This window comes from Peromyscus eremicus, chromosome 19 (genome assembly GCF_949786415.1).
Source record: "Peromyscus eremicus chromosome 19, PerEre_H2_v1, whole genome shotgun sequence".
In the NCBI taxonomy this organism is placed as follows: domain Eukaryota; kingdom Metazoa; phylum Chordata; class Mammalia; order Rodentia; family Cricetidae; genus Peromyscus; species Peromyscus eremicus.
The window spans coordinates 26,392,307-26,507,680 of NC_081435.1; the positions used below are offsets into that span (position 1 = coordinate 26,392,307).

At 39.0% G+C, this 115,374-nt stretch overlaps 8 protein-coding genes across 9 annotated transcripts; all 8 read left to right on the top strand.

Annotated features, from left to right (window-relative positions):
• The first annotated feature begins 1,398 nt into the window (after positions 1-1,398).
• Positions 1,399-6,346, top strand: Pcdhb1 (protocadherin beta 1). The gene has a single exon (XM_059246201.1). The coding sequence runs from the start codon at positions 1,399-1,401 to the stop codon at positions 3,853-3,855; it is 2,457 nt and encodes an 818-aa protein (XP_059102184.1). The 3' UTR covers positions 3,856-6,346.
• Positions 6,347-43,317: 36,971 nt separating this feature from the next.
• On the top strand, positions 43,318-46,047 carry Pcdhb2 (protocadherin beta 2). 2 transcript variants are annotated; one of them, XM_059246178.1, is made up of 2 exons: positions 43,318-45,836; positions 46,025-46,047. In XM_059246178.1, exons 1-2 carry the CDS (start codon positions 43,448-43,450, stop codon positions 46,045-46,047), a joined length of 2,412 nt encoding a protein of 803 aa, XP_059102161.1. In that variant the 5' UTR covers positions 43,318-43,447. The 2 variants fall into 2 exon arrangements, with proteins under 2 accessions (XP_059102161.1, XP_059102162.1); XM_059246179.1 differs by lacking the exon at positions 46,025-46,047 and having other exon boundaries at positions 43,318-45,996.
• A 1,835-nt stretch (positions 46,048-47,882) lies between these two features.
• LOC131895607 (protocadherin beta-3-like) lies at positions 47,883-51,485 on the top strand. Its single transcript, XM_059246102.1, has one exon. It carries the CDS (start codon positions 48,571-48,573, stop codon positions 50,962-50,964), a length of 2,394 nt encoding a protein of 797 aa, XP_059102085.1. The 5' UTR covers positions 47,883-48,570; the 3' UTR covers positions 50,965-51,485.
• Positions 51,486-57,768: 6,283 nt separating this feature from the next.
• On the top strand, positions 57,769-58,433 carry LOC131895767 (small ribosomal subunit protein eS8-like). Its single transcript, XM_059246270.1, has one exon. It carries the CDS (start codon positions 57,780-57,782, stop codon positions 58,404-58,406), a length of 627 nt encoding a protein of 208 aa, XP_059102253.1. The 5' UTR covers positions 57,769-57,779; the 3' UTR covers positions 58,407-58,433.
• Positions 58,434-74,059: 15,626 nt separating this feature from the next.
• On the top strand, positions 74,060-76,710 carry LOC131895844 (protocadherin beta-6-like). Its single transcript, XM_059246390.1, has one exon. It carries the CDS (start codon positions 74,320-74,322, stop codon positions 76,672-76,674), a length of 2,355 nt encoding a protein of 784 aa, XP_059102373.1. The 5' UTR covers positions 74,060-74,319; the 3' UTR covers positions 76,675-76,710.
• Positions 76,711-85,071: 8,361 nt separating this feature from the next.
• On the top strand, positions 85,072-88,222 carry LOC131895654 (protocadherin beta-4-like). Its single transcript, XM_059246132.1, has one exon. It carries the CDS (start codon positions 85,239-85,241, stop codon positions 87,627-87,629), a length of 2,391 nt encoding a protein of 796 aa, XP_059102115.1. The 5' UTR covers positions 85,072-85,238; the 3' UTR covers positions 87,630-88,222.
• Positions 88,223-96,635: 8,413 nt separating this feature from the next.
• On the top strand, positions 96,636-99,189 carry LOC131895771 (protocadherin beta-6). The gene has a single exon (XM_059246276.1). It carries the CDS (start codon positions 96,799-96,801, stop codon positions 99,136-99,138), a length of 2,340 nt encoding a protein of 779 aa, XP_059102259.1. The 5' UTR covers positions 96,636-96,798; the 3' UTR covers positions 99,139-99,189.
• Positions 99,190-105,384: 6,195 nt separating this feature from the next.
• On the top strand, positions 105,385-108,691 carry LOC131895770 (protocadherin beta-4-like). Its single transcript, XM_059246275.1, has one exon. It carries the CDS (start codon positions 105,470-105,472, stop codon positions 107,864-107,866), a length of 2,397 nt encoding a protein of 798 aa, XP_059102258.1. The 5' UTR covers positions 105,385-105,469; the 3' UTR covers positions 107,867-108,691.
• The last annotated feature ends 6,683 nt before the right edge of the window (positions 108,692-115,374 follow it).

A 115,374-nucleotide genomic window follows, 5' to 3' on the forward strand; every position in this document is an offset into this window, starting at 1 on the left:
TCTTGTTTCTGCCTCCTAAATGCTAGAATTACAGTCACGCTCCACCATGCTCAGCTTAAAATTTTGTGTGCTTTCTTCTTTCATTCACTTTGCCTCCACTGAGAAATAGGTTTAGACTTCTCTTAAATGACAGCAGTCGGTTGTACAGCATCTAGGTTTTCAAATGCTAAGTACAAATGGGAAATGGAATACTTCTGATAATCAGTAAGAGACCGTTTTAATTTAATGTTCCATCATTTGGGACCTTTGGTCTTTCTGATTGTTTGTTTGTTTATAGCACTGGGGATGAGCCCCAGGCCTTGTGCATGTTAGGCAGGGCTGTACCATTGAACTACAACCCCAGGGCCCAGGACCTTAGTTTATTCTTCTGTTTAAAAAAAATTCAGGGAGAGGAGGATCAGATCTCATTTTCCTATTTTGGAATCTAAAGTCCTATATTTCTGTTTGCTTGATTTATCCACTATGTTACCCAGGAAACAGAGCAATATATTCACTAAATATGTAGTTTTATAAATATAGTTTTGACTGACCCAAAAACTACACATTTAGTGTATAAATATTTCTATTTACAAAATCTCTCCTGTCAGTTTCCTCATCTTTAAAGACAAAAATATTGCCTTTCTTATAGGGTTGCTGCAAGATTACATTGACTATTGCATGTAAATCACAATGCTAGTTCATGGAAACCATGCCTGATCAATATTACTGCCTGACCAATAATCCTAAGAGACAAGCAGTCAGGCGCTTCCTCTGGGCTAAACAATGGATTTCTGCAAACCAAGAGGTGTGTTCCTACTGGACCCCAGGTTTCTGAAGAATACCTGCCTGCTCGCTTTTCTTTTCTGTTTCCTCTCCTTCTATCCTTCCATATCCACAGCCCTGTCCTTTCCACCTCATCACCCCACGTGTCTCGTTTGGGCTTCAGAGGACTGCGCAGGATCCGTTCTCCTTTTTTGTGGTCTCTGTGGACTGTGGACATGTAGCTTTAACTCGTGCTGTTTGTTCATTGCTGCACTGGCCCCAGCCGATAGATAGTGATCTCAGCGTGAGCGCGTATCCTCCTTGGCTCCTCAATTCCCAAGGACTTTTTTTTCCTGAAAGGGAATTAACAGGGAGTCTACGGTTGCTGTAGCAACAAACTTCCAACCTCTGCTTGACTCTCCAGAATGAGCACATACCTATTAATACATTTAATGGCCTGGGGAATTAAGTTACTCAATGCAGATTGTCTTTCAAGTGCAAAACAGCTTACCTGGCTGCAGGAGCCAGCCTTTGGTGGCGCTGCGGTTAGAGGCAAGTAATAGCAAAGCTGGTGTTTTGTGCAACCTGTTGGCAAAAGTGAAAGCCAGAGTACCCCAGAGCTGGCGGCAGCTTCCGGGAGTGCACTTGTGAGGAATGATGGCAGCTGTGCGCAGAAAACCTTGGCAGAACAGGCAGGTGGGATCTCTTCTCCTTCTCTGGTGTGTGTCTGTGGGAGGCGCGGCCACCATCCGCTATTCGGTGGCGGAGGAGATGGAGAGCGGCTCATTTGTGGCTAACGTGGCTAAGGACCTGGGGCTGGAGGTGGGGAAGCTGGCAGAGCGCGGGGCGCGGCTGGTTGCCGAGGGCAACAAGTTGCATTTCCGGCTCCACCGCAAGACCGGAGATTTGTTCGTCAAGGAGAAACTAGATCGCGAGGCACTCTGTGGCAAAGCTGACCCATGCGTGCTGCACTTTGAAATTGTTCTGGCAGAGCCTCTGCAGTCCTTCCGTGTGGAAGTCAGAGTATTTGATATCAATGACAATGCCCCAGTTTTTCTAAACAAGGAGCCTCTTTTAAAGATTCCCGAGAGCACCCCTTTGGGCTCACGTTTTCCACTGCAGAGCGCCCAGGATCTGGACGTGGGACTCAATGGTCTCCAAAACTACACCCTGAGTACAAACGCCTATTTCCACCTGCACACACGCTTCCGAAGCCATGGGCCCAAATATGCGGAACTTGTGCTGGATAATCCCCTGGATAGAGAGGAGCAGCCTGAAGTCAACTTGACCATTACAGCGGTGGATGGCGGGTCCCCTCCCAAGTCTGGCACTGCCAACATTCGAGTGGTTGTCCTGGACGTCAATGACCACGTGCCCCAGTTCTCTCGTCTGGTGTACCGCGCTCAGGTGCCAGAGAACAGCGACAACGGCTCTTTAGTGGTGATGGTGACTGCCACGGACCTGGATGAGGGCACCAACAAGCAGATAACTTACTCTTTAGCTGAAAATCCGGAAGCAGTTCTCCAGACGTTTCTTGTCGACTCGCAAACTGGAGAGGTACGACTCCGAGGGCCCCTAGATTTTGAAACCATAGAAACATATGACATTGACATTCAAGCTACGGATGGAGGGGGCCTTTCTGCCCACAGCAAAGTCTTGGTGGAAGTGGTGGATGTAAATGACAATCCTCCGGAAGTGACAGTCTCCTCAGTGTCTAGCCCTCTTCCTGAGGACTCTCCGCTCCAGACTGTAGTGGCCCTCTTCACTATCCGAGATCGGGATGTGAGAGTTGGAGGAAAAATCACCTGCTTCCTCAGAGAAGACTTGCCCTTTGTAGTCAAACACACATTCCGGAATTCTTACTCGCTGGTCACTGACAGAAGCTTGGATAGGGAGGATGTCTCCAGCTACAACATCACCCTCGTTGCTATGGATACTGGACCACCCAACCTGTCCACAGAGACTGTGATTGAAGTGCTAATATCGGACATAAATGACAATCCTCCGGTCTTTCAGGAGGACTCCTACATCTTGACTGTTCGCGAAAACAACAGCCCTGCCATTTTTATTGGCAAAGTCCACGCTGAGGACCTAGACGTGGGTGAAAACGCCCAGGTAACATACTCGCTGCTGCCTCCAAAGAGTGGAGATCTGTCAGTCTTTGCTTACATCTCTATAAATTCAGACAACGGAAAGCTCTATGCACTGAGAACGATGGATTATGAGGCCATCCAAGATTTTCAATTTGTGGTCAAGGCAACGGATGGGGGTTTTCTGTCCCTGAGTAGCCAAGCTACTGTCAGAGTGGTTGTCCTCGATGACAATGACAATCGTCCGATGATCTTGTACCCACTGCAGAATGGCAGTTTGCCCTGCAATGACCTGGTGCCCAGGTCTGCAGAGGCAGGTTACCTGGTGACCAAAGTCGTGGCTGTTGATGGTGACTCGGGGCAGAATTCTTGGCTTTCATACCATCTCCTTAAAGCCACTGACCTTGGGTTATTTTCTGTTCAGAGACAAAACGGGGAAATACGTACACTGAGGCAGATAACTGAGAGAGACCCTATGATGCAGAAACTGATCATTCTTGTTCAGGATCATGGCCAACCAGCCCTCTCCACTACTGCCTCACTCAACATCCTGCTGGTAGATGGCTTTTCAGAGCCTTACTTGCAGTTCCAGGATCCATCCAAGCATTCTAGAAAGGTAAATCCAACCACAAAGTATTTGGTCATTTCTCTGGCTGTGCTTTCTTTTCTTTTTCTCTTCTCTGTCACTGTGATCTTTGTTATACACCTCTACCAGAAGATTAAACACAGAGACAAATTCACGATTCAGGAGCACTTCTACGATGACTGTAATTTCCCTAACAATTTGGTGCAAGGAAGAGGCAATGGTTCCTTATCCCAGCCTTGCCCGTATGATATGTGCTCAGCCACTGGAACGGGCAACAGCGAGTTCCGTTTTCTTAAGCGATTTATGCCCAATTTCCCTTTTCCCCATTCCCCTGGAGAGGCGAAAACAGAGGGTGATTCCAGTTTGCCTCCAGATTCTAAAAGAAATCGGCCTCGGGGTTCAGAGGGCCGTGCCCGGATAGGTGATGACTATATGTAATTCTGACTGACAGCCCGCACGAGAGAATAGAAACATGGTGTTATAGTCCATCGTCAAAGAGCTACCATCCTCACTGAAACAAGGACGGGAGTAGACTGCATCTCTGGCGGAAACAGGAGTGCCTAGTTTGGTGAAAACAGGAAACTCAGATTTAGGCTTAGCTTAGTAAAAAGCAAGTTTCCTGATTCCTAGATTATTTATGCATTTGGAATTCTGTTAAAGAAATGTTACTTTGTGTATAAATTCTGCCTTTCCCTCTCTTGTGTGCTAGGCAAGAAACGAATGAACCACTTTTCATGTTACCCATGAAAGTTCACTGACCCTGGCCTGAGGAATACTTAGTTCCATAGGAAGAGTTGGTTATTTTACTTTTAAATCATCTTCCAGTAGAAAGCTATTTATGCATAGGGAAGAGAACTAGTTCTCAGCTCTGATTAAGAATTGAGTTTGCCTGAGAGTGGTGGTGCACTCCTCTAATTCCAGCACTCAGGAGGTAGAGTCAAGTGGATCTCTGTGAGTTCAAGGCCAGCCAGAACTATACAGTAAGACCCTGTCTCCAAAAATTTTTGGCAGAGACATAGTTTATTATTCAGAAATTTCTATTTTTTGTACCTGACAAATAGAGATAATCTCTGAATCAACTTGCACCCATCATTTATAATCATAAAAATGTCCAGTAAATGATGATCCTTACAGTGACAGAAAAGATGAAGATTTTATAAAAGGATTTTATTTATTTGTAAATGCAGGAGCAGTTATAAAGCTAGACTCCAGTCAAGAAATATTCTCCAGAATTATTAGTTATATCTTCTTAAGGGTTATTTGGGGTCTTAGGCAGGTTTCAACTCTCTTTCATGTATAGATATCCTTGCCTTATCAGAGAGTAGTTATTTGAATATAGGGAACTAAGGGTGGGTTAGGATATAAACATGATACTTTTTGCTATAGTTAATTGGCTATAGAATTTTTTTTAAGATTTATTTATTTATTATGTATACAGCATGTTTGTCTGCAGGCCAGAAGAGGGCACCAGATCTCATTACAGATGGTTGTGAGCCACCATGTGGTTGCTGGGAATTGAACTCAGGACCTCTGGAAGGGCAGCCAGTGCTCTTAACCTCTGAGCCATCTCTCCAGCCCCAGAATATTTTACTTTAAATCATTTTATTTTAAATGGTGTAGAAGTTTTATATTTTAAACTATTTTGTAATTTACAGAGAAATTATTTTAAAAAAAAAAGCACCAGAGCCTGGGCCTCGGTGGTGCATGCCTTTAATCCCAGCACTCTGGAGGTAGAGGCAGGTGGATCTCTGAGTTCAGGGATAGCCAGAGTGAGTTCCAGGATAGCCAGATGTACCCAGAGAAACCATGTCTTGAAAAACAAAAAAAAGGCACAAAAAAGAAGTTCATTAATACCAGTTAAATGGACTTAAGAGAAGCACTTTCAGGCAGTACCTGATAGATGGCAGGCCTCTTTTCTCTCTGAGCACTCTGAGCTATCACTATAACATAGTAAGTGTTGAAAAGGGTCTATTTCTAATAAATTATGCATAAAATGAGGTGGAGTAGGGAAATATGTTAGGCTACTTTTAAAATATATGCTTTAAACCCTCATAAGCTTTTCTAGGTGCTCTCATTCTAAGGTCAAAGAAAAACTGACTCTGAAACGTTATTGTAGTTTGTGGACGCTAATGGTACTACTAACTATGTCTTGAAAGTCAGTTTGCTTTAATGAAGTTGTAGCTTCATTTTTAACCTTTCCTTTTAAGAAATGTGTGTATCAATTTAGACTCAGTGAATCATGTCCTAGTTCCTTTTATACAAGAAGCACAATATTTGTTTTTGTTTGTTTTCTGAGACAGGGTTTCTCTGCGTAGTCCAGGCTGTCCTGGAATTCACTCTGTAGACCAGGCTGACCTTGAACTCAGACTTGCCTCAGCCTCCCTGGGATTAAAAGTGTGTGCCACCATGCCTGGCTGAGGCACGATATTTGTATCTGGAATTCTGAGTGTAGAGAAATATTTCTTAAATATACCATATCCTCTTCACTGATATAGTCTTCATTCTTAGATTTATGACTGATACCTGGTGATACCATCTGGCTATTTGGTGGCCAGGAGTATATTAAACCTTAATGGTACTTTTTAAATTCTTAGGGTAGAGATGTTAAAACCTATGAATACCTTCAATATATTATTTGATATTTTGAGAAGAGATGAAGTAAATACAAATAATGAATTCTTTTATTAATTCTAAATATTGTCCATGAGTTGAGTTATAATACTGTTCATGTGAAGTAAGTATCTTGGACAAATCAGAAGATCATTCAGTATATTTCACAATGTTCACACTTATATACACACATGAGCAGACACAATAGAGAGGAGACCTAGATTTGTCAACTTTTATCCTCATTAAATGAAATAAAATCTATCACTTTATATCATGATTATTTCATAAAGTAAATCATATTTTAATATAAAACAGTTAAACAAGCCAGGCGGTGGTGGCGCACGCCTTTAATCCCAGCACTTGGGAGGCAGAGCCAGGCGGATCTCTGTGAGTTCGAGGCCAGCCTGGGCTACCAAGTGAGTTCCAGGAAAGGCGCAAAGCTACACAGAGAAACCCTGTCTCAAAAAACCAAAAAAAAAAAACAGTGAAACAATTTTGTGAAAGAAACTACTTTTCAAGTTAAAATATGCTTTAATGGAAAATTTGCAAATAATTTTCTTTTGATATTGCTTTACATGCCATCACAAAGTAAAAGAACTGTTAATTTGGACCATAAGAAGACTGGGATTGCCTGTGGAATCCAGTGACTGGTCCACCTCAGACAATTCCCCCTTTAAAAATTAGTGTCTATTAATTGTACAGAGTAATAGGGCTTTGCTATTTCTCTACATGCACACAATGTACTTGGGTCATCTTCATCACTCTCTGTTACAACTGTCTTCCTCCTTCGCTTCTTTTCCCTTCTACATTCATCTTTATTTTCACAACTTTCCCCCCAAATTCCACATATAAGAGAGAACATGTGATAAGTCACCTTTGTGAGACTTAACTTTCTTATTTATTATGGTGATCACCAGTTCCATCCACTTTCCTACTAATGAAGATAATTTTGTTCTTCTTGATGGCTGAATAAAGCCTCATTGTAGATTTATGCCAATTTTTCTTTTCTTTTTTTTAATTATTAAGAAATTTTCTATTCATTTTACATATAAACCACAGATCCTCCTCTCCTCCCTCCTCCCATCCCCACCCTTCCCCCCAACTCACTCCCTTTTCCCACCTCCTCCAAGGCAAGGTCTCCATGGTGGTGAATTTTTCTTTATCTATTTATAGATAGGCACTTAGTGTAATGTTATAGCTTGGTTATTATAAATAGTGCAGCTTTAAACAGGGGTTTGTAGATACTGATTTCCTTATTTTTGCTTTAAGCCAGTGAAAATGTTGTCACTGACAGATGGTTTAAGACCTGCTGGATTAAATAGAGATTTACTCTATTTTTTAAAAATTTGCTTTCAAGTTCCCACAAGAATAACAATTGTACCTGGTAAACTAAAAACTAAGAACATTTCTTTATCAACTCAGATGGGCTGTGAGCTATCTATATTTGGACAGAACTTTATACATCAATTGAGATTAAGTCCAAGTCTCCATCAGAAAGTAAGATAAAGAATGTAAATCATTAGGACAATTGCTCTTACCAAAACATCAAATAATATCAGAAACACACACATGCATATGCAGAAATAATATGCAGAAATACAACTCAAAAACTTTGAAGAGTATCATGTACAAAAAGGCCATGATACGTACTTTAGAAATTAGTACTATCTAGCTGGCTTAGGCAAACTGCCTCTGTTGCCTCTTTAATTTGGCATCTGTAAATCTACATTTATAATGGAAGTTTTAAGTCACAGAGAAACATCAGGATCCCACACTGCATTTAGTTGTTATGTGTTCTCCATCTATAAAATATGTATGGTTTCCAAGCCCTGCCCAGTCTTCCATGGCTTTAACATTTTTGAAGGGTTCCAGTTATTGGGAAGATGCCTCTGAATTTGAGATTATTTCTATTTTTCATGATTAGATTGAGGTTATGAACCAACTGGGAAGAATACCACAGAAATGTTCTTCTCACTCTCCAGTGCATCAGAGTATCAGCAAGCACACAATGTAGATATCATAACATTGGCTATAGTTTTTTTGTTTTGTTTTTTTTTGAGACAGGGTTTCTCTGTGTAGTTTTGGAGCCTGTCCTGGAACTCACAGAGATCCGCCTGGCTCTGCCTCCTGAGTGTTGGGATTAAAGATGTGCACCACCACTGCCTAGCTAGCTATAGTATTTTTATTGTAAAACACATAAAACACAAAACTTCCTACATTTGTCTCTACAAAATGTGCAAAGTTCAGTTGTGTGAAGGTGATGCTAATCTTTATTGTGTTAGCCAAGCTTCTCCATTGAAAGCTAATATTTATCCATTTGTAACTATTACTTAGAGGAAGATACTTTGAAATTATACACATACCATGCTTCAGCTTCCACTAACTTTAGTATCCCATGCTGGATACTTAAAGAGACAATATTGTGGTAGTCCAGTAGCCATTACTTTCTATTTTTCCAATTCTTTTACTTCTTGTTAAGAAATACTTGTTACTTCTACATACTTAATTTGCTTTGGATACTTACTTAAATAAGTTATAACTCAATGACATCATTATCTATTTTGTTGTTTAGCAAATGGGTTTAGGTTAGTATTTAACAATGGAATTATCCACATAGAACACATTTTGACTAAAATTAGTATTTTAACCCTATATATTAGGTTGTTTTAATCAAGCACAAATTTCTTTTATCTTGTAAAGGCTTATTTGTGAGGAACATTTTAAGTATAAAGGAAAATACATTGAAATTACTTAAAGTTTTAATTATAGGTATAAAAATAGATATTAAGTATAAAACATTAAAATTTATTATGCATACATATTTATATATTTATAAGCTATATAATAGAGATGCAATTTAAAATAGATTTATATGTTGAAATGAAATATATACACACATATATAAGAAATGGAATTGGTCTATCTGGTTTTATGTAATGCTTCTATAAATAAATAAATAAATAACTTCCTCATGTGTGTACTTTTTATTCTCTTCTGCATAGATGAAATTTGTTTTATTGCTAGACACAGAACCTACCCACATATAACTTTCCATATAAATATTTTCTGTAGAGTTGAGTATCTGCAAAGCATGTGACTAATTTGCATACTCTTCAATCAAAGTTTTATATAATCTCCCAAGGTGTATTGATTTCTAAAAACACTATGTGGATATTTGTTATGTTGATATAACACTGAATTAATGTTAAGAAGTGACATAAGAAACACTCCCTTGTCAAGACAATAGGATAAACATATGCTTCTGTGTACCAGGCTTCTGTGACATGCTTAGAAAACATAAATGTTAAAAATGTAGCAGAGACTTAAGATGGTGGACAGTGATGAAACCCTTGAATTTCTGAGCTTTAGGGTGAGAATCTGGCATTGGCTTCTATTAACAAGGTTGTTGTCTAAAACCAAATGTTCTCTGTGAAAGACAGAATAAAAATTACAGTCACTGCTTAGGGTCAGAATCTAGAGTGCATCTACCATTATGAAGTTGAAAAACTACTGCTAAAAGATTCTTGAAGCTATTCATCAGCATTTTGCATTTAGACACTAGAAAACACAGACATGGCCTCCAGACTGTACTGCAGTATGAGGCTTACAAGCTCAACAAAACCATCTGTACTATTACCTGTTAGGTAAAAGCCCAAAATTATTACTATAAGACCTAATTCTTGGCCATACTCAGGTAACCTAGGATGAAAACAGAAGTGAGAAGAGGAAGGAAAAAGAAGACAGTAGTTTTTGAAAGTATCAATCAAAATAAGATAGTTTAAGATGCTTGTGGAAATGAATAATATTTTGAAACAAAAATTCAGAATAAAATAAAAGTAGATGGGTAAAAATACAACCAATACAACTTTTAGAAATGAAACATATTCATTCTAATACAACTTTAGCAGATGGCATACAATTAGGTTGGGACCTATTGAAAAACAAATCATTCAGGCTCGGCAGGGTGGCACACTTGGGAGGCAGAGGCAGGTGGGTCTCTGTGAGTTAGAGGCCAGGCTGGTCTACAGAGGGAGTCCCAAGACAGCCAGTGCTAAACAGAGAAGTCCTGTCTCAAAAAAAATCCAAACAACTCAACCAAAACAAGCAAATAAAAAACTAAAACAAAAACAAACCAGTCAACTGGTACTAACCGAAGAACACAACAACAACACAGAACAAGGTAAAATTTGTGGGGGAATAGTCAAAACACATTACAGTTATCTATTATTACATACTCTTCAAAGTTTTATATAATCTCCCAATCTGTATTTAGTAAAAATCCACTAAAATTTAAGACAACAAAACAGCCATTTTATTATATAGGCCAAACCGAAGTTCCAGAAGTCAGAATGCAGGAAACAACAGAGGAAAGTTAATATCAAATCTGGTTCTTGTCAATATGGCAAGTTTGTGTGCATTACAGAATCTTTACTTCAATATTAGTTCAAAAGAACCATATGTCAAATATTATAGAGTTTATGAAATAATGACAAACCCCTAAGAAAATTTCAGTGAAGCTGAAGGCTATCTGAGACTGGTATCCTAAGGCTTGGTGGTGGCTGCTGCCTGGGAAGGAGAAGAATTCATCACATATGTTGCCTGGCAAATTAAAAATAAACTACTTACCTTTGCTTTTGGACAACCAATACCTATGTCCTGGAAACAAGTGACAGTTTAAGTTGCAGGTCAAGATCTACATTAAATAATTATAGATTGACTAGATGGGCATTTGTTCTCCCTCTTTCTTCTCTCAAACTCTATAGTTGGTGAGTTACAATTTACAGTAACCATAAGGTTTGTTTTCTTTGAAAAAGATATATGGTAGTTGAGGTCCAAACCAGAAGAGGTTTTGTGTGTGTGTGTGTGTGTGTGTGTGTGTGTGTGTGTGTGTGTTGTGCACATGTACATATCTACAGAAGCCAGAGTGTATTCTATGACTTTTGGTATTGGGTGTACTCCATGACTTTCTGCTTTATTCCTTAAGACAGTGTCTTTCCCTGAACCCAGACATGTCTTCATCCCCACAGCATGGGGTTACCTGTACACATAGCCATAACCAGCTTTTTATATGGGTGTTTGGATCCCAACTCAGTTCCTCGTGCTTGTGTATCAAGTGCTCTTACCTACTGCATCATGTCTCCAGTCTCGAAGAACTTCTTGATGAAGGAGTTATGAGACAGCAATAATTAACTGGGGTTCTCTGGTACCTGGTTATATCTTTCCATCTTAAAGCACATCTTCTCTCCTTTTATTAATCATATCTAAGCTACAAAGACATGTACCTCCTCCATATATGTATTTGTCAGAAGGAAGAACTAATACCACTGACACTCAGTAACACTAGAAATCATACCTACATAAAAACAAACTATTACAGTTGTTATCTGAACTATTGTAACTGTTGACTGAATAAAAAAAGAATAATGAACTTAATGAAAGAAATAAGTTACATAAAAAGAACACATGATTTTAAGTAAAATATTAGGCCTAAAACTAATATTATTGAATATAAATGATAATGAGATAGATAATAGGAAAGGCTAAAGAGACAATCAAAAGATTGTTTTGGTAAATCTTTTAGAAGTTAGAAAAAATGAAGATATATAATAAAAGGTAATATGTACAGAGGATAAAAGAATGAGACTGCATTTAAAAAATATGTACTAGGAGAAGAAAAATACAAAAAGTGAGGAGAAATTTTTCAGTTATATTGTAGCTTTTTTTTCTTCAAGAATTTATATAATGCATTTTAATCATATTCACCCCTCCCAAGCCCCCCAGATCTAATTTCATTCCGTACCCATCCAACTATATTTTTTATTTCCTCCCTCTTGTATCTCATTAAAAAAAGAACAGGATTCTAAGATATATCAACTAAACATGACAAAACAAAATATAATAAGATAAAACAAAAACCATCACATCAAGACTAGAGAAGGTAAACAGAAGAAAAAGAGCCCCAAGAGCAGGCACAAAAATCTGAGACCCACCTGTTCACATACTCAGGAGTCCCATAAAAATACTTGGCTGAAAGTTATATTATATACATAGGGGACCTTGTACAGATCTTGTAGGCTTTGTGCTTGCTGCTTCAGTCTCTGAGTTCCTATGAGCCTGGCTCAGTTGATTCAGAGAGCCTTGTTCTCTTGGTGTCCTCCATCCCCTCTGGCTCTTACACTCTTTCTGTTTCCTCTTCCAGGGGTTTCCTGAGCTCTGAGGGTAGGAATTTGATGGAGATGTCTCATTTACAGCTGTGTGTTCCAAGGAATCTCTCTTGAGAATTGCTTTTGAAGAAATAGTGGAAATAGATGTTTAAGTTCTAAGGAATTTGAAAGAAGGCCTTTGATGAGAAAGTCTGTTGACTACAAAATAAGATGTAAAACAAGCATCAGCAAATTGATTATGAAGAAATTTAAGAATACCACTGACCCAGTGAAATAACATGTTGTATACAGAGAGGTAAGAATCAAACTGAAAATAGATTTATCATTAGTGACATTGAGTACAAGAAAAATATAGAACTAGTTCCTAGAAAAGACTAACAAAAATAGCTATGCACCATTAAATCAGAACCCAGGCAGTTTCAGTGCTTGCTCCCAAATAGTCAAACTTATAATGGGAATATTTCCAAATGCACAAAAAGAAAAATGGAGGAAACTTCTCTTGAAGATTCACTATCTGTCTTCTACCAGAGCAGTTCTGAAAGCAGCTTCACCTCTTCAGGGAATCTCCTGATTCCCGGCATTCATGAATCGGGAGAAACATACATAATTTAGGATGTGGAGAAAGATAGTGAATGTGAGGTTGAGTGTTAGCCATTTTGCAGAAGTGACCAGAAAAATAAAAATACAATGCATGACTTTGCAGTCAGAAAAAGAAAACCTTTCCTACTTAGTAGAAGCCAAGAATGGAGCTTTAAAAATAACAAACATGGAAGCTGTAAATGTGATGAAAAATAAGAGTGACTAACAAGAGCAGTTATATATAAAGCTCATGTCAAGTGCTTTATGAATTAAAAACCAAGGCCAAGAAATGTGAAGCCTAAGAGAGTCATATTCTTAACTATTATAAAGAAAAGTCAAATGCAAATGGATGGGGAAAAATTACATCCCTTAATTAACCCAATAAATATAACATTATAACTTAAATAACAAGACTATTTTAAAGACAACTATATAAGAGAATATAGAATAATGAAACATAATGACCTTGAAAGTATACCATCATAAAGAAGGACCTGGGGATGTAGCATAGGGACAGAGTGCTCACCTAGCACACAAAGGCTCTATATCTAATCCCCAGCACTGCCAACAGACCACGCCAACACATTATCTGAAATGAAGAAGAAACTCGAAGCAATCCCATTCAAACCAGGAATGAGACAGAGCTGTCCACTATCTCCACTCCTTTTAAATATAGTGCTTGAAGCACTAGCTAAAATAATAAGACAAAAAGAAATTGAATGAATACAAATAGAAAAAGAAGAAGTCAAAGTATCCCTATTTGCAGATGATAAGATATTACATACATGGTCCCAGAAAACTTCTGGAAATGATCAACAGTTTCAGCAAAATGGCAGTATACAAAATCGACTTACAAAAATACATAGCTATTCTATACACCACCAACAAGCATGCTGAAAAAGATTAACATACTTCTGTTCACTATAGCCTCAAAGAAAATAAAATACTTAAGGGCAGACCTAGCCAAGGAGGTGAAAGACAATGAAAACTTCAAAACTCTGAATAAAGGGGTTGAGAAATAATTCATGAGGAATAACACATACCAGGTGTGGTGATGCATGTCTTTAAACTCAGGAGGCAGAGGCAGGCAGATCTCTAAGTTCAAGGCTAACTTGATCTACAAAATGAGTTCCAGGACAGCCAGGGCCATACAGAGAAACCTTGTCTCAAAACAAACAAGCAAATACCTTAAAAATAGAACCCACTGAGTACAGATAGTGTTGCTCACACATGCATGGATGTTGAGTCATCTACTAAAGCATTGGCTACTAATAGCAGGCCATATCCTTGAATTAAACAAATGTTTCATCCCCACCCACCATCAACTGGGAATAGCTCCTCAGCTATGAGGTGGGAATTCAATAGGCCCTCCTCACTCTCGCTAGAATTTTTGACTAGTCTAATCTTGTGCAGGAAACTGTATTTGCTATGAGTTTGTGAGTACAGTGAGCTTTTCATATTCAGAAGACACTGCTTTGAAGGGGAGTCTCCAACATCTGGCTGTTAGGGTTCATGAGAGATACCCTAAAAGACCACCAGTCACATATGCAATCAGTAAGAGTGTTTATTAAAATTTCCAACACCTTGGGGTCTAACCATCTGACAAAGTAGCAAATGGTGACCCTGAGAGAAGCCCACAGGCTCCTTTTAAGCAGGATTAGGGGAATTCCAGGGAGGAGAGATTAGTCTGGGGGCTGATTGGTGGGTTTAAATAAAATGTTCATAGGATTAGTAGGTGGCTCTAGTGATTAGGGACTTTCCAGTGGCAGGGTAGGGAAAGCTATCTTTAGCTAGCAGAAGGCTGTTGGGGTGCATGCTGAGCTAGCAGAAGCCTGTAGGGAGCCTGCTTGATTGGCTGTCCCTGAGTTGTGGTCTTCCTGAGAACTGCTTGCTCAGCTCCAGCAAGCTCGAGAAAACCAAAACTAATGCCTGGTCCCTGGCAGGGGCTATGAGAAACCCGTCACAGCTCTGGTCTGGCTCCCCAGCCCCCTCATGGCTTTTAGAATCTTTCTGTTCCTTTTTCTGACATTTTCCCTGAGCCTTGGGGGTAGAAGCTATCATATAATGTTACATTTAGGGCTAAGCACTCACCATTACTTATTCTCTGCACTTTGAGCAGTTGTAAATCTCTATATTAACTTTTATTAACTTCAAAAAGAAGCTCTACTGATGAAGGCTGAAAGATGCACTATGGCATGCATATAAAGATAAATATTTGGAAGGCAGTATGTCTATTTAGAAAAATAAGGGTGGCCTATGAAATCCCCAGCCACATTTCTTGGTTAGGTTTGCAGTTTATGACATGAGTTCTATCCTGACAAGTGGGCCTTAAACCCAATCAGAAAGTGGATGCTTATCCACATAATATTCACGGCATTCTTGCACCAATAGGTGCATATTTACAGGCCAGTTTTTACTGAATCTTGCCGAGTTCATAGTGGAGTAAGACTATTGATTACTTTTTGCCCTCAGTAGCCTATATAAAACTTTTCAGCACTATGAAAGTTAGCCAGTAGGGAGGAAGCTTCCAAGTCAGTACCAGCTTTGATTTCTCCATATCCTATAGTCCAAGTGGTAATCACTATTGTTAGAAGTTACCTGTTCCCTCTAGTAACTGCTATAAGTCTTGAAAAAGCCTTAAGTAGTATAAGGTGTGTAAAAGATAAGAGCAATTGTATTTGGGGATGAAATGATCATTTTGAAGAAAAATCATTAGAATCAACAGTAAGATTCAGCTAAATAATACTATATAAAGTGATATATCCCACAGTAACAAAAACCTATAGAGTAGAGTAGAATAAACAAAAGAGTCACCGAATCATTTTGGAGAAAAACTGTAAATCTTGTAGGTGACATAAAACTACTTCAACAAATGGGAAAGTGCTTGTATGGGATGACTTAGCAAAAGAAACCTATTTCCATTGAATTCTCTAAACTCACAAATTCATGAATAAATTTCATGAGAAGAATAACTGAAAAAGATAACTAGTAAGGAACTCATTGTGCCCTATACAGTAAATCAACAAACCTTTACTACTAATAGAGGAGAAAGTAAAGAATAATCAATAATCCAATCAAGTAAAAAAATCCCCACAGAGTTACAGGAAAAGGTAAAGACTTCTCGGTAGTAAGTTTAAATGTAAATGGCCTCAACTGACCAATAAAAAGACCATAAACTAGATCGGTGTATTAAAAACTAGATTCAACTTTCTGTTGTCTCTAAGAAGTATACCTTATTGGTAAAGACATTCACAAACTGAGAGACAAAGAATTAAAACAATCTATCAAGTAAATAGAAACTAAAAGAAGCCAGTGTGGCTATTGTGACATCCCATATAGTAGACTTTCAACAAAACTAGTCAAAGGAGATAAATAAGGCTACTATGTATTAATAAAAAACTGAATTCATCATAAAGATATAACAATTGTAAATATATACACATAATATTTGGGGGCTCCTAATTTCATAAAATAAACACTAGTATGTATAAAAGGTCACAGAGATCCTGATATAGTGGTAATTTCAGTACTTACAACTCTAGAGAGTTCATCCAAACTAAAAATTAACAAAGAAACCTTAGAATTAAACTACACCATAGATCAAGAGGCAGAGACAGTTGGATCTCTATGAGGTCATTCTAGTAGACATAAGGAGTTCCAGGACAGCCAAGACTACCTAAGTGAGACACTATCTCAAAACAAAACAAAACAAACAAAAATCACAACAAGAATGATAAAAAATAATCTATTGATACACCTCAATGTCTTAGAAAAACAAGAACAATTCAAACCCCAAAGCAGCAGCTAGGACAAATTGAGAAGATAATGTACTATGAGAAATTGATTTAATTCCAGCGATGTAAAATTGGTTCAACATATGTGAATTAGTAAGTGTAGAGAAGCACATAAATTGACTTCTGGCAAAAAAACCCATATGATTATAAATACAGAAAAGGCCTTTGACAAAAGTCAAACACCACTCACAATAAAATCATAGGGTTTGAATAAAGTAGGAATAGAAGAAACCTTAACATAATAAAAATCTGTATGCCACACACCTACAGCCAATAAGACACTAGTTGTAAAAAACTGAGAATATTTCCTCTAAAATCTGGAATGAATCAAAAATGCCCACTGTCTTAGGGTTTCTATTGATGTGAATGGACACCATGACCACAGCAACTCTTATAAAGGAAATCATTTAACTGAGGTGGTGAACAGTTCAGAGGTTCAGTCCATTATCATTATGGCAGGGAGCATGGTGGCTTGCAGGCAGACATAGTGCTGGCTACATCTTGATCAGAAGGCAACAGGAAGTGGACTGTGGTACTAGGCATGGCTTGGGCATATGTGAAACCTCAAAGCCCACCCCAACAGTGACATACTTCCTCCAACAAGGCCACACCTACTCCAACAAATACACTCCACTCTGTGTATGGGAGTCAATTACATTCAAACTACCACATTTCACTCCCTGGCCTCTATAATCTTGTAACAATATCATAATGCAAAATGCATTTAGTCCAACTTCAAAAGTCCCCATACTCTGTAACAGTTCCAAACTTGCTTCAAAGTCCCAAGTCCAAAGTCTTTTCTGAGACTCATGCAATCTCTTAACTGTAATCCCCTGTAAAATTAAAATAAAAAAGCAGATCACATACTTCCAACATATAATGGCACAGGATATACATTACAGTTCCAAAACATAGGGAAGGGAGGATAGTGAGAAAATACTAGACCAAAGCAAGACCAAAACCAGTTAGGCAACCTTCAAACTCTGCATCTCCATGTCTGATGTTGAACTGTTCTTCATATTTCCAACTCTGTTTAGCTTGTTGACCACAACACACTTCTCTCTCTTGGCCTGGTTTCATTTCATGTTAGCAGCTCTCCTCAGCAGATATCCTACAACTCTGGCATCTCTAACGTCTTGGAATCTCCAAGACAATCCAGGCTTTAACTTCACAGCTTCACAAAATGCCCTTTCTAGGTCTCCATTCAGAGACACCCCTGACATATGTCTGGCCTCAGTGGATTTCCTTAGGTGCAGAAGTAAATGCCATAACCCATTTCTTCTGTCCTTAACTCTAAAGCCAGAACCATGTGACTGAAGCTGCCAAGTACTGCTGCTTGCTGGGGTTGGAAACATGTCCCCTCACCTCATTCAATTATATCTTCACCAACTTTCTGTTTTTGATTGTTACCTTTACTGCCTAAGCTTGGCTGTCCTTGAACTTGCTCTGTAGACCATGCTGGTCTCAAACTCAGAGATCCACCAGCCTCTATCTCTTGGAGTGCTGGGATTAAAGGCATGCACCACCACTCCCATCTCTAAGCTTTTTTAAAATTCCTTTTCACAAGTTGGAAATTTAGCTGAGTGGGATCTTGCCCTAAGATCACCAATTCCTTTATTCAATTTCTTAATCTGTTTATCTCCTTGAACACAGTACTTAACTCCCTTCCACTTAACTCCATTCCTTTTCTTGTTCCTTTTCATTATAAATCTTCATTACTGTTACCACTAATAAACACATGAGAGAGTCTATTCTAGGCTGTTTTGAGACTTTCTCTGCCAATGGAATTAATCCAAAACACTTGACTTTAGCCTCAGGCAAACTTTTCAGACAAGGGCAAAAAACAGCCATTTTCTTCACCAAAACATCACAAGAACAATCTCTAGGCAACATACTAAAATTCTTCTGCTCTGAAACCTCTTGAGTTAGCACCCAAGAGTTCAAATCATTATCAACACCATTATCTTCCATGCTCCTACTAGTATGGCCCATTAAGCAGTGCATAAATCATTCCATTTCTTTCCAAACCCAAAGTACCAAGGTCCAGACAAAAACATGGACAGGCCTATCAAAACAATACCCCACTTCTGGTACAAACTTCTGTCTTAGTTAGGGTTACTATTGCTATGAAGAGACACCATGACTATAGCAACTCTTATAGAAGAAAACATTTAATGAGGTGGTGGCTTATAATTTGGAGGTTCAGTCCTTACTGTCATGGGGAGGGGCATGGGGGTGTGCAGGCAGACATGGTGCTGGCTACATCTTGATCAGAAGGCAACGGGAAGCAGACTATGGCACTGAGTATGGCTTGGGCATATAAGAGACATCAAAGCCCATACCCATAATGGCATACTTCCTCCAACAAGGCCACACCTACTCCAACAAGTGCCCACCTCCTAATAGTTCCACTCCCTGTGAGATTATGGGAGCCAATTACATTCAAACTACCACACCCACTTTCTGCATTTATTCAATTCAGTGCTTGAATGTTATCTATAGTAACATAAGAAAGAAATAAAGGGGAAGTAAAAAGGAGAGAAGTCAAATTGTCCCAACTTGCAGATAACATGGTCCCATACTTTAAAGATCCTAAAGATAGGCTGAGTGTGGTGGTACACACCTTTAATCTCAGTATTTGGGAAGCAAAAGCAGGCAGATTCTGTGAGTTCAAGGCCATTCTAGACTACATAATGAGTTCTAGGACAGTCAGAGCTATGTAGAGAAACCCAGTCTCAGAAAAAATCAAAATAAATAAATATCCTAAAGACTTCACACAAAAAGTCTTAGACCTGACAATTGCTTTAAGCAAAGTAACAGAAAAACCAACACACGGGCCCCGGACTTCCCTCCTGAAGCACAGCACAGCCCCACTGGGAAGGATCCCCTTCTCCAAGACCCCTGGCAGACCCTGCAGTCTCCACGCCCTGCCCCCACCCCCATCCGCCTGAGCCCCAAGCCTCTTCCTGAGACTTAGAGGCTGGCCCCCAGCTCCCAGCTCCCATCTTGCCCCGGACTTCCCTTCTGAAGCACAGCTCCCAGCTCCCATCTTGCCCCGGACTTCCCTTCTGAAGCACAGCACAGCACAGCACAGCACAGAGAGCTCCCATCTGGACAAGAGAGAAAGACTTCCTGAATCTGTCAGCTCTGTCTGAACCAAGTGTGCGGATAAGGCCAAGAACGAACCACAAGGAGATGGGCAGACGTCAAGGCAGAAACACATACAACAAAATGAATAGCAATACACCATCACCAGGCCCTAGCCCTCCTCCAACACCTAGACCTGAACATCAGAAATTGGAAGAAGCAGAAGAAAATAGCCTTATGAATGTCATCATGAAGAAGCTAGAGGCTCGTGTAGAGGAAAAGACAAAAAAATGTGAAGAACGCTGTAAACAACTAGAGGAAAGGGCAAACAAATTAGAAGAAATCAAAAAAGTCCTGGAAGAGAACAATAAAATACTGAAAGAAAATCAAGAAAAATCAATGAATCAAATGAAGGAAACAGTCCAAGACCTGAAAAGGGAAATAGAAAAAATGAAGAAGACACAAACAGAGGGAATGCTGGAAATAGAAAATCTGAGAAAACGATTGGGAACTTCAGATGCAAGTATAATCAACAGAATGCAAGAGATGGAAGAGAGAATCTCTAGCGTTGAAGACACAATAGAAGAAATAGATTCATCAGTCAAAGAAAACACTAAAGTCAACAAAGTCATGAACCAAAATGTCCAAGAAATTTGGGACACCATGAAAAGACCAAATCTACGAATAATAGGGGTAGAAGAAGGAGAAGAATACCAACTCAAGGGTACAGAAAATATATTCAACAAGATCATAGAAGAAAACTTTCCCAACTTAAAGAAGGAAATGCCTATGAAGATACAGGAAGCCTATAGAACACCAAACAGACTAGACCCCCAAAAAAAGTCCCCTCGCCACATAATAATTAGACAATTAAACGTACAGAATAAAGAAAGAATATTAAGAGCAGCAAAGGAAAAAGGCCAAGTGACATATAAAGGCAAACCTATCAGAATAACACCCGATTTCTCAATGGAGACTTTGAAAGCCAGAAAGTCCTGGACAGATGTAATGCAGACACTAAGAGACCATGGATGTCAGCCTAGACTAATATACCCAGCAAAACTTTCAATCAACATAGATGGAGTGAACAAGACATTCCATGACAAAGCTAGATTTAAACAATATTTATCCACAAACCCAGCCCTACAGAAAGCACTAGAAGGAAAATTCCAACCTAAGGAAGTCAGATACACCCTCGAAAACGCAGGCAATAGATAAAGCCACAGTAGTAAACCCCAACGAAGAAAAGTACACACACATCACCACCAAAAAATAACAGGAATGAACAATCACTGGACATTAATATCCCTCAATATCAATGGACTTAACTCACCTATAAAAAGACATAGGCTTACAGAATGGATACGAAAGCAGGACCCATCTTTCTGCTGCATACAAGAAACACATCTCAAATTCAAAGATAGACACTACCTAAAAATAAAAGGCTGGGAAAAGACTTTCCAATCAAATGGTCTTAAGAAACAAGCGGGTGTAGCCATCCTGATATCCAGCAAAATAGACTTCAAACTAAAATCAATCAAAAGAGATCAAGAAGGGCATTACATACTCATCACAGGAAAGATCCACCAAGATGAAGTCTCAATTCTGAACATTTATGCCCCAAACACAAGGGCACCCACATATGTAAAAGAAACATTATTAAAGCTTAAATCACATATAAAACCCCACACATTAATAGTGGGAGACCTCAACACCCCACTTTCACCACTGGACAGATCCCCCAAATCGAAACTTAACAGAGAAATAAAGGACTTAACTGATGTCATGACTCAAATGGACTTAATCGACATCTACAGAACATTCCATCCTAACAAAAAAGAATATACCTTCTTCTCAGCACCCCATGGAACCTTCTCTAAAATCGACCACATACTTGGTCACAAAGCAAATCTAAACAGATACAAAACAATTAGAATAACCTCCTGTGTTCTATCAGACCACCATGGTCTAAAGTTGGATTTCAACAACAACAAAAACTACAGAAAACCTACAATCTCATGGAAACTGAACAATACCCACCTGAATCACCAATGGGTTAAGGAAGAAATAAAGAAAGAAATTAAAGACTTCCTAGAGATCAACGAAAATGAAGACACCACATATCCAAACCTATGGGACACTATGAAAGCAGTACTAAGAGGGAAATTCATAGCACTAAACGCCCACATAAATAAGCTGGAGAAATCTCACACTAGTGACTTAAAAGCACACCTGAAAGTTCTAGAACAGGAAGAAGCAAAGTCTCCCAGGAAAAATAGATGCCAGGAAATTATCAAAGTGAGAGCTGAAATCAATAAAATAGAAACAAAGAGAACAATACAAAAAATTAATGAAACAAAGAGTTGGTTCTTTGAGAAAATCAACAAGATAGACAAGCCCTTATCCAAACTAACCAAAAGACAGAGAGAGAGCATCCAAATCAACAAAATCAGAAATGAAAAGGGGGACATAACAACAGACATTGAGGAAATCCAGAGAATCATCAGGTCATACTTCAAAAACCTCTATTCCACAAAACTGGAAAACCTAAAAGAAATGGATAATTTTCTGGATAGGTACCACATACCTAAATTAAATCAAGACCAGATAAACTATTTAAATAGTCCAATAACCCCTAACGAAATAGAAACAGTCATTAAAAGTCTCCCAACCAAAAAAAGCCCAGGACCAGATGGTTTCAGTGCAGAATTCTACCAGATCTTCAAAGAAGAGTTAATACCAATACTCTCTAAATTGTTCCATACAATAGAAACAGAAGGAACATTACCAAACTCCTTCTATGAGGCTACAATTACCCTGATTCCCAAACCAAACAAGGATACAACAAAGAAAGAGAACTACAGACCGATCTCCCTCATGAACATTGATGCAAAAATACTCAATAAAATACTGGCAAACAGACTCCAAGACCACATCAAAACAATTATCCACCATGATCAAGTAGGATTCATTCCAGGGATGCAAGGATGGTTCAACATACGAAAGTCTGTCAATGTGATACACCATATAAACAAACTCAAAGAAAAAAACCACATGATCATCTCACTAGATGCTGAAAAGGCATTTGACAAAATCCAACACCCCTTCATGATAAAGGTCTTGGAGCGATCAGGAATACAGGGAACATACCTAAACATAATAAAGGCAATTTACAGCAAGCCAACAGCCAACATCAAATTAAAGGGAGAGAAACTCAAAGCAATTCCACTAAAATCAGGAACGAGGCAAGGCTGTCCGCTCTCTCCATACTTATTCAATATAGTACTTGAAGTTCTAGCCAGAGCAATAAGACAACATAAGGAGATTAAGGGGATACAAATTGGAAAGGAAGAAGTCAAGCTTTCCCTATTTGCAGATGACATGATAGTATACTTGAGCAACCCCAAAGATTCCACCAAGGAACTGATACAGCTTATAAACACCTTCAGCAACATAGCAGGATACAAGATCAACTCCAAAAAACAGTAGCCCTCCTATATACAATGGACAAAAAAGCGGAGAAGGAAATCAGAGATACATCACCCTTTACTATAGCCACAAATGACATAAAATACCTTGGGGTAATACTAACCAAGCAAGTGAAGGACCTATATGACAAGAACTTTAAGTCCCTGAAAAAAGAAATTGAAGAAGATGTCAGAAAATGGAAAGATCTCCCATGCTCATGGATAGGCAGAACTAACATAGTAAAAATGGCAATCTTACCAAAAGCAATCTACAGATTCAATGCAATCCCCATCAAAATACCAACACAATTCTTCACAGACCTGGAAAGAATAATACTCAACTTCATATGGAAAAACAAAAAACCCAGGATAGCCAAAAGAATCCTGTACAATAAAACAACCTCTGGAGGCATCACGATCCCTGACTTCAAGCTGTACTATAGAGCTACAGTAATAAAAACAGCTTGGTACTGGCATAAAAACCGACATGTGGACCAATGGAATCGAATTGAAGACCCTGATATTAATCCGCACACCTATGAACAAATAATTTTTGACAAAGAAGCCAAAAGTGCACAATGGAAAAAAGAAAGCATCTTCAACAAATGGTGCTGGCAAAACTGGATATCAACATGTAGAAGGCTGCAAATAGATCCATATCTATCACCGTGCACAAAACTTAAGTCGAAGTGGATCAAGGACCTCAATATAAATCCAGCTACTCTGAACCTGCTAGAAGAGAAAGTAGGAAGTAGTCTTGAACACATTGGCATAGGAGACCACTTTCTAAATAGAACACCAGTAGCACAGACACTGAGAGAAACAATCAATCAATGGGACCTCTTGAAACTGAGAAGCTTTTGTAGGGCAAAGGATACGGTCAACAAAGCAAAGCGACAGCCTACAGAATGGGAAAAGATCTTCACCAATCCCACATCTGACAGAGGACTGATATCCAGAATATATAAGGAACTCAAGAAATTAGACATCAAAATGCCCAACAGTCCAATTAAGAAATGGGCTATAGAACTAAACAGAGAATTCTCAACAGAGGAAACTCAAATGGCTGAAAGACATTTAAGGAATTGCTCAACATCCCTAATCATCAGGGAAATGCAAATCAAAACAACTCTGAGATACCACCTTACGCCTGTCAGAATGGCTAAGATCAAAAACACTGAAGACACCTTATGCTGGAGAGGATGTGGAGCTAGGGGAACTCTCCTCCACTGCTGGTGGGAATGCAAGCTTGTACAACCACTTTGGAAATCAATATGGCGATTTCTTAGAAAATTGGGAATCCATCTCCCCCAAGATCCAGCTATACCACTCTTGGGCATATACCCAAGGAATGCTTAACCACACCACAAGAGCACTTGTTCAGCTATGTTCATATCAGCATTGTTTGTAATAGCCAGAACATGGAAACAACCTAGATGCCCTTCAACTGAAGAATGGATAAACAAAATGTGGTACATATACACAATGGAATACTACTCAGCAGAGAAAAACAATGACATCATGAGGTTTGCAGACAAATGGATGGATCTAGAAAAAATCATCCTGAGTGAGGTATCCCAGACTCAGAAAGACAAACATGGTATGTACTCACTCATAACAGGATACTAGATGTGCAACAAGGATGACTGGACTGCTACTCACATCACCAGGCAGGCTACCTGGAAAACAGGACCCCAAGAAAGACACAGGGATCGCCCAACGACAGAGAGATGGAATGAGATCTACATGAACAGCCTGGACATGAGTGGGGGTGGTGAGGGGCGAGGGTGGAGGGAAAGAGAGCTTGGGTGAGTGGGAGATCCCAGCTGGATCAACAACAGAGAGGGAGAACAAGGAATAGGAGACCATGGTAGATGAAGACCACATGAGAATAGGAAGAGGCAGAGTGCTGGAGAGGCCCACGGAAATCCACAAGGATACCCCCACGGCAGACTGCTGGCAATGGTCGAGAGACAGTCCGAGCTGACCTACTCTGGTGATGGGATGGCCAGGCACCCTAATTGTCGTGCTGGAAGCCTCATCCAACTACTGAGGGATCTGGATGCAGAGATCCATGACTAGGCCCCAGGTGGATCTCTGGGAGTCCAATTAGCGAGAGTGAGGTGCTGTGGGATGGTCTGTATGTCAAGTGTGTTGCTGATTGGTCAGTAAATAAATCACTGATTGGCCATTGGCTAGGCAGGAAGTATAGGCGGGACAAGGAAAAGAATTCTGGGAAGTGGAAGGCTGAGAGAGGGAGACACTGCGAGCCGCCATCAGGACAAGGAAGATGTAAGGTACCAGTAAGCCATGAGCCATGTGGCAAAGTAAAGATTAATAGAAATGGGCTAAATATAAGAGTAAGAGCTAGACAATAACAGGCCTGAGCTAATGGCCAAGCAGTTTAAATAATGTAAAAAAAAAATATTATAGTCCTTTTAAGAATGCTAGAGAGGAGTTTAGACTATGATAGCCTTGCTCTAGAAAACACAAAGTGTGTGTGCGTGTGTGCGTGTGTGCGTGTGCGTGTGTGTGCGTGTGTGTGTGTGTGTGTGTGTGTGTGTGTTTGCATCAACGGGGAAAAAGCATTTCAGAAATATTGTAATGTTTCTAACAATGCACATGCTGGCAAACACTAATGCTTTCCGGCCTCCTGTACTTCTAAAGTACTGATTAATACATCTTTTTACAAATAAAAACATCATGAACAAGAAAAAAAAAAAAAAAGAAAAACCAACACACAAAAATTGTAGCTTTTACATATGCCAAAATCAAACTCACTGAAAAAGAAATTGGGTGGTATTGGAATCCCATTGGTAACAGTTTTAAAAAACTAAAAGGCTGGAACTAGAGAGATGGCTCAGCAAATAAGGGCACTTGTAGTTCTTGCAGAGGACCTGGATTTGATTCCCAGCACCCACGATGGTGCATAATTGCCCATAACTCCACCTCCAGGAGACCCAACATCTGATTCTGACCTCCTTGGGCACCAGGCATACACATGGTGCATAGACATACATGTGAGCAAAACATTCATACACATAAAATAAATAAATCACATAAAAAACAAACTAAACTAAAAGGCTCGGCTGCAGATGTAACCCAGTTGGTAGAGTGTTTGCCTAGAATGCACTAAGCCCTGGGTTCAATATGCAGCATCACATAAAAATCCAGATATTGTGGTGCATACCTGTAATCCTAGGGCTCTATCCTGGGCTACATAAGATCTTGTTTCAAAAATTAAAAGTAAATTTTAAAAATACCTAGGAGTAAGTGTAACCAAGGAAGTGAAAGACCTCTACAGTAAAAATTTTATGACATCAATGAAAGATATTGAAGACCCCAGTGAATGGAAAGACCTCCCATACTCATGAGCTGGAGAATTAATAGCATGAAAATAGCTTTATTACCAAAAAATAGCCTAGAGATTCAATCTAATAGTCATTGAAATTATAATGATATTCTTCACAGAACTAGCAAATAAGTCTAAAATTTATTTTGAAGAATACAAGACGCCAAATAACTAAAGCAGAAAGAGCAATGGTCTTAAATATAGAGACATAGTAACAAAAATAGGGTAGTGCTGGCAGAAAAAGACATGTACACAAATGCAATAAAATGGATGACTCTGACATAAGCCCACAGTCACAAGAGACACTATTTTGGACAAAGCTATCAAAAATACACACTGGAGAATAGATAGCCTTTTCAATAAATAGGACAAGTGGATTTCCATATGTAGAATGAAACCTGACCCAATGTCTCTCACACTGAATAAAAATCAATTAAAAATAGCTCAAAGATCTCAAGTGTAAGACCCAAGACTTTGAAACTGCTAGAGCAAAACATCTCAAGGTATAGGTGTAGGGACTCTGGTCAGTTTGAGCGTGGTGAGCAAGGTTCTGGCAGCCTTGCCCTTCTCTCCCGTTATCTCTGCCTTGCTAAAAAAAATGTTAGATTACTGAGCCTGACGACCAATGTTCAGCTATCAGAGTATCAAAGTCCAGCAGTCAAAAACCCTCTTTGGCTCACCTAATTAACATGCCAGCTAAAATTGAACACCTCATTCTAACATAGGGTTTCCCCTTGTACCTTCATAAACTGCCATTTTCCTCTGTGCCACATCTGTCTCCTCTCTATCCAGAGGCAGTCCTTTGTCCCTCTGAGAAAATATCCCTTCCCCCTTCCCCTTGTTTCCTTACCCTTCTCTCTTGTCCTCTATCTTCTGTCTTTGTCCCTTATCTCTGCCTTCTGTCCCTCTGGGGCAAATAAATCTCTTGTGCTGAGAACTTGGTCTAGGGGGTCCTGAGCCGATACTTTTCCTTTCAATAGGTATAAGTAATAATTTTCTGAACAAGAGATCAATAACACAGGGAATAATTCAAGAATTGATAAATTGCATAACATGAAATTTAGAAGCTTCTGCACAGTAAAGGAAATAATTACTAAAGTAAAGAAATAGCCCCAGAATAGAAAAAAATCTTCACCAAACACATGTCAAATAGGGTTTTAATGTCAAGGGTATTTCAAAGAACTGCAAAAATTAAACACCTCAAACTCAAATCATAGAGCTAATAAGTAGACCAATAACTGAAATAAACTATTCCCACAGGAAACATACATGGCTAGTAAATACTTGAGAAGTATTAAATATCCTTAGCTGTAAGAGAAAATGCAAATTAAAGCTTCTTTGATTAAACAACCCAATCAATAATGGACTAATTAAATGAGTGGATGGTTTTCCAGAATGAAGTACATTGGGGGCCAGAAAGATGGCTCAGTGGGGCAAAGTTACTTGCCACCCAAGCTTGACAGTCAGAGTTTCATCCCTAGAAACCACATAAAAGTGGGAGGAGAGAACCAGGTCCACAAAGTTCCCTTCTGACGTTCACACATACACTGTGGAATACGTCACTCCCTACAACAATGGTAAATATAAAGACAATGTACAAATGGCAAATAAATGTATAAAAAAATTCACCATCACTATATGTTGTAGTTAGGGTTACTATTACTGTGATGAAACATCATGACCAAAGCAACATGGAGAGGAAAGGGTTTATTTGGCTTACACTTCCATATCACTGTTCTTCATCCAAGGAATCAGGACAAGAAGTCAAACAGTGCAGGAACCTGTTGGCAAGAGCTGATACACAGGCTACTTACTGGCTTGTTCATCATGGCTTGCTCAACCTGATTTCTTATATTATCCAGGACTACCAGCTCAAGGATGGCCCTACCCACAATGCGCTGGGCCCTTCCCCCACAATCATTATGCCCTACAGCTGGATCTTATAAAAGAATTTTCTCAGTTGAGATCCCCGCCTTTTCAGATAACTCTAGCTTGTGTCAAGTTGATAAGAAACTAGCTAGCACACCAGATATCTGAGAAATGGAAATAGAAATGACACTGATATTCCATCTAACAGCAGCCATAAGGCCAAGTTATTAAGAAAATAAATGACAGTGGATGTTGGTAAGGATGCAAACAGAAAGGAATTATATGCGCTGGTTGGAATGTAAATAGTCCAGTCACTATAAAGGGAAATCACTATAAAGAGTATTAAAAAAACTAAAAATAGATCTTTCATATGATCCAGGTATATCATTCCTGGGTATTTACCTCCAAAGACAACATCACAGAAATATGTGAACATCAATGTTTATTAAATCACTACTCACAATAGCCAAATCATCTCATCAACTCAGGTGTCTACCAATATAGGAATGAATAAAAAATACTTCATTTTACTTTTAAAATGTGTTAAAAGACAGTAGTATTTTGCACTTAGTACTTACTAAGTAAGCTGGATGTTCACTTGTGTTTATTTGTACAGTTCAACTGTAGCTACTGGGTGGGTATCTTTTATCTGAAAGGCTTGGGACCAGACACACTTCTGATTTAGAGTTAGCCAGGCATGGTGCTGCAGGTCTACAACTCTGTTTCAACAAACAAAAACAAGTGAAAAAAAGAGAAGCCTTTTAAATGTAGATTTTCAGATTTGGGAGTACCTGTATAGACTCCACAAATTGAACACCCCTAATACAAAACTCCATGTGGCACTAAATTTTTTTCAGAGCATTTCAGGCTTCAGAGTTTTAGGTGAGGCATGCTCAGTGTATATTTGTGCTCTATATTAAAAATCACCTGTAGCAGCAAATACATGAACATTTTCCTATATAAAAACTGCACTGCTTTCTGATTTGTGAAATTGTATACTCATAGTATGGGAGGAAAGTGTTGTGTTGTTATTTTAATACTTTAGTTGTGCATGGTTATACTCATGAGTTTGCCAGTCAAGCACTTTTTCTGATCCTATTTTATGCTGGAAATAAAAAAAAACCATTACCAAGAAGATAAGGCAGAAGAAGACAGAATCCAGAAGAGAAAGAAAAGCTGAGATAAGGGGAAAGAAGTGTAAACTGTACAAAATACTTTAATGGATGGCTAAAGTCAATAAAATCATTTTCTGTACCAGTGGTCCAGCAAGTATACTTGTTTTCAGAAGGTTTTCTGTTAAAAACCTGAACCAATCTCTAGTTAAATGCTTCCTGGATGCTTTGCCTGGCCATCCCATACACATGTGTTCTTACTGTTTCCTGTAAGTTTTGTGTGTAAAAAGGTGAGAGCAGTGGATCCTAATATCTAGTGTTCTTACTTTGGGGCTCAGTATTATAGGGAACATACTTAGTACTTCCACTTCATGGCTTGGGATCATAGCTCAGTGGTAGGCCACTTGTTTAGCATGTGGGAGGCATGTTTAAACCCAGTAAGGCCTGAGAGGTCAGGGGCACAGCGTTATACTTTTATATATAACCAGCAAAATCAAACCACGGATATGCTAACAAGCCTATCTTTGCAAAGTGAGGGAGACATAAAAATAGTGACTGGACTGCTCAACTTCCTAACATTTTATTCCCATTTACATACCGCTTCAATTTACACTTTAATATGCAAGGAGGGATCAATTTTAAAATGCAAGTTTGTAGGGCTAGGGATGTAGCTCCGTTGGTAGCATTCTCCTGGTACCTGGTATGGATTTAGCCCAGACTTCATTCCAAATACCAAATAATACAGTGTGGTAGCACGCATTTATAATCACAACAATTTGGAAGTGGAGGCGGGAGTATCAGAAGTTCCAGGTCATTTTTGTCTATAAAATGAATTCAAAAATAGCCTGAGATCCTAGCTCAAAACAAAGAAAGACCATTATAATACAATTCAAAAAAAATATCTATGTTAAGGTTTGGGGGATTGAATCACAGACTTTATGCATGCTAGTCTATAACCCAACTGCCTTTAAAAAACAAGTTTCTTGAGTTATGAAAGTGGAAGCAAAACTGTTCTAGCTCTCTGGTGAATTTTTTTGGTTTAGTGGTAAGTGAATAAAAATATATTCCACAGGGAAAGTATGTGATCCAACGTGAAGCTCCCCAGCTTTCGATTTGAGTGGCTACTTTAGTTCATTGAGTTCTACAGTCTGAATCTGGTTAATTTCTGTACATGTTTATCTATTTATTTTTAGTTTGTTTTTGTTCAATGCTTTTTAAAATTAAAAGTCAAAGTGAAAGCGCACTGAAAATAAAGCTATGTAGCGATCCCATCCCGTGAAGTTGCCAGAAATCGCAAAGCAAAATTCCACTCTAAAATCAGTAACCTCAGTCTTCACAAACTCCTTTTCCCGGTTCTACTCCCTTATAGTTCCGGTTTGCTGACTGAAAAACAATTCCGTCCCCTTGCGAAAGTCGGAAAGAAAAAAGCCCATTTCAAAATAGCTTCTGTAGCCGCAATTGGTCAAAACAATTTCAGTTCAATGAAAAGAGTTGTTTAAATTAGGTGTAAACTGGTTGCTTAGTTCCTGTGCTCTGTAAAAAGAAGAGCAATTCGCCAAACGGGTATAGCGCCGTGAGAACAGGAAGTAGCTGTGGCGAACACTTCCGGGGCCGTCAGTAAAATCCATCCTACCCGGAGAAAGCGGAAGGGAAGCTAGAAGACCGCGGAGGATTCGGGCATTCTTATTTACATACAGGAGTGACGTCTCACTTCAAGTAATATGATTTTGGAGGAAGGAATTTAGCCTCAGAGGCACAATCTAACTGTGCAAGGCTGGTGTTGCTGTTAGTTACAAAGCGAGACACCTTTTCCAAAATAAATAAATAATATTGCGTGGAGCTAATTCCATCTTACGGCTCTAGGGTCCTAGACTCTGTTCTCAAAATAAATAAATAAATGATCGCAATAATTAATAATTATTTATATATAATAAAATATCTCAAATTTATATTATGGCTCTAGAGTCCTAAATATTATTCTCTTGTCTAGGAGAGTTATAAACAAAAGTGAAAGGGAAAGGAGGGAGGGTGGGAGGGAGGGAGGGAGGGGAGGGAGGGAGGGAGGGGAGGGGAGGAGAGGGGAAGGGAGAGGAGGAAGGTGAGAGGAGAGAGAGAGAGAGAGAGAGAGAGAAAGAGAGAGAGAGAGAGAGAGAGAGAGAGAGATTATATAAAAAGAGTTTGTATAAAAAAATCATACAGTGCATGCAAGTAACTGCTGGAATTGCTGTTTGTCCTTTCTTGGTTGTTGTATGCTTATACTTTATTTAGAGAAGTCTTTCCTAATTACTGTGCCTAGATAAAAACCCATTTTTAAGATTATTTTATTTATGTGTGTGTTTGCCTGTGTGAGTTTATGTGCAGTGCATGGTGCAGGTGCCCTTGCAGAGGCCAGAGAGGGCACTGGATCTCATAGAACCACACTTACTGACAGTTGGGAAACAGGGTCTTCTGTATTCTTAGTCACTAAGCCTCAGTCCCCAAAATTCATTTTACAATCAAAGAACCATTGGATTATTTACTTGTAGTATTTAGATAACTTGCTATGATACTTGACCAATTTGAGGAAACATTTGATTAATATTTTTCTTCTGCATCCAAGCGACCCCAGGATAGGATACTATTTGGCTTCTATGTGGAGTAAACTCTCAATAAGTTTGTTAAATAAATGAATGTTGTCAAATGCTGACACTTCTATAGGGAGATCAATGGGCAAGGGATACATATTACTGCAAAATTTACTGCAGATTAAAAAGTTGGAAATAATTCAGTGTATGGAGAGAGATATCAATATAGTCTCTGTGACCCAGGTTTCTGTAAATAAAATGCTATCTTTTTTTCCTGAAACTTTCTGAGACTGAACTATGGGATAAGAATTAGGAGAATATCATAGTACTTATTTACATTGTCCTGGAAAAGGCAATATATCAATTTTATGTACATTTGTGTCTGTGGTGGTTTGAAAAAAATGGCTCCTAAAGGAGTGTTATTAGGACTGTTAGGAGGTGTGGTCTTGTAGAGAAGGTGTGGTCTTGTTGGAGGAAGTGTGCCACTGTGGAGGCAGACTTTGAGGTCTCATATATGCTCAAGATACTGCAAGTGAGACAGACTGCTTCCTATTGACTGCAAGATGTAGGATGTAGACGAAATACTAAACAGTCTTAGTAAATAAGAAACACAGATCCAAATACAGAGGAAATAGCCAGAGATAAGAGCAAGAGCCACGACTACCTAATCTTACCACCTTGCCGCCGTTGCTTCCTCAGAGAGAGAGAAAGAGAGAGACCTTCTTCCTTGTGTGACTTGTGTTTTATTGCCTTTCTATTCTGCCTTCTCATTGGCTCTAAACCCAACCACATGACTTCCTCGTCATTGACTGTCTATACAGACCTCCAGGTCTCTATGATTGGTACTGGCATTAAAGGCTTGTCTCACCACACTTGGCTGTGTCCTTGACCACACAGAGACTCTGCCTGCCATAAGATTGAGTTAAGGGCATGGGCTACCACCGCTGGACTTCTGCTTAATGGCTCACTTTTACCTCTGATCTCCAGGCAACTTTATTTATTAACATACAAATAAAATCACATTCAGTACAAATAAAATATCACCATAGTAGGACTCTCAGCTACTTCTCCACCATGATGTCTGTATACTGCCTGTCTCACCATGATGATAACAGACTGAACCTCGGAACTGTAAGTGAGCTACCCCAATTAAGTGTTTTCCTTTATAAGAGTTGCAATGGTTATGGTGTATCTTCACAGCAATAGAATCCCTAACTAAGACAGTGTCTATATAATATACCATTTTAGTGAGAGGCCCTCCTACTGTTGTAGGGATCTAGTAGAGTCACTGTATATAAGGCAAACAGTAGAATGAGTAGTTGTTTTCTACAAGTACTTTGGCCTTGAAGAAATCATTGTGGAAAACAGTGATTGTTGTCTGTGATTTATAGAATTATTTTTTCTGAGGAAGCTTTACAGTCTTTGCAATACTTTGGTCACAAGATGCTTCTGGCACACCTGAAGCTCTTGGATTATTGGGTACTGCAAATGGTACACAATAAGGACTAAAGTAGCAGGGGCGTGATGCTTTCCCTCAGCAGACATGTAGATTAGATCAGAGACTTTGGTATGAGGAAGTTGTTTACTCAAAACCCAACTTTGTGTAACAATATGCCTTTGAATGGCAATTCGAGGTCCAGTCTATCAGAGTCTGGACCTTCCTGCTGCCACCAGGCCTAAAAATTCATCTTGGAGTAGCCTCTTTCTTCAACCAACTCATGCAACACAGAACACTCAACACCTTAAAAGTCATTAGTCAAGCTGGAATTCAAGGGAAAGACAGAGCTGATAATATGAAAAAACAGTCATGTAAATACAAAACAGACATAAAACACCTGAACCAGAAGGAAATCAGAAAGCCCAGGAGACTAAAGAAAAGAATCTAGAGGCCATTTATTAAGAAGATAAATTCCTAAACACTGAATCTGGACAAATAGATGGGGCAATGGCATGTGAAGTGTGATACTGCCTGTAATCCCCGAATTCCATAGACAAAGCAAGAAGATCTTGAGTTTTCCATCTCAAACAAAAACAGAAAAAAAGCAAAGTAACGAGGAGTCACTGCAGTGATTTTAGCAGCTTGAGTGACAGTATATTGCTTTGATTTTTTAAGAAGGTGATTCCTACGATGTGTTAGCAAATGAAAATTTCTGGGTGGGAGTGGGAGAGATAGCTTAATGTTTAAAAGCACTTCGTGCTTTTACATAGTTAGGTTTCCAGCATCTATATTGGACAGTTTACAACTGATTGTAACTCTGTCTCCAGGGGATATGATTCTTCTGGCCTCTGAGGGCACCTTCACACAAACACACACATACACACACACACACACACACACACACACACACACACACACACGCACGAATGCACATGTGTACATATGCACAAACAATTTTTAACAAAAAATATCCTGGGTGAGGATGTTGTAACTAGACATAGAAATATAAGTCGAATCATTTATCTTAACAATTTAAAGAATAGCCGGGTGGTGGTGGCACACGCCTTTAATCCTAGCACTTGGGAGGCAGAAGCAGGGGGATCTCTGTGAGTTCAAGGCCAGCCTGGTCTAACAAGCGAGTTCCAGGAAAGGCGCAAAGCTACACAGAGAAACCCTGTTTCGAAAAACCAAAAAAAAAAAAAAAAACAATTTAAAGAATAAATACACTAAACTTGATGCCAAATTGGATGCACATGCAGGGGTGGGGTGTGGAAATATCCAAAGTATTTTTACTTCTGGTCTTCAGAAGCCTAAATGATTTCCTTTTAGATTTTGGAGATGAAAATCTCCCTTCTCTTCTCCCTAACTGATGGGAGAGATGACTTTTTTTTATGATAATACAGTATGGATAGTGCATATTGGTTTTTCAAAGATTCCACCACTAATGAGCTCTTTAAGAAATTTGAATCACAACATTCCCCACAAACATTCTAGTAGCAGCAAAAAAGTAGGACATCTTTTAGATTTGACAGCATATACACAGCATGAATGTAATAGTCAAGGTAAGTTTCATACTGTAAGAGATTCATAGGCATTTACAAAGCAGATAGACAGGATTGCAATCAAAAAAAAAAACTTCGAGACTGCCTTCCTTTATATGCTTTTCATCCTATTGGCTTATAAGACCTTATTTTCTATTTTTAATAAAAATTGCATCTTGGAGATATTAAATACTTCATTAAGTCAAAAAGCAAATTATGCATTTTATAAGCAATAATCTTGGGTCTCAAATAAGTTTTCCTTTAACATACACATCTCCACAATTCAAGTGTGTATTACTTGATCAATACTGTATAATTTTGACTTTTATTAAAAATAAAGTCATTTGATGATTTTGACAGCCCAAACTCAAATGTCTATAAACAACTGTAAGAAAAATGTACATTCCTATAGCCTCAGCACTCCCGAAGCCAAGAAAAACAGAAATAGTGTTCATGGCCATCCTGGAGAAAATACTGAGACCTACCCTACCTCTGAAAAAAACATAGAAACTCATGTCTCTTTCACTATTTAAGTGATAAAGCCAAGGGATTATTACTACATAGATAAATTATTTGAATGCTAAATTTGCATTTTCTTTTTTTGAGACATGGTCTCACTATGTAGCTCTGGCTGTCCTGGAACTCAATCTGTAGGCCAGGCCTCAGATCTACCTGCCTCCTCTGCCTCCCAAGTGCTGGGATTAAAAGCATGTGCCAATTTGCATTTTCTAATTTGTTTCATTAGTCATTGAACAGAAAAAAAAGTTCTTTACCAACTATCACCACACTATCTCCAATACACTGGAAGAAAAATCTCATGTAAGGACTGGTTAAAGAATACTGCAAAACTGTTATGTATTATATCACTCTGTAGGTGAGAGTTTCATTGAAAGCCTGAGATCCTGGTGGCTTACATAACAGAAGGATAGTGTGACCAGAATTTGTGCTGAGATGTGTTTGCTAGAAGGTGTCAGAATAATGGGATGCTTAAAGCTCAGTATAAGGCAGAGTGTGGTTTTCTGTTCTGTGAAGCATATACCACTCAAGATACGGAGGTGTTGGATTTTGTTTCAGAAGAACTAAGAGTTTGGTATCTTCCTTGATATTTTAGCAGAGGTTTAGGACCCAAGGATTTCAGGCTGAATGGCAATCAATATTTATAAAGATCCCTAGACTCAAGGTTTCATGCTATATAGAAACTGGGTCCAGAGATAGATCTGGTGAGACATTGGCATAACGTTTTCAGTTGCTAAGGGAAAAATATATTGCACTTTTCCAAGTTGAGTTGAAATGCATAAACATAAATAATTACCCACTTGTGTATTTCTGGATCCAAGAACACTGTAAAAAATCCAATGGAACATTCTTGTAGGGACTAAAATTCATACAGACTTAGATATAAACAGAGCACTGTTCATAAGTATACATTGAGTCCTAATTTTATGTCTACTCTTCCACATGTTGGAACAGTGATAAAATGAAATAGCCTGAACTGGAACTGGCAAATTCCAGTTGGGGTTAGTTCAACCACCACAATACTACATGACTGGTCGCCATACACATCCATACATGTGCTATTGTAGTAGATTTTTCACTATTGTGAGAAATACCCAGGGGAAAGTTTAAGGGAAGGAAGATTCATTTTGGATAAGAGTGTCACAGGTTTCCATTCATGGTTGGTTGGTTTCATTGCCTGGGTCCTGGGGTGAAGGAGACCATTAGGTTACAGGGTGTAACATATCAGAACTGTTCATCTCATTGTGGCTATGAAGTAAAGAGAGAAACAGGAAAGAGCCAGGCCAAGATACAGCTCCCAAAAACATCCCCTCTGGTGACGTACTAAATCCAGTTAGGACCCACCAAATAAAGTTTGAAGCACCTCCAAAACAATGATACCAACTGAGGACCAAGCCATCCATATAAAAGCCTATGGGGACATTTCTTCTTCTTTGTTTAGTCAGATTTTTTTCATTACTGTGAACAAATGCCCACCTTAACTTACAGAAGGAAGGGATTCTTTTAATCTCATGGTTTTAGATATTTTGTTCCATGGTCAGCTGTTTCCCTTGTTGTGATCTTAAGGTGAGGCTGAGTATCATTATGGGAGCATGTGGTAAGCAAAACTCATCACTTCTTCGTTATTCATTTGCTTTTTATTGTGTGAAACATCACAACAAAAAGCAACTTGTGGAGGAAGGAGTTTATTTCACCTTACAGTTTATATTCCATTAAGAAGGGAAGTCAGGACAGGGACCTGGAGGCAACAACTGAACCCATAGGACAGGCCCTTTACTGACTTGCTTTCCCTGGCTTGCTCATTTTGCTTTTTTTAAATACAATTCAAGACCACTTGCCTAGAGGTGTCACCACCTACAGTGGGCTGGGTCCCCTAGGGCCTTCCAACATCAATCAATACCAAAAAATGCTTCCATAGAGTTGTCTACAGGCCAATATAATGGAGATATTTTCTGAGTTGAGGTTCCCTCTTCCCAAATGAGCCTAGCTTGTGTCAAGTTGACAAAAAATTAGCCAGCATAATGATAGTTTTCATAGTATCAACTTCTTATAGAAATAGACAATTCTGGGATAAACATACTATCACCACAGTAAAAAATCTAGAGACTCTCCAAGATGTAAGTGAAACATGACATGTCTTCATTCTCACCAAATTACCTTCTGTTTATCAATCATGAGAAAATAACTTCAGAAATACATGTACTTCAGTAGCATACTGCTGTGGATAGAGACTTAGAAAACTGTCCCAGTAACCTACTCACTACTTGTGCCCCAGTAGGTGCATGACTCCAATCAAAACTAATAAAGAAATTGCTTTCTCTGAAATCCTTGAGTTGTAAGGCTACCAAACGTCCAGTTCCACATGAAGACAGGGAGCAGCTGCCCTGAGAAAAGTGGCACTGTATTGGTGTGAATGATAGATTTTTATGGCAATAGTAATCCATCCTTCCTACTATATCTGATGCAGGAAGGAGTATGTGCTGTGGGAAGCAACCAGGTTTTTAAGGCCTTCATGTTCTACCAGCTACTCAAGGATTTGACTTAGTCTGTCTATGGCATATTATCTACAGATAGGGGAATGTTAGAACAACCTAGTTTTTTAGAGATAGTGATTTAGCTAAGGTTACGATTATGAATAAGAACATTGAGGTGCCACCTACTTTCTCCATGCTTAGACTTTACCTGATTCTGGTTGGTTGGTTTGTTCAGCTCTACCAGTTACCTCTTGACAGGTCCAGGGAAAGTTTCAGACTATCCATCATCTACATTTTCATTGCTACGGTCTAAGTTTTTGCTTCTTTTCTTTCTGTGCCTTTTCATGTGCCTGACTAAGTATCCTGTCTTAGTTTGGGTTTTATGGCCGTGAAGAGACACCATGACCACAGCAACTCTTATAAAGGAAAACATTTCACTGAGGCTGGCTTACAGTTCAGTCCATGGTGGGAAGTCCATGGTGTCATCATGGTGGGAAGCATGTTGTCATGCAGGCAGACATGGTGTTGGAGAAGGAGCTGAGTGTTCTACATCTGGATCTGCAAGCAGCAAGAAAAGACAGAGCTACTAAGCTTGGTTTGAGCTTCTGAGACCTTGAAGCCCGCCCCCAGTGGCACACCTCCTCCAACAAAGCCACACCTATTCCGAGAAGGCCACACCCCCTAATAGTGCCACTCCCTATGGACTTATGGGGGCCAATTTTTCAAACCACCACACATATCTCAAGTTGATGATATACATTATTTCATTTTTTCTCTTTCAAGCATTATTTCCTTATATTTCTTTGATAGATTCAAATTGATTATGCTTTTTATTTATATTTCTTTCATATTCCTTGTTCTCCCACATCCTTTTTAATTTTCCACAAAGTATTTTATAGTTAACAGACATATAACCATACCATCTTTTTAAAAATGAAATTACATTTGCTGTTATCATTAAAAATGCAATTATCTATCTATCTATCATCTATCTATCTATCTATCTATCTATCTATCTATCTATCTATCTATCTATCCATCTATTTACCTACCTACCTACTTACTTATCTATGTGTGTGTACATATTGAAAGAAAGTGAAAGAACACCAGACATAAGTGTGGACCTCCCTCCTGCACAAATCAAGCAACAGTCCATGGCAATGATTGTTAAAGAGTTTTCAAAATGACAGTTTGTATTATAAATATATAGTGGTTCACCTTAAGCAGAGTCATGAACATTTCGATTTTTAAAAAATATTTTTTATTTTACGTATGAGTGTTTTACCTGAGTGTGTATCTGTGCACCACACACATGCAGTGACCACGGAGACCAGAAGAGGACATCCTATCTCCTGGAACTGCAGTTACAGAGGTTGTGAGCCACCACATGGGCGCTGGGAATCTAACCTGGGTCCCGTGGAAGAAAAGTTAGTACTCCTAACTCTTGAGCCATCTCTTCACCCCAGACATGAGCATTTTAATATACTTTTTTTTCAAAACCATGAATTGCATTTGTACTGTGGGAAAAGAATAGCAAAGCACCTATTTTCTCTACGTAAACCCTCTTTATTTTGAAATCTTGCTTGCTTGAGTAAACTGTTTGTATTAATAGATTATGAAAAAAATTACTTAGTTTTCAAAAAGGCTAACACAATTTGTGGAATGTTACTAGAAGATCACAAGAGCTTTCTTTATTATGCTCCCTGAGGGCTGAATAAGCAAAGCCAGTTGAAGCCCATGAAGAAAGGCCACGAAGAAGTCTCTATTGAAAGAGGTCTAGAATGTGGGTAATTAGAATATCATGGTGGAAATAATGCATTGAAAGCTGGAAACCATGTATCAACACAAAATACTGGTACTGTTTCTATATCTGAAAAAAAGAGAAACTCCCTTTATACTTCTAGACTTATGAACATCACCAAAATAAAAACAAAACCTAACTGATAATGTGAGACATGAGAAGTTCAAAGAACTTTACACAACAAAACATAATATGTTCTTGAGTATTTTTTCCTCTGAATCTTAGGCATTCTTTTTATATCATCTACTTGTGAGAAATACTGGATTGTGTAATTTTCTACATCATGTATTTCCTCCCCTTTCTGTTATCCCCATAACTGTTTCAGCTCAGAGAATCTATTAAAACTAAATAATCATATGCTTCATTAAGTATATAAGTTCAAATGATCTAAACATGTAAAAGTTTTTTAAAAAGATTTTGATCACTTGGATGAATTGTGTTTGGTGCTCAGATCAAATGGATTAAAACATTTTGAATTATTGTAACACAAAGTGAATAAAAAAAGCAAAAACCATGCAGCAGGGTTGCAGTAGGCATCTGTTTTCTAAAGATTAAGAAAAGGAAATTGTGATTTGCCCCCCCACCTTTTTTTTTTTTTACACAATGTGAGTTTTGAAAACATGACATTGTTATATTAATAAATCTTCCATTCCAGTTTTCTGGAATAGGCAAACAAGTTAAACATCACCATGATAACACAAATCTAGAACATACGACAGTGTATAAGACAAATGGTTTGAACATTTCATTAAAAACTGATTTTCAGAGACAGGCAACTATTCGATAATTAGTAGATGATACAACACTCAAACAACCACAGAACTTGGTGAAAACAGTTTCTGAGACATGGCTATAGCACAGGCTGAGAAAAAGGTGCATCTGTAAAGGAAACTCTACAGTGACTTATCACAGCTAAGGAAAACTGGGAGAGGTTAATGGAAAGACAATAGCATATACCAAGAGTTGGATTTTCATATAGGATTATTATTCTTTTTCTCAGGTGAGATAGTAGCATCATGGTTACACTTGACAATATCTTCATATTTAGGAGGTGCCTATTGAATGTTTGGAGGTGAAATATTATGTTGTATATCTTTGTAAGGCTTTTCTGTTGCTGTGATAAAATACCAACTAAAAGCAACTTGGGGAAGAAAGGTTTTATTTCACTTACATTTCCACATCACAATCCATCATTGAAGGAAGTTGGAGCAGGAACTCAAGCAGAGGAGATGCCTGAAAGCAGGGACTGATGCAGACGTCATGGAGGAGAGCTGCTTACTGGCTCCCTTCCCATGTTTTCCTCTGTGTGCTTTCTTATAGAACCCAGGGCCACCACTCCAGTGATCTGGGCTCTCCCACATCAATCATCCATCAAGACAATGCACCACAGGCTTGTCTTCAGGCTAATCTGGTGAGGACCTTTTCTCAATTGATGTTCGCTCTTTCCACATGACTCTGGCCTGTGATCACTTTGACAGAAAACCAACCACGGCAATGTCTATGCAACTTTCACATAAAAACAGCTATTTTGTTTGGGTGGAAGGTAGAGTTGTAGTTATTGTATATATATTTTTAAACTTTTCTACACACTTGAATATTTTCTCTATATAAGTGGTTTTCTTTTTTCTATGTTTTAGTTGCTTTGTAGCCACTGTACACTTTGTAGTGGATTTCAAAAGGACAATTTTAATACACACATATAATGCATTTTGAGCATTTTCTCCCATATCCCCATTCACATACTTCCCTATTATTATTATTATTATTATTATTATTATTATTATTATTAACCTTCTGCTCCTTTATTCCCCTAGCCTTCTACTTTCATGTTATATATACATATATGCTAAAGCAAAGGTTTTTAAAGATTATAGTAATAAACTTTGTTTTTTAGAGTAATTTTAGGTCTCACAGAAAATCAAATACTACCCAGAGTTCCCATCTGCCATCTTTCTTCCACCACAACCCCCATTATTAATATCTTGCCTTAGCATAACACATTTGATAACACTGTTGTACAAATTACTGTCCACGAAAGTGCAAAGTTCACACTAGGATTGACCTGTTGTATGAGTCTATTTTTTTTTACGAACACACAATGTTATATATATATACATACATATATATATATATGTATATATATATATATATTTATAGTATAATAAAGGAAAATTTCATTGTCCTAAAAATCATCTGTTTTAGCTCTTTGTCCTCATTCTCCTCTTCCCCTGATAATCAGCATCTTTTTAATGTCTTTATAATTTTCCTTTTGCCAGAATGTTATATAATTGAAGCAATATTGTCTTCCTTTAAAAAAATGTTTCCATTAATTCTTTGAGAATTTCATGCAGTGTATTTTTGTCCTATTCACCCTTACTTTTCTTCTTAACTCCCCCCAGATCCATTCCCATCTCCTCACCCCCAGCTTTGTGTCCTGTTTATTCTCATTCGGTAACCCAGCTACTCCAATTTGAGCTGTACATACACACCTGGGTGTGGGTTGTCCGCTGGAGCGTGGTCTGGAGCCACACCTTAAAGAAAACTGACTTTCCCTTCCCCAGAAGCTGTCAACTGTCCATAGCTCCCCAGGGGTGGGAGCTCATGAACCCCTTTCCAATCCATGCTGGAAGGTAGCCAGAGTAAGCAATATGCCGTTTTGTGGCTTGATAATTCATTTCTTTTTCCTGAGCATTCGAAAAGGATAACTTTTTAAACTTAGCAATAAGTTTCAGCTTATATACTTTGGATTCTGATTTAATAAAACAGCTCTTAAAGACTTTAAAAAAGATAAATAAGCAGTTTTAAATGTTTATATGCACTTGATATTATGAACCTACTAACTCTGCAGACGAAATAACTAAATTGCAGTTATATCAAAATGTTCTTATCTGTTAGAAAGGAAAAATAAAAACACAGATGCTGACAAGAAATGAACTGACCACGGAGATTTTTTTATGAGACTTGGTCATATCACACGTCAGGGAAACGTGGGTCTGAAACAATGCAAAGAGGAAGTGTTCGTGAGGACAGTTCTGCGCCCACTAGGACATTCTCATTAACTCCTGTGTGTTTCTTGGTCTTCTATTGAGTCTTTCAGTTGACGTTGATGTGAGAGCAGTAACCAAACTCTCAAATGTGGACATGCCCAAATTGTGAATAAAAACTGAGAACTCCTAGTTAAAAAGCTTTCTGTATGGCACCCAGTCAGCCTTTCAGTCCTGAAGTTGATTTTCACCCCAATCCTCTTGAAACTGTGGAAAAAAAAACCTGAATTTTTCGCATGCTTTACATACCGTTATAGAAGCAATGAAAGCCTTCGAAACACAGAGAAGATATTGGTGAGACATAAAAGAATCATGCTCTTTAGAGAGCCATCAATATGACAGTGAATTGTCTTAACGCTTTGGAGAAAACAAATGCTTAAAAAGAACGCAGGGTGGCGCTGCAGCCTCATAAGTAGAAGAAACCGGGACCAGCCAACCATCCCGTAACCAGACGCTGAAGGGAGGAGGAAGGAGGGGAGGCCTTCTAAGGCAGCCGTTCCGGAAAGTCTTGGGCCTGGGGATTGTGGATTTATCCCATTGTCTGCAAGATATTTGCAGAGCAAGTCAGTGACGACGTGAACCACGGCTGGAGCGAGTTTGTTGGGAGACCAGAAGGCGATGGAGGCTGCAGAGGAAATGGAGCGAGTCCTGAAAAAAAGGCAAGTCCTGCTGTTCTTTGTTTTGCTGGGCATAGCTCAGGCTGGGTCCACTCTTAGGCGCTACTCAGTGGAGGAGGAAGCGGAGAATGGCTTTTTTGTGGCCAATTTGTTAAAGGACCTGGGGCTGGGGGTAGATGAACTTGCTGCGCGGGGACCACGAGTCATTTCCAAAGGGAAAAAATTGAACTTAGAGTTCAACAGGCAGACCGGGGATTTGTTATTAAGGGAGAAACTGGACCGGGAGGAGCTGTGCGGCCCCGCCGAACCCTGTGTGGTGCCTTTCCAGGTGTTACTGGGAAATCCTTTGCAGATTTTTCAGGCTGAGCTACAGATTAGGGACATAAATGATCATTCTCCTGTTTTTCTGGACAAAGAAATAATTTTGAAAATTTCAGAAATGACTGCTTCCGGAACCACTTTCCTAATAGAACCGGCTCAAGACTTAGATGTAGGAAGCAACAGTCTCCAAACTTACACAATCAGCCCCAATTTCAATTTTCATCTTAAATTACAAGACAGTCCCGATGGCACGGTATTACCACAGCTGGTTCTGGACAGAGTGCTGGATCGGGAGGAACAATCTGAAATCAGATTAATACTCACAGCGATAGATGGTGGGAGTCCACCCAGGTCTGGCACCGCCCTGGTCCTTATTGAAGTCTTGGACATCAATGACAATGCCCCCACATTTTCAAAGTTTCGCTATGAGGTTCAGATCCCAGAGAACAGTCCTGTTGGATTCCAGGTTGCTACGGTCTCTGCTACAGATTTAGACATTGGGGACCACGGAAAAATAGCTTACGCTTTTTCCCAAGCTACTGAAGACATTCGGAAAACATTTCGAATGAATGCAACATCCGGAGAAATCCTTTTAGCAAAGATACTGGATTTTGAATCCACCCAGACATATACAGTATATGTTCAGGCTACAGATGGTGGGGGACTTTCTGGAAGCAGTGTGGTGTTTGTTCAAGTGATGGATTTGAATGACAACCCACCAGAACTGACTATGTCCACACTTACCAATCACATCCCAGAAAACTCCCCGGAAACCATAATTGCTGTGTTCAGTGTTGCAGATCCTGACTCTGGAGACAACGGAAAAATGGTGTGCTCCATCCCAGAGGATCTTCCTTTTATTCTAAAACCCTCAGTTGAGAACTTCTACACTCTTATGACAAACACAGCCTTAGACCGGGAGACCAGATCACAGTACAACATCACCATTACCATCACTGATCTGGGCACACCCAGGCTCACAACCCAGCACACCATAACAGTGCAGGTGTCCGATATCAATGACAACGCCCCCGCCTTCACACAAACCTCCTACACCCTGTTTGTCCAGGAGAACAACAGCCCCGCTCTGCACATAGGCACCATCAGTGCCACAGACTCAGACTCAGGCTCCAATGCCCACATCACCTACTCGCTCCTGCCCACCCCCGCCCCGCAGCTGGCTCTCTCCTCGCTCATCTCCATCAATGCAGATAACGGGCAACTGTTCGCGCTCAGGGCGCTGGACTACGAGGACCTGCAGACCTTCGAGTTCCACGTGGGCGCCACAGACCAAGGCTCTCCTGCGCTCAGCAGCCAGGCGCTGGTGCGTGTGCTGGTGCTGGACGCCAACGACAATGCGCCCTTTGTGCTCTACCCGCTGCAGAACGCCTCTGCACCCTGCACAGAGCTGCTGCCCAGGGCGGCAGAGCCAGGCTACCTGGTCACCAAGGTGGTGGCAGTGGACCGCGACTCTGGACAGAATGCCTGGCTGTCCTTCCAGCTGCTCAAGGCCACAGAGCCCGGGCTGTTCAGCGTGTGGGCTCACAATGGCGAGGTGCGCACCTCCAGGCTGCTGAGTGAGCGCGATGCTCCCAAGCACAGGCTGCTGCTGCTGGTCAAGGACAATGGAGATCCTCCAAGGTCTGCCAGTGTCACTCTGCATGTGCTGCTGGTGGATGGCTTCTCTCAGCCCTACCTGCCTCTGCCAGAGGTGGCGCGCGACCTCGTGCAGGATGAGGATGCGCTCACACTGTACCTGGTCATTGCCTTGGCTTCTGTGTCTTCCATCTTCCTGTTGTCTGTGCTGCTGTTCGTGGGGGTGAGGCTGTGCAGGAGGGCCAGGGCGGCCTCTCTGGGTGGCTGCTCTGTGCCTGAGGGACACTTTCCTGGTCACCTGGTGGATGTCAGCGGCACTGGGACCCTGTCCCAGAGCTACCAATATGAGGTGTGTCTGACTGGAGACTCTGGAACCACAGATTTCAAGTTTCTGAAGCCTGTTATTCCCAACTTCCTTCTTCAGAGTTCAGAGAGAGAGAATGATACAAACGCCAGTTACAGGAATAGTTTTGAATTCAATTAAATATTGATGAGGAAATACGGAGTCGAGTCTCGGCTAAAACGTTAAAGGCCTGATTTTACTGCTTTGCCAACTGAAGGAGTCTCTTTTCCTTTGAAAGTAACTATCTTACTCCAATCCTTTGCACGTTACTGGTATTTCTAAGTAAGTAAGGTCTGTGGAATAAGGAATCTAAATTTTGCTTGTATTCCAATTGTAATTAGTCTTGTAGTTTTGTTTGACTTATAATGTGAGAGTAAAATTTGTGTTTTCAGAAATCATTTTATTTTTAGACAGGACCTCACTATGTAGCTCCGGCTGTCCTGGAACTCACTATGTAGACCAGGCTGGTCTCCAACTCACAGAGATCCACCTGTCTCTGCCTCCTGGATTAAAGGTGCATGGATGGCACTGTGCCCTGCAGAAATCTTTGAAGTTTGAGTTAGAGCATCATTACCCAAATTTAACTTCTCCAGTTCTGGCTTATTCTAAAGTGCTGTCTAAAATTGTTTTCTCTCATTATTCGAATGGTAACATTTTGCAGCCCAGACTATTTGCTTTCATTTATTCTCTTGTTTATATAACATTTATCTTGTGATCTGACTTGAAACTCTTTACACGGGTGTGAATAAATATAATATTCTTTCCATGTTTATCTACACACATATTTTAAAGTATCAGCATGCAAAACTTATGATTTTTTAAAGATTGTGGGAACCCTAATTGTTGGATTTCACAAAGTATTCAAATTGTAAATGCAAAACAAACTCAATCGAAATTGTATTTCTATGATTTTAAAATTTAAAAATTCTGAAATATCTATGATTTTTAAATTTCCATCTATTCTAAAGGATATAGCTAAAGGATGCCTGCCTAGTGATTTTCAAGAACATGATAATTTTTTATGTTTTATTTCAAATAGTCTTTCAAAACTCTTGTGCTGAACTCAATATTTTTTAATTTTTTTTTTTTGAGAAAAGGTCTCATTGTGGTCTTGAGCTTGTGACAGGTCCTCCCCCATCCAGAGTGTTGGGATTACAAGCATTGCATTAACATTCCAAGTTAATTAAACTACTCAGGACTTTATTATAATTGAACTGTATACAACAGAGTATGCTTTTATCTTTTACCAACTTAGAAAATTTGTATGTGGCTTGGTATTCCATTCTAAAAAAAATTTCCCAGGCATTAAAGATTCAAATGGACATAAGTTCGTGAGCATTGTATGTGGATCCATTATAATTTTTATTAATTTTCTGGATGGACTTGTTCTATTTTCCCTCTGTAATACCATAGACTTTTCAATGCCTTTGTAAAATCAAGTTTGTGATGGGCCAATGAGATGGTCAACAGGCCTGACAATCTGAGTTCATCCCCTGACCCACATGATGGGAGTAGAAAACCAAACTCCTCTGACTTAAACACACACACGCACACACACACACACACACACACACACACACAATAATTGTTTAAAAATTTAAGTTTTTGAGTTATATTTATGGGTAGCTCCCTTTTATTTCATAATTAGCAGTCATTTGGATGTTTTAGGTTCTTATTTTTTTTGACTGATTGAAAGAAGAATTGTTTTAGTTGTGACATACTGATAATTAAATATGGTAAGATACTTAAAACAAAACTTTTCCTGGAACTAAATATTATGACATACAGTATAATAAGCTGATTTTGCTATAGTTATTTGAATGTTTTGCAGTTATCACTCTATTTTTTTCAATATATCTTTCCTTTTTCCTCTCTTAATGCTTAGTTCAAGTCTCCTATCCACTGCCTTAATGAATACAGAATTCCGATATTTAGTTTTATAATTTAAATATGCTTCGATGCTTCCCAAGTCACTCACTCAACTTTCTTCACTTCTTGCAGTTGGATTTGTGACACAAATTGCTATCAATATTTTAATCCCTAATGTTTCTCAACCTAATATTAATTTTTACATAATTTTATGTGTATTTGAATGAGGTGTGCTATTAAATGTATGGAATTTGAATATCTTATTTGAGATGAGCAGTTCCAGAAAGGACAGTCTTGATATCAAAGTCTCTAGTTAACCACCTTGTCTATCACATGTGCGACCTTGGTTAAGTGACCTCCCGTGACATCAACTGTTTCAATTATCGTCAACTGTCTTGCAGTCAGTATCAAGTACAGTAACATGTCATTATAGAAATATAATTGCTATTAGTTTCAGTGCCACTAATATTAGGAATAAACTCAGTAATGAGCAAGTGTGTATCTATCACTCCTGACACTCATATAGAGAGCAGACTGCTTCATGTGTGCACTTGTAATGTAAATCATGTAAATGAGGACTTTTATTAGAGATAGCTAACTCCATTTAGTGTATTATACTTGCTTAGTTTTTGTTTAACTTATGTGGTACAAGAAACTCCCTCAATAGGGTCAAGTAGGTTTGATAAGGGGGAAAAACGACATAGACCAAAACCAGTAACAAAACCTTTTCTAAGAATTTAAAACTGAAAACGAACGCATGGTGGCGCTGTTGACTAAAAATGCGAATTAAGACACATACTCCCGTACTCAGATTGACAGAGGGATCTGGTGCGGTAAGACAAGCGCTTGTGAACCTGGGCAGATTTTTAAGCAGGAAAGTCTGAATCTCTGGAAAACATTACTTGTTAGGCTATCTCCAAAAGACTGCACTTTTCACAGAGAAATACAAGGCTCCTTTTGGTGACAATTCCCTGGAAAAACACCGCAGAAATACAATGGAGGCCAGAGAAGAGTGCTTCTTTAAACAAAGGCAAGTCTTGCTTCTCTTCGTTTTTCTAGGTGGGTCTCTGGCTGGGTCTGGATCTAGGCGCTATTCTGTGGCCGAGGAAAAAGAGAAGGGCTTCTTAATAGCCAATCTAGCGAAGGATCTGGGGCTCAGGGTAGAAGAACTGGCTGAAAGGAGAGCTCAGGCTGTCTCCAAAGGGAACATGCAGTATTTTCAGCTCAGCCACCAGACCGGAGATTTGCTCCTGGTTGAGAAATTGGACCGGGAGGAGCTGTGCGGTTCCACAGAACCTTGTGTGCTGCACTTTCAGATATTGCTGCATAATCCTTTGCAGTTTATTACAAATGAGCTCGAGGTCATAGATATAAATGATAACGCTCCGGAGTTCTTTGAAAATGCGATGCAGCTTAAAGTCCTGGAAAGCTCCCCACCTGGGACAGTAATTCCTTTGGGAAATGCTGTGGACCTGGACGTGGGAAGAAACGGACTCCAGAACTACACGGTCTCTCCCAAGTCCCATTTCCACGTTCGCACCCGCCGTCGTAGGGATGGAAGGAAGTATCCAGAACTAGTGCTAGACAGAGCTCTGGATCGGGAGGAACAGCCAGAGCTCAGTTTAACTCTCACAGCCCTGGATGGAGGATCCCCACCTCGGTCTGGCACTGCCCAGGTCCACATCCTGGTCTTAGACGTAAATGATAACGCCCCAGAATTTACACAGTCACTCTATGAGGTTCAGGTTCTAGAGAAGAGCCCTGTTGGCTCTGTCATTATCACGGTCTCAGCTTCTGACTTAGATGTGGGGAATTTTGGTGCAATATCCTATGTGTTTTTCCATGCTTCTGAAGAAATTCTCAAAACTTTTCAACTAAATCCCACTACTGGTGATATACAGTTAGTTAAGGCTTTGGATTATGAAACAATTAATACTTACGAAGTTGACATAGAGGCCAAAGATGGTGGAGGCCTTTCGGGAAAATGCACAGTCATAGTCCAGGTAGATGATGTGAATGATAACCCACCAGAACTGACTTTGTCATCAGTTAACAGTCCTATCCCGGAGAATTCGGAAGAGGTTGTGGTGGCTGTTTTCAGTGTTGCTGATTTAGACTCTGGAGATAATGGTAAAGCAACCTGTTCCATCCAGAATGATCTCCCATTCATCCTGAAACCATCTGTAGAGAACTTCTACACTATATTGTCTGAAGGAGCTCTAGACAGAGAGAGCAGAGCTGAGTACAACATCACCATCACAGTCACCGATATGGGCACACCCAGGCTCACAACCCAGCACACCATAACAGTGCAAGTATCTGACGTCAACGACAATGCCCCCGCCTTCACACAAACCTCCTACACCCTGTTGGTCCAGGAGAACAACAGCCCCGCCCTGCACATAGGCACCATCAGCGCCACAGACTCAGACTCAGGCTCCAATGCCCACATCATCTACTCTCTGCTGCCCACCCACGACCCGCAGCTGGCTCTCTCCTCGCTCATCTCCATCAATGCAGAAAATGGGCAGCTGTTCGCGCTCAGGGCGCTGGACTACGAGGACCTGCAGACCTTCGAGTTCCAGGTGGGCGCCACAGACCAAGGCTCTCCTGCGCTCAGCAGCCAGGCGCTGGTGCGTGTGCTGGTGCTGGACGCCAACGACAATGCGCCCTTTGTGCTCTACCCGCTGCAGAACGCCTCTGCACCCTGCACAGAGCTGCTGCCCAGGGCGGCAGAGCCTGGATACCTGGTCACCAAGGTGGTGGCAGTGGACCGCGACTCTGGACAGAATGCCTGGCTGTCCTTCCAGCTGCTCAAGGCCACAGAGCCCGGGCTGTTCAGCGTGTGGGCTCACAATGGTGAGGTGCGCACCTCCAGGCTGCTGAGTGAGCGCGATGCTCCCAAGCACAGGCTGCTGCTGCTGGTCAAGGACAATGGAGATCCTCCAAGGTCTGCCAGTGTCACTCTGCATGTGCTGCTGGTGGATGGCTTCTCTCAGCCCTACCTGCCTCTGCCAGAGGTGGCGCGCGACCTCGTGCAGGATGAGGATGCGCTCACACTGTACCTGGTCATTGCCTTGGCTTCTGTGTCTTCGCTCTTCCTGTTGTCTGTGCTGCTGTTTGTGGGGGTGAGGCTGTGCAGAAGGGCCAGGGCGGCTTCTCTGGGTGGCTGCTCTGTGCCTGAGGGACACTTTCCTGGCCGCCTGGTGGATGTCAGCGGCACTGGGACCCTGTCCCAGAGCTACCAGTATGAAGTGTGTCTGACAGGAGACTCTGGGACAGGTGAGTTCAAATTCCTGAATCCGGTGATACCAAACCTGTTTATGGAAGGATCTGAGAGAGAAGTTAAGGGAAGTCCCCACTGCAGGAGTAGTGTTTTAGTCAGCTAAATATTGCAAATGGTTCACCATCTCTCAGTTTTGGTCAACTTCTTACTGTAATTAGTCTTTTAAGAAGTACTACCTAATATTTTTTAACCAGTAATCCAACATATGGCATCCCAAATAGCTCTAAACTTGTTATTCTTTTAGTAAATTAATTTAGTAAATTAATACTAATTTTACTTAGGATTTTGTAGTTGTGCCAATTATATATGCATTTTCTCCATATTTGGGCATTTCCTGGTGATTATTGTCCTAACAGTTAATGAAACTAATGTCTTCATGACATTCTGTAACTTTTCAATGCACTGAAGAAAAATTAAAGTTGTGTGTATTTGTGGCACATATCTTTACTGTATAACTTTATGGACTTTTAGGCTACATTGCTTGGAATTCTTTCTGAGTCCTTGGCCTTTTTGGGTTAAGCAATCTGCATAGCTATAAAATTTAGCACACATCTTTCTCCAAAATTATATGTAAGCACACATTTCATTAAAACATCAGTGCATGGAAGTTGTGCCGTATCCTGTTGTGAGCACCGTGTATCCTAGATATTGTTATGTGCATTTTTTATTATTGCAGTGTGTAGATAATTCTAGTGTGCCATAAACACTACAATTAAACTTCTCAAATAATTATTATACAATAAAAATTCAGGAGAAAATATTATATGCTTACTCCTTTTTTGTGTGTGTGAAGCCAGTCTGTTAATCACTGGTTTGATGTAATCCTTTAAAAAAGTAATCTCAGAATCTGAATTATGAACCAACTTCCCCTCAGTTAATTGAGGGCTCTTCAGGGCATTGACTTTCTGTGTCTCCTTCCTTCCTTTACCACATTGACAGAGGTCCCAGTATAATGAACAGATTGTAATTTCTTGGGGGTCTCTAGTTTTCCCTACCTTTAAAAAGAGGAAATTTCTTCTGAATTTTGGCCCTTATGTTTAATGCTGATCTCAGACATTTGATTTTATAATACTTGATAGCAATGGGAAGTTTTTTAAATACTTAAAAAATTCTTTTTTGGGTGTTTCATTTTATTTTTGTTGCCTAATGTAGTCTTCAGCTATTATAAATTAGCTTAGTTTTTAGATTAAGGAAAGGTTTATTTGTATGAAATACATATTATTTTGAGCATAATATGCTGGAATAATATTGCATTTGTCTGAATCGTGATTGTTTGCTCTAATGTTCAGTAAGACTAGTGAAGTTACGATGTGATTTATGAGTAGATTTATATTGTTCTAACTATGAAATGTCATTGAACTTTGTCAGAAAAAATGAGCCATTTTAAAACTTTCCTTATAGGGGGCTGGAGAGATGGCTCAGAAGTTAAGAGCACTGCTTGCTCTTCTTAAAGGTCCTGAGTTCAATTCCCAGCAACCACATGGGGGTTCACAACCATCTGTAATGAGATATGGTGCCCTCTTCTGGCCTGCAGGGATATGTGCAGGCAGAACACTGTATACATAATAAATAAATCTTAAAAAAAAACTTTCCTTATAATCTAATATTTATTTTAAGATCCAGTATATTATACTCCCAGATTTACTTTAAAATCCCATATGTTTTATTCCTGGAGTTTTAGGACCTGTGTACTCCCAGAATTACTTTTACCCTTTAACAAAAAGGAAAGTTAATAAGAGCTTGACATATTCTTGAAACATAGTTTTAGTCTTTATCCAACCTTAAAAGTGAATCAAGAAAGAGATAAAACTCAGAATAGAGTCAAGCACAAATATATGATATAATGACTTTTCCATTGTTATCAGATACATAAATGAAATATATTTGGGATGACCATTAATAAACCTAAATGAAGGTTTACATTATACTTTAACATCATGACAATTCAAGTCCACTTTAACTTAGCCACCCAAGTCCATTTTGTATAATCATATAGATGAAGGTGGGCAAATTAAACACCAAGAGACACCCCACTCTGATCCTGTTGTGTATTCAAAAAGTATGGAACATTCTAGATCAGCTAGGGGCCACCACCAACTTATAAAATGGACCAGCAATTTGAGTTTCAGTTACTACGTTGTAATAGTAAACATGAGCCAAACAACTTATGCAAAATGCATACCTTAGGAATAAGGTCATTTTGTTGTTACTGAAAAAAGTGGAGGATAGAATTCAGGTATCTTTTTTTTAATTAAGAAAAAAATTTTCATTCATTTTACACACCAATCAAAGATCCCCCCCTTCACTCCTCCCACCCCCTCAGGCTACCCTCCCAACCCATTCCCCACTCCCTCCCACAAGAAGGCAAGGCCTTCCATGTGGAGGCACATTCAGTAGAGGCAAGTCCAAGCCCTTCCTCCTGCCTCAAGGCTGCACAAGGTGTCCCATCATAGGTAGTGGGCTCCACAAAGCCCACTCATGCACCACCAGAGATGGATTCTGATTCTACCACCAGGGGGCCTCCTAAGCAGATCAAGCTACGCAATTGTCTTGCCATGCAAAGGGCCTAGTCCAGTCCCATGTAGGCTCCACAGCCATTGATTCAACTTTCATGAGTTCCCTCTAGTTTGGTTTGGTCATCCCTGAATGTTTCCTCATCATGATCCTGATGTACTTGCTCATAGAATCCCTCTTCTCTCTCTTTGACTGGACTCCTGAAGGTCTGTCTAGTGATTGGCTGTGGATCTCTGCATCTGCTTCCATCAGTCATTGGAGAAAAGTTCTGTGGTAGCAGTTAGGGTATTCACCAATCTGATGTCTGGGGCAAGCCAGTTCAGTTCAGGCACCTTCTCCACTATTGCTAGCAGCACAGACTGGGGTCATCCTTGGGGATTCCTGACAACTTTCCTAGCACTGGGTTTTTCCTCTATCCCCATGATGTCTCTCTCTATCATGGTATCTCTTTCATTGCATCCCCCTCCCTCCCTGTTCCAGTTCAACCATCCCATTCCCTTATGTTCTCATCCCCTATCCCCTACACTCCAATTGTCCACCCCTCATCCCCAGTTACTCATGGAGATCTCCTCTATTTCCCCTTCCCAGGACAGTCCATGTGTCCCTCTTTGAATCTTCCCTGTTAGTTAGCTTCTCTGGAGTTGTGGGTTGTTGCCTGCTTACACTTTGTTTTACATCTAGTATCCACTTATGAGTGGGTACATACCATGTTTGTCCTTCTGAGTCTGGGTTACCTCACTCGGGATGATATTTTCTAGTTCCATCCATTTGCCTGCAAATTTCATGATGTCATTGTTTTTCTTTGCTGAGTTGTACTCCATTGTGTATATGTACCACATTTTCTTAATCTGTTCTTCAGTTGAGGGGTATCTAGGTTGTTTCCAGGTTCTGGAAGCCAAGTATCTTGATAATGGCACATACGTTTATATGTCTTTCTTCCTCAGATGCTTCTATTACATGTGCATCTCTTGCAATTCAGTGCTGCTGTTTTTAAGGCATGGAATAAGTTTAACATGTGCTGTTTCAGGGCAGAAATTCTACCGAAGGTGGTGAAGCTCATATCACCTTAAGATTTGCTCTTTGCACAATCAAAAGTACATATTATAATTAATTAATATAATAATTAATATAATTGACATTATTAATATAGTATATTGCATTATTAGTGTCAGGCTAAAATGTGTGCTTATATCTGTAGAATTAACCTTCTATGTTAGACTGATTATCTGACATCACAGAGCAATCATACTTACAGACTAAAAGTCAGAAATTATACTTTTAAAATAAAAAGACAGTGTTATTATAAGAATTGGGTGGGCTAAGATTTCTGAGAAGAAAGGTCCTTGGACAGCTGAACTGACAGTCTGTTTTGCCTCAGAGAAATTTGCTAAGTCTGAAAACATGCAACAAGTTCTTGGTGGGGACAAAGTAAATTGGTAATCTTTGACAGGCTGGAGGAGTCAAGCTTTGATTTAGTTTCACCATTCATAGCACTTAAACTCAGGGCAGACACCCAGGGTAACAGAACCCAAGCAGAAAATTCGTCAAAAGCAGAGTAAAGTTTCAATTGCTAAACAAATAGTCTGGAGCCTTCAATGAGAAGGGGATATAGGAATATAACAAATTCTCAACTGTAAATTGTGTAGAGTTGGGTGCTTATTGGGCTTGCAAAAAACCTCAACCAAGTAGAGTGCCTGTTTGCATCAGGGTAGTTTGATTAGGTAGAGCTCTAACAAGCGAACAGCAAAAGGTGAATTCCTCCTAGAGGAAGATAATAGAATCATGATCCTAGATAGCTTTTACATAGTTTCCCAACATTCTGTAGAAATTTCTAGGCACACATCAACAAAACTAAATTCTGTAAAAAAATAAAATATATGGTCTAAAAGATGCAGATATTAGAAGTGAACGTCCCAAATAGTTTTTTTTAACATAGAGCTAATGTGTTAAAATAAGGAACAGTGTATAAAAGATTTTAAAAGGAAGTTTTACCATCAAATGGAAACCTTAACCTGTAAATTCTGTAACTGAGAAAAAAATACCATAGAACTAAGTTGTTTAATATCATAGATATAAAGAAATGCAGAAAAAGTAGTTGCAAGATGACTCTAGATGAAATATCCAAATAGAAACACAAAGAAAATATAATTAAAATATAGATAAGAACATTGGTAACATTTGGGATATAATGAATTTCTCTCATATGCTTACAACTGTAATCCTAGAAGGGATGAGAGAATAAGAAAGAAATAATGAACAACAATTACTAAATTGGTAAAGGTCTTCCACTTAGTGAAACTCAGAATAAGTAAAAGACAAAGAACAGTCAGCTGTGTCCCAGGAAAGTTTATCAATACCTAGTCGAATAGGAAAAAATTAATTCTTAAAGCAACCACATGAATATGATAAAATTATTTTTAAAAGATATTCTGCAAGATGGACAACTGATTTTAAAACATAAATCATGAAACTAAAGACACTGTCTCTAAAGTCTTTCAAGTTATTTAAAAAGTAGAAATATATTATCTTCATACCCTTCAAAAATGAAGGTTTTTGTGAACAGAGAATTAATCACATTCTAATCAGCATCAAAAGAAATCCTTTTTGTGTAACTCATTAGACAGAAAGAAGCAATTCTACGACTATGAATTCTGTTGAGAAGCAAACAGTAACAGGAAAGGTAATAATAAACACACATTGTTTGGCTATTGGTTATACAAGGTAAGAAGAATAGTTTTTTTGAAATTCATAAAAGCAATAACTAAAAGCAGAGGCATAGTAGTAAAGAGGTCTAAAGTTCTCATCTCTATCATGAGAGTAGTAAAATTAATAATTTGTTTTACAGCATTATTATACATCAAGATGCATGTTGTGAATTTGTGGATAGCTCTAAAAAGTAACTAAAAAAGGAAATGAGGGGGAACTAATGTATGAATAAGTGAAAAGAAGGAAACTTCTTTAGAGACAAAAAAAATTACTGAAGTTTTGCGTATAGCTGGAAAGATGTGAGATATTATATTACTTACAAGTATATTAAGTAATCCAATTGAACAACAAAAATTTTCAGACTGGTTTTAAGAAATACTCAACTATATACCATCAAATATGTAAAAGGTAGAGAGAAGAGATAACACAGAAAGACTGAAAGTTTTACAATTAAATAAAGTGTATGATACAAATACTAGCCACAATATGACTAAGGCAGCTATTTTCTTTCATTTATATTATAACAGTGAATTAAGGAAAAATATTACTAACAACTCAGGCAGCTACCTCATAATAATAAAGAGAAAAATACACAAGGCATATGTGGGTTCCATAATTGCATACTTGTGATAAAATAATTACAAACTACAAAAGATAAGATAGGCTAGGTACAAATGTAAGAGATACAAACCACAATTATATTGGGAGACTTGATAGCACTCTCTCAATTCCTGATGGAGTAAGAAGACAAACACAGACACACCAGAAGAATACTGAAAATATAAACAACATAAATATCATATTGGAAAACATTGACACACATAACATATTAAACTATATTGGTTGTATTTATAGGCAAATGGAGCATTATAAAAGTTTCTACATTCTTGATCAGAAAATGTACTTCAGTTAAAAACAACAGCAATAAAATAAAATGACTCAGTATGTACTTTGACTGTGGTGAAAATGATGTAGAAATGTAAAACAAAAAACAAAAAACAAAAACAAAAAAACCCAAAAAAACCCAAGAAATTCCACAATATGTAAAAATTAAATAATAAAATACTGATTTGTCATCTCTATTAGATAAATTTAGAATTTTTTCCTTGTGTTTTTGAGGCAGGGTTTCTCTGTGTGGTCCTGGCTGTCTTGGAACTCACTCTATAGAACAGGCTGGCTTTGGACGTGGAGATCCACCTGCCTTTGCCTCCCAAGTGCGAGGATTAAAGGTGTGTGCCACCTGGCACATACCTGGCAGATAAATTTAGAATATTATGAAAATCCACTTCACAATGTTTATGTAAACACTAATACCAGTTTTTATAAGCACAAAACATAAATGTAAACATTTCCCAAATCATTTGGATGCCAACATAATCTTAATAGACTATGACATCCAAATTTGAACATTAAGAACCTGAACAGAACATTAAGAAAATGTCAAAACAAATATTTTTATACACATACACAGAAATTTTCTTTTTAAAAATTATATAAATAAAATTCAGAGATGTAGAAGAAAATACAAGAAATTATAACATAATTGGTTATTTTAAAAATACAATGCAGTTTAATATTAGAAATTAGGTCAATATAATCCACTGTATTAACAGATAAAGTTGAAAAGGAATATGACTATCCAGGTGGGTGTAGAAAAGTCATTCAACAAAAGTCAGCACAGCCAGCCAGCGCCGAGCGATGGGCATCTCTCGAGACAACTGGCACAAGCGCCGCAAGACCGGGGGTAAGAGAAAGCCCTACCACAAGAAGCGGAAGTATGAGCTGGGACGGCCTGCTGCCAACACGAAGATTGGCCCTCGTCGTATACACACAGTCCGAGTCCGAGGAGGCAATAAGAAGTACCGTGCCCTAAGATTGGATGTGGGGAACTTTTCCTGGGGCTCTGAGTGTTGTAGCCGGAAAACAAGGATCATTGATGTTGTCTACAATGCATCCAATAACGAGCTGGTCCGCACCAAGACCCTGGTGAAGAACTGCATCGTGCTTATCGACAGCACACCATACCGACAGTGGTATGAGTCTCACTATGCGCTGCCCCTGGGCCGCAAGAAGGGGGCCAAGCTGACTCCTGAAGAGGAAGAAATATTAAACAAAAAACGATCAAAGAAAATCCAAAAGAAATATGATGAAAGGAAAAAGAACACCAAAATCAGCAGTCTTCTGGAGGAGCAGTTCCAGCAGGGCAAGCTTCTTGCCTGTATTGCCTCAAGACCAGGCCAGTGTGGCAGAGCAGATGGCTACGTGCTAGAAGGCAAGGAGCTGGAGTTCTATCTGAGGAAGATCAAGGCCCGGAAAGGCAAATAAACCATCATTCATAGCTCATGTAATAAAGGTGTTTGTTGTTCTGTAAAAAAAAAAAGTCAGCACATACTAATGATAATAGTGTTAGCAAATTCACATAGAAAACAATTTTCAGTGTCCTTAAAAACTAATAGCTAACATTACTGTATTAGCTATTTTTCTGTTGCTGTGATGAGACACCATGACCAGAGTTTATTTGGGGCTTATAGTTTCAGAGGGTGAGTCCATGATGGCAGAGCAAATGCATAGTGACAGGAGGCTGAGAGAGATAACTGGGAATGGTGTGAGTTCAAGGCCAACCCTCAATGATACACCTCCTACAGCAAGGTCACACCTCCCAATTCTTCCCAGTTTCCACCTACCAGAGACTAAGTACTCAAACATATAAGCCTATGGGGGCTGTTCTCACTAAAACCATCACAGTTACTAATTATAACTAATTGAAAAGTCATCCTGGACATCAACAATGAGACAAGACTACTTAAATTCAAGATTTTACCATCAGTCCCAAACCGAGGAATAAGGTAAACAAGAAATAAAAGTCATAATGATCGAAAAGGGAGGAATAAAATTCTTTTTTTTAAATGACACAATTAAGATACATAAAAATATGAAGAGTCTATAATCTATTAGAACTAATAAAGCTAGGAATAAAATTGGATACATGGTCAACATCACAATGCATTGTATTTATATGACGAAAGAAGTGAAAAAATTGAACAGCTCTTAAAAACATTTTCAAAATATTGAATGCTTAGAAACAAATCAATAACATAGTAATACAACTTATATAGGAAGCTATAAAACATTATTGAGAATAATAAAGATATAAATAAACTGAGAAATTAATGGCTACAAACTAGAGAGTAAAGAGTTGGAATGTTAGTTCTCCAAGTCAATTCATAGAAAGCATATAATTGTGGGCTTGGAATATAGCTCAGTGGTAGAGTGCTTGCATAGTATGTGTTAAGGCCAGAAGTTCACCTTCCAGTACACATACACACAAAAGAAGAAGAAAGAGAAAGAAGCATAAAATCCAAAACAAATTTTCAACAAGTTTCCTTCTTAAAACAGATAAGTTGGATATATACTTTGTATGTATATAAGGGGGAAAATAATAAAGAAATATTGGATAAGAAAAATAAAAATTGGATATACTACAACAATGGGAGAAAGAATGGACAATTTAGACTTGATTAAAATTAAATTAATTAATTTTTCTGCTCTGAAAAAGATTCTATAAGGAAAAGGAAAATATAAGTCATAGACAAGGAGAAAATGCTGTCAAAAGACATAATTGATGAAAGATGGCTGTCCAAAATAACACAAGGCTTCTAAAAACTCATCAATAACAAGAAGATAGTCTTGTGTAAAAATATGAGAAAGACTTTAAGAACCACATTGCCAAGCAAGATGCTCGTGTTAATCTAATTAATCTTTATCAATAAAAAAATTGGGAGTCAAATATCAGGGTAAGAACCTAAAAGATCAGAGAAGCAGGTAGCAGCTGCCAGTAGCTTCCTACCTCTACAGTTCCTCTGTCCAAAAGGGATGAGATCCTCTCTCAGCCCTGCCTTACCATTTTCTGTCTTCTGTCTACAGCCCTCCAAACCTCTATGGTTAATTTTGGTCAGCTTATGGCTGACTCTGCCCTCTGGCATCAAGCAAACTTTATTTGTCAGAACACAATGAAAGTATCGCACAACATTTCACCCTTTTTGTCTAAATAATAAGCGAAGGTTTCAACTAACATAGTAAAAGTATATACTGTAAGTACAATAACTATATACAAATATATACAGGCAAGGATTACATTAACAATGTCCAGTTCATTTGAATTTAACAAATTCAGAGAAAACAATCTATTATCTATCCTATCTTGGTGAGTCCAAAGTCTTATATCTAATTCACTTTCTATCCTAACTTGTATTACCAACCCAAAACTATCTTTTTATATCTCTCAACCTTATATACTTTACACTTCTTTTGTGAGTTTCTTTTCTGAATTCGGTAACAAGGAAAACTATAACTATCTACTCTTCAATACCATTGGAGACTTGAGGATATAATATTACTTGAGTAAACAGGAAGTGTAGAACAAACAACTTTCAAAATTAAGAAATGACAGAAACAGCTGGCTACATGGACAGTCACCAAGGTTTCTCTGCAATGTTGGGGTACCCATCTTTGTCCTGAAGGCTTAGAATATCTGACAGACTTATCTGTGAAGCAGGATTTTTGAAAGACTGTCCCACCTTATCTTGGCAAAGTTCCACAGTCACTTTCTTTTGTATCCTGCTTGTCCAATTTGGACAGTATTTTGTCAGAAGTCAAGGGCAGTTTCTTGTCCAGTGGTTAACTTTTGCCACAAAGACAGTAAACTGCATATGGAGTTTCTTTGATGCCCATCATCTTCTCTGAAGTAGATTGGTGCTGCCAGGAGCAGACATGTTTCACTTTCATAAAAAAGGACCTTTATATTATTAAAACATCTTAAATGCTATATTCTGTAGGTCTTTGAAGTGTTTGAAGACCACCTGTCTATCTAAAATACGTCTCTGGTTGACCTTGAAAACATACCTAACATGACTACAAGTTTGATTGTAACAGATAACTACCTACTAATCTGTATTTCTTTATTATCTTAAATAGTTTTTAATAATAACTTTCAAGGTCTAGAAATTTACACTACATTGTTAAATGAGCTGTATATGTAATACCTTGAACAAGAGCACAAACATATGTGCAGTATTTTTAACAAAGATAACCTTAAATTTGTATGAATACACAAAATATCTTAAACAAGAGTAGAGACATATATACAGTATAACAAAAAATAACCTCAAATTTGTATCAAAATACAAAAACTATATCAATGTAAAATATTTAAGACTAGTAGTTGCTTTCTTGGTTTAAATGTAGATTCAATAATCTACCCCTATATCCCATTTCTATATTCCCCCTTTTTCTTTATTGAATGAGATCCCTGAATCTAATCTTTGTTCAGCTTTTTTTGATCATTAACAATAACAACTTGTAACCAACCCCCCTAAATAATAACAAATATCCATAACCCACTGAACAACCAAAAACTGCCCATCCTACCTCTTGGGAATATGGGTGTTATGTTCTTAAAATTACTTCCTGTTGTCTAGGGGGCAATGTTAGGGAACCCTGAAAAAAATTGGGATGATTGTCAAGTCTTGGGACAGCTAGTTGTATCATTTGTTATTCAGTATACGTGTAATAGAAAAGTGCAGGGCTTGTCTCAAGTCCTGGCTAGAGTAGTCATAAGGCTTGACCATCTCTCAGCTAGCCACCTTAAAATTGTCCTGAGCAGTTTATAGTACAAAGCCAATCTTTAGGTGGTGTTTGTCAGCTTAGTGGTGTTACCACAGTCCAGGTAGAATGATTGTTGTGGGGCCCCATCCTCCTTTTGGAGACTTCAAAGGTCACTGTCAGGCATGGTCATGATTCACTGAAGAAAATTTAACATTTTAAAAGTCATATGCAGCAGAGATCAAAGAGGTTAAAGGACCATAATTTGTTATGTACACGTAGAGTACAAAAACTTAATTCCTAGTTACTTGATAGAGACTCAAACCCAAAAGCATGTACAGGAAGCTAGATGAAGCCTTTTTGTAGAATTAGTTACTGCTCTATATGACCTTTAATATCATGAGAAAAAGTTTAGTATGTGTATATAAATATATATATATATATTGTCTGAATTTTGAGATTATATTTATACCTTAAGAAAAGTGTTAAGGAGTAAAAATAAAACCAAAGATTATAAGATTAGTGGCAATAGACTAGTGCCTTAATTTTGGTTTTTCTTCTGTTCCACATCAGGTGGCTTTTCTGATACGAGAAAGAGACATTGGATTTTCCATAAACGAGCGTGTTTGGGTTTGGAGGAGTATAGAGCCATGTTCCAACTCCAAAGCCAGCTTTAGTTTTTAATTGGACAGTTTGAATTATATGTCTTTAGAGAACAACACAAACAAACATTTGGAAAGATTTATGAAATTTTATCCTGTTGGAAATGTGATATAACAATAGGCCAATTTACTCTGTTTCATGGGACATTTTCTCTCAATGATTTGTCCTTTTTCTTAAGATGTCTCACTTGTCCAGTGATCTTCAGCTTCCCTGGTTAGATGCCTTCATTCTCATGGAAAGACAAAAATAAAACCCTGTCCCAGCCCTAACTTTGGGGAGTTTCACTTTTGGCAAGTTATATCTGATCAAATGAAAAGCATTCGTTAGTATTATAAGTTAGTTTAGATTGAATGGTCACACTGTTTGATGAACTATCACCTCTTCTAATCAAGAGGTATCTCTTATTTAAATCTAATTTTCATCAATTTTGATAGTATCCATAACTTTTCTTCTCCTATTGGAACAAAAGCAAAACCTCTTCCCCAACATAACATATATCCTGGTTTCCATTCTGAGGTCAACACGACTTTAAAGTATACAAGCTGATTTAATTCAGCAGCTTTTTCTATTATCCAATATCTCTCCACAGCTGTCATTACTTTCACATTAGCATTTAGAAAATGTAAAGTTAGTAAAGAATTATTCAATCTATCTCTGAGGGTCTTTATTACCCATTTCTGTTTATTAAGCATATCTTTCAGAATTTGATTAGGTTTTTCTTTAACTGCTTGACCTGTAGGATTGTGTGGTATACCTGTAATATATTTTATGTTGTAGTATGTAAAAAAATTTTATTTCACTAGAGACATATACTGGAGCATTGTCAGTCTTAATTTGTACAGGTATCCCCATGATGGCCATAACTTCTAATAGATGTTTAATTACAGAATCAGCCTTTTCAGAACTAAAAGCAGTTGCCCATTAAAGTCCTGAATATGTATTTATGGTATGATGACATATTTTAATTTTCCAAACTCTGCAAAATGAAACACATCCATTTGCCAAATTTCATTTTGGGTTACTTTTGGGTTCATCTTTGGGTTACTTCCTGCAGGTAGTGGAGTTGGTTATACAAGAACAAGTAGAACATTTTCTTATAATTTCCTTGGTTTGTTGCCAAGTGATGAAAAAAATCTTTCTTTCAAACTCTTGCTATTGACATGGTGTTTCTTATGAAATTCTGAGGCTTCTAGCACATTTCCCACCAATAGTTGATCAATTTCATCATTACCTGGTGCTAGACAGCCTGATAGACACATATGGAATTTCATATGTGTTGTAGATAAGGGATGATTTCTATTTCTGATTATTTCTTGTAACTGAATAAGAGTGTCAATTCTGTATCATTTGGAATGAATTCAGCAGTTTTAATATGTAAAACAACTCTTTCAGAATATTAAGAGTCAGTAACTATATTAAGAGGTTCTGGAAAATCTAATAATACCATGAGAATAGCATACAATTCTAACTTTTGAACAGAATCATAATAGCTTTGAATCACTTTGCTTATATTTCCTCATTTATAACCTGCCTTTCCTGATTTGTTTTCATCAATATAGAATGTAAGGGCTCCAGAAATTGGTGTTCCCTATACAATGTGTGAAAGGATCCAGTTAGTTCTCTTTATAAATTGAAGTCTCTTGCTTTTTGGATATTTGTTGCTAATCTCTCCCACAAAAATCATTGCAATCTCTTTGCCAATGTTAATTTTCTGTCCATGAAAAGAAAATTTCAGCATTAGTAAAAGGTACCACAATTTCTGCTGGGTCTATTTTTGCTAATTGATGAATTCTTAATTTTCCTTTCAGAATCAACTCAGAAACCCTTTCTACATAGGTCTTTAGTTTTTTACTCTGTTTTGTGGTAAAAATATCCATTCTAATATATATTTTTTTGCACTAAAATTCCTGTAGGAGAATCCGTCAAAGGAAAAATAGCTAGGATATAATCGAGCTCTGGATCCAAACGATCCACATGGGCATCCTTTAATTTCTTTTCTACCAGAGCCAAATCTCTCTCAGCGTCAGCTGATAATTTTCTTGTACTATTTAAGTCCTTGTCACCTTGTAAGGTTTGAAATAAATTACTAAATTCTTGAGTTGTTAATCTAATTGTGGGCCATAGCCAGTTAATGTCTCCCAGCAATTTTTGAAAGTTATTAAGAGTCAGCAATTGATCTCTCCTGATTTGTACCTTTTGGAGTTGAATTTTTTTTTAAATCCTACTTTATATCCTAGGCAATGAGTAGAATCTCCTCTTTGTATTTTTTCAGGAGCAATTTGTAATCGCAAGCAAGGCAATATTTTTACTTTTTCAAACATTTTTTTCCTTAGGCATCTAACATTTGAATCAGCTAGTAAGTTATCATCCATATAATGGTAAATTATAGATTAAGGAAACTGTTTATAAATAATTTCCAATGGCTGTTATCCAAAACATCAGCACAGGGTGGAGCTGTTTAACATCTCTTATAGGAGAACTTTCCACTGATATCTTTTAATGGATTAGGAATTGTTATAAGTAGGCACCATGATGATAAATTCTTCTCTATCCTGTTCTTGCAAAGGTATAGTAAAAAAGCAATCTTTTGAATCAATCAGTATAATAGACCATCCTTTAGGCAATAAAAGGTAAGGGAATTCCAGGCTATAAGAAGCCCATTGGCTGAATGACCTTATTTAATAGCTCTTAGATCTGTTACCGTTCTCCATTTTCCAGACTATTTTTAATAACAAATACAGGAGAATTCCAAGGACTGGTTGATTCTTCAATATGTTGAGCATTTAGCTGCTCCTGTACCAGCTATTTTTGTAATTTTTGTGAAATCAAAGTCTTTGCTCCACCCAGACAGGTTTGTCAGTTAACCGTTTTAAAGGTAGGGCTGCTGGTAACTTTGAAAGATCAGCAGCTGTTGTGCCCTATTTATGTACAACCTGAATGGTCAGTGACTGTTCTTTATAATACCTTTTAATATTTTCCCCAGAAACATATATTAGTTTATGGTTTGTTTCTGAGACTGGAGGAATGTTGATCTGGGTATTCCATTGCTGTAACAAATCACATCCCCATAAATTCATTGCTATGTTAGCCACACATAACTTTAATTTTCCTTCTGTCCTTTTGGCCCTATGCATTCGACCCATCTTGTGTTTTGTTTTACTTGAAATAAAGTTCCAAAACCTAAAGGCTGAACATTTACCTCATAAAAAGGCCAATTCAGATATCAAGAATCTGGGGCAATTATTGTTACATCTGCCCCTGTGTCTACCTTCAACTACAAAGTCATTTGTTCATATTTTAAACTTTGGTCTTTGATCATTTATAGAGGTTTCTCAAAATATTTGATTTATGATTTCTCCTGAAAATTTTGTTTTATCTTCTAAAGTTGTTCTATCATCCAGAGCACTGGGGTTTTTTGTTTGTTTGTTTGTTTGTTTTAACAATAGACATTAGGTTTTCTAATTACTCTGTGGAGGAGTTTCACCCATGGTGACAGGGAATTATTAAACAAAATTTGACATGGGGGCCTGTTAGAGGCCCCCCAAGGTGTTTCCCAATGGCAAATGATTATCTTAGCTGTCTCTTGTTGCTCTGCATTCATTGGTATGATGGTGGTGTTTGCCACACCTTCTCCATATTTCACAAGTCAGAGGCCTTCTGATTGTATTATTCCTAGAAAAAAATTGTTTCTAGGAATGCCTGCCTACAATCCCTTTTAAGGGATTTCCCACTGAACTATTGGCTCCCCAGCCCCCATTTTGTTTCATTGTCTAGGTTCTGCTAATAGGACTGTTAACTTTGAACTTTTACACAGCTGTACACTTAAGATCTGTGTCCTCCCTAGACATATATTACACTTCAAAACAAAAGTAATTTGTGTAAAATTCAAATACATACCCATTGTCATTCATTTCTTGGTTTTCATAAAATTGTAAGGCGCAAAAGGCACTTTTTCACATATTCCAGAATTACTTTAATAAAATTGATATGTCTTGTTTTAAAAGTTTCTTTTCACTGAGAATTACCTCAGCAAACATTTATTTAGAACTCACAGCTGCTAAGAGCTATGTAACTTAAAATGACTGCAATATGTAGAATTAGGAACAGGAAAAGAGTGGTGGAAGCAGCTTTATGAAGCTTCAACTTTATGAAGATGATAGATGCCTTCAAAGAGGAAATGAAAAATTCCCTTGAAGAAGTTGAGGAAAAAACAAACCAAAAATTGGAATAAATCAATAAATCCCTTAAAGGAAGCCAAGAAAACCATGAAAAAGCAATTGAATGGGTGAAGGAAGCAGTTCAAGACCTAAAAATTGAAATAGAAACAATGAAGAAGACATAAACCAAGAGAATGCTGGAAATAGAAAATCAGAGTAAATGTACAGGAGCCACAGATGCATCCATAACCAACAGAATACAAGAGATTGAAGAGAGGATCTCTGGTGTAGAGGATACAATAGAGGAAATAGATTCATCAACCAAAGCCAAAAAAGTGATAACGCAAATCTTCCGGGAAATCTGGGACACCATGAAAAGGCCAAACCTAAGAATAATAGGGATAGAAGAAGGAGAAGAATACCAACTCAAAGGCACAGAAGATGTATTCAGCAAAAGCATGGAAGAAAACTTTCCCAACTTAAAGAAGGATATACTTATGAAGATACAAGAAGCTTATAGAACACCAAATAGACTAGACCACCCCCAAAAGTCCCCTCACCACATAACAATTAAATGACTAAAGATACAGGATAAAAAATAATATTAAGAGCAGCAAAGGAAAAAGGCCAAGACTTATAAAGGCAGACTCATCAGAATAATACCCAACTTCTCAGTGTAGACTCAGAAAGCCAGAAAGTCCTGGGCAGAGGTAATGCAGACACAAAGAGACCATGGATGCCAGCCCAGACTACTATAAGCAGCATAACTTTCAATCACCATAGATGGAGTGAACTAGACATTGCAAGACAAAACCATATTTGAACAATATCTATCCACAAATCCAGCCCTACAGAAAGCACTAGAAGGAAAACTCCAACCTAAGGAAGTCAGATGCACCCACAAAAACAGGCAATAGATAACCCCACAGCAGCAAATCCCAAAGAAGGGAAATATACACACACTACCACCAAAAGACAGCAGGAATTAACAATCACTTGTCATTAATATCCCTTAGTATCAATGGACTCAATTCACCTAAAAAAGACACAGGGTAACAGAATGGATATGAAAACAAGACCCATCCTTCTGTTGCATACAAGAAACACACCTCAACTTCAAAGACAGACACTACCTCAGAGTAAAAGGCTGGGAAAAGACTGTCCAATCAAATGGACTTAAGAAGCAAGCTGGTGTAACTATCCTAAAATCTAACAAAATAGACTTCAAACTAAAATCAGTCAAAAGAGATCGAGAAGGACATTACATATTCATCAAAGGAAAAATCCACCAAGATGAAGTCTCAATTATGAATATTTATGCCCCAAATATAAGGGTAGGCATATATGTAAAAGAAACATTACTAAAGCTTAAATCACACAACAAACCCCACACATTAGTAGTGGGAGACTTCAACATCTAGCTCTCACCAATGGACCGATCTGCCAGACAGAAACGTAACAGAGAAATAATGGATCTAACAGATGTTATGACTCAAATGGACTTAATAGATATCTACAGAATATTCAACCTTAACACAAAAGAATATACCTTCTTCTCAGCACCCCCTGGAACCTTCTCTAAAATCAATCACATACTTAGTCACAAAGCAAATCTCAACAGAAACAAAAAAAGCTGGAATAATCTCTTGTATTTTATCAGACTACCATGGCCTAAATTTAAAAATAAAACTACAAAAATCCCATAATCACATGGAAACTGAATAATGCTCAACTGAATCACCAATAGGTCAAGGAAGAAATAAAGAAAAAAATTAAAGACTTCCTAGAATTCAATGAAAATGAATGTACAACATAACCAAACTTATGGGACACTGTGAAAGCAGTGCTAAGAGGAAAATTCATAGTTAAATGCCCAAATAAAGAAGTTGGAGAAATCTCACACTAGTGACTTAACAGCATACATAAAAGCTCTGGAACAAAAAGAAACAAACTCAACCAGAAGAAATAGATGACAGTAAATAAATTGAGAGCTGAAATCAATAAAATAGAAACAAAGAGAGCAGTACAAAGAATCAATGAAATAAAGAGTTGTTTCTTTGATAAAATCAACAAGATAGACAAGTCCTTATCCAAACTAACCAAAAGGCAGAGAGAGAACATCCAAATTAACAAAATCAGAAATGAAAAGGGAGACATAACAACAGAAACAAGGAAATACAGAGAATCATCATGTACTACTTCAAAAACCTGTATTCCATAAAATTGGACAATCTAAAAGAAATGGACAATTTTCTGCATAGGTACCACATACTAAAATTAAATCAAGGCCAGATAAACAATTTAAATAGACCTATAACTCCTAAGGAAATAGAAACAGTCATTAAAAGTTTCCCAGCCCCAAGACGCCCAGGACCAGATGGTTTCAGTGCAGAATTCTACCAGAATTTCTTTGATTCTTTGTTTCTTTGTTCCTTCCTTCCTTCCTTCCTTCCTTCCTTCCTTCCTTCCTTTCTTTCTTTCTTCCTTTCTTTCTTTCTTTCTTTTCTTCTTCTTCTTCTTCTTCTTCTTCTTCTTCTTCTTCTTCTTCTTCTTCTTTTGTTTTTTCCAGACAGGGTTTCTCTGTGTAGCTTTACACCTTTCCTGGAACTCACTCTGTAGCCCAGACTGGCCTCAAACTCATAGAGATCTGCCTGGCTCTGCCTCCCGAGTGCTAGGATTAAAGGCGTGCGCCACCACCACCCAGCCCCAGAATTTCAAAGAAGAGCTAATACCAATACTCTTTAAATTGTTCCACACAATAGAAACAGAAGGAATATTATCAAACTCTTTATGAGGCTACAGTTATCCTGATACCCAAACCACACAAAGATGCAACAAAAAAAGAGAATTACTGACCAATCTCCCTCATGAACATTGATGCAAAAATACTCAATAAAAATATTGGAAGCCGGGCGGTGGTGGCGCACGCCTTTAATCCCAGCACTTGGGAGGCAGAGCCAGGCGGATCTCTGTGAGTTCGAGGCCAGCCTGGGCTACCAAGTGAGTTCCAGGAAAAGGCGCAAAGCTACACAGAGAAACCCTGTCTCGAAAAACCAAAAAATAAAATAAAAAAAAAATATATATTGGCAGACTGAATCCAAGAACACATCAAAGAAATTATCCACCATGATACCATGATCAAGTAGGCTTTATCCCAGAGATGCAAGGATGATTCAACATATGAAAATCTGTCAATGTAATACACCATATAAACAAACTGAAAGAAAAAAATACCATGATCATCTCATTAGATGCTGAAAAAGCCTTTGACAAAATCCAATACCCCTTCATGATAAAGGTCTTGGAGATATCAGGAATACAGGGAACATACCAAAACATAATAAAGGCAATTTACAGCAAGCTGACAGTGAACATCAAGTTAAATGGAGAGAAACTCAAAGTGATTCCACTAAAATCAGGAACAACACTCTCCCCATATCTATTCAATATAGTACTCAAAGTCTTAGCTAGAACAATAAGACAACAAAAGAAGATCAAGGGGATACAAATTGAAAAGGAAGAAATCAAACTTTTACTATTTGCAGATGATATGATGGTATACCTGAGTGACCCCCAAAATTCTACCAGGTAAATCCTACAGCTGATAAACACCTTCAGTAATATGGCAGGATATAAGTTTAACTCAAACAAATCAGTAGCTCACCTGTATACAAATGATAAATGAGCTGAGAGAGAAATCAGAGAAACATCACTATTTACAATAGCAACAAATAATATAGAATATCTTGGGGTAACTCTAGCTAAGCAAATGAAAGACTTGTGTGACAAGAACTTTAAGTCTCTGAAGAAAGAAATTGAAGAAGATATTAGAAAATGGAAAGATCTCCCATGCTCATGGATAGGTAGGATTAACATAGTAAAAATGGCAATCTTACCAAAAGCAATCTACAGATTCAATGCAATCCCCATCAAAATCCAACACAATTCTTCACAGACCTGGAAAGAACAATACTCAACTTCATATGTAAAAACAAAAAGACCCAAAAAGGATTGTAGCTAAAACAATCCTGTACAATAAAGCCACCTCTGGAGGCATCACCATCCTTGACCTCAAGCTCTCCTACAGAGCTATAGTAATAAAATCAGCTTGGTATTGGCATAAAAACCGATATGTGGATCAATGGAATCGAATTGAAGACCCTGACATTAATCCACACACCTATGAACACCTGAATTTTGACAAAGAAGCCAAAACTATACAATGAAAAAAAAGAAAGCATCTTTAACAAATGGTGCTGGTATAGCTGGATGTCAACATGTAGAAGTTTGCAAATAGATCCATATCTATCACCATATGCAAAACTCAAGTCCAAGTGGATCAAAGACCTCAACATAAAACCGGTTACACTGAATGCAATAGAAGAGAAATTAGGAAGTAATCTTGAACATATTGGCACAGGAGACTACTTCCTAAATACAACATCAGTAGCACAGATGCTGAGAGCAACAATTAATAAGTGTGACCTCCTGAAACTGAGAGTAAGGCAAAGAACATGGTAAATAAGACAAAATGACAGCCTACAGAATAGGAAAAGATCTTCAACAACCCTACATCTAACAGAGGACTGATTTCCAAAATATATAAAGAATTCAAGAAACTAGACATCAAAATACCAAACAATTAAAAAATGGGCTACACAGCTAAACAGAGAATTCTCAACAGAAGAATCTCAAATGGCCGAAAGACATTTAAGGAATTGCTCAGTATCCTTAGTCATCAGGGAAATGCAAAACAAAGCAACTCTGAGATACCATCTTACACCTATCAGAATAGCTAGGATCAAAAGCACTGCAGACAGCTTATGTCGGAGAGGATGTGGAGCAAGGGGAACACTCTTCCACTGTTGGTAGAAATGCAAACTTGTACAGCCACTTTGGAAATCAGTACGATGGTTTCTCAGAAAATTGAGAATCAGTCTTCCTCAAGACCCAGCTATACCACTCTTGGGCATATACCCAAGGAATGATCAACCATACCACAAGGACACATGCTCAACTATGTTCATAGCAGCATTATTTGTAATAGCCAGAACCTGAAAACAACCTAGATACCCCTCAACTGAAGAGTGTATTAAGAAAATATGGTACATATACACAATGGAGTACTACTCAGCAGAGAAAAACAATGACATCATGAAATTTACAAGCAAATGGGTGTAACTAGAAAATATCATCCCGAGTGAGGTAACCCAGGCTCAGAAGGACAAACATGATATGTACTAGATGTAAAGCAAAGGATAACCAGACTACAATACACAGCTCCAAAGAAGCTAGCTAACAAGGAAGACCCAAAGAAGGATGCATGGATCACCCTGTGAAGTGGAAATAGAGGAGATCTCCATGAGGAAACTTGGCATGAAACAGGAGCAATGGAGGATATTGGGTGGGTAATGAGAATGTAAGGGAACAGGGTGGTTGAGCTGGAACAGGGATGGAGTGGGAGACAATGAAAGAGATACCATGATAAAGGGAGACTTCATGGGAATGGGAAGAAACTGGGTGCTAAGGAAGTTCCCAGGAATCCACAAGGATGACCCCAGCTTAGACTACTAGCAGTAGTGGAGAGGGTGCCTGAACTGGCTTGCCCAAGTAATCAGATCGGTGAATACCCTGTCATCATAGAGCCTTTCTCCAGTAATTGATGGCAGCTGATGCAGAGATCCACAGCCAAACACCAGGCTGAGCTCCAGGAGTCCTATCGAAGAGAGAGAAGGGGGATTCAATGAGCAAGGGACATCAAGATCATGATGGAGAAACCTACAAAGACAAACAAACCAAACTAGTGGGAACTCATGAAATTTAGACCAAAACCTGTGAAGCCTCCACAGGACTGGCCTAGGCCCTCTGCATAAGTGAGACAGTTGTGTAGCTTGATCTGCTTAAGGGGCCCTCTGGCAGTCAGATCAGGATCCATCCCTGGTATATGAGCTGGCTTTTTGGAGCCCATTACCTATGGTGGGACACCTTACACAGCCTTGATGCAGGGAGAGGAGCTTGGACCTGCCTCTATTGAATGTACCAGGCCCTGCTGACTCCCCATGGTAAGCCTTACCTTTTTGCAGGAGAGAATGGGGGTGTCTTGAGCAGAGAAGCCTGGAGGGATGTGAGAAGGGAAGAGGGAGATCTGTGATTGTTATGTAAAATGAATAAAAATTCCTTTAAAAAAAGGTAGCTACTGCCCCAAACTGTATACCTTGCTCTCTGACTGTGATTTAAAGAAAAAGCTTAACAGGTAAGCATTATTTATTCAAGGAAATGAACAGCAATTTGTTTAAAAGCACCAAGATTTTACACATGTGTACAATGCCCATCGTGACACTTTGCACCCAAAATCAGCAGCTGAAAAAGTGCAAGACCAGAATTGCCTCAAAGCAAGGAGACACAATGCTAGTGTCATGCCTTTACAAAGGAACAAGCAGAAAAGGAAATTGTTCATATTTACAGTACATATTGTAAACGGCATCGGAATGAATTACAGTTTCTGGTGGATCAGATAAGGCCGAAAATGATACAAGAAAACTGCCAGAATGTCAAAAGTCATGGGACAAGAAGATGGTAACACAGGCTTCTCAGATGGGATCTTGGAAACAAACCACTTTCCTCAATTAAAGTAGGACTTTCCCACCCCAGCAGTCAGAGCCCTAGAGACCAGATGGTTCTCCTAGTTGTACTGATATTCTTCTCTCAGCAATCAGATTCAAGAATAGTTCTAGTTCTGGCATCATAAGATATCTTCTTGCTGGGTGCATGATGCATGTCTTCAATACCAGCACTCAGAATCAAAGACAGGCAGATCTTTCTGAGTTTGAGGCCAGCCTGGTCTATATAGTAAGTTCCAGGACAGCTGGGGCTACACTGAGAAGTCCTGTTTCAAAGAAACAAAAAACACTAGCAAGTCTTCTGAAAGAAGAATAGGCCTGGGAAGCATTTCACCCGAAATGACCAAGACAGAGAAATAAGCCCGGGATGGTTCACCAGCTTCACACAGTGCATGTATAACTTAACAAGAACTCTTGCTATTTCGGAATCTCTAAAGTCCTTTTTCATTTTGTTTCCACTGGGGAACCAACTTCAATAATAGCCTCTTTTCACCTTCTTTACTGTAACAAGCAGAGGAAATCATTCGTGATTTTGTCCTAATTCACATACTTGTTTTAAGTGCCCATGCCAGGCTATAAGCATCCATCAGTTACTGACAGTTGTTGACCAAGTTAAATGTATTGTTAGACCCACATATGTTTTACACACAGAGTATGTTTATAATTTAAAGTAATGAAATTAGTATTATAATTTTTGAAATGTCAGGAGAGTTAGTAGTTGGATTTAAGATAATGGTCACAATAACTTTGAAACATTTGTAGGTTTTTTTGGAAATGGAGATCTCAAATGATTACTGTATTTTTTTCACTGGGGTCAGGCAGGTCTCTAACACTTTGAATACCAGCTGTTAAACAAAAATAAAAGTGAAATAAATGGATTTTAACAAGGGGCAAAAAACAGAGCACAATGAAAAAGGTACATGCAATAGTGAATAAGGACGCTTGGTGGCGCTGCAGGCTAAGCGTGTGAATAACGGACTCTGCAGATGCTCTGGACGCCATTATTGGGCATCAGAACTTAGATTGCTCCCTAAAAGAAGGTGGCATTCAGGCAGGATCTAGGAGGGCAATCTTCAGAGAAGGTATAGCTCCACTAGCCAGTCAGTGAGTAAAATTTAGTTCTGTTACTTCATCAAAACACGTGGGTGGATCCTTACAAATTAAAAGACACTGCACCTTCTGGATCGAGTGTGAACAATGGAGACAGCGCTCGCAAAAACGTCACAGCAAAGGCAAGTCGTTTTTCTTACTATATTGCTTTTGTGGGAGGCTGCCTCTGAGGCGATTAGATATTCCATGCCAGAAGAAACGGAAAGTGGTTACTTGGTGGCTAACCTGGCAAAAGATCTGGGGCTCAGGGTGGGGGAACTGGCCACCAGAGGGGCGCGAATCCATCACAGAGGAAACAAAGAGCACTTGCAGCTGGACGCTGAGACCGGGAATTTGTTCCTGAGGGAAAAACCAGATCGCGAGGTGCTGTGTGGGGTGACAGACCCCTGTGTGCTGCATTTCCAGCTCATTCTGGAAAACCCTGTGCAGTTCTTCCAAACTGACCTGCAGATCACAGACATAAACGACCATGCTCCAGAGTTTCCTCACAGGGAAATGCTCCTAAAAATCCCTGAGAGTGCCCACTCAGGAACTGTGTTTTCTTTGAAGGCAGCTCAGGACTCTGACATAGGGAACAATGCTGTTCAGAACTACACAGTCAGCCCCAACCTCCATTTCCATGTGGTTACTCAGAGTCGCACTGATAGCAGCAAATACCCTGAGCTGGTGTTGGACAGAACCCTGGACAGGGAGGAGCAGCCTGAGCTCACTTTAACCCTCACTGCTGTGGATGGTGGGTCTCCTCCCAGGTCTGGGACCACAGCAGTTCGCATTGAAGTCGTGGACATCAATGATAACGCCCCCGAGTTTGTACAGTCGCTCTATGAGGTGCAGGTCCCTGAGAACAGCCCCCTTGATGCCTTAATTGTCACAGTCTCTGCCAGGGATTTAGATGTGGGACCTTATGGGAATGTAGCCTACTCTCTGTTTCAAGGCGGTGGAGTTTCTCAACCATTTGTAATAGACGAGGTCACAGGAGAAATCCGTCTGAGCAAACAGTTAGATTTTGAAGCAACTCGATATTATAATGTGGAAATTGCAGCCACAGATGGAGGAGGCCTTTCAGGCAAATGTACTGTGGCTGTACAGGTGTTGGATGTGAATGACAACGCCCCAGAGTTGACCATCTCCACGCTCACAAGCCCTATCCCAGAAAATTCACCGGAGGCTGTAGTTGTTGTTTTCAGTGTTTTCGATTTAGATTCTGGGGACAATGGAAGGATGGTGTGTTCTATTCAGAACGAATTTCCATTTCTTTTAAAGTCCGCATTCGAGAACTACTACACTTTAGTAACAGAGGGGGCCCTGGACAGAGAGAGCAGGGCTGAGTACAACATCACCATCACAGTCACTGACATGGGCACACCCAGACTCACAACTCAGCACACCATAACGGTGCAAGTCTCCGACGTCAATGACAATGTCCCCGCCTTCACACAAACCTCCTACACGCTGTTTGTCCAGGAGAACAACAGCCCCGCCCTACACATAGGCACCATCAGTGCCACAGACTCAGACTCAGGCTCCAATGCACAAATCACCTACTCACTGCTGCCACCCCACGACCCGCAGCTGGCCCTCTCTTCATTGGTCTCCATCAACGCCAACAACGGGCAGCTGTTCGCGCTCAGGGCGCTGGACTATGAGGCCCTGAAGGCCTTCGAGTTCCAAGTGGGCGCCACAGACCAAGGCTCTCCTGCACTCAGCAGCCAGGCATTGGTACGGGTGTTAGTGCTGGATGCCAATGACAATGACCCCTTCGTGCTCTACCCGCTGCAGAACTCCTCTGCGCTCTGCACAGAGCTGCTGCCCAGGGCGGCAGAGCCAGGCTACCTGGTCACCAAGGTGGTGGCAGTGGACCGCGACTCTGGACAGAACGCCTGGCTCTCATTCCAGCTGCTCAAAGCCACAGAGCCCGGGCTGTTCAGCGTGTGGGCTCACAATGGCGAATTGCGCACCTCCAGGCTGCTGAGTGAGCGCGATGCTCCCAAGCACAGGCTGCTGCTGCTGGTCAAGGACAATGGAGATCCTCCAAGGTCTGCCAGTGTCACTCTGCATGTGCTGCTGGTGGATGGCTTCTCTCAGCCCTACCTGCCTCTGCCAGAGGTAGCGCGAGACCCGGCGCAGGACAATGACGACTTGCTCACTCTGTACCTGGTCATTGCCTTGGCTTCTGTGTCTTCCATCTTCCTCTTGTCTGTGCTGCTGTTCGTGGGGGTGAGGCTGTGCAGGAGGGCCAGGGCGGCCTCTCTGGGTGGCTGCTCTGTGCCTGAGGGACACTTTCCTGGTCACCTGGTGGATGTCAGTGGAGCAGGAACTCTGTCCCAGAGCTACCAGTATGAGGTGTGTCTCACTGGAGACTCTGGGACCACAGATTTCAAGTTCCTCAAGCCCATTATTCCCAATAGTCTGATTCCAGACACTTATATGTTGAATAGTTAAAAGTATATGTGTCATTAAGAGAAGGAAAAAATAGTAGTTGTTGAAATGTCAGTGGTTTTTTTGGTAATTGGCAATATTTCCCTGAGGTTTGCATTTTATTTCTGTGTGGTTTTACTTTTTGTATCATCAATTAATGCTTCAACTGTCTCCTATTTTACTAACGCAATCTTAGTGTATGTTTTCTCTTACTCAGAGAGAAGTAAAATCTTCACTCTGTTAGTGATGACTGAAATAGTTTTAAATATCATTTAATGTAGTGAATTTGGTGAGCAATGTAGAATCCCGAATATTTTTGAAATTTATCTATACCAGTTTTTTTAACTTTTAGGAGGTATATTAACTATACAATATGCCTCCTAAAGGTACATATGTACAAGGTACATATGCAGATAATGTACCTTGTCCTTACCCATCCCTAATCTTTAGCCTCCCCCTTTGATTTTATATCGCCCCTAAATACCACCAAGAAGTGAAAATGTTCTACTCTGGTCCTTGTGTGTGTGGCTGTTGTTCCATCCATTTTCCTGAAAATGATGTACTTTCATTATTCTTTATGGATGAGTAAAATTACAGTGTGTGGTTTGGAGGTGTAAGTCAGTTGGTAGGGTGCTTGCTCAGCATGTACAAGCGCTGGCTTTGAGCACCAGCATCACATGGTTCGTTTAATCTACATCTGGGTTATGTGGGACTCTGTCTCTCAAAAACAAAAACAAAACAAAACTTCATTTTGCATAAACTACATTTTCTTTATCCATCTGTTACAATAATTTTAAAGCGTTTTTTCTATAGTTAAATAAGGTGTTAAGTACAAATGAAATAGCTTTTCTTTAGGAAATATAGTAATTTGCAATCCTTTTAGGAGCAACAGCTTTAACTCGTTTCTTTATTGACACCAACTATCGCTGTGTTTTTGAGACAGGGTCTCTCTACATGCCCCTGGGTGTCCTGGAACTCACTCTGCAGACCTAGTTGGCCTCAAACTCACAGAGATCCATCTGCCTCTCTCACCCGAGTATGGGGATTGAAGGCATGCACCACCATTCCCAGCAGCAATTAATATTCAAGACTTTATTTTTATTCTGGCCCAAAAGTCAAAAACATAGACAAATCCACAGGATTACTTTTATGCTTTTACTCTTTATGGTTGTTAAAAGTATAGTCATAGGAATAAATTAAACAAAAGTCATTTTCCACTACTGAGAATTCTTTTCTTTTCATATTATTTCATGAGGTGTATAGTTAGATGCCACTTTGGTTTGTAAATTCTGAGCTGTTGTAGTAAAAACCCATAGGATAATTTTTAAAACAACTACAGTAAGGATTTGAGTTCTGTTAAGCCCTCTTGGTTACTCATACCCATTTCTCACGCATATGGTGACTTAAGAGGAAAATATTTTCTTTGCTTACTGTCAAGGTTTTTTCAGACTGTAACCTGACATGATTTAGGATTACTCAGAATCTTGCTCAGATAATAACTTTTGATCCCTATTTTGCCTCCACCATTGCAATTCAAAGATATATGAAAATGGGAATTAGAGAACAATATCATCAAGAAAGATCGACTACAGCTTATAATTAAATCTAGAAGCAACCAAAACTTCAAATATTATGGCCATTTTGAATGAAATATGTCTTAGTTTTCTACTGCTGTGATAAAATACCTTGACCAAGGCAAGAATAAAGAGTTCCATTAAGAAGGACCCTATCAAGAAGAAAGAGTTCCCTGGGCTTACAGGTTAAGAGGGTGGAAAGTCCATGACTATCATGGCAGAGAGTATGGCAGAAGCCAGGAATGGTGCTGGAGAAGTACCTGAAAGCTTATACCTTGATCCAGGGGCAAGAGGCTAATTAGGAATGGGGGGGACTTTTGAAACATCTAAGCATGCTCCCCAGTGACACCTTCTCCAACAAGGCCACACCTAATCCTTCCCAAACAGTCCCACCAACTGGGGACCAAGTACTCCAATATATGAGCCTATGGGACCATTCTCGTTCTAACCACCATAGACTGTGACTTCATTGTGGAGTACATTTTTAGCATGCTCATGGCCTTAGGTTCTATCTCCAATACCACAAAAGAGGGGCTTTTCTTTGATTGGTTACTTACCAAGTATTTACTCTAGTTATTGAAATTAACCATTAATCTTCGTTAACTTTGTATAGTGCAGGTTATCTACAGTCCTTTACAGTAGAAAACTAAGACATATTTCTGCCATATAAGAACACAAATTTTTACAAATTATGTATGTATGAACATGTATCAAAGACATATTGTTGAAAGTTGAAGGATGAAAAAATACCATATAGACAGTAAACAAAAGAGACTTTGGAGAATAGCAAAGTCAACCACAAAATTAATTTTAAAGATCATTAAAACACCTTTAAAGAGGGCTATCCTAGATGATAAAAATGAGACTCTATTTGGGAAAATATCAACTTAAACATATATGTACCTAAATATAGTACCTCAAAGTAAATGTCTTAGTTACTTTTTCTGTTGCTGTGATAAACACCCTGACCAAAGTGACTTAAGGGATAAAGGATTTATTCTGGCTCACAGTTCAAGGGTGTCATCAATCCTCAGGGGTATCCTGGAGCTTGCAGTAGCTAGTCACATTGCATTTACAGCAAGGAAGCAGAGAACAGCGAACGTTTGCATTCATTCCACTTTTTCATTTTTACGTAGTCCAGGATCCTAGTCAAAGGACTAATGCTACCTACAGAGGTCAGGTCTTCCCACCTCAATGACTCAAGATCATTCCCTAAAACATGCCCTTGGAGGCACATGTCCCAGGTGATTCCAGATCTTATCAAGATAACAACTGAGATCATCCACCACAACAAATGAAACAAAATTCAACACAAACAGTATTTAATTTTGATTAATTTGATTGGGGGGTAAAAAAACAACAACACCTACATCATTAATGAGGCACACATTTGGGTGTGTCTGTGAGGGTGTGTCCAGAGAATTTTAACTGAGGAGATAAGGCACACCCTAAATATGTTAGGAGCATTCCATGGGGTGAGGTCCAAGACTGAATAGGAAAAGAAGAAAGTGAGCTGAGCACCAGCAGACATATTCCTCTGCTCCTTGACTTTAGATGCAATGTGACCAGCCATTCCATTATCCCACTGTCTTGCCTTCCCCATCGCAATGAATTATATTCCCTCAAATGCTGAGTCAAAATAAACTCCTTCTTCAATAACTATTTTCTACAGCAGTGGGAAAAGTAACTAATTCAATCACCAAGACTTAAAAACCAACTCTAGGTTCTGTGAGATGGCTTGGTGTGTGGAACCAAAATAAGACCAAAATGCTTTCACCCTAAAACTAAGGCCTAAGATTTCTCCTTTTAGGTACAGGCCATGAGTTACTGAAACCAGTCAGTCAAGATTCCAGAAACCAGGAAGTGTAAAAGTACAGAGTCACAAGGTAGTCACAAGGTAATGACTGCCGGACTATGGAATGTCCTCTCCCTGGTTCCCTAGGTAACTGTTTGACCAAAGAATGTTCCAACCCTGGTTTCCAGGGTAACTGACCATAGAAATGTCCCCACCTGAGGGCAGCCAATTAGAAATGGTGTCGAGCAACCACCCCCTTAGAAGTAAGATTAAGCCATAATTTCTAGAAAGTCCCTAGAAGTGAGCCAATCAGAATTGTACCCACACTAGCACTCCTAAATGATGTAACCTTGTGGTTTTTGCCTTTAAAAACTGAGCTTGCAGAGAGGCGGGCACTTCCTCCAGCCTCCACTGTGTCGGTCCTGTTGGACAACATCCCTGCCTAGGCTTGTATTGCTTTTGGATATCCCAAATTAAACCTTGCTTTTGGATTCCAACATGCCCGTCCTTTGGTGGTCTCTTTGGGGGTCTCCATCTGGGCACAACCGGTGGGCAAAGGCACCTTTCACTAAATCTGATGACCAGTGTTCAATCCCCAGGACCCACATGGTAGGACAGAATTGACTCTCAAAAGTTGACCTCTGACCCCCACACATACACCATGCTGCATTCTCCTCATGAATAAATATAATTTTTAATTAAAAATAAAACTACACTAACAGAGAATTCTACTAAAATAACAGCAGGAGATTTTTTTCAGTTCTTCAGGATGGACCATCATAAAATATGATTCCACAAATTTTAAATATTGAAACCAAGCAATGCTTGATCTACAGTTATAATGGAATTAACCTGGAAGTTTAGAAAATTCACAAACAATATGGAAATCAACATATTTCTAACCAGTAAATGCAGCATAAAAGAAATCATAAGGAACATTGACAAAATCTGAAATGACTGAAAAATGAAAATACAACAAAGCAAAGTGTCTGACATGCAATTAAACTTAGAGGAAAGTTATAGCAGAAAATAACCCACATTAAAAAAAGATCTCAAATCAATAGCTCAGATTTCTACTTTAGGACAAGACCTGTATTCTTGGTCAGTATAAAGCCAGATAGGTTATATTGATGATCCAGTCTCGAAAAAAGGAATGAAAGAAAAACATTGAATAATGAGAGCATTCTAAGCACCAATGAGCAAGAGAAAATTAGAGTAAATGGACTCAATGAATTAGAAAATGAAAAACAGCTTAAGTGCAAATCAGTGGAAAGAAAGGTTTAGTATATTGCAATAATCAAGAAAACTGACAAACTTGTACTCAGATTAATTCAGGAAAAAGAAGATTCAAATTTCCAAATTATGGAATAATAGAGGGGAAATGTAACCTACTTTACATAGAAAAGGAGACATTATAAGAGGACTCTCTTATAATCTTATGGTCAATTTCAAGTAAACTAGTTCTAAAACCAAGATTAATTTTTTAAAAATTCCTAGAAACACACTGCTAAAATTGACTAAAGAAGAAATAGAAAATCAGCCAGGTGGCAGTGGCACATGCCTTTAATCCCAGCACACAGGAGGCAGAGGCAGGCGGATCTCTGTGAGTTTGAGGCCAGTCTGGGTTACAGAGTTCCAGGAAAGGCACCAAAGCTACAGAGAAACTCTGTCTCGAAAAACGGAAAAAAATAAGTCCAGCAAGTTTGTAGGACAAAGATCGTTTTCCAAAAATAAAATTAAAAAAAAATCCAGAAGTATGAAAAGAACATAACACTTAGAAATTGGCTTAACTAAAGATGTAGGAGATTTTATAGCAAACACTGGAGAACATTACTGAAAGAAGTTTCAAAAGATTTAAGTAATTAGAAAATATTTGTGGACTGGAAGACTTAATTCTGCATAAATAGTTGTATGTTCAATGGTCAGCAGATTTAATCCATCTCTCAGTCAACTTTTTACAGAAATTGCCATGCCAACTCTAAAATTCTTATGAAAATTCAAGGAATCCAGAAATATAAAGACAAAATCAAAGGAGTTATGATTCCTGATTTAAAGAACTTTCTGAGTTATAAATTAGACATTTGAATATCTGGTGTTAATTGATCACATGCAAGCAATATATTTTAACTATTATATACCAGAAGTATTTAATAAAATGATTAAAGACTTTTATCTTTTCTTTGGTTATGCTTAAAGTGCTTGCCTACATAATACTAGGGAGGAGTTCAAGTGCCATTTAATTCCTTGAATACTGTCCATCTCTCTGTGTATTCACAGTGAAAAAATACTTCAGATATCATCTTTTATTTCAGCACTAATGATGTAATTGATCACAAAAGTCTTTCTCTGTAGCAATGCACCTTACCCAATTGAGAAACAGTTTTTAGGGGTTTATTCCTTATTGTCTTAGGGTTTCCATTGCTGTGATGAAACATTGAGACCCAAAGCAACTTAGGCTTTATTTGGCTTACACTTCCACAGCACTATTCATCATTGAAGGAAGTCAGGACAGGAACTAAAACAGGGCAGGAACCTGGAGGCAGGAGCTGATGCAGAGGCCATAGAAGGGTGCTGCTTATTGTCTTGCTCCCCATAGCTAGCTCAGCCTGCTTTCCTATAGCACTCAGGACTACCAGCCCAGAGATAGCACCACCCTGCCACGGGCTGGACCCTCTGCCATTAATCACTCATTAAGAACATGCCTAACAGGCTTGTCTACAGCTAGATCTTATGGAGGCATTTTCTTAATTGAGGCCCCTCCTCTCAGATGACTCTAGCTTGTGTCAAAATGATACAAAAGCACACTTATCATATTAAATCTCCTTTTGTTCAGATATGTATTTTCCTGATAAATTTGGAGAAATAATCCACAGCATAACATGATAAGGAACCTTTCTTGATTCTTTATTGTAACTTGAAACATTGATTGGCTCTAACATTATTTTAAAAAATACCTACACATAGATATTTTATATACTAAGACCAGGAATAATTAATCATGTCTTACCAACAAAACCACTGATTTCTAAGTAACCATTCCTCTTGGTTGGTGATTACTTCTGAAGACAGATAAAGAATTTTAAAGGATATAATAATAATTGAAAACTTGGGTACAGATCACACGACACCCCTGATACGTACATACACAAACCAGGGCTGAAATTCAGATCTACTGTAAATTTTGTACAAAATCGTTCATCCTTCTAATTCTACTTGGGCATATAAGACAGCAGACTGTGGAGCAGCAGCACAACAGTTCAAACTCTACTTTGCTGTTTCACACAGCACGTGACACTGGGGAAATTATTTGTGCCAAATCTCATTTTCTTCATCTATAAATCATGACCAATGCAAGGACCAACTTCACAGAGTTGATGGGAGAGGAAATGAATTAACATGTAAAATGTTGATAATTCTTCCCATTTGCTGATATATGTTAGTACTACTGAGATTTTATTTGGTTTTGGATTACAAAAGGAACTGGAAATAGGTGATCTCAAAACACCTTGCCAACCTGTGGAACTAGGAAAATAAATTATGGTCAAATTTTGTTCTGAACTCTTTAAGTCTAACTAGAACCTGCTTACTATCCTAGGAAATTTTCTATCTGTTCTTCTCAGGAGATTTGTTTTCCATTTATTTTTTTAAAAAAGATACATCCTTTTTTTTAATCCTCTTCAGTATTTATTTTATATTTTTACTTTATTTTATGTCAGTGCTTATGCAGGTAGAAATGTAAGTGTTTGAGTGCATTTATTTATTCAACTGACACATGATCAATACTTACTATAATTCATGTTTTCCAATTCCAGAATATGATAGTATGGACATATTTTAGCAGCAACTTATTTAATATGAATCATAAATTAATCCAATAAGTAAATGAAATCAGGTGCAAAAGCCTAGGAAATCTTGCATAAGAAAGATAAATGATGCACCATCCGATATACGGCCTGTAACCAATGGCCTAGTAAAATGTTTCCCCATGATGCTCCAGTTTTCTTATATCTTTCAGGGTAATCAAAGCAGCTACACTCACACTGAAAACTCCCTGGCACACCCTTCACTTTCCTCTGTTAATAAGGTTATGAGGAGAGGGGAATCTCACTGTTTCATGCTCAAAATGTTTTAAGTCTGTACTTGCTTCCTCTTGGGGGATTATGATATCCACAATTTAAAGGGTGTACACAAAGCTCACTATAAAGTAAACTTCACACGTGATAGATTATATCACATCAAATCAGGAACCAAAATAAAGCCTCCTTAAGAATATAGGTAGCTAAGTAAGTAGATGTAAAGCCTGGAAAGAATTGTGTGAACTTCACTTGTTTGATTTTGTCCTGCTCTGATCATGATTATATATTAACTCCTGCCATCATTTCAAGACTCAGTTATCTTATTTGTTGAAATCCTTTAATCCCCTCTCCAGGCCATTCTGTAACTCAATCATGGTTTACCTCATTTCTATCTAGATTTATTTTATTCCACACACTAAACATCAAACTTCTTTATTCAACCTTTCTACTATTTGCACACCAGTGTAGAGAAATAGAAACCATCCTTAGGAAAAAAAAAATCTCTTTCTTAGGATATTGTGGTAATTACTTGAAATTTTTGCATCTCTAAAAAGTGCTTATTTATGAGAACCAAACTGGTGTAAGTGTCATTAAGTGGATTCAAAATTAAGACTTTAGTTAACTTGGTTAGATTATGCAAAATACAAAAGTACCGTCAAATACCACCAATTGACCTTTGGGAAAACTGAGTTAACTTCCCGTTTCGTGCTAAAAATTCTTCTGACATATACCCCCAAATGAAATATCTTTATTAGTTAATGCAACCTAAAATAAGAACAACACTTGTAAACATGAAAAATACAAGCATTTCTACATGTTCATTTGGAAATTTTCAAAAGGTTTCCGACTTGAAAACACTGTCAATTTCTCAATGTGGACGCTGGGTGGCGCTGCAGGCTAAGGTTATGAATAATCACTTAAAAAGCTTCCTGGTCCTTTGTGTCGCAAGACAGAATAAAAAAACACGGACAGGAAACATCACAAAGAATACCCGTCTCAGAATGGGTTTGGGCTGCGGTAAATTAAATGAACAAGGGTTAAGAGCAACTGAGTAAAGAATTCTCCAACGGAGAAATCAGAATTCAGCATTCAAGCCATTCAGAGTCAGCTGAACAGTCTGATGCCAGCACTCGCGTTTTCACCATGGAGAAGCTGGAGAGAAATCATCCAAACAGGCAAGTGATTCCTTTCCTTTTTATGCTGCTTTGGGATCGGGTTCTAACGGTGCCTACTCGGTACTCTATCCTGGAAGAAACAGATAGTGGGTCCTTTGTAGCCCATCTGGCAAAGGATCTAGGCCTGAGATCTGGGGACCTGACTGCCCGGTCTGCACGGGTGGTGTCTGACTATGACAAACAGCAGTTGATTCTGGATCCCGAGACTGGGGATCTGTTTCTGAGGGAGAAACTAGATCGGGAAGAGCTTTGTGCCTCTGTGGATCCCTGTGTGCTGCATTTCCAGGTGTTCCTAGAAAAGCCAGTGCAATTTTTTCAAGGAGAATTATTGATCCAGGACATAAATGACCACTCACCAGAATTCCCAGATAGGGAAATGCTCTTGAAAATACCAGAAAACAGCCAGCCAGGCACTCTGTTACCACTGAATTTAGCCCAGGACTTGGATGTGGGCAGCAATGGGCTACAGCAATATACAGTCAGCCCCAACTCACATTTTCATGTCCTCACTCGAAATAACAGTAAAGGCAAGAAATACCCAGAGTTGGTGCAGGACAGAGTCTTGGACAGAGAGGAACAGGCAGAGCTGAGCTTGACCCTCACAGCTCTGGATGGTGGCTCTCCACCTAGGTCAGGAACAGCCATGGTTCGAATCCTGATCCTGGATATCAATGACAATGCCCCCGAATTTGTGAACACCCCCTATGAGGTGCAGGTCCTGGAGAGCAGTCCCCCAGACTCCCCAGTCCTGACTGTCCTAGCACAGGATGCAGATGCTGGCAACTTTGGGAGAGTTTCCTATGACTTGTTCCAAGCATCAGATGAAATTCAACAAACCTTCTCAATAAATGAAGTCACAGGAGAAATACGATTGAGAAAGAAACTGGATTTTGAAAAAATTAAATCTTACTGTGTACAAATCGAGGCCACAGATGGAGGAGGTCTTTCTGGGAAGGGAGAGGTGGTGATAGAGGTGGTGGATGTGAACGACAATGCCCCAGAACTGACCATATCTTCTCTGACCAGCTCAATCCCAGAAAACGCTCCTGAAACTGTGGTTGCTATTTTCCGAATACGAGATAGAGACTCTGGAGAGAACGGGAAAATCATTTGTTCCATTCCAAATACTCTACCATTCATTTTAAAACCCTCTAACAAGAACTTTTACACCTTGGTGACAGAGAGCCCTCTGGACAGAGAGAGCAGAGCTGAGTACAACATCACCATCACAGTCACCGACCTGGGCACACCCAGGCTCACAACTCAGCACACCATAACAGTTCAGGTGTCCGATGTCAACGACAATGCTCCCACTTTCACCCAAACCTCCTACACGCTGTTTGTCCAGGAGAATAACAGCCCCGCCCTGCACATAGGCACCATCAGTGCCACAGACTCAGACTCAGGCTCCAATGCCCACATCACTTACTCTCTGCTGCCCACCCAAGACCCGCAGCTGGCCCTCGACTCGCTCATCTCCATCAATGCCGACAACGGGCAGCTGTTCGCGCTCAGGGCTCTGGACTATGAGGTCCTGAAGGCCTTCGAGTTCCAAGTGGGCGCCACAGACCAAGGCTCTCCTGCGCTCAGCAGCCAGGCGCTGGTGCGAGTGCTGGTGATGGACGCCAACGACAATGCGCCCTTCGTGCTCTACCCGCTGCAGAACGCCTCTGCACCCTGCACAGAGCTGCTGCCCAGGGCGGCAGAGCCAGGATACCTGGTCACCAAGGTGGTGGCAGTGGACCGTGACTCTGGACAGAATGCCTGGCTATCATTCCAGCTGCTGAAGGCCACGGAGCCCGGGCTGTTCAGCGTGTGGGCTCACAATGGCGAGGTGCGCACCTCCAGGCTGCTGAGTGAGCGCGATGCTCCCAAACACAGGCTGCTGCTGCTGGTCAAAGACAATGGAGATCCTCCAAGATCTGCCAGTGTCACTCTGCATGTGCTGCTGGTGGATGGCTTCTCTCAGCCCTACCTGCCTCTGCCAGAGGTGGCGCGCGACCCCGCCCAGGACGAGGATGCGCTCACTCTGTACCTGGTCATCGCCTTGGCTTCTGTGTCTTCCATCTTCCTCTTGTCTGTGCTGCTGTTTGTGGGGGTGAGGCTGTGCAGGAGGGCCAGGGCGGCCTCTCTGGGTGGCTGCTCTGTGCCTGAGGGACATTTTCCTGGTCACCTGGTGGATGTCAGCGGCACTGGGACCCTTTCTCAGAGCTACCAGTATGAGGTGTGTCTGACTGGAGACTCTGGGACTGGTGAGTTCAAATTCCTCAAACCCATGATCCCTAACCTGTTGTTTCAGGATTCTGGGAGAGAAGTTAAGGAAAGTCCTCACTGCAGAGATAGCTTTGTATTCAGCTAAGTGATGTAAATTCCTAGACATTGTCCCACTCTTTTAAGAAATGATCTTGTTTCTAAGAAGCTCTTCACTAGTCTAACCTGCTTACATCCTTAATTCCGCTGGTTTTTTTTTTTATTGGTGTGAAGGTACTAGGCTTTTAGTTGTACTAAGTATATTTCATATTTTTCTCTGCATAAGAATATCTCTTTGTTACTAATACTCCCATAACCCTAAATAGCCCAAATAGTATAACATTTTCTCTGAATGATACTCTTAGTGATCTTCCAAGACATTTTAGTGCCCTCAAGAAAACTTGTGTTTGTGTATAAATTTGGGATTCTTGCCCTTTCTATGCGATTTTATCTTTTCAAAGGTAGATTGTTTAAAATGTCTTATGTTGCCTGGATCTTTCTGCATGAATGGGAAGCCGCATTATGTCATGTTCACTTTCAGGCTGAGTGCTCTGAATAGTCAAGTCATAAAATTTAAACTGTATGTGAATGTACACAAGGATTGTGACACTTTTTGTTTGTGAGCATCATGCATGTTAGTGGGCCTGTTTATTTGGTTGCAAGTGTTCTAGAAATGCTAAAAGTTTAAGTTTTGAATTCTAACTTGACGAAAATTAAAGAGAACATATGTGATTTCTCATTCCACTTATTAAATAAAACTGTTACATCACTGCTTTGCTATAATCTCTTTTAATAATTAATCTCATAATCAGTATTTTGTCCTTTCTTTCTTAAAAGGAAAATGCAGGGTTATTGAGGGCTATCACATTTATCTTTTTCTTTCCTCATACAAAGAAGTCCAAGCATGGCATAATGTGTATGTCTTCTCCAGAAGCTTCTCCCACCTTGCAAATTATTGTTTTTGAACTGTGGGTATTCTGTTTGATTCTGTTTATTAGAAGATTTCACAATGTTCACTTTGTGTTACTTGGAGGCTTTAGGCAGTTTATCAATCAGCAAAAAAAAATTTGGTGTTAAATCATTTTGTTTTGTTTTTAGTGTACTCTTGAGTTACTTTGAGTTAAACTGGTAATTATGAATATTATTTTGTTTGTTAATAAATTAGAACAGTAGCATACTTATTGATTTGTAATTGCAATATTCTGTTGTGTTCAATAAGCCTGGTGAACTGATTGCTTGGTTTCTAACTCATTACATGTATGTAGATAAGTAAGACTGTATCAAAACTCCTTGAACTTTTGGCAGAAAATGAGCAACTGAAAAGTATTCTTCATATTCCATTATATATTTCAAAATCTTAACTATCAGTCTATATGAAGTGAAGCAGTTGTACTTTTACCCATGTTCGTCTCCTCACCAAAGCTACACAACAATGGAAAAGGCAAATTCCTGGAAGTTTAAGTTCTTCTTGAAGTGCAGAGTTTTAGTCGACATTCAATTTTTAAAAAAGAGATAAATAACCCTGGAAGTCCACGAGCCACACACAGGAGAGCTGAAAATAGAGAGGAGACCTGTTGGGAAGAACGGCTTTGTCAGGAGAGGGAGAGGGTAAGAGAGGTGATTTGGGGTGTAGGAAAGGGCTAGACAATGTCTGAAGAGATAATGACTGACAATTTCTGTCAGTGGTGAACCTGTGAATGTTGGGGGAACCCAGAGAAATCTCATCTGGGCCTGTAAGAAGCAAAGCCCACTTGCAAATATCACAGGAAAGTTGCTCAACACAAGGTCCAGGGCAGGAAAAATACTAATGCAACCACATGAAAATGATGTGTTTCTTTTATCTATCTATCTATCTATCTATCTATCTATCTATTTTTACTTTACTTGTTTTGGTCTTTCAAGACAGGGTTTTTCTTGTAGCCCTGGCTGTCCTAGAGCTCACTCTGTAGACCACACAGAGATCCTCTTGCCTCTGCCTCTGGAGTTCTGGGATTAAAGGTGTGTTGTTACTGCCTAGCATGGTGTATTTCTTTCTTTTTTTTAAGCTGAGGATCGAATCCAGGGCCTTGTGCTTGCTAGGCAAGCGCTCTACCACTGAGCTAAATCCCCAAACCATGGTGTGTTTCTTTTAAAGGCGCATCAGTAAAGCTAAGAACTGTGTCTTAACCATCAATCCTGAAATCAAAGATAATGGCTTTAAATCCCGAAAGAAAAAGTATTCCAAGCTATAACTCTTTATCTCACATAGCCTTAAAGGGTGAAACTTTGGGGCAAAAATTGAGAAATACTTTTAGTGAATTAATTAGGCAGAAGAAAAAAATCCCAAAAGGATTGCAGACTTGTGTCAAGAAGGAAAAAGTAACAGGAAAGATTATAAGTGGATATTGACCAGGTATTGACTGTATAAAGTGATAATAGTAGTGTCTTAACATTCATGCAAAGGCAGAGGAATAGATGTAAAGAAAAAAAAGAAAGCATGAAACCTTTAAAAATGAAAAGGAGCCAGACTGGAGGCATACACTTTCATTCTCAGCACTATGGAGGTAGAGGCAGGTGGATCACTGAGTTTGAGGCCAGCCTGGTTTACAGAGAGAATACCAAGCCAGCTAGGGCTATGTAGTGAGACTGTCTCAAAAACTTGGTTTTCTAAAAAAAAATGGTCCTACTACTTTTTCATCTGGTCATTAATTCATGAGCATATTTTGTATGATAATTTGGGTTTGGGGAGAGCTTTTTAAGATTTTCTCTTTCTTTGAAATATATTTCTTTTCACACAGCTGCATTACATATTTCTTTATTTTTGCTGTTCCAGTAGGCTTTCCTTAAGGATATTTTATATGGAAATTAAATCTATTTTTAGAAAAAACAAACAGTTTTGTATTTGAATCTTCAATTTTCTCCCTTCTCTTTATTATTTCTTCCTGGAAACTTTTTTTTTGAGGTTCTCATTCTATTCTCCATGCATGTTGACTTTACATTTTTATTTCCCCCTGCTGTGCCAGCAGATTGTCTCTATGTCATCTCAGCTTACCCCGAGTCTTTCACCCAACAAAGATGTACAAGAATCAAAGTTATGTCTATAAATTTGTTTCAATGATAATTTATTTCTAGCTTCATTATTTTTCACAATTAAAGACCTCATGTAATTTTTATATTCGCCTTGGGATTGAGTTCCCATCTCTCATTTCTGCCTTGGTTCCTTTAGATACAAAGCACTGAGATTACCACACCTTCATGATGGAGAAGTTGTATATATACACGCACCTACATAATCTACAGGTGTAAACATATCAGATAAATTACACCCTCATCTATTCCATCCGCTTTCCGGTTACCACAGGTTTAGTGTGAGGAATTACTATCACTGGCCTTGGCTGTTCTCTCCTCTAGTTTGCTTGTTAGTCTCAGTGCAATGAGAGCAGATTCCTGAGAAAGTCACTTCTTTCCTATGAGTTTTTTCATATACAATCTCTGCTGTGACTACCTTTCTTCTCCTCCCTGCCATCTTTGCTCTTACTCTTGTTCTTTCTCACTTTCTCATCCCTCTATTTCTATCTCACTTGTACTAACGATTTAGAGTCAAGGAGCACATTGCATAAGAACTGTGTGTATGTTGAATATGTGCAGGATATTTCATAAAAGAGAAAATGTGAATGTATTGAGGTGATGAAATCATGTGAACTAATGGGCCATGGACTTCTTAGATTACATTATCATGTCTATCACACACAATGTTTTTATTTTTGTTTCTGTTAAACTTTAATAAATCAAACCATCAAAAATTTATAAAGAACAATGTTGTTGCATTTGACAATTTATATAAAAGCCCATTTAAAATTCAAAACTGAAGAAAATATAAAATATGATCTGTCACAGCTATTAGATATGATAAAAGTCTATTTCAGATGTTGAATTATTACAAATGTTCTTATGAGAAATAACACAAATGTATAAACTTGTGTAATTAGTCAACGTATCACAAATCAGCTGGGTGTCAGCAACTCTGAGTGGATTATGACATTCAAACTTTAAAAGAACATGTAAGAAAGAAATCACAAAACAAACTCTTCTGTAGATATACATGGACATGCTCTTTTTTCCTAACAAAAAAGGTAATCAAATTCAATAGGTACAGAAAAATTTACTCAACAAGATACAGCACATATTAATAAGCAAAATGTTAGCAAATGAATATAAAAGGGAATTTTTGAATATATTTAAGTTTACAGTAGCCAGACATGGTGGTATGTCTTTAATTCCAGCACTCAGGAGGCAGAGGCAGGTGGATCTCTGTGAGTTCAAGACTATTATCCAAAAGGAATTCCAGAACAGCCCAGGTTACACACAGTGACACCTGGTCTCATAAGATATATATATTTGTTTTGTGTGTGTGTGTGTGTGTGTGTGTGTGTGTGTGTGTGTGTGTGTAGTAAATATCACTAAAGGCAAATTATTAAAATTATTTAAATTTTTTCTGCTGGAAATCAACAATGACATAAGGATATCCACCCTGGCTACTACCAAGATTTTACTACCAGTCCCAGCCAGAGGAATAAGGCAAAGAAGAAGTAAAAGGCACAGCAGAAAAAATAAAATTATATTTTTTAAATAATGAAATTATATACTTAAAATCATGAAAACTCTGCAATCAGAAGTGATAAAGTAAGCCAGGAATGCCAGCAGATGCAAGACCAGCTCTGTTTATATGAAGAAAAATTGAAATAGCATTTAAAATGGCTTCCAAATATATAAAGATCAAGAAACAAATCTCCTAGGGAGTCGTAAAGCAGGAAGATCAAACATTACTGAGAAAAATGTAATGATCTAAATAAATTGAGGAATGCATAATAGTCTATTGGAAAGACTCAGTGGTTGAAATGTTTATCTTTCAAACAATAGAAATCACAAAATCTTATGCAAAATGTCAGCAATCTGCCGGGTGGTGGTGGCTCACACCTTTAATCCCAGCACTCGGGAGGCAGAGCCAGATGGATCTCTGTGAGTTCGAGGCCAGCCTGGGCTACCAAGTGAGTTCCAGGAAAGGCACAAAGCTACACAGAGAAACCCTGTCTCGAAAAACCAAAAAAAAAAAAAAATTCAGCAATCTTCATTGTGAATTTGATGGGCTGAATATATATTTTGTATGTAAATACAAAGAGAAAAATAGAGCAATCTTGACTCCAAATAATGATTATTCTACAAAGATGATGTGATCTGTGGAAGAAATAATTGATGATGATGCACACTTTATTAAAATTAGATTTTATGCTCTGTGAAAGATTCTACAAAAAAGGGTCATAGACCAGGAAAAAATGCTGCCAATTGATGTGTTTGATAAAAGACAGCTGTTCAAAATACAAAGACTTTGGAGTCTCAACATTAAGAAAACAAGCCTACATAAAATAATGTGCCGAAGATCCTAACACTTACCAAACAAAACTCAGAGAAGGTGTGATGGCTGTTCTTGGTTGTCAACTTGACTACATCTGGAATTAAAGAAAGTGTGCTAAAATGGGGCACACCTGTGAGGGACTTTTGCTTACTTTGAAGTGGAAAGATCCACTTATTTCTAAATAGATCTTTGAGGTGGAAAGACACACTTTTAATACAGGTCTTTTGGTATGGGAAGACTCATCTCTAATCTGGGCTGCGCCTTCTGCTGGAAGCCTTTAGAACTATGGTTCTCAACCTTTTGGTTGTGACCCATTGGGGGATCAAATGACCCCCTCACATGGGTCCCCTAAGACCGTTAGAAAACACAGATATTTATATTATGATTCATAGCAGTAGCAAAATTATAGTTATGAGGTAACAATGAAAATGATTTTATGGTTGAGTCACCACAACAAGGGGAACTGTATTAAAAGGTCACAGCGTTAGGAAGGTTGAGAACTACTGCTTTATAAGTACAAGGAAGAAAGCAGCTCTTCTCTCTTTTTCTGCTTGCTCTAGCCTTGCTAGCAAGTCCATTCCTTCACTGGCATTAGAGCCTACCTCTTTGGGAATCCAGTGCATACTGAAGACCAGCTGAGACATCCAGCCTCATGGACTGACTGAACAACTACTGGATTCTTGGACCTTCCATTCATAGGCAGCCATTGTTGGATGAGCTAGGAGATAACCCATAAGTCATTCTAATGAATACCCTTTACACACACACACACACACACACACACACACACACACACACACACACATACTTTCTATAAGTTCTGTTGCTCTAGAGAACCCTGACTAATATAGATGGCACATAATCACATGGAAAGAGGCTCCGCATTAACAAGTATGAATAATGAAACACCACTACCCAACCATAAGGCAGAATGACCGAACTCCAGGACACTGACGCCATCACTGCTGAGGAGGACATGAAGCACCAAGAATTCTCATTCATGGATTATGGGAATAAAAATGATATTACCATTTTAGAAGATAGTTTGGCAGCAAAACCAAGCACACTCTTACTATGTGAGTCAGCAATCACGCTTCTTAGTATTTATTTAAATTAGCTGAAACGTATGTTCATACAAAAACTGAAACAGGAGTGTTTATTGCAACCTTTTTACATCACTTGTCAAACACTAGCAGTGGCTAAGATCCTTCAGTAAGTGAAACTGAGAAAGCCTGATGCAATCACAAAATGGAATATTATTCAATACCAAGGGCAATGAGCTATCAATACATGAAGAGGCATTGAGAAAACGTGAACACATGTCATCAAAGAAGCAAGTTGAAAAACTCTAACTGTATAACATTTTGAAAAGTCCAAAGTATACAGACAGTACAAAAGACCAATGATTTTCAGAGATTCAGAAAAGGGAGGTGGAGATAAATAATAGATTTTGAAGACTTGGGGTCAGGAGAACTACCTCGGTGCTACTCAAAAATGGATACATGTCATGATAAATTAACCCAAATATATATAGTGTGCAGTATGTAGAGGAACCCCAGTTAAAGTGATGGACTCAGGAAAAAATACATGTTAACAGCGAAGCTCAGTCAGTTCTAAGAAATGTACCACTCTAAATTGAATGATAATGAAGAAGTTTGTAATAATGTGATAACGAGGAAGGTTGATTTAAAATGCATTAAAACTCAATTTATTTCAGAAGGAAACTTACCATTAAGATAATAAGACCTATTATGAGTTATGAGAGTAAGAGAGCATAGTATTGTTTGATATTCAAAGACAAATGGAATCTGATTCATGGTCACCTGACTTATGACAACTGTGACAACTCAGAAACAACGGGGAATGGATCATGTTTTCAGTTCAGAATGCAAAGCCACCTGGGAAACTATGGACCTAAATCTTATGCACTTGCAAGATTTTAAGTTGATTATAGCTTTAAATATGAAAAATAAAAAAATAATTCAAAATACACGAGAATTCTTATGACGTTGGAGATGGAAAGATTTAAACACTAGAAAAGTGCTACCCAGACATGGAAAATATTGACAGATCAGGTTAAGTTAAAATTAATAATTTTTGTTTATAAGAGACATCATAATGAGGTTAAAATAGAAGGCATGGAGTGGGAAAATCATTTACAATATGCATATGCAAAATGGGATTATACTAAGAATATAGATTATTCTGCAGACCAATTCCTCAGATTAAAAAATGTCTGAAAGACTTTATCTTGAGAATGCATCTGAATGGTCAATAAATACTTAAAAGTTTGCATCATTTCATTAATCACTAAGGAAATGCTAATTAAATGTACACTATGACATCCATACTCACTAGAGTGGTTAAAACTGGAAAGACAGCATCAAATGTTGACAAGATTATAGAGCAACTGGAATTCCCATGTGTTCCTGGAATTACTCTTTCACATTGCTGGAAATGGAATCCAATCCACTGAGTGCACTAGGCAAATGTTCTATGATTGAGCTGCATCTCTATCCCCAACTTTTAAGAAATATCTTTGAGACAGTGACTCACTATATATCCCACACTGGCCTTGAGTTTGTGATACCCCATGTGTGTCTTCCCAGAGATGGGGCTACAGGGGTGAGCCACCAGGGGCAGCTCGGTACAACTACTTTTGAAAACTACTTCACAGTGTTTGCCACTGCTAGATATATTTTCACACTTGGATGCACAACAAACAGCTCTGACACATGATGTATGCTTATTTTATACACAGGACATGTGAAGAAATGTTCACAGGATTAACATTCAAAATTTAAACCTGGGCTGGGTGGTGGTGGGGCACGCCTTTAATCCCAGCACTTGGGAAGCAGAGGCAGGCTGATCTCTGTGAGTTCGAGAACAGCCTGGTCTACAAAGTAAGCTAGGACATCTAGAGCTATTACACAGAGAAAACTCTATCTAAAAAACAAGCCAAACAAATAAAAGCTCAACCTGGAGATCCCCAATGTTCCTCATCTGGTGTATATGCATGTGAACTATAATACAAGCCTATGGAGGAAAGACATGATACAATGAAAACAGCATAGCATAGAGGAGCACACCAAAGAAAATGTTAGTGAAGAACAGTCCTACAGCAGAGAAATACTCTACTGGTTATACGTTATAAAAGTTCTAAGAAAGACAAAAAGTCAGTGTAGTGCTTAGGAAGAGAGTAAAAACTAGTGAACGGCAGAGGGAAAGTTTTCTCGTTAGGTGTGTGCTAATTATTCATCTAGATACTGCATATTAGACTGTATTATCTTGGTGATCCTTTGTTGTGCTGTACACTTAAGACTTTTTTTTTACATGTATGTTATGTTTCAATGAGAAGTAATTTGGGAATATTCCAATATTTTGTAGATAACCATTACATTACATACAATACATATGTATTCAAAGCGTCTTTCATAAAGATCAATATGCCACTTTGCTCATTTAAAAAGTTGCATTCCCTTAAAATTAACTCAGCAAATGTGTTGGAACTTATGGTTGCTAAGTTTGAGCATACAATGGAGGATATTTCTGTCTTCTAAAGGGTGTTTAAACAAGCACAGCAGGGCTGGGACTGGGAACGGAGTGAACACCATGTGCAACACGAGAAGAGTACGCACGGTGGCGCTGCAGGCTAACAATTTGTATAACTAGGGGCTCCCAGGATGCCCAGGGACTTCCTTCCCCGGCAATCAGAACGCTGACTGTTCCCTGAAAGAAGGGGACGTTTCCATAAGATCTAGGAGAAAGGACTCATGTAAGCAATTCAGTAAGATTTAATTCGAGGTTATTTCACCAAACCTAATCTGTGTGGATTGAAACCGACAAGATTTAGAAGAAGCAGCGCCCTCTGGACTGCATCTGAACAATGGAGACAGCTGTAGCAAAAACGCCAGAGAAAAGGCAAGTCGTTTTTCTTACTATATTGCTGCTTTTGTGGGAGGCTGGCTCTGAGGCGATTAGATATTCCATGCCAGAAGAAACGGAGAGTGGTTACTTGGTGGCTAACCTGGCAAAAGATCTGGGGCTCAGGGTGGGGGAACTGGCCACCAGAGGGGCGCGAATCCATCACAGAGGAAACAAAGAGCTCTTGAAGCTGGACGCTGAGACCGGGAATTTGCTCCTGAGGGAAAAACCAGATCGCGAGGTGCTGTGTGGGGTGACAGACCCCTGTGTGCTGCACTTTCAGCTCATTCTGGAAAACCCTGTGCAGTTCTTCCAAACTGACCTGCAGATCACAGACATAAACGACCATGCTCCGGAGTTTCCTCACAGGGAAATGCTTCTAAAAATTCAGGAAATTGCCCAGCCAGGGACTGTGTTTCCTCTGAAGGCAGCTCAGGACTCTGACATAGGGAGCAATGCTGTTCAGAACTACACAGTCAGCCCCAACCTCCACTTCCACGTGGTTACTCAGAGTCGCGCTGATGGCAGGAAATACCCTGAGCTGGTGCTGGACAGAGCCCTGGACAGGGAGGAGGAGCCTGAGCTCACTTTAATCCTCACTGCTGTGGATGGTGGGTCTCCACCCAAGTCTGGGACCACCATAGTTCACATTGAAGTCGTGGACATCAATGATAACGCCCCCCAGTTTGTACAGTCACTCTATGAGGTTCAGGTCCCTGAGAACAGCCCCCTTGATGCCGTAGTTTTGACGGTCTCTGCCAGGGATTTAGATGCTGGGATACATGGGAATGTAGCCTACTCTCTGTTTCAAGGTGGTGAAGTTTCTCAACCATTTGTAATAGATGATGTCACAGGAGAAATTCGTCTTAAAAGAATATTGGATTTTGAGGCAACTCCATATTATAACATGGATATTGTAGCCACAGACAGTGGAGGTCTTTCAGGAAAATGTAGTGTAGCTATACAGGTGGTGGATGTGAATGACAACGCCCCTAAACTCACTATATCTTCGCTCACTACTTCCATCCCAGAAAATGCTCCTGAAGCTGTAGTTGCTGTTTTCAGTGTTTCTGACCCAGATTCGGGGGACAATGGAAGGATGGTGTGTTCTATTCAGAATGATCTTCCATTCGTTTTAAAGCCCACATTCGAGAATTATTACAGTTTAGTGGCAGAGGGACCCCTGGACAGAGAAAGCAGAGCTGAGTACAACATCACCATCACAGTCACCGATATGGGCACACCCAGACTCACAACTCAGCACACCATAACAGTGCAGGTGTCCGATATCAACGACAATGCCCCCGCCTTCACACAAACCTCCTACACCCTGTTTGTCCAGGAGAACAACAGCCCCGCCCTGCACATAGGCACCATCAGTGCCACAGACTCAGACTCAGGCTCCAATGCCCACATCACCTACTCTCTGCTGCCCACCCACGACCCGCAGCTGGCCCTCGACTCGCTCATCTCCATCAATGCCGACAATGGGCAGCTGTTTGCACTCAGGGCGCTGGACTATGAGGCCCTGCAGACCTTCGAGTTCCACGTGGGCGCCACAGACCAAGGCTCTCCTGCGCTCAGCAGCCAGGCGCTGGTGCGTGTGCTGGTGCTGGACGCCAACGACAATGCGCCCTTCGTGCTCTACCCGCTGCAGAACGCCTCTGCACCCTGCACAGAGCTGCTGCCCAGGGCGGCAGAGCCAGGCTACCTGGTCACCAAGGTGGTGGCAGTGGACCGCGACTCTGGACAGAATGCCTGGCTGTCCTTCCAGCTGCTCAAGGCCACAGAGCCCGGGCTGTTCAGCGTGTGGGCTCACAATGGCGAGGTGCGCACCTCCAGGTTGCTGAGTGAGCGTGATGCTCCCAAGCACAGGCTGCTGCTGCTGGTCAAGGACAATGGAGATCCTCCAAGGTCTGCCAGTGTCACTCTGCATGTGCTGCTGGTGGATGGCTTCTCTCAGCCCTACCTGCCTCTGCCAGAGGTGGCGCGCGACCTCGTGCAGGATGAGGACGTGCTCACACTGTACCTGGTCATTGCCTTGGCTTCTGTGTCTTCCATCTTCCTGTTGTCTGTGCTGCTGTTCGTGGGGGTGAGGCTGTGCAGGAGGGCCAGGGCGGCCTCTCTGGGTGGCTGCTCTGTGCCTGAGGGACACTTTCCTGGCCACCTGGTGGATGTCAGCGGCGCAGGGACCCTGGCCCAGAGTTACCAGTATGAGGTGTGTCTGACTGGAGACTCTGGGAACACAGATTTCAAATTCTTTAATCCCATTATTCCCAGTAGTCTGTTTCAGAACCCCTAGCTAAATTTCAGTATCTGGAAGACCAAGTTTTCGATAAACGAATCAGAATTAGTTGCTTGGCTATTAATATTTTCCTTTTGCATTCAATAATCTTTCCTTGAAACAACATATTTTATTCGCTGTTTTTTGTTGGTGTATTTTTTTCTTTTGGATCTGTGTTTCCTGTTTTATTAATGCAATCTTGATGCATCTTTTTCTTTCACTAATTTGGAGGGTATGTAACTTCGTTGTGTTTCTCTGGTCATTTCAAGTAGTGTTCTTAGGAACTCATTTCTTCCTCTTCATTATAACCAGGGTGGATTTCTTCAACACCCACTTCAGATTGTATCTTCTTGAGGCTATGCACAGAACTTGCTCTGTCGTATTCACTTTGAGTTTCACTTTCACTGCAGCTTGTTAACTGTAAAATGTACAGCGTTCATTGTGAGATTTTCAGAGATGCACACACCATGCCTGGATAGAATTCACCTCCTTATCACAGTCTTTAGTCCTGTTGTCTTTCTCCCCACCACACTCTTTAATGCCCCATTTTGTTTTCATGTGATTCTTATCTTTTAGAGGGTGACTGTTTAGCTTAAATGATCTGCAGTTCCATTTCCTTCAAAATGACAATTTCATTCTTCTTGATGCCTGAATAAAGTAATTCCATCATGCATGTATGTGTTTTCCTCACCCACACTTCTGTTATCATGATAACACACCTTTGTGTACAGCTAATGAAGTGTGAGCATAAGATTCAGTCATCTGTCATAGTTTTACGTGTTTCATACATAAACGGAAGTGGTGTGCTGTTAAATTTATCATCTTTACTGACAACCACAATTAGTATTTCAACATTTTATTTGCTTATGCACAGGCCAAAACTGCTTCTAAATGTACCAGAAATCACCTTGTTTTACCTAAGCCACTGCAAGTGATGGAGTGTGCTTTCACCTTGTATGAGAAGACACTTGGTGAGGCATGTGTTTGGATGATGAGTTGATGTGTAAATGCTGGAAATAAATGATGGCCCATTTAACTTTCAACAAAATATGCACATGAATGGCTTTTAAGTGTTTTGGTCTTTTTATTATTAGTACTTACTTGCCGTAAATTGGGTGGCTTAGGCACAATATTTCCATTGGGTCCTTACAATGGGTTCCTTCCTCCCTATTTCAATCTGTCATGATGTACAATTGTTTGGGAATGAAATCTGTCAATTCACAGCAGCATTCTTCCTACTAAATTGTAACTGAACAATGTACAAATATAGGAATTTATAATGGGAAAGAATAATGTCATTGGGGAAGTTTAGATTTTTTATAAATAAAAATAATACATGTAAGCAACTGAAACCACAGAATATGCCTATTTTAAGTGAATTTTGAGTTTCACATAACAAACTATTATTTCCTTGACTAAATTTATTTTAAAATGACTTTTCATATTTTATTGTCCAGATGTATCCAACTAGTATTTGAATGTTACTGTCTACAAGAAAAATAGTTGAACTTATCAAAAATTGAAAATGATTTGGAAATTCTGGAAAGATAAGAATGTAATATTGGCATAATCTCAATCATCAGTACCTGTAGCTGTATAGTTACAACCACATTTAAGTGCCTGCAAAGTGGGTCAGCCACCTTCCAAGCAGGAAGCTCTGAAGCATAAAAAACTTTCATGTAAATAAGCAGTGTAAGCATGAATTCTTAATAATCAAAAAAATCTTTCTGTTCAGCCTAAATAATTTGAATGAAAATTTTCATCTTTTCATATGTATCTGCAATTTCTTGGAAATTATGTAATTCATGTAAGACAACTATTTTTGAGAGGCACTATAGTGTATGATATCACGCTAAAATGGGAAGGACTATATGCTGATGATCCATTTACATTGAAGATAAAGGAGATACTATATCAGTAGGGGTGTACATGCACGTGTGTGTCTGTGGGTATGTGTGTGTCCAAAACCTGGGGCCCACGGTGTACATGGTATGCCTTTGATCACTAGGCTACATCCTCAATCCCAGATCCTATTAGCAATTTAACTTATGGAGGGCCTGTATTTATACATTGTTGACAAAGTGGGTATAAAATTTCCAAGCCAATAAAATAACCTGTACTGAATTTGAAGACAAAAAAAAAATCAGTGTTGGTTCAAAGTTATTTTTATTTCTGGGCAGTTAGAAACCTTCTATCCATTTATTTAAATTGATTTACAAAACTACTGCTATTATATTTTGAGACAGGTTCTTATTCAGTTCTCTCTGTGTAGCCTAGGCTGGTCTCCAACTCTGCTCCTTCCTGATATCTGGGATTTGTTGTACCACCATGCCTGGTTCTCAAGGCCTCTTTATAAGAATATTTCACTAAGTGCAGGACTCAGGGGATGTGGAAGTTTGAATGTAATTGGCCCCCATAAACTCATAGGGAATGGCACTATTGAGAGATGTGACCTTGTTGAAGGAAGTGTGTCACTGTGGCGGTGGGCTTTGAGGTCTTTTTTGCTCAAGCTTCACTCAATGTAACAATCAGTCCACTTCCTGTTGCCTTCTGATCAAAATGTAGTCAACACCATGTGTGCCTGCACACTGCCATGCTCCCTGCCATGATAATGGAATAAACCTCTAAAACTGTAAGCTGACACCTCAATTAAATATTTTCATTGATAACAAACTAACTGTTGTTGCACTCTGGGGCATTTTACAAACTGCAAGTCAGATATCCATAAAAGAGATGACTTTGTCTATCAATTCTCTAGTAATAAGGTTGCTACTATTTATGAACAAGTTGATATTACTGTTCTTTCAATGTTTGAAGAGTAAACAAAATTAAACAAAAACAGAATCCTCTTACTGCTAAATAAGTAGATGCTAAGTAAACTGAAAGTGCTCCTTTGGTTTCTTTATAGTTTAGTTTACAGTGCATAATGCAATGTCTCATTCAAAACAGGTGCTCAATTTGCGGTCATTAGATAACTAATTCAATTTCGTCAGAATAACACCAATCTCAATGGAGCCAATTTTTAATTTCAATCTCTGGAAACTCAGAGAAGAGCAAAACAATACATCAATCTCTAATTTGGTTCCAAATTGAGCTCATCAGCGTCTTTGATTTTTAGGGGTAAGGAAAAAATACAAAGTTTTTTGTTGTTCATCCAATTAACTCTCAGAAATCTCTATTTAAATTCTTTGGTGTCTAATTGGTGCTACTATTGGCCTTTGATTACTCTTTACAGCATCAAAATTAGATGAAAATTTCAAGATAGAGGTTCAGTCATTTATTTTCAAAACAATTTTAAACAGTATATACTATCCCTTATTTTTTCTATAAAAGACATCAATTCAGAAATTGAATTACTTTCTTGAAAACCCACTGTCCTTTTTAATACATAACAATAGTTTGGTTAATAATACACTTAAGAATGAAAATATTTTTCTACTGTTCTGTCATTCAACACTGTTGATTACAAGTGCGGTGTCAGCCAGCTTCTCCGGCATTGCATGTAAATCCCTTTTCCTTCCACAGTTGATTTTCCCAAAAGCAGAGAAGTGACAGATCTCATTTTATTTTAGATTATTTCATTTATTCATCACGTTCTGACATTTGCTATTCCAGAACTCAAAAATCATATAATACACTACATTTTTTTAGTAGTTCTCATCTTCATTTTTCAAAAATTCCACTCGGCATATTTTCATAACAACTAGTACATACCTCCCAATTGTCATTTCCTACTTTTGATTTGACCAAATTAAATCTCTTTGACCTGCAGTCTCTCCATGTGGTTATGAATCTCTCTGTCCTAGGGGAGAGAACAAACATTGAATCTATCTAGTCTTTTTTCATGGCCTTAGTCATCTTTAGTGATGCTGTTTTATCAGCTCCTAACCTTCTTTTGGAAGTTCCTTCATACTATTCTGGCTTTAATGGTCTTTAAAAGAGAGACTGCTCGAAAAACCAAAAAAAAAAAAAAAAAAAAAAAGAGAGAGAGAGACTGGAGATCTCACGGTAGTTTGCCCTCAGGTTTCAGGAGATCTAAGCTTTAATTAAGAAGGTTGCTGAACTTTGTCACACATGGGTAGAGGTTCTATTCCACTTGTTTGAACTAGACCCAAACAGCCATGGGGCTTACAATTCTGCATTTGCTTTATGAAGCCAACATCTTAGATAATAGCCCCTTCTTCATTGCTGTTATGGTGTCTGTTGAGATGCTAGGCCTGAGAACCTGTGAAAATATTTTCATAAAGTAATTGATGAGTGAAAACCATGTGGAGAGCCTGCCATGGTGGTGGGTGCCTTTAATCCCCAGCACTTTGTAGACAGAAGCAGGTAGACCTCTGTGAGTTTGAGGACAGCCTGATTTACATAGTGAGTTCCAGAATGACCATGGCTGCATGAAGAGTCCCTCTCTCAAACAACTGCAACACAACTACACACGTGGAAAAATTTACAGCTTTGATATTGGCAATAAATATACAAATTTGATGATGACCGGCAACATTAAGACACAATCCAAAATTCCTGTTCCAAATGAGCGATTGTTATATTTAGGCTCTAGTGATAAGTAAAATTAACTTGATGCCCCAAAGGCAATTCCCTCCTCACAAAGCCACATGTCTAACACTACTGCTCTAATAACAAAGATCAGAGCAGCAACTATTTATCAACTCATTCTGTGACAGTAAACTACGACAAAACCGGGCAAATATAACAAAAGTAAAGAAAACTATATATCCATTTGCCTTATCAATGTCAATGTGAAAATTCTCAAGAAAATACTGGCAAACTGACACCAATAACAGATGAGATTGTATATCATGGCTATATAGGATTTACCCAGGACAAAATTGGTTCAACATACAAAAATCAACACTGAAGTATCACTTACGGACCAAATAAATGGGAAAGCCACACAATCATCTTAAGAAATGTAGAAAAGCATTTTTAGAAAACCTTATAATTAGAAAGAGGAAACACAGAACTACTTTTGATGTGACTTCTCATATACAAAACCTTAAGTAATCTGTAAGCATGGACCATTAATCAACAAATTCAGCAAGTGTGTAGAAGAAGAGATCACTACCCTAGAAGTAGTTATTCTGTATGCTACCACTGGACAAACCGAAAATGAAGAAAAACTCCTTGGAATCAAAAGGAGCAAGATGCTCAGAAAAGAAGCAGGCAGGCATGTAGAGGAATGTCATACAGAACCCTAGAAAACATCGAAGGACATTCTAGAAGGCCTATGTAAGAAGGAAGTGTACCTGGACGGGAAGACTCTATATTGTAAAGATTATCCTCAAACTAGTTTATGACTTAATGGAATTCTTACCAAGATGCCTGTTTGCTTTTCTCCTAGAAGTTACTAAAATGTCCCTAAATTTTTCATGTGAAAATGCAAGCACTCTTGAATAGCCAAAATAATATTTTAAAAAAGAAATTTGAAGAAATCAAACTCCTTGATTTTATTGTGACACTCTAAGTGTGAAATAAAATATTTGAATGATTTATGAACTAAATGTATAAATATATGTTCTATTCAAATTGACACACAGGAGTGATTTGTTAGATACTGTCTTAGAGTGCATCAAAAATTTATAATGTATTTTGAGACATTTTAGGGTAGGGAGGTTAGTTAATGTCAAATTTTAGTTCGTTTTCACCAACATACCCTACCTGGTTTGAAGCTATTTCACTCAGGTGGTCCGCTGATGAATTAGATCTATGCAACTGTATCTGTGCATTGGAGTATTCCAAAAGGTAATTCCTTCTTTAATAATTTATAGCGAATTACACAAACTTTGGTATTAACCTTAACACTTTGATATTTTATCATTGTGAGAAAATGCTTTTACAAAACTGCTTTCTTATTTCCCTTACGTGGTTATTCAAATCCTCAATATGGGAGAAGACTAGCTGTTTCTAGTTTTCTTTTCATGATCCCTGTCATGAACAATATTGAATAGTTGTACCAATTATGCAGTTTTAGGCAGTAACAACATTGGTAAAGAAAAAATCTGCATACACTTTTAAAATGACATCAGTTTGGAAACTTTAAAGAGACGTTTGACTTGAAAATATAATTGTAAGAATTTCCCCAAGAAGACACAGGGTGGCGCTGCAGGCTAAGAATGTGACAAAGCTCTAAAATACCAGGAATTGCTCCTGGCAAATACAAAACAAAAGACAGCACTCCGGAGCTGTGAAGAGGTTTGGGGACAGATATACTGGTTGAATGTAAGATTAAGAGGAACGTTGTGAAGATTCCTCTCAGAAGGAACCAGAAGTCAGCCTTTCAACGCATTTGGAGATTGCTAAAGGATTGGATGCAAGCATTCACTTTCCCAACATGGAGAAGCTGGAGAGAATTCACCCAAACAGGCAAGCGATTCCTTTCCTTTTTATGCTGGTTTTGGTTCAGGTTTGCAGTGAGCCAACAACTCGATACTCTATCCTGGAGGAAACAGAAAGTGGGTCCTTTGTAGCCCATCTGGCCAAGGATCTGGGCCTGAGTTCTGGGGACCTGAGTGCCCGGTCTGCACGGGTGGTGTCTGATGATTACAAGCAGCGACTGCTGCTGGATCCCGTGACTGGGGATCTGCTTCTGAGGGAGAAACTAGACCGGGAAGAGCTGTGTGCCTCTGTGGATCCCTGTGTGCTGCATTTCCAGGTGTCCCTTGAAAAGCCAGTGCAATATTTTCAAGGAGAATTATTGATCCAGGACATAAATGACCACTCACCAGAATTCCCAGAAAGGGAAATGCTCTTGAAAATACCAGAAAACAGCCAGCCAGGCACTCTGTTACCACTGAATTTAGCCCAGGACTTGGACGTGGGCAGCAATGGGTTACAACAATACACAGTCAGCCCCAACTCACATTTTCATGTCCTCACTCGAAATAACAGTAAAGGCAAGAAATACCCAGAGTTGGTGCAGGACAGAGCCCTGGACAGAGAGGAACAGGCAGAGCTGAGCTTGACCCTCACAGCTCTGGATGGTGGCTCTCCACCTAGGTCAGGAACAGCCATGGTTCGAATCCTAATCCTGGACATCAATGACAATGCCCCCAAATTTGTGAACATCCCCTATGAGGTGCAGGTCCTGGAGAGCAGTCCCCCAGGCTCCCCAGTCCTGACTGTCCTAGCACAGGATGCAGATGCTGGCAACTTTGGGAGAGTTTCCTATGGCTTGTTCCAAGCATCAGATGAAATTCAACAAACTTTCTCAATAAATGAAGTCACAGGAGAAATACGACTGAAAAAGGAATTGGATTTTGAAAAGATTAAATCTTACCACGTGAAAATCGAGGCCACAGATGGAGGAGGTCTTTCTGGGAAGGGAGAGGTGGTGATAGAGGTGGTGGATGTGAACGACAATGCCCCAGAGCTGACCATATCTTCACTGACAAGCTCAGTCCCAGAAAATGCTCCTGAGACCATAATCAGCATCTTCAGAGTTGGAGACAGGGATTCTGGAGAGAATGGAAAGGTTGTTTGTTCTATTCCAGAAAACCTGCCATTCATCCTAAAATCCACTTTCAAGAATTTCTACACTCTGGTGACAGAGAGTCCACTGGACAGAGAGAGCAGAGCTGAGTACAACATCACCATCACAGTCACCGACATGGGCACACCCAGGCTCACAACCCAGCACACCATAACTGTGCAGGTGTCTGACGACAACGACAATGCCCCCGCTTTCACCCAAACCTCCTACACCCTGTTTGTCCAGGAGAACAACAGCCCCGCCCTGCACATAGGCACCATCAGTACCACAGACTCAGACTCAGGCTCCAATGCCCACATCACCTACTCTCTCCTGCCCACCCAAGACCCGCAACTTGCTCTATCCTCGCTCATCTCCATCAACGCTGACAACGGACAGATTTTCGCTCTCAGAGCACTGGACTATGAGACCCTGCAGACCTTCGAGTTCCAGGTGGGCGCCATTGACCAAGGCTCTCCTGCGCTCAGCAGCCAGGCACTGGTGCGTGTGCTGGTGCTGGACGCCAACGACAATGCGCCCTTCGTGCTCTACCCGCTGCAGAACGCCTCTGCACCCTGCACAGAGCTGCTGCCCAGGGCGGCAAAGCCAGGCTACCTGGTCACCAAGGTGGTGGCAGTGGACCGCGACTCTGGACAGAATGCCTGGCTGTCCTTCCAGCTGCTCAAGGCCACACAACCCGGGCTGTTCAGCGTGTGGGCTCACAATGGCGAGGTGCGCACCTCCAGGTTGCTGAGTGAGCGCGATGCTTCCAAGCACAGGCTGCTGCTGCTGGTCAAGGACAATGGAGATCCTCCAAGGTCTGCCAGTGTCACTCTGCATGTGCTGCTGGTGGATGGCTTCTCTCAGCCCTACCTGCCTCTGCCAGAGGTGGCGCACGACCCCGCGCATGACAATGAAGATTTGCTCACATTGTACCTGGTCATTGCCTTGGCTTCTGTGTCTTCCATCTTCCTCTTGTCTGTGCTGCTGTTCGTGGGGGTGAGGCTGTGCAGGAGGGCCAGGGCGGCCTCTCTGGGTGGCTGCTCTGTGCCTGAGGGACACTTTCCTGGTCACCTGGTGGATGTCAGCGGCACTGGGACCCTGTCCCAGAGCTACCAGTATGAGGTATGTTTAACTGGGGACTCTGGGACTGGTGAGTTCAAGTTCCTCAAACCTATGATCCCAGAGCTGTTGGTTCAGGATCCTGGGAGAGAACTTAAAGAAAATCTCCACTGCAGGGATAGCTTTGTGTTCAGCTGAATCGTAGGTTCTCAACCTATGGATCTGGACCCCTTCTGGATATGAATGACCCTTTCACAGGGGTTGCATATCAGATATTTACATTATGAGTCATAACAGTAGTAAAATTACAGTTATGAAGTAGCAACAAAATAATTTTATGGTACCAGGTCACCACAACATGAGGAAATGTATTAAAGGGTCACAGTATTAGGGAGGTTGAGAACCACCGAACTAAGTAATATGAACTCCTAAGTGTTGTACAATTCTTACCTTTTAAGAATGATCTTTTAACGAAGTTCTCCACTGGTCTAACCTGCTTGCATCCTTAATTGCACTGATAGTTTCTTTTTTATTGGCATGAAGGTACTAGGCTTTTAGTTGTACTAAGCATATTTCATATATTTCTCCACATATGGGTATCACTTGGTGATTAATACTCCCACCACCCTAAATAACCCAAACAGCATAATGTTTTCTTTGAATTATACACCTAAATGATCTTCTGAGACATTTGACTGCTCTCAAAATATGGTACAATTCATACAAATTTGTGGCTCCTGCCCTTTCCATGTAATTTCATCTTTTCAAAGATTGATTGTTTAAAATTACTTATGTTGACTGGTTCTTTCTGCATGAATGGAAAGCCACATTACATCATGTTCACTTTCAGGCTAAGTGCCTTGAATAGTCAATTCATAAAATGTAAAGTGTATATCAATGTACACAAGGGTTGTGACACTTTTTGTTTGTGAAAATCATGCATGCTAAGGGTCCTATTTACTTGGTTGCAAGTATTCTGGAAATAACACTGCTAAAGTTTTGAATTCTTATTTGATGAAAAATAAGGAGAAAATGTGTAATTTCTCATCCCATTTATAAAATAAAATTGTTAAATCACTGCTTTGAAATAATTTCTTTTGATAATTAATCTCAGAATCAGAGTTATGTCCTATCTTTCTTTAAAAAAAGGAAAATGCAGAGTTATTGAAGGCATCACATTTATCTTTTTCTTCCTTATACAATGAAGTCCAAGCATGGTGTAATGTGTGTCTTTTCTGGAAGCTTCTCCTACCTTTCAAATGAGGAAATTTCTTTTGAAGTTTGGATATTCTCTTTGATTCTATTTATTAGAAAATTTCAAATTTTTACTTTGTGTTACTTGGTGCCTTGGGCAGAATTTATCAATCAGCAAAATTATTCTTCATGGTAAATCATTTTGTTTAATTGTTTAGTATACTCTTCAGCTACTTTGAGTGAAACTGATTAATAATAATGAATATATTTTGTTTGTTAATAAATTGGAACAGTAGCATACTTACTGGTTTTTAATTGTAGCATTCTGTTGTGTTCAATAAGCCTGGTGAACTGATTGCTTGGTTTCTAACTCATTACACGTACTTAGATAAGTAAGACTGTATCAAAACTCCTTGAACTTTTGGCAGAAAAATGAGCAATTGAAAGGTATTCTTTATATCCCACTGTCTATTTCTAAGTCTTAACTATCAGTCTATGTGAAGTGAAGTAGTTGTATTTTTTACCCATATTCGTCTCCTCAGCAAAGCTACAGAACAATGGAAAAAGCAAATTACAGCAGTGTTTTCTCTTAAAATGTAGATTGTAGTTATTATTCAATTTTTTAAAAAGAAATAAATAACCATGAACTTCAGTGAGCCCCACACAGAAGACCTGAAAGTGAGGAGGAAACCTGTTGGGAAGAGGAGCTTTGTCAGGAGGAGGGGGAAAGACAGGAGATTTGGGGTGTAGGAGTAATGTCTGAAGAGATAATAATGGACAGTTTCTACCACTGGTGAGTCTTTGAATATTCGGGGTATGCAGAGAAACCTCATCAGGGTCTGTAAGATGCAAAGCCCACTTGAGCATATCACAGGAAAGCTGCTGAACACAACGTCCAGGACAGGAAAACTATTGCAGCAGCCATATGAAAATGATGTATTTCTTTTAAAGTAGTATCAGTAAAGCTAAGAAATGACTTTTAAGCATCGATCATGAAACCAAATACAATATCTTTAAATTCCTGGGAAAAAATAGTATTACCAACTCTAACTCCAGCACACATAGCCTTCAAAGTTGGGAATTTTTGACAAAAACTGAGAGAAATGGTAGTGTCACATAAGCACTGAGAGAAATGCTTTTGGTGAATTACTTAGGCAGAAGGAAAACAATCCCAAAATAATTGCAGACTTGTGTCGAGCAGTAAAAAGTAACAGGAAAGGTTACAAGTGAATATTGACCAGGTATTGACTGTATAAAGCCAGAATAGTGGTGTCTTAAAATAATACAAAGGCAGAAGGATAGATGTAAAGAAAAATGAGAGAAAGCAGGAAAAGTTTTAAAAATGAAAAAGGAGCTGGACTTGGTGGTACCCTTCTTCAATATCAACACTAAGGAGGCAGAGGCAGGTGTATTACTGAGTTTGAGGCCAGCCTGATCCACAGAGAGAAGAGTACTAGACCAGCTAGGGCTATGTAGTGAGACCCTGACTCAAAAAATTTGGTTTTCTAAGCCTGTTAGCTAATAGTCTTACTCCTTTTCCTTCTGATCATTAATTCATGGACATAGTTTGTGTTATAATTTGGGCCTTGGGAGGAGCCTTTTAAGATTTTCTCTTTCTTTGAAATACCTTTCTCTTCACACAACTATATTACATATTTCTTTATTTTTACTGTTTTAGTAGGCCTTCCTTAAGGATATTTTATGAGAAAATTAAATCTACTGTTAGAAAAAGTAAAGAGTTTTCTATTTGAATGTTGTGATTCCTTCCTCCTCTTTATTATTTCTCCCTGGAAACTGTATTTTTTGAGGTTCTCATTCTATTCTCCATACATGTTGACTTTACATTTTTATTTCCCCCTGCTGTGCCAGTAGATTGTCTCTATGTCCTCTCAGCTTACCCCGACTCTTTCACCCAACAAAGATGTACAGAGATCTAAAAGTTATGCTTATAAATTGTTTCAATGATAATTTATTTCTAGCTTCATTATTTTTCACAATTAAAGACCTCATTTAATTTTTATATTTGCCTTGGGATTGAGTTCCCATCTTTCATTTCTGCCTTGGTTCCTTTAGATACAAAGCACTGAGATTACCACATCTTCATGATAGAGAAGTCATATGTACACACGCACCTACATAATCTATAGGTGCAAACATATCAGATAAATTACACCCTCGTCTATTCCATCCGCTTTCCGGTTATCACATGTTTAGTGTGAGGAATTACTATCGCTGGCCTTGGCTGTTCTCTCCTCTAGTTTGCTCGTTAGTCTCAGTGCAACGAGAGCAGACTCCTGGGAAAGTCACTTCTTTCCTATGAGTTTTTTTTATATTCAGTCGCTGCTGTGACTACCTTTCTTCTCCTCCCTGCCACTTTTGATGTCATTCTTGTTCTTTCTTATTTTCTCATCCCTCTATTTCTATCTCACTTGAACTAACGATTTAGAGTCAAGGAGCACATTACGTAAGAACTGAGTGTATGTTGAATGTGTGCAGGGTATTTCATAAAAAAGAAAATGTGACTGTATTGAGGTGATAAAATCATGTGAACTAATGGGTCATGGCTCTCTTTGATCAGGTTATCATGTTTTTCCACACACAATGCATTTATTTTTGCTTTTGTTAATCTTTAATAAACCAAACTGCCAAGAAGTTATAAGGAAAAATATTGTTGCATTTGATAATTAACGTAAAATGCCATTTAAAATTCAAAACTGAAGAAAATATAAAATCTGATCAATCATATCTATTAGATAAAGGTATTATCAAGTCCATTACACATGTTGAATTATTGCATACACTCATATGAGAACTCATACAAATGTATAAACTTCTGAAAGTAGTCAACATATCACAAATCAGCTGGGTGCCAGCAACTCTGAATGGATTATGACATCCAAACTTCAAAAGGACACTGTAAGAAAGAAATGATAAAACAAACGATTTTTCTTTTTTAAGGCAATAAAATTCAGATATGTTTAAGAGAAAAAATAATGAATTACTATTTCTAATGCAATGCAGTTCAGTATTTGAAATTTGACCACTGTAATGCACCACAGCCATAGATAAAAGAGAAACAAAATAACCTCAATGAATACAGAAAAATTTATGCAACAAAATTTATCACATAATAATGGATAAAATGTTAGGAAGTGAATGTGGAAAGGAATTTTGAGTATGTTCAAAAATATACAGTAGACAGGTGTGGTGGCACATGCTTTTAATTTCAGTAGGCAGAGGCAGGTAGATCTCTGTGAGTTCAAGATCAATCTGGCCTATGTAGGAAGTTCCAGAACAGCGCAGGCTGCACAGTAGAACCCTATCTCAGAAAAACTAAACAAATACATGTATTGTAAATATCACTAAAAGTAAATTATTGAAATTTTTCTGCTGGCAATCAACAATGGACGAGGATGCCCATCCTGGCTACTAACAAGTTTATATGACCAGTCTCAACCAGAGGAATAAGGAAAAGAATTAAAAGCCACAACAGAAGGAATAAAATTATATTTTTAAGTGATGCAATTATATCCATAAAAACCATGAAGACACTGCAATAAGAAGTGATAAATGAAGTCAGGAATGGCAGGAGATGCAAAGTCAACAACATGTATGAGTTCTCTTTAAATGAAGGAAAAGTGAAAACATTTAAAAGCATTTAAAATGGCTTCCAAATATATAAATTCTTAGAAACAAATCTAATGACAGAGTTGTAAAGCAGGAATATCAAACATTATTTAGAAAAATGTAAAGATTTAAATAAATTGAAGAATGCACAATAGTCTAAGGAAAGACTGTGGTTGGAATGTTGTTTGTCTTTCAATCAATCAATTGAAATTGTAAAATCTTAAGCAAAATTTCAATATTCTTTGTGAATTTGATGAGCTGGATATATACTTTGTATTCATATACAAAGGGAAACTAATAAAGCAAATAAATCTAAAATAAAACTGAATATACTATAACAATAGTATAATCCACAGAAGAGGATTGATGATGCAGATTTCATTCAAATTAAAATCTCTGCTCTGCAAAAGATTCTACAAAGAAAAATTTAAAAATGAAACAAAAAACCAAAAACAAACAATCAAAACAAGTCATAGACCAGGAGAAAATGCTGCCAATGGATATGTTTGATAAAAGACAGCTGTCCAAAGTATACAAAGGTTTTCAAGACTCAACATTGAGAAAACAATATAATGTAAAAGATGTGCCAAAGATCCTAATACTTACCAAACAAGACTCAGAGATGGTGAATGAACACATGGGAAGAGACTTCATATTGATGTCATTAGGCAAATGCAAGTTCAAATAACAATGAGACACCACTACACCACCATAGGGCAGAATAGCCAGACTCCAGGACACTGACACCACCAACAGCTGAGGAGGACATGAAGCACCGAGAACTCTTATCCACGGACTGTGGGAATGAAAATGGTACTACCATTTTAGAAGATAGCTTGGTGGTTTCTTGCAAAACCAAGCACATTCTTATTACATCACCCAGCAATCTTTTTTTTTTTTTTGTATTTATCAAATTAGCCTAAAAGTTAAGTCCACACAAAACCCAGGATGGGGTGTTTATTGCAACTTTTTACAATGCTTGTCAAACCTGGCAGTGACCAAGATCCTTCAGTAAATGAAACTGAGAAAGTCTGATGCAATCACAAGGTGGAATGTTATTCAACACCAAGAGAAATGAGCTGTCAATCCATGAAGAGGCATTGAGAAAACTTAAACACATATTCTTCACAGGAGAAAAGCTGAAAAACTCTTAATATATAACATTTTGAAAAGGTCAAAGCATGCAGACAGTAAAAAAGATAAATGAACCAGGTGGTGGTGACATACACCTTTAATCCCAGCACTCAGGAGGCAGAGGCAGGTGGATCTCTGAGTTCGAGGCCAGCCTGGTCTACAGAGTGAGATCCAGGATGGCCAGGGTTACAAAGAGAAACCCTGTCTTGAGAAACCAAAACAGAAAAAAATATATGATTTCTAGAGATTCAGAAAAGAGAGAGGAAGATTAAATAAATAGATTTTGAAGATTTGGGGTCAGGGGAGATATTTTGTGGTACTCTAAAATGGATGCATGTCATGATGAATTAACCCAAATCTATAGTGTAGAGTACATAAAGGGAATCCCAACTAAAGTGATGGACTCAGAAAATATGTGTTAATACTGAAGCTCAAGCAGTTATAAGAAATGTACCTCTCTGGAGGGGATGAAAAGGAGGAAGGTTGTGCCCAGCTGTGGAGATTCCCAGTGTCTTTAATAATTTTTTCTGTGGATTTAAAATTCCTTAAAACTCATCTTTTCAGAGGAAAACTTACCCTGAAGATAAAATCTTTCATGGAGTTATGAGAATTAAGAAAGCATTGCATTATTATTTGATATTTAAAGACAAATGGAATCTTTGAGCTGATTCATGATCATCTGACTTATGCCAATTGTGACAACCCAGAAACAATGATCATCTTTTCAGTTCAGAATGCAAAGCCACCTGGGAAACTATGGACCCAAATCTTATGCACTTGAAAGTTTACATTGATTATACCTTTAAATGTGAAAAATAAAAAAATCATTTAAAATGCACAAGAATTTCCATGACTTGAGAATGGAAAAATTTAAATAGAAGAAAAGTGTTACTCAGAAATGGAAAATATTAATAGATCAGGCTAAGGCAAAATTACTAAATTTGTTTCTCAAAGACACCATAAGAAGGTTAAAATAGAAGGCATAGAATGGGAAAATTATTTGCAATATGCATATGCAAAACTAACATTATACTAAGAATATAAATTCTTCTGCAGACCAACAAGCCATCAGACAAATAAATGCCTCAGATAGAAAATGTCTAAAAGACTTCATCTTGAGAATGCATCTGAATGGCCAATAAACATGTGAAAGTTTGCATCATATCATTAATCACTAGGGAAATGCTAATTAAATGTACACTATAACATCCATACTCACTAGAGTAGTTAAAACTGGAAAGACAGCATCAAATGTTGACAATATTATAGAGCAACTGGAATTCCCATGCATTGCTAGAATTACTCTTTCACATTGCTGGAAATGGAATCCAATCCACTGAGTGCACTAGGCAAGCATTCTATGATTGAGCTGCATCTCTATCCCCAGCTTTTAAAGAAATGTCTTTGAGACAGTGACTCATTATATATCCCACACTGGCCTTGAGCTTGAGTGATACCCCATGCATGTCCTCCCAGAGATGAGTCTACAGGTGTGAGCCACCAGGGGCAGCTCGGTACAACTACTTTTGAAAACTACTTCACAGTGTTTGCCAAGTCTAGATGTACTTTCACACTTGGCTGCACAACAAACAGCTCTGATACCTATGATATATGCTGATTTTATGCATAGGACTGTGAAAGATTGTTCATAGGAGTAACATTCAAAATTCGAAGTGGTGGCATATGCATCGAATATCAATACTTGGGAGGCAGAGGCAGGTAGTTCTGTGAGTTCAAATTCAGTCTGGTCT

Coding starts and splice junctions, on each gene's coding strand:
- Pcdhb1 (XM_059246201.1), top strand. CDS start 1,399: ATGGCAGCTGTGCGCAGAAAACCTTGGCAGAACAGGCAGGTGGGATCT.
- LOC131895770 (XM_059246275.1), top strand. CDS start 105,470: ATGGAGAAGCTGGAGAGAATTCACCCAAACAGGCAAGCGATTCCTTTC.
- LOC131895767 (XM_059246270.1), top strand. CDS start 57,780: ATGGGCATCTCTCGAGACAACTGGCACAAGCGCCGCAAGACCGGGGGT.
- LOC131895654 (XM_059246132.1), top strand. CDS start 85,239: ATGGAGAAGCTGGAGAGAAATCATCCAAACAGGCAAGTGATTCCTTTC.
- LOC131895607 (XM_059246102.1), top strand. CDS start 48,571: ATGGAGGCCAGAGAAGAGTGCTTCTTTAAACAAAGGCAAGTCTTGCTT.
- Pcdhb2 (XM_059246178.1), top strand. CDS start 43,448: ATGGAGGCTGCAGAGGAAATGGAGCGAGTCCTGAAAAAAAGGCAAGTC. Junction 45,837..46,024: donor CAGTTACAGGAATAGTTTTG/AATTCAATTAAA, acceptor AATCTAAATTTT/GCTTGTATTCCAATTGTAAT.
- LOC131895771 (XM_059246276.1), top strand. CDS start 96,799: ATGGAGACAGCTGTAGCAAAAACGCCAGAGAAAAGGCAAGTCGTTTTT.
- LOC131895844 (XM_059246390.1), top strand. CDS start 74,320: ATGGAGACAGCGCTCGCAAAAACGTCACAGCAAAGGCAAGTCGTTTTT.